Raw genomic sequence first — 144,179 nt, forward strand, 5'->3', positions numbered from 1 at the left:
ATAATGATACATGAAATCAAGGATAAGATTATATTTGGTTTTACTTAAATATTGATTTACTTATTCATTTTATTCATGGTTTATTTGATAGGGACAGGTGCAGTGTATATAGACAAACTGAAAACATCTGTCATTTAAGTGTTGGAGTTGAAGTGTCTTTTTATTGGAATGATGGAGGGAACGTATGCAAAAATGCTGCCTTCGAGTCAAAAGCCCTATAGACCTCAAAATGATTAATGATTTTCAGAACATTCAGAGGTTTAGTGACTTTTTACAGTGCCAACAATCTCCACAAATAAAAAGGTTAGGGTCTCTATGTGTCCTGCCAGGCAAAACCCAGAACAAAAAAAAGAAGCTTAATATTGGCAGTACACAGAGGTAATAACACAAGTAGACTTTTTAAGGGGTCACAAGCCAAACTGTTGGAAACCACTGTGTGTTTGTTTGCTCAGACACACATGGAGTTGCCAGATGGTCAATGAGGAGTTTTACCAGGAGGCTAAAATACATACTGAGTTTCTAAACCAACCCAGGTGACCCGATGTGCAAAAATGTGTCACTAGTATCAGAGGCTAGAATTTTCATGGGTGCAACATTGTTCACATCTGTTTCTATCATTTCTATTAATGTGTCCAGGCTTCTATATGCTAAAGGAAAAAAAACACAACAGGAAAGTGATATGAAAAGGTCATAAAAGGTCCTTCACAGACATGGCTTAAGGACAAACCAAAAATAAATATTATCTGTATTATCTCCATAGTAACACACATTTGAAATAACATCTGTATATGCTTATACTGTCAGTGCGGATATCACCATTTCCTTCCGACACTGTTAAGGCACATGTCACCTCCCTTAAAGAAAAGACCGCAAGACTCCTTTACCAAGCCAACATCTATTTAAAAGCAGCAGATTGAGAAAGCCAGATGTCAGATGTGTTTTCATATTAGTCACAGCTCACTAGCAAACAGGATAAAGTTGGCTACATCAACAGGACATGCTGGCAAATAGCCAGGGTTGTCCAGGCATACACCGGCGACAGCCCTATCAACTGAATGACAAAGCGAGTTGGGTAAGATAATGTGATGTAATTCATTGACATTGCATTTTGCCACTGAGCCATTCAAAATGCTATCTACATAAAATGGAGCTAACAGATGCTGGAAGGGAATATTAAGCAGACCAGGGAAGAAGCTATTTGACAGTGACACAGTCATATTGATGTTCAGCTGCTGGTATCAGCCTCAACTTTGCCTTTTTCCTTCTTTAAACACAAGTCTTTGGTGTATGAAGAATAATGAAAAACAGTATCATACCTGTTTCAAGCAGAAACCTCAAGCGGGTTGCCTTGATTTCTGCCAACACTACATCACATGTATTTTTTGTTCTTGCCTTCTTTGACTTGAAGAGCTTTGAAGAAATCTGACAGAATATGTTGAGGGAATTACCCAATGCAGACCTGAGGGGTTACATGCTAAACTGTCTTCAGCTCTTTCTTCATGTTATTTTTTGACGTGATCGTGTGCCTGGAGCAACTTGGAGGTACGCTGTTGAAAAGAATAAAGCTATAGCACAGACATGTCTGGGATTAGTGGCAAGCTTTTTGTCTGATCGGAGCATTGAAAACTATTTGATAGGTTGATGCTCGCGACTGAGTGGTTCTTTATTGGTTCTGTGTAAAGGTCATTTTGCTGTGAGCCTCCAGACAGGTATAGCTGGTGCAGTGTGTAGAATTTAGTGGTATCTAGCCATGTTTCTACGGTAGCCCTGAACGGACAAGCCAAACACTGACTCTAGAGAGGGCCTTTCATGTTTTTTGTGAGTTTCATGGCCACTGTAGGTTCTCCTACATGCTCGGAAAGATGGGTGGAGGGTATTGGGGGTATTAGTAGATGCCACTAACTCCTAAACACTGGTCCTTTAAGAATATGATCAGTCAAATGTAGTCAAACAGTGAAAAAAGGCCGTCATTCAAGTTTTATTCTTTTTGAGTTTTTTAAAATTTGAATTTGCTATGTCAATACCATGACGAGACCACAAGCTTTTCAATGGAGCAAACCAGATAAACCTGATAAAATGAATAGTATAATAAAATTGTGTGAGGTAGGATAAGCAGTTTTGAAAATGGATGGATGGAGGGATTGTATAAGGTCCTGTCAGTGGTTGTGTGGCGTCGCCCAACCTCCAGGAACAAGGCACATAATGGAGCCACAAACACTCACGCTCTCTGGGCTTGCTCACCCGGCTGGTGTGTGTTGATGCATCTGAACAGGCACTGCACTTTCTATTTCCAGTTTACAAAATAAAGAAAACATAACGTGCTGTTAGATGAAAGTGCAGAAGTGCAGTATGCTGTTATATCCTTGTGTCCTTGATCAGTCTGAGGTACCCTGACGCATCTCTTGAAAACCTTTTGAATACATGTGCTGAAACATTAATATAAATGGACAGAATTTATAAGGCGATGGACCTCCGTGTGAGCCTACAAATGTAAATGATCTGATGAAAAAAAGTGTTGCATAATGTAATTATGGAGGTCTGACTGTATGGACTGTCAAGCACAAAACAAACAGGTAATGCATGTAGGTGGCCAGTAAGGTAGATATAAATTGAAGTGTAAAGTACCTACTGTATTGTGTTAGCTCTGCCTAGGTGATTTTCTTTTTCTTTGTGGGCGTCCAACTCTGACATTGGAAGAAAAAAGCTCTACCTCATGAAAGAAAAACACAGCAGCATAACAGTCTGGCAAAAAAAGAAAAGAAAAGAAACATAAATTACAATAGCGGATGGGGTCAAAGGTCTGTATTTCTGCTAGAGGACAAATTTGGCTTGGAGCTGGAAAAAGAGTGAGGTGAGGACGAAGGTTAGCTCTCTGGTTAACAAGGTCACCGGGAGGCAGACCTGACATTGCAGCCAATCCGCAGCCAGACATGCACTCCACTTTAATAAAAGACACCAATCCAAAAGGTCAAATTGCTGGCTATGAAAATTGTCAAAGTTTCATTTGTAATTTTATTCTTTTTTTTTTTTTTTATGGGAGAAAAAAAATACCCACACAGCAACAGGCACATTTTGTACAGACAGGCGGTTTTTAATCATCTCAGTCCAAAACTGTGGAGGATGAGATGGGTGTTTTTAAACAGACGTTAAGCGGGTCAGACAGGTCAAGCTTGTCTGGACAAAGACACTCGAGGAGATCTCCAACAGAGAACTTTTCATTCCTACAGTGTAAGTGCTCTTTGAAGACAGCAGGCTTTTTTGGGATGGTCGATTAAACTGTTGTCTAGTGGGGCTATGCTTTAAAACCTTCGGAGTACATTTCATAACCCATAGATCAGAGCAAGGCGCTCTTTGCTCCCGGTTTACACTCTCAACCATTCACGCTACAGCATGCTGACGACAGCAGTGTCCTTGAAATGCATCTGTTTCCTATGCTCTAACAAAGGAAAGAGAAACAGAAGTACTTTAGCCCTGATGCAAGCTGTGTACATGTTTACATAAATGTAACAGGAACAGGGTTTTAAAAAGCAAGTATACTATTCATCGCACCTGCCTCCTGTTGACCTCAGCCAACAGATATGTTCAGTTACAGCTCTGAATGGCACTGGAAGTAAGGAAAAAGATGAGTCAAAAGAGCGGAGGAAGAGAGAGAGAGCTTTTAAGTTTTGTTCACAGAAAGGCAAATAAAAATGGGACATCTGATGTAGAGAGGTATGTGTGACTTTGTTTTCTACTAAATACAAGTAAATCATATAGATTGAGCCTTTCTTGTTCTTGCAAAAGAGGTGTGAGAAAAAATGTGACGCTAAAAAGCACACCCATCTGTGATGATTTCAGCGTTTGGACTCTATACACACACACACACCTCCAAACTCACACACGTTCTTAATGATTTATTACCCAGGTATTGCCTTATCTCCATATCCATGACATACCCTGCCGTAAATAACCTTGTGTCCCCTCATTAGTAGGACAGCTATGTCTCCCTTGGCCTCACTGGCACATACCCACACACAAACACACACCATCCCCCCTGAGACCAGGCCAGCCATCACCGTCATAAATCCATGGGGCGCATAGTCTGGCAGCGAGGGCTGGGCAGCTAATTATCCATACAAGCAGTGCTGGGCATGGAGGTGACCCAGACGGACAAGCAGGGAAACCCAGAGATACACAGAGAGATACAGGCTGACCGCAAAGCATTGTGGGTCTTCCACTTGAGGGGTGGTCTCCCTACTCTCACTACATCACAGCAAATTCACTAATTAATAGCCTTTACCCACGTGTTGCTCATTAAAATCAACAAAGGTCAGAATTTAGCTTACACTGGACTGGAAGGCAGGGGAACAGCATGGACAGGTTTTTAAGCCATGATAGGATCTCATTGGAAAAAGAAAGCCACTATAATAAGTCTCCCATTTGCTAACCATTGTATTTTGTTACCTTCCAGTCTCCTGATGCTGCCACTCGTAAAGTCTCTGCAGCAACTACTTGTGTTTAAGCTAAGCTATACAGGCTAATGATGGAGAATACTGACAAAGTGTTGGACCGCTTGGCTTATCTTGTGGACTGACGTTCTCACGTGTGCAGACAAGTTGCGGCAAAATTTGAAACCCTCTAGCACACTCAAAGAATCATACCAGTGTGTTTTCTAGTTTTAGCTCCCTAAAGCTAGCATAATTCATGTTTTTTCATCAACAATGGATCAGATAATTATGTGTAATGTAAAAAGAAGTTGCTTGTAATAAATGAGCCCTATGCAATTATCGCCCAGCTCAGCAATTCCTCTCTGATCTACGTTGTGTTTTAGCATCTCATGATTTTGGTTTTAAGGCCCGCTACTTTGTGTTTTGATTCACTCTCACAGCTCTCACAGACGTTGTTTTTGGATGTAGCAGGCAGTAATTTCACTGTAGCTGCCCCGCAACAAACAGCACACAGTTAAGTTAGCAGCTAGCTGGTGAACATACTGTAGTATAGTGTGTAACAGATACAGAGTCTTGTCAAGCTATAGAGACCAATACAAAACTAAAAGAAAGGTGAATATTGGACTTACATTCATCAGAAAAAGCAACAAAGATTAATGCTAATGTTACTCTGTGTCTACTGGATGTATTAATATGAGGGTTTGCTAACCATGTCGTTTTTTTAGCTTTATAAGGTCAAAAATAATAAGTCAATGTCTTGTCAATATCCAAAGTGGCCAGAAAATCAATTAATAGAGGTTTTTGCGGATGATTTTCAAATACCTGTTATATGTTAAATATAGGGTTTCCTACTGTAACAGGCAGCCATCGCTGTTCATTCATTTTTGTATGGTATGTAAATCAATTAGCTCCTAAAACTTGCTTGAGTTGTGTAATCCATCACAGTGAACATCAAGTCTGCATTAATTTTTTTCCACTTACATGATTAGCGCAAGGTAATGCAAAATGATTTGAAATGCCTGCGCTGCATAATGATACTGTAACTTTGACAGAAATGAATGCAGACTTGGTGGTCATTGTGATGGATTGCACTGCTAGTGTTCTTTTTTTTTTAATCCTGTGCAGAAATGAAAGAAAACCAATAGATGTCTGGAACACAAGAAAAGAAAAGACACATTCAAAACCAGGCAGTAAAAAATACAAAACCATTTGGTATGGTTTTTTTAGTGTTGAGCAGAGAGATCTGCACACCAGTTGCTCCCGTTTTAAGGCCGAAGACTTCTGAGTTGCCATCTTAAATACCCATAGTCCATACTACAAACACACGTGACATAAAACAGCTGTTGTAATCATCAATAAAATTGTACCAAACCTTACATTTCATATTTTACTTATACACAGGTTACATACACCCAGCTGCTCTCAATCATTATTTGGGAGCCAGTCCCCAGACCCCGCTCAACAGGAAGAACCCTCCAATCAACTCACTCGGACGGATTTCGACATTCAGTCCAAAGATTGGGGGACTACGTCACACTAACTTTCAGAGTTGGCACTGTATGTGGCAGTCTCCCACCTGGTGTGGTCACGCCCCAGTGGGTCCACTCATTAGGGGGGTTTGAGAGCAGAGCTCACCAGCCTCAGCCCTGCTGCTGATAGAGTCATACTACTGCTGCTGCGGGTATGTTTTGGGGGAGGAATGACAGACAGACAAAGGAAACCTGCTGTGCTGCAAGGTGCCGTGGAATGGCGAGGTGCATGAATATGTGTGTATGTGTGTTGCTGACTTGATGAGCAGACTGTGAGTGGGCTGTGTGAAGTCCCAGCAAGCCTCAGCACAGAGGGGGCGAGAAAGAGACGGAGGGGAAACAGGGATGACAGCCAAGAAAAGACGGAGGCCAAAATCAGCTGACTGACATGGAAGACATCTAGTGCGACACCAAACTGATACATCTGTCACATGCCATGACGTTATATTTTGGTAATTTAGAGAACGCAAATTTATGTTAACATATTTTGCCCAAGTATATATGACATACAGGCTTTGATTTACCATGAAAGGTGCAAAACATTACCAAGCACGAAGATCATAGCGCAGACAGCTGTCTCCAGATCTGCATCTATTTACCAAAACCTGTCAGATATATCTGCTGTCAGGGCTTAGCTTGATCTTGGCACAAACGAAAGAGAAAAAAGGTGCAAGTACATTATAGGTACTTAGAAATCATTCCAAGTTTTACAGCTATATGAAAGCTAGCCTTTTCTTTACGTGTTATTGAATATTTTGTGTCATTTCCTCCTTGTAATAAGTCAGTTTAAATGGGTGTAACTGTAAAAACAAGCCAGTATACAATTTATATACTAATTATATACTATTTATATGCCTTGGTAACATTTGGTGCTAATGCAGCACGTCCTTGGACACCTTAGAGATACTGGATGGTGGAGGGGCTTGTAACCTGTCTTTGATGTGAGGGACAATGGTTTGTTACCTGTCTCAGATTTGCAATTGTTTCCTTTTAAAACCGTAATCACAATCCTTCCCAAACTTTAACCAAGTGTTTTATTTGCCCATTCTAAATCATAACTTAAAGATCACCTCCAGACATGTTTTAAGACACTCAGAAATACTCTGCTTTGAATAATTATTTGTGTCTAATATGATTTTTCAATTTAAAAGAAGTTCAATTACCTTGTTAAAATCCTTAAAGTGACATATGTTCCTTCTTACACCACATCCCATGAATATGCAAATAGTTTTCATTTTGAAAATTTAACTGCTAGACACGAAATTCTGTAGTCATTGTGCGCTCATGCTTCTAGTTCCACATGTTAAACATTTATGGTGAGCACAGAGAAACTGCACACTAGAAAACGTTCTAGTGTCAAACTGCACATACATTATTCTGCACAGAGAAAAATCAAAAATCCAAATGAAGTAACAATAAGCAAACAGTGTTATTAAACGTAATTACTTCTATTTGTCTAAAAAAAAAAAACTCCAAATCATACAAAATAAAATGAATTGAAATATAATAAATCATTACATTAATGTAAATTGAAGAGAAAAGTAAATAACTTAGATAAATTAAATTAAATAATTGATTGTTTTACAGTTGACTGAAACTAGTTTTCATCATTTCATGAGGTAATGTTAATAGCACCAATTTCAGTACATTAAATATAATTATTTAAAACGGAAGGAAGGAAAGACGGATGGATTTTGCTATCCTTATACAATCTATGTGGCACACATTTTATGACATGAAGCAACGTAAAACATTGACATGTCAATTAGATGATATTTGGCATTAAAAACCTTTTTTTTTATTGATTTTTTTTTTTTACAGTTGACTGAGAGAATCTTCATCCTTTGATGAGTTAATTTCAACATATAGCACCGATGTCACTGAATAATCTAGCACTGGCTAGGAAATCAGGTTCATTTTACATTGTTATAGATTTCCATTGTCCTCAGTCATTCTTCAATACTGTGAGATGATGTCAGAGCCCTGTTTTTTTCTTTCTCGACTTGACTTGATTTTAACGTTCCATATTGTTCTGTCTGATCACCTACTTTAACCTCCCTTAAGCTCATTTGACTCTTTATTTATTGCTTTGTTCCTTCATATATGCCATAACATAGTGTGACAGTTTCAGATCATTGTATCATATCAAAACATGTAAAATGAGTAGTTCTTTGAACTCATGAAGCCCTATAACCTCTATCATGTTCTTTTTTCTCCTTCCCTCCCTTGACTTATATCGGCACTGGTTCTTGGTGCAATCAGGTCTGTGTTCACACAGCAGCTGGCTGCATTCTGACAACCCAATCAAGAACAGGATTACAGCCCTGTAAGCAGTAAACCTACAATCAGGACCTGTGTAACACAAGGCAACTAAAGTACCTCCCCCCTCCCCCTACTAGTACTACAAAAAACATTCTTCAGCAGATTTTTTTTGTGTGTGCAGGATTGGGCATCAGAAAGTTTGATAAATAAGTCTTTCAGCTACAGATGCAGAACAAATAACTACAATTTTTCTAGAAATTACGTCTGAAAATGAACAGGAGGATCAGGTAGGTCAACATAATTCCGAGAGTTTGTATCAAACTGTCTCAACTCCATACAATTTCAAAGACTTAAGGCCTTTAGACATTGGGGACGTAACAAATAAATGGCCCGAAATATTACTCACCTACGAATATTTTGCATCGAAACTATTCATACCAGCAGTGATACTAATTTGCATCAGAAACACAAGTTGGTGAAAGAATTTCCAACAACTCATTCTGCTGTCAGTCAGCCTGGTGAGGGCAGTTTGTCCAGTCCCTGTCCCCCAGACCTCCCTGAGCTGTAGCTGACAGACGACCGGTTCTGTGGACAGAGACACTGGTGCAGATTGAACGGATGTAACACTCTCATCGTCTTTTGTCGAGTGAACAGGAGGAGGACAAGAGGAGGAGGACAAGATCATCATCACTGTATGATCAAAGCGCCTTTACCAGGCTGACTGACAGCAGGAATGTACTGAACCAAAATAGTTTGCATGTCAGCTCCACAGGAAGTAATCGACAGTGTTTGTATTTATAAATAAATGATGATGATGCATATGATGACATGCGATACATGAATCAATATATTGAATCATTGTCTATATTTTCCTGTCTGCCTGCTGTGAAACAGGCGAGCTCACAGACAGACTGGGAGCCGTGATGAATCAATGTAGATGCAGTAAATAAGTTCAAAACACATACAGCGGGATATTTGCATCTTGCGTCAACACCCCACATGGGCATTCGCGATAAACAGCTGTCTGTGCAGATTACACTTGGTGATTGGTTGATGCTTTTATTCACTCTGCAAAAGCTCAAAAAATCGTCCTTACTGAAAAGAATGACATTGCTTTTTCTCCACATAATATTCATGTTCTGTGTGAAAGTACTTGTGACAAAAACAGCAGTTTGAGAAAATATACTGACAGTTGAATTAAGTGTACGGAAAAAAACGTCCCCGCTGTGTAAAGGCCTTTAGAATGTCAGTCCACAGAAGCCAAACCTGAAACAAAAGCTGCCTTTGAGGGATATTTTTGTACTGTAGAGTAGCCAGGCAGTAGACTACAGGGGCTTATTCCTAGCATACAGCGTATGTTGCAGTGGATGGATGGAAAATGGATATTTGAATTCTGCCACCCCAGCAGTCATCTGACAAATCCATCTCAGTGGCTCTGAGCTGTATACTGTGGATGGGTCTTCCAGCCGCCAACCTCCCACCTCTAACACCAATCAGAGAGGAGAACCGGGCTCATTATTCAGGACAATTAGCCAATGGGCTCGGTGTCCCCTGTCGTTACTCATGGCTCATTTGGTCGCAGTCAGATGATGGTGCCATGTCCACTCAGGCTGCGTGTCACTCAGGATGGCTGACACAGAAAGGCGAGACAGAGGCAGCCAGCTCAAGATCAGCTCAGTCAGGAATGTGTTATGTGTTCAAGCATGCATTTATTTATTTAAACTTCTTCATAAAAGACGCGATAACAGATGGTTGCTGTGAATGGGGAAATGAAACAGAGAGGTAGAGACACACTGACCATTCAGGTAGAGATAACAAGGCAAAATAAGATAACAACGAGAATCATCAAGTCTGTGCGGAGGAAATATTTCACAGCTTTTATGAAACATGAAGGTACGTTTCATCAGAAGACTTAACACACACACACACACACACACACACACACACAGAGAGACACGCACAAGCAAGCAGAAAGATGAAATGGTATGCATGACTAATCCAGTCAACACTCTCCCCCACCAGTCTGGCGTGAGGGTATTGTCCAGTAACCCACAAATTTGTGTGTGTGTGAGCGTGTGTAAAAGGCAATAGCCCTCAAGTTTGGTCTCTTTCAGTCCATGGTGGTTTATGTGTACAACTTTGTACATCCATTTTTGAGGGTGTTATGTGGGCAAATAGGAAGTGTGATTATATTCCCATATGAGCTGCTGCTGGCGTCTGCATCTGAAATTAATCATCACCCACAGAAAAAAAGTGACTAAAATTGTTGACTAAAGTTTTGAAACTTTATATTATTATTAGAGATATCTTTGGATGAATTTTGAAAAATGATTACCTCCAATTCAAGGTCCTTTTTCCGATTTCAACACTTGCAATGTCTTAGCTTTAGAAGTCTTAATTGTGTGGAATTTATCATTGAAATAACAACTAAAATGGCGATATCCTGATTTTTTACTGTTATACTGACACATATATCTTGAATTTAAACTAAATTGTACATTATTTGAAGGCTGGAAGCAGAAGTGTTTTAAGAGCGTAATAATATTTTAAATTCATTTTTTGACAACTCATAATCTAAAGATATGTGCAATAGAAATATGGTTAAGCCACTTAATGATAAAATAGCTGGATAATATCTGCACTGTCTTCTAACTTACAAGAAACTGAATTTGTATTTGAAAAATGAATTTGTATTATTCAGGTCAGTCAGGTTTTTTGGATACTAGTGTAATTATGATTCACCAAAATGCATTTGTAGGTATCTAAAATATAATCATGAATAGTCTGGAAAAATGAGTCCGAACTGAGGAAAATGATAGCTTGGGTTAAAAACAATTTTTGTTCCTTTATGGACCACAATCCATTAATTTGGGTTTTCCAATGCTGATTTAGAATCTCCGAAAAATCATGTTCAATAATGCTGACATCTAACATCATATCATCTGCAAATAAATGTTTTACTGTTCGCCAGTACTTAAACCACTTCATCTGTCTGTCCAATCCCATGAGCCAAATAATGATGAGGGGAAACGTCTCTATTCTATCATTTGAAAGTCTAATAACACCTCAAAAATAAGAACAATTAGACATTCAAATTATTTCTCTACAGTCAAGCTCCAGAGTATGTTTTGCTTCTTAGTTTACATGATATCAAGTTCTGTTTACTTGAATAACATCAGCTTGCTTTCACTGAATAATATCTGGAAGAGCCTGGGCTATCAAATTATTTCAGGTATGCGTAATAATTCCATTATCACTGTTAATAGGGCTAAAAGGTTGATGTATAGATACTAAGAGTTGCTTTTGAGCCAACGCTTAATTGTCACATCAGTAGCAGCTTGATGCATTGTTTCTGAGAGAACTTGACTATTCATGGTATCTTTACTACTACTACTACTACTAATAATAATATTAATAATAATGATGTGCATGAAGTGAGTGCTTGGCACAGATTTCCTCAAGTCCTTTGTGTCAGAGAGGTATTGCATAACACCTTTGGTGGGAGGAGAAAGCAGGACCTTCTCTGTAAGATTTATAAGCAGGTGAATATATTAAATGACTCCGGTTTCCATTAGCCATGTTGCACCAAATTGTTTATCGACCCATATCTCAGCACTGACACTCCCTGATTAATGATGTTATTAAGGAGGGAGGAGCAGTGAGGGGGAAAAAGATGACAGCCTGTTCAATGGCTGCCCAAAAAGAGACCATTGACCATTACTGCGTGTGGGTGCGTTTGTTATGTACCATTCTGCCACGTGTGTCATACACAAAATTAACATTTTAATGCGCACCTGATCAAGCATTTGTGCTCAGTGGTGCGTTCATGCACACAGAATGTCTATGGATGTCTGTTAATGCATGAGTTGTGTGTAAGTGGGTATGAGGGAATGGACGTACATGCATGTACACTGTGTATTGATAAACTCCAAACACCAGACTGAAGTAGCTACGGAGTGAAGTGCTTCGGTGGTTTGCCACTGCTGTGAGGTAATTTCTCAGCTAAACACATATTCTAGTCAATTACTGCAGCAAATACTTATTTTGACAAATCATCTCCATTCTGTAGAGCTGCTCTTGCCAAATTGAGATGCTTTAATTCAGGATGACAATGGCCCTTTCAGCCTGGTTAAGTGTTCAGCCGGTGTTTTGAACAGCATGCTAATAATGTTAACCACATGCCAAGGTTTTCAAATGACACAATATGACCCAAATTTCAGCTTTTATGCTCTATTCTACAATGATGCTTGAAGAGGCATCTTCTACTGCTGCCATAATGACAGGGAAGAATAGATGATGTCTTAGAATCATATGTTAGGAGTGATCACTAGACCAAAACCATGGCTGGAAAGCATTCCACTTCTTTGCAGAGCCGCCAGCAACACAGAAGAAAGTTTTATGTTGTTTTCCTCCTAGCGCCCAGTGCAATCCCCATCTGCTCCCTCTGCTCGCTTCTTAAAGCTTTCTGTCAGCCATCAGTCCCGCTGGATGGAGCCCCAACTGCTGGCTGTGAGCCCGGCCAGACAGAGATACTGTAGGTCTAGGTGACCTTTGAGCTGTGGCAGGCTGCACGTCATCTGACACCTGTCTCTTTCACATCTGCTCCAGGATGTACGGGCATGGACCGCTGATTCTTTGCGTGTGCATGCTTCATGGACTCACGTGGAATGTGTGTGTAAGTGAGACAGAGTGAGAAAGAAAGAGAGAGAAGTGGCCGTGCCTCACTACACCTACGACGGATCAGTTGGGGGAAAGAGAAAAATGAACTAATCAGCCTCTCCAGTGGTGGAATCTCACCCAATTTATTTTCAAGCTAACAGGCGTTGGTTAATGAGCTGAAGCAAAGCATCCTCTCTCTTCCTTCTCTCTCCTCTTTCCTCCTGTCCTCCGCTGTTCCACCGGTGATGTGCGGACCAAACCAATTACTTCTGAGCACATCCATTCATGTGCACACATTGATTTGTGTGTCCGATCACACATGTTCACAGTCCAGCTCAAAATGAAAAGAATACACACACACTTGCATAAATAGACATGCTGCGCGCGCACACACACACACACACACACACACACACACACACACACACACACACACACACACACACACACACACACACACACACACACACACACAGGCAATCAGACATAATATCTCTGTGCACGTTCTCTAAGCTGTGTTTGGTCTGACAATTGCTAAAAGTTTGTAGAAGGGTAAAAGGCCTGGTATTAAAGAAAATTGCTCGACCCAGACAGTCATTACCAAAAGATTTCAACAGACATAATATCAATGGAAGCTAAACTGAAATACGCCCTTTTGACTTTTTGTTAAGGCCAGGGATGCAGCAAAGACAGCTCTACGTCTCATAGCCGTGGTGAAAAATACATAATTTCTTACTTTATAAATGCAAACCCACCGTGCAAACTGCAAAAGAAGACTTTTCACCCAGATCTTTTGAATTTTTAAAGCATAGCTGTATGGTTGAAACCTTATTTTCTCTATAGTTCAGGCAAGTTCCCGTGCATAAGCTTGGAGAAATGCCATAAAAAATAATAGTTATCACACTTTCCTCTTGACATTGTCTGCTTGAAAGGTTTCATTGTTGCTTTTGTAAAAAAGTGGAGCAGTTTTCTGAGTAAGAAGACGTGTATTAAAAATGTCTCAATACTAAAATGAAGAAACTGCTGTACATTGTGCTCCAACAATGTATCTGCCTGAGCATCATTGACCCTTTCTTCATATTTTTATGGTCTCATTGGAGAGATGTTTCAACTATTTACCATCACACATGTATTTATATTAAAATAAAAAGCCACCAGACTAAATGTTGCTTCAGTCTCTTCATGTTTCCTGTAATGGACTCAGTGTGAGTGGTTACACCACAATGAACACTTGAAGTGGCTGAGTATAAACTCATATGATGTAAGAAGGTCTTGTAATTTCTTGTCACCAGAAGTTTTAAGCAGTGATCCATCAATCTTGTGACTGTAGCTTTTTTTGATGTCTTCGATTTTAGACAAACATGATTACCTTCTATTAGAGATATTGGTGTGTCTCTCCCTGTCGTAGATCTGGAAGTCTTCTAGTTGATCAGATGACAGCAGACAAACACATCAGCTCCTTGCAGCTCACTTTGAATAAAACACAGAAGAAGCTTTAGTGATCAGTTCACTGAAGCTTTCAGGTGCTAAAAACAAAGAGCTTTAAATTTAAAGTATCCCACCACAGTAGGTATAAAGTGCTGAAAGATTTGTACAGCAGCCTAAAAGGCAAAATTCATACCATCTTCTTCCTAGTGTCATACAGCTGATGTATTCATTGCCTGTAAAGTTATATTGTCACAGCATACAGTCAGTGAGGATTAGTTTATTGCAGGTTACTAAAATATTAAATATGCAGGCTGTGGTTTATCTTGGCATCTCTGTCACTAACATACAGACATGTACAGCCTCTTTATTTCCAGCAGGAATGTTACAGTAACCCACGTACATGTTTGTTTACAGAGTCAGGCTAAATGCTAATGCTAGCTAATTTCAAACAACAACCTGATTATTTCATTTAGGATACCAGTGATTTGCAATAACAATGGTCTCTAATTCCAAGGGCTGAAGAAGACATCACAGGTCAAGACACTTAGCTAACATTAACTATAAGTTAGCGAGCTAACAAGAATTAGCTAATGTCAGTGCTTGTTCCAGCAGATATCTGCCAAACCCCCATACGGTTATTAAGCTGGCTAAAACTCAGCTCAGTTGTATGTGAAAAAATACAGAGAGAAATAGACTTAATTGAGGTGTGGGAGCTCTGGCTGAATTCACTGAAGGTGTAACATTAGGTTAGGCCTGTAAAAGGTAAGGTAAAGTTTGGTTGCAGACTAATTTTCTTTCCTTATGATGATTCAAATAATTTTTACTCAGTGCATCTAGTTTAAGCTCAGCAGCTTTAAAATACCACAACACAGATGTCACCTGAATCTGTTCCTGTGCAATCAATAACTATAATACTTAAGGGCTCAGTCCACCTACAGTATAAGGTGCCAATACTATCGAACATATTGGTGAAAAAGCATGCTCTGAAAATCATATAACTGAACAGTGAATGTCTCAGGTGACCTTTGGAGAAAATGCCAGTGGAGCCTTCCAGCAAAATCCCACATTCCTGAAACAGCAGCCCTGACATTATGAAGGGGATTTGTAAAATCTGCGGCAGTGAATGGTGGCCCAGTCTAGCTTCCAATGAGGGTAGCTGGCTAACCAAAAGCCATGGAGGAGTTAAACCCCTGCTGCCATGCTCCACTCTCCCAAAGAGAGAGGTGACTAACTGGGAGAAGGAGCCAAAGACAGATAAATGGAAGTAGACCTAAGTTAGGGTACTATATTCTCTCACATATGACCATAAAACATTAGGTTTCTCTCAAATGTATGTACTGTACTTCCTACATAACACAATGAATATATAAGAACTTGGTAAAAATGTCCTTCAAAAAAACATTTGTATTAACCTACAGTAGTCATATATATGCCAATCCTCAGTCGTGAATGCTGTCATATAATTAAATTGGAATAATTGCATTAGTGACAGTGTGAACAGTGTAATATCTATTTTAAAAAATGGCTGCTATGAATATTAATGGACAGATGAAAATTATGCAAAATTATGTATAGCACATATAAATATAAAGCTGATAAACTGATAAACGTGCAAGTTTGATTAAATGTGACAGCATTTTACTCTATGAAAAAAAAAGTAAAAATTTACATCCGTCTTCATGAGAAAATAATCTCATGACCAAAAGCATATGAAGCAAACATATGCAGCAGAATTTGTGAGCGCAAAAGAAATTGATGTGTCAACTCTGATAAATCATTTCATGATTTCAAAGCCCCTAGAGGAGTGCTTAAAATGAGGTTACATGGACAGTTTATGCTATTTTTAAACCTGTAGGACGAGTTCCATGTACCCTTGAAATGTGATGTTGACAGGTAAAAATAAGCAGGAAATGGTAGCAATTGTTTTTCTTACATTCCTTTGGTATCCTTTACCTCTGTGGCACCAAAACCCAAACATGTGACTAGGTGCCTTAACGCGCATCTCTCTATTTAATTTCAGCTCATCAGTATTAACCTGAGACTGCTTGTCAGAGCCGATCAACTCTCGTCAGCATGTTTGATGCAGAGTACCAGCAGTAAAGGCCACGAGTTCAACCCCGCAGGCGCCGACACCAATCACTCTTGAGCACTGGGCACCTGCTTGTCATGTTCCCATGATAAGAGGCTCTCCTTCAGTGCTGTGAAAAACCAGGCGCCCCTCTGGGTGCAAAGAAAGAGAAAGTCAGAAGGAGAGCAGTCAGTGCCGGCTCAAGCTGAATAGTTGAATATTGTTCTAAGCTGAGCTTCATGAAGAAATCAATAGAAACACAACATATTTAAGCACGTGATATTTAACATTATATGAAGGAAATTTCAAGTGATGTCTCTCATTCAGAGCACAATCTAGGAAATGATCCCAATTAGTATGTGCCCACAGATCTTAGCCTTGCTGCAGTATTGTTTATTTCTGTCTTTGTCTAAGTTTTTCTACTCTGGCCTTCTCCAAGCCCCTTTCACGCATAGACAAAAGAGAGGCTTCTTTTCTTAGAGGGGAAGAAATGGCAGCAATTAAAAGGCAAGTGGCTTTAACAAATTCCGAGCGCATCTCGGAGCGCTGCTTGGGTAGTAATTAAGTCCTCCAGAGTGTTGCAGCCATTAAAGCTCCAAGCAACCAAATGAGGACACACCCAGCCCAGTGTGACCAGATTAAAAGAGGAGAAATCAGCCCCTTGCTGCTCCCAAATGGCCACCATCGCTTCGGGCACTCCATCAGTCTACAAATGCACAACTTGAATCACCCTCCAATCAGTATGAAAGTGACATAAACTGCCCAGTTGGCTCATTAACAACAGCCATATAACTGTATTTACACACAAAAAATATTGTCTTATGGCTTCTCAGGAAATGTGTTTCTTTTGGGTATATTTTGTGGGATGATCAGTTTCTTGTAAAATATGACATCAGTAAATTAATTTATGTGGCAGCATGTAGCCAAAGTAAAAAGAAAACATTAGAGCTTAGAGTTCAGATGATGTTCCCTGTAATGACTCAAATTGAAGACAAAAAAAAGAAGTTTTAATTCTCTACTTGTCTATTGTTGTTTACAGTACAAGCCACACACCTTATACTGATTACAGTGAACATATCAGACAAGCGTATACTACCACATCAGTGGTTTAGAGTCCAGTTCTTTCAATTTGTCTTCCACTTCCAGGCCTCCTGAAGAAATATGACGCAAGGCTACTTGGGGGGAAGCAAGGAAAACCCTTTCATTATCCCCGGTGTCTGCGGTGTGGGAGAAATCAATAGAAGTGTCCATGCTGGATTCATCTATATTCTACTGTGTGAACCTAATACCCTCAGATGGGGAAAGGAAGATGAGTGGGTGGTTTGAGGGGAAGAGGTGAGGTAGTTTGGGAGGCAGGGAGGTGCACTGGAGGGGAAAAGGAAGTTAGAGATAGAGAGGTCAGAGTTATTTATACACTAAGTTTTTTGGTGCAGTCACACAGGTTGGAATAAATTAGTCAGATTAGAGCAGCTTTGGGGAAGTTGAGAGAGAAATTTAGATGCAAGTGGGACATGGCTGCGCAAATGTGCACACCTGTGAACTGTGCTGAACTGCAGAGGAAAACAAACCCCTAGTTATCTCCCAAGTCTAAGAGTTATAAATGGAGACAAACGCATCTGTGATTTTCTTGAGAAACAGATCAAAAGAGGAACACCAGTCTGTCAGAGACGGCGCTAGCTAGAAGAACACACATTTTAACTGTGGAAGTCACACACACACATGATCTAACAACCACATCACCTGTCACTGGGAGCCTCATTAAGTTGACAGGCGTTGGCCTCTCAGGGCAGGCCAAGACATCAGAGCCCTCTCCTTCCTGTCATGGCATGATGGATCTCTCCACCACTGGATGCCAAGCTGCCACTCAAGTCCACCTTCCTGCGGGCGTTCATCAGGAAACACTCGCTAAGCATCCTGTTGATTGGCTTATTTGTATATATCCACCATCACAATTCATATCCAAACCTGATGGCATTTGGAAGGGACAATCAGGATTGGCTCAATTAGCAAGTTCTTCCCTGTATCTTGCTGTCAACTTGTTAATGGGTGTATATTTAAGTTTTAACAATGGCTAACTTTATAACTACTGTAACCTGGTTCCAGGCATTTCAATCACTGCTCAGAGCTCCAGTTTGTTCAGTGATTCATACAGGTCTGTTGTTATGCTACTTCACAGCTGTTTCTCCCTGTTAGAGTAACAATTAAGAGATTAAGGACAAGGAATAGGTCATTATCTTCCAACCAAATTGTGGATGACATGAATAAAGCTGCACAAGTCAATTTACAGAAATAACAACTCTTAGATTGGCATATGTCTTTCATCTTTGTGTAAATCCACATAACCACTATCATTGACTACCATCATTGACTTCTGTAAACATGAATCTTGGCAGTTGTCAACTTTCAAATTTCATCCAAATGTACCTTGTAATGTTGCTATGGCAAACATTAGCCTGTTTACACATCCAGCAGATACAAAGCAACATTAGCATTCATTTAGGGTCATGTTTCTGGCCACCAGGTGAATGTGAGTCAAATATTCACCCTTTTTTAAAATCTCCGTTTTGGTCTCCACCAACTACTGATGCAAAGATCTATCTCTTCAGCTGATAAATGCTCCAGTGGCTCCACTAGCTAGTTGCTAACTTTTTCTATCTGATGTTTGGTGCTGTGCAGGTAGCAGACAATGGGTTCAAACAAGCATTTAGTTATAGGCCACAAAAACTTCACAACAATCAAAAATGGACAACAATACTAAATAAAACTGAGGGTAACTGTGAAGTGAGTTAGCTACCAGGATTGGTGGTTCTCTGTGAGGTGGTCTCAATTGGCAATTCCTTTCATATTACAAAGTAATTTGCTCAACCATATGTAAAATGTTTTGATATATCCATTTTAACTGTTTTTGTGTTGCATCATACCTCCTTCAAATCTAAAACTGGGATCCAGACAGTTTCAGTCAACCGTATTTTGGAAGAGGTTTTCATTTAGCACCACTAAAATTGATTTAATCTTTGATGTAATACTGCCTGTCAGCAAGTGTTGGAAAAAAATCCAAACTTAAATCCTGTGAAGAGTAAAAGTTTTGGTATAAATGGGAGAAACACTCAACAGCTCATCACTGATGACAGCTATGACTTTGATGAATTCCCATAAGAGGATTGGTATCTTGAGGTCTTTGAATTGAACCAATAAACTGTCAGCAGTCGTGATGATCAAGCCTGATTGGACAGCTGTCAGTAGGTAAGCGTGTGGCAAGGAGACCAGTAGACTGATATTCTGCACTGCTTTTGGGAAGTGTGAGGCTGGTGTGAGAATGGTTCAGCTGTCACAACAATAACAAGGTGAATTCAGATTTAGCAAAAATTCTCATTTAATATTCAAATTACAAAGAGTAAGATTAAATAGAGAGACTGACTTAAATACAAATTTTAAAGCTGTTAGACTTTTTGAGATATGGAATGTCCAACACGCAGTATCAGAGAGAAGGAGGGTATCTAATAATTTGCAGAGGTTTATGACTAACAAGGCGTCATATTAGGTTATGATAACTTCAGTGTGTGCATAATGGCCGGTCCAACAATGTATTTTATCAGGGTAACATTGATTTTAATTAACTGTATTTGGTTAGGATAGATATGTTAAGAAAATGCATGTTTGGATGGATGGCTGGTTCTCAGTGTGAGGATCTCGCTAGTTGTGTGTTTAGAACAGCAAGACCTATCGATGAAAGTCATGCTTCATTACATGTGACTTCATACTCCAGCTTCAATCAATTTCTCTAAATTGAATTGTGATTAATGAAGTCAGTTTGTGAGTTGACATATTCACTCATGTAATTCAAGTGTTGCCTGAGTAGAGAAACATATAATTTAAAAAATACTATAAAATGACCATAGTTCTATGAAGTTCAATCAAGTATATTGACCAAAGGCAATAGAGTTGCTTAACAATGTCGAGGATAGAGCCTGGCAGTCGATTTCCAACTTCATCAGTGTGAAAGTTGAGTTGACAGCACAATCATACTGAAGACAAAAAATCATACACACAACACCAATAAATGAATAGCAAAAAAAGGAAAGGAGCAGGTCCAGATTAAGAAGGAAATATCAAAGTATTGATCAATTTAACATCTTAGCCTAAAATAAAAACAGCTTATTTTACATAATTGCCACTATGTATACACAAATAGTTATTCAGGATCTTTCAGCTCATTGTTTCAGTGTTGCGGTCCAGAACTTTACAATTTTGGTAAACCAAATCAATAATAGTCTTACACTCTCATCAACCTCTGCATCTGCTTACAGTGTAGAAAATGAACTGAATATCTGCTACCTGCCCAGCACCAATTGGCACACAGACAATGTTAGTGACTAACTAGATGAACATGGTAGGGCATTTAGCAGCTTAAGAGATTGATTATTTCCTATTTTGGTGAAGACTATAATCAAGCCATGAGAGGAGAGTCAATATGGGAAATACATTCATTGGTCAGTCAGGAACACAACTCCAGGTGAAGGATAATGTCACTTTTCTGTAGTCTGCTTGATGTTTGCTATCACTCTCATAATATCACTGTGTTCTCGTGTTCTGTTTACAGCTTGTTATGCTGCCCCCAAGTGGCCAAAAACTTAATGCCGGTTTAGCACAATACGTTTTTGATTATTGGCTAATGGCAACTTATATTTTATTTGTGAAATACTGCTCTAGAGTTGTGTGTCTATTAGAGTTTGAAATGTGTGAAACACATTTTTATATTTGTTTTCTGGCAGCCTTACACAGAACCTCTCTTTAATTATGCAAAATTAATTTTAACCCCTCACCTAATTCTAACAAAGACAGGGAGCTGAAGCCCCAGGTCAGATGTCATCATCAAACATCAGAAGACAACCTACATAGACACACATGGGAAATAAAGTTGTATGAATTATTGAGTCTTTTTCTTGAAACAGTTTTCCCAAAGTGCATCCAGGCATCTCGCAAAGTGAAAGTACTGAGGCATTGTCAGCTTTGGTGATATGATAACAGTCTCAGACACCTGACACCTCCATTGCCAGATCTCTCCGTCCAACATTCCTCTGTGTCCCTTTCTCTGTTTGTATCATCAAAGAGCAGCTGGTGGCAGGCGGTGCCCCGTCGAGATGTGTGTCTGTCCGGTGGAGCTCATTTGACAGCAGACAGCCAGTGTAGCACACGGAGCCCTGGCCAGCTTGTACCAATTTAATGCTGGCTGCTCCCATATGCGAGTCCCAGTGGTGACCCAGTGACCCGGGCGCTACAGAGCGGGGGACTGTTAATAGCTTGGTAGACATAGGTAATGAGGTTATCAATTAGAGGGAGACTTGCTCTCATTTGTCCCTGTTATGATGTTGTGTTTTCAGAGAGGACTTCTGGGGAAGGGAAGCTATAGGTGGGAATTTATAATTGTCATTTCATTATCCAGAAGCTGGTGCTCCATTATGGGTTGTTTTGTTGTGAGCAGATGTTTCCAATGCAGAGAAGATTTCCGGATTTGCACAATAAATTACCCGGACAAGACTACAAGTGAAAGACAAGATAAAACTGTATGATAACCCCACAGTGGATCATGAAGTTTTGTTTGTAATTAGGTCTCCCTGTCATGCACACACAGCCTACATAAAGATGTGCATATGTTTTTGTGTATATACTTGGGTGATCTGCCAATAACGGTATGACGGTATGCGTGTTACGAGAGGTTGCTCAGTATTCTTTCTAGCAGCTGGACAGATGCTGCGAGCGTGAGGGTCCCATGAGGTAAGCAGACAGAGAAGCAGCCTAAGCCATAGATCTTATTTTCTCTTCCTATCCGAAGCCTCAAAGGCCATGTATTATTCACATAGGAAGACAAGGGGTACACCTCAGCATGAGGGATGACGAGAGGCCAGAGAAGAGAAGCAGGGGAGGGGAACAGTAGCAGGTGGAGAGATGTGAGGATGACAGCACTTGGGGGACAACAATGTGTGAGAAAGAGATAAACCGATGGAAGGACAGATAGACAATATGTCATGAGATCAAACGTGAGATGAAGATAGGTTGGTAGAACAAACTGTGTGCCATCGAGAGCCATGTGCCTGTAGCAAACACTACACCATTTGATTACACTGATTAGCACACCTTCAGTCAGAGGGGAGGAACTAATCAGTGAAATCACCTGCTGTTGTGTTTGGCTCGAACAAAATCCTGTGCAAACATGATTTCAATGACACCGCTCTTTGATTGTGGTAGATTTCTGGAAACCCTGGAGTATATGAAATAGCACGCACAAATGCAAGAATATGACAGCAAACAGGTGCATGCACACATCTTCCTCAATTTGTATCAACTGATTAAGCCAAAACTTCAATGTTGCAGGATTTGGCTGGCAATTTTCTATGTTTTTTTTCATGTCAACAAATCTCATATGCAGAGTAAAACCAAAAAATTGTTGATTCTACTAATAAGTATTGTGTTTATATAAGTCCGATATATCGTATTCCTCTGTCCTGTAGAGCTCCGTTGTTGTCAGAAAATGATTAAAACTACATCAGTAAGCCACCCAGTTGCACTGGTTGACATGGTCCTTTGCCAAAAAGATTACGGTCACATTAGTTTGTTTAGAAACCGCTGCAAAGACTAACAGTTTTAATAGTTTTTGGACAACAATGCAGATCTATGGCACAGAGGAATAAGATCTTTTATATGTTATATAGCTGATATTTGTAAGTACAATCAGTTCATTGTTGTTTTGGCTCTGCACGAGATTTATTGACGGTAAGAAAAATGTAGAAAATCGCCAGGAATATGCTTTAAGAGGATACCTGTAGTCCTTCTACAACAATAGTTTGATAATAGTACAGAATAATTCCAGATTTCCTCTAACTGGCTTCATGTACATCTTCATCTCTGCATCATGTACAGCTTCATGTCTCTACATATAATTTATTCATATGGCTCTTCTAGACTTTTAAATCATATTCTGATAATACAAAGTTTGTGACACTCCTTCATCTTTAGGGAAATATCACAGTGACTACAAGCCTCAGATTGTTCCAGAAGATTCAACGGAGAGGTTATATCTATACACCTACTTGCTTGATTCCACCACCAGCCTACTAAGATCCTGCATTTTGTCCTGTTGTCATGGCCAACATTTAATGAAGATATATAGATATTGTGAGAGTCTTTCTTTGTTGCAATCTCAATAAATCTCCCAAAGATTTAGGACAATCTACATATATTTTAAACTGATCTTTCCTCTTTCCTTAGTATATGTACAGTAATATATGTTGACAGGGATTTTCCATACTTTTCCATCATCTGCTCTTGCACGAAACTTAAGAAGGTTTAAGTCTGTTTTGCCTTCTTTTTTTTTTGGAGTAACGCAATCTCTGTGTAAAAGGGATTTTCAACAGATTTCCTGTAAATATCAATCCAGTCAGGCATTATATAAAGTGCAGCATAGTAGCTAGATACTCAAACGTCTCAGCTTTCATCATTCACACTATATTAATGTCTCCAAATTATTTTCTAATGTTTTTTTGATGGTAAAAGCTGCACACATTGCATTTAAATTCTGACAGTGTTTCATCTATGTGCCTTCCCTCTTGCACCAGAGACCGCCCACACTAGCTTACCCATTCCCACTGTGTCATCTCTTCATCCTCAGGCTAACCAACAGTGGAGGTCAGGGAGGATTTCTCTCTCTCTCTCTCTCTCTCTCTCTCTCTCTCTCTCTCTCTCTCTCTCTCTCTCTCTCTCTCTCTCTCTCTCTCTCTCTCTCTCTCTCTCTCTCTCTCTCACACACACACACACACACACACACACACACACACACACACACACACACACACACACACACACACACACACACACACACACACACACACACACACACAATCCACTTCTTTTTTCTTACTTAAGTTTCTAACAGCCTCTGCTCTGCTGCACACCCACATCTACGCAACTCCCCTAATTGTATTCACTGCACACCTATCAAATTAAATTTGCACACAAAACCCTCTTGTGCTATCACTTGGCGGACTATTCACCCACTTAATTAATCCAATTAATCAGAAAAGGTATATCCACCTAATCAAAACATGTGTGTCATATCTGGCAGCATCATCAGTATCCTCCCACCACTGCTCGGTAAAGTGTGAAGGGTGAGATGAGGAGATGAGGAGATGATGAAACTTTAATTCTGGTTTTCCTCCTCGTTTCATTATCCCCAATCATCTTGAAACACGTTTCCCGCAGCCAGAAACTACAGTTACACATTCTATAGTTCTTTTTGATCAGACGGTGCTGACAGATGATGTGATAACTGACTTTGAGTCCAGAAACATCATCTTATTTGTTTTTTTTAATGTGCAGCGTAGCTGTGCCTTGATGATAATAATAAAAACCTCATTAGAATAGTGTTTTCAAATTCGCTGCCTGTGTAGAACATAGAGGCAGTGCACATATTTCACAGGACGTTTTTGGGGAATCCGTTAAAGATATGCACTGCAGTTATAATAAAATGAATAATTTCAGCCATAAATTAAGCAAAACTGTGATTTAAAGCCATGCATTTCACACAAAAATTGTTAATTTGCCCATCAATGTGCTGCTTTTGAATAAAGTCAGGCCCACACCTGGCCTGGAAGGGCAGCTTTAATGACTGGTTGGGTGTGAATCGATACTGGTAGCAGTGCAAGCTGATGTTAAATATTTAACATTCACAGCTCATTCCGCTGATGTACTAAGTAAAGGTCTTAGTATATGGAAGCTTTTTGGTCGAGGCTTCCTCCAGGGTGTCAGCATTCATGGTCGCCTCTTTTGTCCTCCTCCACGACGTGACTTTGCTCAAGGACTTATACAACTCCAACTGATCAACTTCTCCCCCATATACACACACCAGACATCCCTCTGTCTCTCTCTGCCCCCTCTGTCTCACTCCTCCTCCCCTTTCTTCAGGCTCCGTTGACCATACAGATGACAGTATAGACTACGGCACCAGTGTATCGGAACCAAGAGCTGAGGAGAGCGATGAGGAAAAGGGGAGAGGAGATATGAGACAAAACGAGATGGATGGAGTGCTGGAGGAGGAGAGAAAGAGAGTCAGTCCTTCCCGGAGCCTGTCAGCCTTTTTATTACCATGATGTCTGTGCTTTTATCACCATGCCCGCCAACAGAAATCTCTTAAAGCCAAGAGGGCGGCAGCTACAGAGACCTTGCTGAATGGCGAGCGGGCCTGAACACTCATTTGATCCGCTAGGACAGCCTTTAGGCCCTTGACAAAGAGACATTATGAGACCTCACAAGAGTTGGAAAGAGCTGAATGGAGGCGGGTTCACCTTGCTGACCCAGTGCGGGGTGGAAGCGAGGGCAATGGACAGCAAGTTGAGGACGGCCAGTGGTGTTGTTCAGTGTCATACACGTGTTCAAGGAGAGATTTGTGGGAAAGCAGAGGATTAGAAGTGTTTGCCTGTGGCTCACCTTCCACTGCGGAATGCTGGGAAGAAGGCGCCGAGGCTAGGGCTGTGATGTAGATGTGTTTAGATGTAAAAATAGAATGACTGCCTCTTCAGACGAGGAAGAATTGCAAGAAAGCAGGGACAGATACACAAAGAAAGATTTTCAAATGAATCTAACCTCTCTAAATTTTGACCTTTATTCTACATGGTTTAACATAATGGATTAAAAGTGTCAGAGAGAACAGTTTAACATAGCGCTATTTGCATACAGATGATCAAAGATATTTGATGTAGAGATTTATGATCGGCAATTGTTTCATCTCTGAGGAGTAGCTACTGTACATCTACGGGAAAGTGTGAAGCCATCACTGATTTTATTATTGATTTAGAGCAGCTGCTGTGACATTACTAAGTGCCTGAGTGCATCAGAAATTGATATTCATGGTTCATTGCAAAATAGATACTTGAAGTTTGGCGACATAGTGACTTCTTCAGCTCTTGGTTGGCAGCTGGACAATACATTAAACCTGTAATAACGTTTTTTCTGGCCTCTTGCAGGCAGCAGAACAAACAATATCCTATTTACACATCCAGCAGACACAGAGCAACAATAAGACTGTAGCCAATGCCAAATCATCTTAAAGGGCATTGCCACCAACTGCCATTAGATGCTTGCTCCAAAAAGTCCCTGGTTCCGAATGACTCCCATTAACAAAGCATCAGCTTCTCTCTAGTCATTATTTTTAAGTGTGCTGGTGGGCGTTTTGGAAATTACTGCTCCGTTAATAAGATTTGAAGACTTATAGTCTGACTTATGACCTCTACTGTGTAGTCATTGAATGACAGCTGTTATTTACAGTTCGCTTACCTGATGTTCTCCCCGTTGTCAGGACTTGCGCTGTCTTGGACTTTTGGAACTTCTGACAAAAGAATAAACAATGATTTTTCTCCAAAGCCTGGCTCCAAATGGAAAAGATGGCGCTGACCTTAAGCTGCAACCATACATCCATGGCTGGAACTCTGGGCTTCAAACCCAAACTGGCTCCAGTGCAAACCAATGGATGACATCACACCATGCTACATCCATTCTTAGAGTCTGTGATTTGGAGTTATGTTTCTGTCCTGGCAAATGTAAGTCAAATATTCTATCTCTACCAATTCCTGACAGAAATATCTGGCTCTTTAGCTGCTAAATGTTCCACTTTGATCAGAAACTAGTTGCCAACTTTGTCTCTCCATTTCACATACAACTAAGCAAGGGATCTATAGTTAATATAAAAAATGTCCTCATGTCGTATGACTGACCGCAGACCACGCCACATCTCTTTTGTGGAGCAATCTATTCTCCGGCAGAGCAATATGTATTTAAAATTACATGGTGCAACACAACTACTGTGATCGCCTCCTCCATTTTGGACTCAAAAGTCAGCAAGATGATTCAGATTCAAAGTTCTCCAAAGACAAACCCTATGTAAAAGCACTGCAAATATTTATTTCGCCTATTTGAGCTTATCCACAGATTTTTATTGAATTTAACTGATTTTGGTCCAACATCTCACAGTTTTACATGTTGGCATGAAGAATCTATAGTGTAAAATTCTTATTCTTAGTCATAATATGTTTAAAAGTATCAAAGCTGGATGATGTGAGATTTTTAATGCTTTCAGTGCACTCTCGCTCTCTTTCCTATGATTACATTAGCAGGGACGCAGCCACCTCAGCTATCATCACATCAGGTCTACAGTAAGTAGGCATTGGTTTTCATAAAAGGTTGACATGACACACCTCCTGTACTGATAGAAACTGGCACTTAGAGTCCGTCTAGGTCGTGTCTCCGCACACACAGACTTCAGCTCCCACAAAAAGCAGCCAGTAGATACTATTACACACCATCCTCACCACTGCCCATCTTGTCATCATCCCCTATGAATATTTAATTCCTCTCCCTCTCTCTGGCCTTCTCATCAAACGTGGTATTAATGTGCCACAGACGGTGTGCTGCGCTCCTCTCCGCCTCCTCCCTCCTTCTGCACTACGATGACTTGTGTTCTGGCCGATGCATTATGACTGGTAGGGGTGACTCAGGCTGGGCAGCAAGCCACTGGAGTGTGGGGTGACATGAATAGAGAGCGGTTATGTTAGGAGACACATTGATGCAAATGTAGCATACGTAGGACCAGTCATGGTGCAGTATGGATCTTAGCTAGGGCTTTCTAAATATTTGCATTTGAGAACCTTTAAATAATTACACTTGAGACATCAAACCATTTGAAGTGATAAAGATTTTTTCATTGTAGGTGTGGAAACCTCTGATGAGGCCACTAATTCTACACATTATCTGTTTTAAAAGCTTCCACTAATCCACAGTTTGCTGGGACTTCTTATAAACCCTCAAGGATCCCTGGGGGCCCCTGGAAGACAATTTGGGAACTACTCAGAGACTGTGTAAGACACACAGGTAGTGCTTCAAAAGCATCAGTAATGATAGAGAGATGGATGTCGTGAAACAGCTTTTTCGCATAAAATCACACTAGAATGTCAGCAAATGGTATGATAATGATCCATGCAGGGGAAAATGGCTGTGACAGATAATACCCAAAGTCTGGGTTGCAAGAAATATAAATAAGGTGAAAAAGATACCCAGCGCAGGCTGCCATGTGTTACGAACTTGAGCCATGAGGTTATCTGATTGTGACCCCACTGTGCTGCAGTTGCTTTCATTTCCCCCGATTGTCTCAGACAGACGCTGGACTGAGCGGCTCACACTAATGGGCTGCATCTCATCAAGACAAAATGCCAGCAGATGAGCCCAGCGCGGTGTCTCAGCTACCGTCAAAAGGCCGTCCATTGAGCGACAAGCTCTCAGAAAACAGCATTCATTGTCAAAATTGTGGATGGACAATGAGGATGTGCTGTAGCCTTTCCGGTGCCAAACCAACATTTACCACATAGGACAGCACTGCACCAAATATGTCTGTGTAGGAAGAAGCAGGGTGCGGGGGGAGTCAATACTAACAATGCTGCGGAGAGATAAGAAATAATGATGGGCCAAAAAGGACTGTCAGTTCACTTTTTTAAAGCTCAAACTGATACTAACAGACAAAACTGAGAATAATGATGGGGAGAGGGGTAGAGTAGATTTATTTCCAGATTAAAAGGCCTAAAAGGCACAGATATCTTGGTGTAATTCCCTCATTATGAGTATAAAGGCACGCCATTTTAACAGGAAGTAATTACTAACTCACCTGTAGCAGCCAAATGAGTAAATTATAATTATTTCAATGTGGATTCCGCGTCAGGTCGTATATTAGGCTCCATTAAGACATATTTTTGAAATCATCCTCTTGCCTTACTCATAATTGTCCCCAATCCTGATTGGCACAGTATTGTACATATGATAAAACACATCTATCTCTCACGTGTGCACATCACACACACACACACACACACACACACACACACACACACACACACACACACACACACACACACACACACACACACACACACACACACACACACACACACACACACACACACACACACACACACACACACAGACAGATGAAGGGATGCAGTATGATCTGTAATACACTACCCATATAGAATATAATGTAGACAAAAGTATATTAAACTTGACATGAATAAATCAGCTTGTTGTGTATATAGTGTATTGTTTATTGATTGAACTTGAAGATTCATTGTCTCTCACAATGTGCATTAGGCATGAGTAGCGTACACTATCTAATCCTTAAGGGATCCATATGTTTGTTGTTGAATACTAAAAAAATAGGTTGAAGTTTTGTAACTTTATTTTTTTGTTAAAATGACTAGTGTTGAAATTGTACCATTCAGAGTATTAATTTGACAGCTTGATGCAGATGTAAGGCATTTTAAAATAATTGTTTTGGTATTTGGCTCTAGCATATAGTCTGGCTCTCATTGCTCTCAAATCCCAACTCCATCCTTATCAAAAAAATAAAAAATCATAGAAGTTCAGACAAGCTGAGTGCAGTGCCAATGTGCTAGCACAAAATGATAGAGAGAGGGAGTAAATGATTGGACGATTAACAAAGTCAAACATTAACTAGATATTTCTATTGAGAGTTCTTGTTCTGAAACACAACTCTAATGGTACACTTGTGTTGCTCTCTGTCTGTCTGGATCACAGACTGTAAAAAAATAATACATGTAGTGACCATAATGTAACCCACTTGTTTGTTCCCTCCCATTTTGAAGCCTCGAGTTTGGATTTTGACTGTTGACATCTTGGACTTTTGGAGCCAGAAGTGACCATATATGAGAGGGTGAATGAGATGGTTGAGTTGACCCTAATGCTAGATGCCAGCTTGGTTAGCATGGTGCATTTAAACTCTATAGCTAACTGTGATAATGGTAATGCTAATTTTCATGAGCGTTTGCTCCCCTCTACTGGACAGTTGTCATGAATGGGACTTGTTTATTTCTGCTGTTAAGTTGGGCATTTTAATCAGAGGTTCTATAGGGATTGGTTTTGTAGTCAGCCTCAAGTGGTCACCCTTTCTACGATACCATATACTTTGTCTCCGTAGGGAAATTTGTCTTGCACTCAAATGCTGCTTTTTGCCTTTCTGTGTGGTTTTCCCCCTAGTGGTCAGAAATAATTCACAGCAGACATTTTGACATAGAATAAGAGCAACACAGTCGCAGATGTGGCTGATAACATATAAGATGTATCCCTTAAATTCAAATGTCCCTGTAAACTTTGCCAATAGGCTAACACAGTAACACATTAATCATGCTGCCAAGTGCCATATTTTTGTAATTAGTTCCATCTGTGCTCTTCCTGCTTTATGTCAAAATGTCTGCTGTGAAAAGGGTCTGTTGTATCTTTAAAAAGCAAAATATAGTGTACCAACATTACTATACCCATGTTGAGAACTATTCAATTGTCAATACCTAGTATTAGCTCTGACCGCCTTATGACACAACCATGCTCTAACATCCTAACATCAAATTTGTGTCAGACTGCAATGTAATTTGCTGTGGTCAAATTGGTAATAGATAGTGTGACTAGTATATTATTATCTGCCAATCAAATCAAATCAGGAGATAAAAACATGTTTTTTTTTTACATAAGCTGTTTTTGTACAAAGGTTCTATTTATCTGATAGTGTCTAGCACTTTTTCTTCCAGCACAGCTGACTTGATTTTTGGAAGGCCTCCTCTGGACAATTTCTATTCTTATTTCATTAAGATCTTAGAAGTCTGTTGTCTGACACTTCCATTATCCAGTGGACAGCAGAGTGAGGCAGTGGGGCAAAGCTCTCAAGACAGAGTGCAGAGGGAATTTTTGTTTCTTATTTACACTTCCTTTCCACACCAGGGAAAGGGATACAGGCTGAAAATGAGCAAAGTGGCCCCTTAAAGACAGCTGTGCTATTAGAGCATTTTAACTTCTCTTATAACATCAGCTTGTCCTGATGTACCCTGAAGCATTTTATACCACGTGCTGCTCAGGAGAAGACAAGGAATAATGAGATGAGTCAGTCTGATACTTATGGATTTTCTGAGAGTGGTCCACATTTTTTATACAAACCTAATATAGCCCAGTATGTAGTTTGGTACTTTAACACCTAAAAGGAGGATATCAACAATTCCTGCCAACCTCATGAAGACATTCATGTCTAACATTGCATTGCCCCCTAGAGGCAAAACCATAAAAGAGTCAAATTAATTTTCTTTCCAGTCCAACTTTATTCATTATCTCAAAAATTAACAAATTCTGACCAAATGACAAATACACCCCACCTCCCTCATCCTGAAACTCCCACCCCAAACAAACTAATCAACTCCCCCTAAATTTGGAATAATTGGAATATCTTTCAACTCAGTAAATAGTCTGTGGCCTTTTCATCTTTCAATGAAAGTCAGCCACAACTGCGAGCAGATGAATTAAATACAGAACAAATAATTGGGGTCCATAGTTTTCACAGTGCATTACGCAGCTCAAAGTTAAGACACTGAGCTCATGAAATTACAATTCTGCCTTATCTTTCCAAGTTAAACTCAAGGTCGTGATAGATCCTCTGTAGATATTTTTCATTGATTTTCTTCTTAACTTTAATGTTGCTCATTAAAAATAGCTTGTCACACACATATACTGACAGAATATCATTCAGAAAAACAACCACACTTCTGAAAGACATTTCCCAGCATACTCACTGGGTTATCATTCACATCTGATTAGACATATGTTAATAAATTAATCAACTATCGTTTTAGCTCCCTACTTCCTACCCCTGTCCACCCCCCCCACCCCAAAAAAGAAAAAACAAAACAAAAAAAATCTCCACACAGTATTCAAACCGAAATTTCCAGCACCCTATCTGCCATCACTTTCCTGAGCTAATGGAGAAACTGTCATAAAGTCGATTTTGTATCTCGCTTATAAAATACCATCAGAAGTGGAGTGCATTACGGTAACTCTTGGGTGTTTTACATTGAATTGATATGACATGACTGACAATGGTATTAAGCTGTTATTAATCTTTCAACCTCGTTCAGTCATAGTTAGAATTTACAATATCTCCAGTTTGTGATGGAATTATCGGGGTCAGTTCAGTTTGGAGTTAATTTAATATCAAATCAGTTTCATCTATAAATTTAAAAGATCAAAAGATCCAATTAGATCAAATTCCAGCCTTATTCTGAAGATACTTCCCTTTGCATATTGTTTGAAGTGACTGAGCTGACCCCAATGCTGGTAGGCAAGACACATGGTTATCTACAGTCCTTAAAACTCGGGACAGATATCCAAAGCATTCAAGTGCTTTCACAACATAAGGTTTAAGTTGACCTAGATAAATTACAAAGGTATAAAAATGGCTCATTCTATCACAAATATTTTCTTTTGACATTGAGTGCTCTGGAAAATAAAGTTTTAAACAAAAAAAAAAAAGAAACAGAAGAAAAACTTGTAAAATGTCAGCTATCAGTCCAGTGAAATCTGAATGGCTGATGAGGTGGTGGTAATGCGTGCTGAGTGGTATGACTTGGGCTTCACTTTTGGGGCGCTTTTTCAAATCGCACCTTGGCAAGCTAAATGGTTCACTAGCACCCATCGTTAGCTAAAGACACTGACGGTTAATCTAGTGAACCAGCATCTACAGCATGAGCTAACACACAGTCTCTCTGAGGCTGAGATCACGGGTGCTAGTGTGATATTTAGTGTACAAAGGCGTGGTCTGAGGTGCACCATGTGATCCGTGGGGTTTTGTCCTCAAGTACGTCTTGACTTCTGTCTCTTGGCCTGGCGTTTGGCTTCATCCAGGCTAGCGCTGTCCCCGCTGGCTTGGGCCATGCTCCTCACACCCTGGATACGATTCACGATCTGTAACAGCAGAGGGATGACCTGGAAAAAACATTTGAAAAAAGGCATTAAATAAATGCTTCTTGGATTAACAGTTTCTTAATTGAGATACTGAAACCATCCACCCAGAAAAAATTTGAATAGGAATGAATGGAATGAATAAGCACTTATTTAGAAGATTTAGAAATTCAGCAGCTGAACAAGGAAAGCTCTTTGAACATATTGTCCAGAGCAGGTGGAGCTGCTTATGTACCTTTTCATGGTTGTATGCTGCTAACAGGAGCAGCAGAGTGAGGGGCAGAGCTATGTATGAGCCCTGGGCAATGTCCTGGTCAGGCACTTTACGCTGTGGGGAAGCACACAAATACACACAAACACTTAGTTTAGACAATTTAAACAGAAACAGCTTATTTAAAACTATTTTGATTTAAAAAATAGTCACATTTCCTATTTTTCTTTGTAATTTGTAATCTTGGTTTTAAAAAGAGCATAAGTATCTTACGGAGGGGTTGAAGGTAAGTGTGATGTGCTTGTGGTAACCGGTGGAGGTGAAGGAGACCTGAGGCAGAGTGAAATCATACTGCGAACGGGACAGCGTGGAGTAAAGCATCAGCACGTAGCCCTGGAAAAAGAAATAGAGAAAAGAGAGATAACTGCACATGGAACAACTGGACATCCTGGGCCATGGTTAGGTCACAAAGGTTCAATACATTTAGAACACAGGCTAACTGGAAAAGGACTACGTCAAAAGGGTTTTAAAATAGTTTAAACTTCCTAACATCCATTAAGACTTAAAGGCAGAATTTCAAGCTGATACCTCTCCATCTTTTTCCAGAGGAGGGAAGTGGAAGAAGAGGGACTGTCCAAGAGAAGCACTGTTGATTGGGTTGTCCAGATTGTCACTCTTATACAGCTTCACCTAGACAGAGAAAAGGAGGAAAAAGTAGTTAAAAGTTTATACAAGTTTTATAGAAGTTCAATAAAAAGGATCCAAAAAGCAGGGATAACATAAGCCGAGCAGTCCTTACCGATAGTGTTGAGAGGTGCTCAGGGGACGTGATGACGTTTCCACTGAGGTCGAACTGATTGATTTGCCTGAAGGCGATGATGTTGACCCCTACAATGTCATTACTGCCGACCTGAATAAGAAGGTAAACACAGAGCTTAATGTACAGATGGAGTGTTGGACCCCTAAAGAAAAATACCAAATGTGAGATGTGGATAAAGCTTTGAACAAGTCACACGGTGAGATAATAACAGAGAATTAAGTGGAATTAAGGCATTTCCAGCCTCGCAAAAGAGATTAGGGGGCCTGCACTTTTCAGACGTGGCAAAATTATGAACCAAGAGGTTTTAAACCCGCAATGGGATTATCGGTGCTTTTGTTCTGTGTATAGTGAGGCCCCCATTTGATAAGGCTGCAGATAAGTCATAATCACAGGGTTCCCACAGTTATTTGAACAATTCAATTACAAAGTTTTCCATACCCTGCTATCTAATTTTCATGGCGATGCCGCTGCAATGCAGAGCATAAAGGAAACTTTACAGATACTGTGACATTGAAAGTTTGTTAAATGTTGAACTGGAATGACTTTTTAATGTGTTTAAAATTAATTCCTGATCTTCCTGAACTCATCGCAACTGCTGCTCACAACAAGATTCATTTAGTACATTTTGCACATCTGGAAATTTGGTGTAGATCATGAGAAATATGTGAGTATGTAATAAATTTGCTGCTTACCTCTATAGCTCTGTGCTGTGGTAGGGCTCTCTCTATGTGGTCGTTGCCTTCAGCTCGGAGCTGAATCAGGTACTTGCAACCCGGCTGCAAGGAAACATAATGACACAGTGAAAATGCTAAGAAGATACAAGTGTAGCTCTGATTAGACTCAGAGCTGTAATACTGCCAGTCAGTTGATTTTTAAGTTTGAAACCCTCCAGTTTGATTTTAACATGTCATTCCGTCCTCACCAGCAGACCCCTGAGTCTGAAGCGGCCCTCCTCATCAGTGATAGTGTCCTCGCTGTAGAGGCTACACTCTCCCTGACCCACCGCTTCCACCGCCGTGTCCCTCTCTGCATCCCCACTCAGAGACAGTACGGCTCCGTAGCAGCTAAAGGAAAAAGCACAAAAAACAGTGAAACTGATTAGACGTGTGTACAATGGATGTTTCTGGATCCAACGAACATGATCAACAAGCAGGTAAATATACAATCAAGTGTAGAGGTACCTGTATGCAGTCTTAATGCCAGTTATATCGATACTGAGGTTTTGACCCTCGTCCACTGTGATCATTTGAGATGCCGGCTCAAAGCGGAACTCCTTCATCATGGGCTTGAAGTAGTACTGACCGGGACTCTGAGAAGAAGAACAGCAATAGTAGAAAAAATATATACATTAAAAACAGAGCATTTCTACTATTAGCTCTTTTTTCAACTACTTGTTTGTATACTTGGAGGACTGATTTTACAAGGATTCCTACCAGGTTATTGAAGGTGAGCAGGCCAGTGTCCTGAGTCAACAGGTTGGAGCGGAACTGTCCTCCACTCAGAGACAGAAGGACTCCTGAGAGCGGGTTACCATCCTCTGATTTGATCTACAGTACAGATGGAAAGAGAGAAAGAGCACAGGTTATCAATATGATCATATAAAATGACAAAATTGATGAATACTGCACTACATATGGGTTCACTCACAATGTGCATCTAAAAGTGGGAGTATCTGTTGTGTTCTTTTATCTATTTCACTTAATTTGAACCGCACTGCTTTCTCTGTTAAGTATTTCATCTTTTGTATCTCAGTTTGAATTGCCCCAGTGTATTAAATGTGATATACAAATAAAGCTGCCTTGCCTACAAGAGGAGACATTTTAGTGACTAAAATTGAACATATCTGAAAAGACTGTAGTTGGACTGGGGTGTGAGATATTTAACTTCAATATTTTCACTGTGAAAGGTCATGTGGACTAAATGATCATTGTAATGCAGCCAAACTGGTGCGAAGAACTGTTGAAAATCATGAAATTGCCAAATCATGGTTTAAACCTGCGAGAGCCGAATTGTAAAATTGAAGGTTTAAATCGGGCTGACAGGTGAGCTGTGTGTCTGCGATGGTCTGTTTCAGAGAGGATTTACAAAAGAAGGATAAAACAAGGGCAGCGTACATTGTATAAACCCTGTACGGGACATTTCAAAGCAATTTATCACACAGTCTGAAAGGGAAATGAACACTGATCGTTTGTGCCAGGATCTCATGGAAGCTGCAGATAATTGCAGACCTTTTTAACAAAGCCAGTACAAAGGCAACTCGCTGACAGCACGGCAAAGCAGAAAACGGATTCAACTATCATCAGTTATCTTTACTTTTAATTATATTTTGTGAAAACATGCAGCGAGAACTAACAAGGGCTTTTCATCATGTCATTTCATATTCACATTAAACCACATAATTAGTGAGAGGAGTAAATGTGAACAAAGAACTGGAATTGTAAGGTGTGCTGGATGAAAGCATCGGCTAAATGGTGCAAATAGGGATGTAAAAGCTGGCGATTAGTGGCATGGTATGATATGTAAGCCAGTGAGGATGGTCACATGTACCTTGAAGGTGACACCAGCCAGAGCGAACGCCTTGAAATCTCCCTGGGATCCTTCCACAGGACTCAGAACAAAACCTTCTTTGCTGGCACTGATGTCGTACTGCCGGTCGCTGTGGAGTGGACCCACGCTGGATGAACGAAAGGAGAAATAAGGTGGTTAGTGCTGCGTGTCTTCATGATGCACCATTACATTACAAATCCATTTACAATACAAAAAGACATTTATGATATTGACAGATGATTTCATCCAACTGAAATTACAAATCATTTTCAAATTGAAGAATATAATCTGCGAAACCCAGAAAACATCAGGAAAATACATCATAAAAAGGGAATTACTGCACTTTTTATGAGCTTGTTTTTAGTCAGGGCTGAAGGCAGCAGTTGACAACCAAAAGCTACTTTGGAGTATCTTCTACACAAAGTGCAGTGAAGGAAAACTAACCCGCTGATTCATTTTGACATCTAAACACTGTGCCTGTATTAACAGTATTAGAGCTGTCAGGTTTGTTAAACTGACTTAAAACAATTAAGACATGTATTCTCAAACACAGCAGCAACATCGAGATGTATTTGTTTTTGTCATGTTATTTAGAGATGATAAATGGAGTGCATTTATATACAGCCTAGTCGTCTGAGCACTCAAAGCACTTTACACTACATGGTTACATTCACACTTTAGCACACTCACATTCATAGACTGATGGCAGAGGTGGCAGAGGCTGCCATCGCTGTATGAATGTATCATTATCTGGAGCGATACAGCCCTTCTTATCCAAAACACTTTTTACAATGTTTCTAACAGGGAGCTGGAGATCTAACCACAGACCTTCTGATTAGTAGAACTGCTCCAACTTCTGAGCTACAGCTGCCCAATTCTTTCTTTTTTTAGTACGTTTTAAAATGTCGCTCAACACTAGCACCTCTATGAGGCTGCACTTAGACACAGCCGAGTTTTGAGTTTAATGCTAATGTTTAACAGGTTATGTTTACCATGTTACATCTTACGAACACGTATTAGCAGCATGCAAACATTTTCTAATTAGCACTAAACAGGTGAGACTCATAGGAAAGTCATTAGTTTTGCAGGTATTTAGTCATAAACCAGTTAAATTAAACATTTGACTTGGTGATGGTGCTGAATGTCAAAGTCATTACAATTTATCTTGAACGTGTGTACCAAATTCCATGACAATCCATCCCATTTTTGTTGAGTGGCTTCACTTAAAAAAGAAATGTCAACCTCACAAAAAGATTAGGTTTCATTTTTCGAGGACCATAAATGTCTGTGTAGGGTTTTTTGCCAATCTATCAATTAGATGCAGAGATATATCTTTACAATTCTTTCTTTATAATGGACAATTTTGACCTGCTGGTGGCACTTGGAAAAGTCAGGGGATCGCAGAAGTCATTAGCAGTTATCCTCTGGGAACTATGAATGTCTGTGCCAACTTTCATGGCAATCCATCTGATGGCTAGGGATCAGCAACCTTAAAGACACACTGCTAGCATGGCTAAAAACTCCTCTCGACTAGCCGCTCATCTGCATCTAAAACCATATGTGTAGCAGAGCAAGTGAGGCAGATTTAACAATCAGTACAAGTCATGTTTCAATTTGGTTTGAAGCTGATGAAGTTTTACATGTAAGCTCTCAGCCCTGGAGCATGCATGTGTGGCCTTTACATGTGTTTACATGAGTCATTTTAAACAGACTGTATACACACTCTGCTGCAGAGAATCTATTAGTGGACAAGCTCCTAATTACATTGATGAACTGCTAAGTAGATACATTTTTAGCAAAATCTTACTCTTGTTTTCTTTTAACATAACCCAAACCTATGACAAATACACAGAGAAAAACTGTGCCTGGAATATACTTTTTGGGTTCTCATACCTGTATGCCCCCATCTCATTAGTGGCCACAGTGATGAGTGGTGCAGCAGCTCCTTTCTCAGTGATGGAAATCTCCACTCCCTGTAGCTCTGGTGACACCTTGCCCTCCAGGAAGAGACCTGCACGCCCTGAGATGTCCACCAGACGACCTGGACAGGACTCTGTTGAGAGGGAGAGTTTAATTACAAGCTTTTAAATAACCTGCTGCTACTGCATGCTACAAAGCTCAGGTGATTTTATTATTTCACTTGATCCTTTTTTCATTAGTTGGGGGGTCAAATTTTAATCACACTTTTAAAGCTCTGTGTGTGTGTGTGTGTGTGTGTGTGTGTGTGTGTGTGTGTGTGTGTGTGTGTGTGTGTGTGTGTGTGTGTGTGTGTGTGTGTGTGTGTGTGTGTGTGAAGAAACTTACCTCCAGTGATGGTGGCCTCTACTTCAGGTGGATAGAACAGCAGCTCCTTGGAGGACGGAGTCACAGTGATCTTCTCTCCAGCCCTGTTCAGTCATACGGTAAATATTAACTCTCTGCATTATTACATGTGGTCAAGGCTCAACGATGACTTTGCGGTTATAATTATGGATGTCAATCAGCCACTAATAAAAGACTTGCAAAGTGGGAGAAGTTAGTTCGAGCATCCAGTCTTCCAAGAAGTAAAAGTCCTGCTCATTTCCTCCATAGATAATGTTACGTGACTCACAGATGGAGCTCTTTTAAAGCTTGGATGGGCTTGAAACTCTCGCATTTGATTCATCAATATAAAAAAAGGATGTTCAGTTCATTTCTTTTTTCTTTTTATGGAGAAAAACTAAAAAGATAAAAACATGAATAGAGAAGTTTAGGCTTAAAATTCTGTAATGTGTGTGGCTAAGACGTGCAGAAGCTTAAGTCTAAATGAACACCTGCAGCTTAAATGAATTGACCTCCAGTCTGAGACAATTACGGATGTATATGCGACCAAGATGTCGAAACTCTGGATTTACTACTTCTCTTATTTGTGCCTTTCGCTGACTTCTCCATAGCAACCGCTGCCAAGGCTCATGGGCGTTATGGTATTTAGAGCCATCCTCAATGCTAAATGGATGAAAGGACAAGACTTCCCCTGAAGATTAAATGATTAAACTGATGACGAACAGAACACTATGGAATTATTACATCTGGGAGACTGTTTTGTAGAGCATTGTGTGTGTCATTTAAAAAAGACAGAACCTTGAAATAGGAACTCAAATACTTAGGGAACCAACAGCTCTTCCCACTTTGCAATGTTATAAGTTGAACCAATATTTATATACATTATTATAAACAAGAGGCACATTCCAGAGTGAACTGACGTTTATAGAAGATTGCGATGGTGATTTGTTACATCCTGTGCCAACTAACCTGGCCCAGTAGGAGAACTCATAATGGAAGGGTCCTGTCAGTTCGTCAGCCTTCTCTTGGATAGGAGGGCTATCGTCTCTGGCACCACCCTCCTCTTCAGCGGCACGGCGCTCCCGTTCTTGACGGCGCAGTTGAATCTCTTGCAGCTGCTGCTCTAGTCTCTGCTCCTCCTGGCTCCGAAGAGGGCCCAGCACCAGCGCCGGCTCGCTCTCGATGGACGATCTGATTAAAAAAGGGGAGAGTGGAGAGGAGGGGGAAGAGAAAGCGGGACATTCACAGTCTGACGCACAGCAGCTTATATTAAATCAGTCTGAAGAGGGTTTCTGAAAGTGACGCTTGGCCCAGCCGTAATGAGTCTTACTTGATGGTGACTGTGACGTCTAGGATCTTGTCGGTGGTGATGAGGCCGGTCATGTGATGCCGCACTGCAGTGAGAGTCAGGATACTGGGGGCTGAGCTGTCGGACACAGAGTAACAACCATCACTTGGCTTAATCATCTAGCTGGAACCAATGAACTGTTTAAAGCGGGAGTGCGGGACTTTTCTCTCCTCTCTTCTCGTTGGGCAGGAGCTCGAATGCAACGGAGGTTCATTTATGTAAAAAATTCATTATGTGAAAAATCCGCACTGCAGGTTTAAACGGGAGAACACTCTTTAATCCCAGAGATAAATGGACACAGAGACTGATTAGTTCATACTTACGTATCGTAGGTGTAGAAGTCCTGCTCGAACTGGTGGCAGGAGCGAGGGGTGACTTTGTAAACACCTGGACAAGCCATTTTTAGTTGATTAATTACTTTGCTCCAGTTTTATATTAGGTAAGTTTGACACAGACCTCTTTGCTCAAAAACACTACTCAAACTATGCTCCAGGGAGCAGCTGGTACACTGATATTTCTTGTCTTCTGGTTATGTTAATTCACACTATGTTTAGCTAATGAGAGGTCAGGAGAATGAACCTCACCGGGTTTGGAGAGGCAGAAGCGGTTGACTCCCTTAGAGAGGTTGTACACGCCGACGTTCTCAGGTTTGCTGCCGTTTTGGAAGAACTCCTGCGCAGAAACACACGTTCAGTGATCTTTAACTGCTACAACACACGGCAGGTAAAGCTACCAGAGTGAGTTACTGGTTACTGACCAGAGTGATGGCATGGGAGAGGGAGCAGCGCAGGATGTAGCCGATCTGTCTGAACTCCACACCCAAGACGTCAGAATCCAGAACCTCCACTTCCACGGACTTGTGTTTCCAGCACCACTCCTCATGAGACATGCTCACTGAGGGATGTTAAAAATGGGAGAAAATGATGCATAATTAACAGATTTCAACGTAAAGAGTCACAGAAAAACAGAAAAAAGCGACAGATGGATGCCAGTGTCACGGACGCCTAGAATTGAAAATGATCAGATGCTACGATCAGTTAGGATCGGGCCTTTTCTTTTCTCCAAAGGATCTTTTAATGATCTGATCTTTCAACAAAAGCTTAAGAAAGTAAACTTCTCGCATTACTCTGGCCTGGCAAATATTCAAAGCTGTGTAAACATCCCTTAAAAGATGCTGTGTGCGCAGTTATCTCGCAGGCAAGCTAACAGATTGTGTGTATTCAACAGTGAGCGAGATAGATGCGGCGCCAGAAGGTACAGAAACAGCGGCTGAATGATGTGCGCTTCCTACAGCCACTAATTACTAATTGATTCCCCCACAATCATTAGCGAATAATTACTTTGATTTCGGAACAGATTTAGAAAAGCGCGCGGGATGAAGGAATCCGTTTATATTACTGTGCTCGCCTTGACGACTTCTTGGCAAAACATACACGCTTTAGGCTCCGAGAAACGAATGAGACAATTCCGCAGCTGGCAAAAAACTCACGTTCACTTTGGAATTGCTCTAAAAATCGACCCGAAACATTACTAGTGCAATAAAGAATGCTTTAGTTGAAGGCGGTGATTCCTGACCTTTGTATTTTCCTGGGAGAACGTTGTCAAAAGAGAAGCTGAGGATGTCGCCGCTGCCAGAAAGAGCCACCGCTCTTCTCTCTCCTTGCCGACTCACAGGTTGAAGCGTTACTGACAGGTCGTCACAGGATGCTAAGAGGTCGAACATAGGCCATGAGGTCAATTTATGTCAAAATAAAACAATAATCCACACAAACATGTCATATGTTTACAAGCTGAAGCTGATTTAGCCTTCTAGCCTAACCTAAAATCCTTGTTTCTGTGTAATTTCAGAAAAATACAATCTGTATTATAGAGCCATATATGAGTTTAAATTATAAAGCCTTTACCCACCTAAACAGTAGACTTTCCCAGAGACAGAGGCCATGAACTGTGTGAAAAGTAGGTCTGTGAGGGGCCGGTCCACAAGGGAGACCTCCAGGGCTTGAGGCTGCAGAGCCAGACCTGCTTTCACCTCCACATCAGGGAGAGACACCTGAGCACAAATAAATACATCCAAACTTATCTTAAGAACTTGTGGAAAGAATGATTCTGGACTGTCTCTTAATTAATAACATGCAGTATATGACTTCTATTTCAGGGTGGATTGTCCCTTAAATGCAATAAGAGCCTGATTCAGACAAAACTATAAAATACTTAAATCACAGTTAGAAAATGTTAGATGCTGCTGCAGTCTTACTTGGACGCTGTAGTCTCCAGGTTTGGCCTGAAAGCAGAAAGCTCCCTGGAGGTCGGAGTCGACGGTCCGGCCGGAGGTCTTATCCTGGCCCTGGTGTGTCAGAGTAACCTTGTAGCGACCTTGCTGCTTCATGCCTTCGGGCAGGTGGCTGATGGAGATCTGACCACAAACACTGAACCTGTATGGGAGCAAAATAAGAACTTCATAAAACCAGAGATCAATGTAGAAAAAAGCAAAAATTCCCTTACAATTTGAATTTATATTATGTAAAATATGCGTCTCCAGAGCAACAAGAGAAAGATGCATCTCAGTATGTTAAAAACAAACCAGAAAAACTAAATAAGGCAAAATAGATGCAGCTAAAGCAGGAAGTGAGCAGGCCAGACGTACCCTGCTGTGATGATGTCAGGAAGCTGGGGTGTGTTGGGGGCGATCTTTACTGTGATCGGCTCAAAGAACATGAGCTCCTTATTGACGCGGATGGTGTAGGTGCCAGCTGTCATATTCTCCAGCCGGAAGGAACCATCCTCCTTGCTGATGACTGTGAGTATAGAATGGGAACACAATGAGAACCACAAGAGTCTGGTTGTTATTGAAGACACTTGACAGAAAGCTACAATGGCTACCTTTCATCTGGTTGTTGAGGGACACCGTGGCGTCGGGTACACCCTCGCCGTCGACACTGTTGAGAACTCGGCCCGTCACGGAGAAGCCCATGACGCGAAAGATGGGCTGAACGAGGAGCAACAGAAACAGCATTACATGTCAAAATGTGGGTGCTGTGTTATGTTTTCATATTTGAAACATAATGACAAATGTTCAAACAAATATTGAAAAAAACAGATGCAATTTGAATCTTTACCTCTAGCTTCAAACTGTTGTGCTCCACCTTGAAATTCATTCTAGAGGGAGCGACGTCGAAAGTGATCCTTTCTCCCCTGTAGAACGGCACCTGATACAGGAGTTCAACAAAAGCAGAATTAAAGAAAATCATTCTACTGATGTACATGAGAAGGTTTTTTGGGTTTGAACTTACCACAGTGTACTCGCCACTGGCCAGTGAGGAGAAGAGGAAGGTTCCGTCTTCCCTGGACAGAGCACTGCACAGGTAGACCAATGAGCTGTCCCCAGAATCTGCTCCCTCCACTGGGGATGTGTTGCAGCCGCTGACGTCCTGGAAATCACGATAAACGCATACATAAATGGAGCAGAAAGTAGCCATGTGATCATGATCTGGTTTAGGTCTCCTGTTTATGAAACTGTTAAATAATGTTGGTTTACCTCTTTCTTGACTGAGGCGGAGTACAGTAGGAAGGTGACCTCTTTCATGGGCTCTCCATCGCTGCGGACCTCCCCCGAGACGTCGTAGCCTCCGACCACCAGATGGTCGGCAGCCGGGGCATTGGCGTTGGACACGTGCACCGATGTGGTGCTCTGTGGGAAGACGGCAAAGGATGCCACATAAAGAGAGACATTAGTTAGAAACCTGCTAACCTGACAGGAGCCTTATCAGCTGAGCAACTCAGTGAATATTGAAGTTTTTAGGACAGTTGAGTAATACAGAATTAAAAAAGACCTCAGCAACCCCCAGGGTCATGCACTCTCCACTGTTTTAATGACATTGCTAAGATGGGAAACGGCAATAATTTGGTATGTCAAACTCAGATTTTGACTGCTGCTTTAAGTTATAAATCTGCTGATCTGAAGGAACATGACACTGTTTTTGTCAGCGTGGACTAAGTTAAATCAATCTTTTTTCATCATATTAGCTTTCTCTGTTTATAATTTGAGCTAAATGAGTGTCTACTACTACTACTATCTACTATATATTAGGCTTCCACCATAACAGCAAAGTGACAAGAGCATTGGTGTCTTATAAATTATCTTCTCATTACCACAAGATGCTGGATCAAGAAAATCTCTGACTATACTACCAATAAGTAAAACTTAAATTTTCTCTTAAAATACAGAGGTAATAAATATTCTCCTTAAATGTCACCTGGTGGAACTTTTTTTAAATACATAATTGTCCATTAAGAAGACACCAAAGCTTCAAATTCCAAAAATCCAGTCCTTTAAAGTTTCACAGAAAATGCATGGCTGATGTCTGTGCCAATCAGCACTTGTGGTAAATATCTATATTACTGGTTGGAGCTATCGTTGCCACCTGCTGTGTTGATGTGCATGTGACAATAACAGCTCTTGAATATGAAACCTGAAGTTACCAACCTGCTCCAGACTCCAAGAGGGATGGGAAGCTGTGATGTCATAATTTCCGGGGAGCACTTTGAAGAAGGTGTACCTGTGTTATGAACACCACACAAAAGGAAAAGGCTTTGAAATTTGAAATTTGAAACAATTAAAGACAGATGTTTACATCAGGGAAAACTTTTAAAAAACCTTTTTATTCAGCTGACATGCTGAAGCTACTTACTTTCCTCCAGGCTGTGTGACGACACTCTGGAGTTTCTCTTCCGTTCCCGCCCGGCTGAGTTTGACTTCCACTCCTGCCGGGCCCAGGAGGTGGCCTTTACTCAGAACCTGAACAACAAACATCAGGAAATTAAATCATTACATTAGGCTGAGGGATATTTTCTTCAGTTTTTAACCTTTTTGGTTGTACACTTGACCACTTCTTCACCAGGCAGTTTTTGCCATCAAAAATCTGTTCATCTCCTTTTTGTTCGGATGAGCTTTTCAAGTCCACAAGAGCAATGTTGTGATTAACGGAGGAGGGAATTCTGAACAAATCTCACCGTTCCTGAGACAGAAAAGCCAGTAAAAACAAAGTTGATGTCTTCTTCTTTTGTACAGATGTCACTGACTCCATCTACATGGAGGTCAACACTGGTAGGCTCTGGTGAAAATATAAAGATCGAGAAAGAAAGACAAATCAGAAACATACGATAAAGTATGTAGACATGGCAGACTTTCATTCACATTTCTAGATAACAACTATTGAAATTTTTCGTTTGTTGACTGTGAGGATACAGCTCTGACATTCTTACCAAAGCTCCACCCGAGGGGAGGCTCAATCTTCAAAACAAAGTCTCCCTGTGTAGAAGACACAAATGTATATATTAACATTTCAATTGTGAATAAAGTGTTAAAAGTACTACTAAATCAATGCTTTAAATACCTTGTCGTATAGAGGGATCATGAAGTAGCCATTGATTGGAGCACAGTCAGTTTGATATTTCAAGGAGCCTTGTTTGGTGTACAGTTTGATCTGTGCATGAAAGAGGAGACAAACTGATAATTAGGTATATTTATAATCACCAGCACTGAAGTGTTAATGCTGCAGTCCTTGTGGATATTAAGTTTAACGGCCAATTGTCTGAGTTAATTGCATCACCAAACAGACAAGTCTATCTGGGATTTACTTAATTTCACTAACTGACCAAATGGCTAATCCCATGGAGGCTGTGAATGAGCAGGGATTAAGACTGGGGGCTTGCACCTAACCTCTTCCTAAACAACGCTGACAGGGTTTAGGTTTAGGAAAGAGCAGTCCTGTTTAATATAAATTACAAATATACTGATATAATATAGCAAATATACGCCTTTTAGTCAAATGTTACTGTGTACAGAAATCCTCCCTAGTTAAATTACCAACTAGCATGTAGCTTGAGTCAACACCGAACTCCTGCTACATTACTTTAATAACGATTGAATTATTTTCTAGCAACAGAAAGCCAACGGGGAGTTAAAAACAACCTGTTGCGGTTATTTTTTCATTCAAACTGTCATCACCAATCTCCTTTTAACCTTTAGCGCACTGCAATAAACTGGCTAACCGCTAGCTAGCTACTAGCAGGCTAGTCGGGATATTTGCACTCTCACCTCGATCAGCGAGTAATTGATTTCAACGTCGGATTTGACAAATCCTCCGCATGCCACCACTATGTCATCCGAGGATACGGCCAGGAACTGAGAATACATAATGCAGAATAAAACCCAAAGGGCTCCCATGTCTGCCCGGATCGTAATTCTCAACATTTTGGCCGACTGTCTGATCTGTCGTTGAGCCGAGCGACAGCACGCTGCCTCCGGTTCCGTACCAGCTGAGCTGCTGTCAACGGCCGGGAGGAGACAGCCAGGAGCAGCGACCTCTACTGGCCTGGAGGGGGTACACATTTAACGTGCATGACATGAAAGAAAGGACACATTTTACAATGTGTGTAATGTATTTTATTTTCCATGTAAATTCAGCCACCACAGTCATATGTAAAGAGAACTATTATTTTAAAAAAGCATCTTCCTAAAATCTAACATTATTAATAGTACTAACAACCGTGAAGGAGTTACAAATGAGTCCCAATAAATGGCCTCTCTTTAGTGTTGTAAAATGTATTAGTTTGTACCTTGCATAATCTGGCAAATTCAGAGCAATTCATGATATAAATGTTAGGATTTATACAATGGATGTGCAGTACTGTGAACACAAACAGTAGAAAATTAGGACAAGTCTAGTGTTAATACATTTAAAGTGCATAAAACTCTAGAGGTTATAGTAATGCAAGTCCTTCTCAGAAGGAAAAGATGATAGCACATACAGTGAGGAAAACACCACAAAAACATCTGACCAGCAAGGGTTATTTTGGTCTAAAAAATATATAGACAATGCGGCATAATATTTTTTACAATATTCAGATTGTCACTAAAAGAACACTGAAAGGGCAACACAATAGTCAGCAGGTCCATAGAGTATATAGACTTTTCACAATACAAAAAAGAACATTATGGTATTAATGGAAAGAGTTTTGTTCCATTTAAATCCAGTCCATTCGTCCAGTGTAACATCTGTTTATTTGTCCATGATATTCGGCCCATGCTTCACACATGTGTGGAAGAGTCTGGAGGAGAGTGTGCCAGGAACACAGCTTCATCGAAGTTGTTGGAGAAGCTGGTGTGGTAGCTGGGGCTGCTTCTGCTGGTGCGGGGCTGAGACTTGGACACAGGTGATCTGATAGCTGAGATCTTCTGGGCCTGGCACAGCTTCTGGATCAGGAAACGCTTGTCTCGGCCCTCCTGAACAACAACACACAGATAAGAGATTCTGGTTCAAACTGTCTTTGCAATAGATATACTGAAGTCTGACATGTATTCTTGAGTAAACCCACCATGACAAGTTGCTCCCTTAGTTGGTTAATAACTCTCTTGTGAGCTCCAGCTAGAGCAATCACATAAAACATGGCCAAACTGCAGGGGAAAAATAGAAATAATGTTACGTTACAACTACAGACAGAAAAGATCAGCTGCCACCAACAGTTAAATCATCAGTTATGCAATAATCATACATGTCAATATACCTAACTGGAACACATACCATGTAATGACAAAGAAAGAGACAGCAAAAGCCTCTGATGCGAGAGCAAAGAGGAGGCCTTTTATTCCTTGGGGCAGCTTGGACACCGTACTTGGCAGCACCTCCCAGGAGGTGGTGTAATTAACAAATGGTCCACATGCCCGAGAAGAGTTTATTCTGTAAAAAAGGAATGGGAGGATGAATGAATATGCCAAAAGTCTCCATGTATATTTACCTAACATTTAAATTCATGAGATAATATTCACCTCTGATGTTCATGCTTTTATTCAATAAAGCTAATAAAGCTGCAGAGAAGCAGGCATGAAATTACCTAATAGACTTAAGTTAAAACATAATGTGGTCATGAGCAGCACATTACTCACTGTGCTACACTAACTGTGACAGGCACACAGGCCAGAAGCAAGCCTATCAGCAGCACGCCCAGGAAGAAGAAGTTGGAGCTGGAAGCTCTGAATGGACGTGTGGATGGACGGCAGTTCTTTATCAATGACACCTGGAAACCAAGGAGAGGAAAGGTAACAAAAATATCAACGCAGCAATAAGTTCTACAAAAATTACTCAAACTGCGCATCATACCAGAAGGAAAGTTGTCATTTCAGTATCTAAACAGACACAAACACCCTCAATTTTAAACACTGGCATCTCATCCCCAAACATACAGTCCAACTTTGTGTTTTCTTTTTTTCCAAGCCACGCAAAAGAACAGTCCACTTCTGAAAATGTATGTAGGACAAAAATCACCTTTTTGACGTAGAAGATGAAGAAGTATTTGATGGTGCAGATGGCAGGCAGCACTGGACAGTAGAACGTGCCGATCCAGCAGATCGTCTGACCGTAGACAATCTCAAGCACATTTTGAGGAATAGAAAACTCCTGCTGGCCCCACCACTTAGCCAGGCCACAGTCACAGTAATTCACTATTAGCCTGAGTAGAAAAAAGCAGCAATGCAAGAAAAGAAAATAATGAATCATACAATACACTTGAAAGTATGAGATGTAATAAAAAAGGCATTACACTCAAGGAAGACTGACAAAACCCAGCAAAATAAGTTATGTGTATGTTATGACTTACTTTCGGGGAAACTCAACAAAGATGGTGACTGCGATAATGATGATGAAATCAAAGATGGTGAGTTTGTACATTTCCTGGCCAACACGGGTCTCCCAACACTGTGGAGAACAGCTGTTAGATGTGAAGCCTTTACAAGAGACAAACTTAAACAGCAGGCAACTATGTGTCCTTCACTACTGTCACTACTTGAATACAGAAAAAAATGACTTACAGAGTAAAGCTTATCGTTATAGCCACAGACACAAGACCCTTTCTCACAGTTAGTGATCTGAGACCAGAGAGAGAACAGCAAAACCCCAATACTGGTCAACCGCATGAAGACACACCTGAAAGGTAGAACCAAAGAACAAAATGAACAGAGGACATGTGTTAAAGACTCAATTCAATTTAGCCATTTAGAGCGTTTTCACACCTGCTGTCTTTAGTTTGACTGAATCGAAGTGTAGTGCATTTTAACCCCTTGGTGCTGTTTGTTTAGCCAGGTGTGAAAGCAGCAATCTCAATCTCTGGAATAACCAACATATGTATACTGTTCAGATACCTCCTTTTTCTATCATTTTGCACATCACTCACCTCTGTTTGGAAACGTTTTTTCCCCAGATGTTTGTCTCCTGATGTGAATTACTTCAAATTTAACATGATTCTGAAATTGTGCATACCTCATGAGGGTGAAGCGGATCTCGAAGGCAGGCGAGTAGTCCTCGAAGTTGATGATAAAGGAGAAGAGGAGGGGTGTGATGAAGTTGGCCATGGTGATAACAATTGAGGGCAGATACTCAAAGATGAGATCCACAATGAAATTCACCTGAGAACCAGCAAAAGCGATATTGAGAGCAATAACTTTACCATTTAGAAAAAAAAAATCTCCTTTGACACTTACTGATGTTTGTCAAAATAAACTTTTACCCCAAACTATAAATATTTTAGGATGTGAACAAATTAGCCAAACTTAATTTTAATTAAATACTTTATAAACTTCAGTAACAAAAGAACAGCAGCAGGTTTTAAAGAGCTCACGTCTGTTTGGTGTCTGTGTTTTAATTAATAGGGTCAGAAGTTACTTAAGTGTATGAAGGGTACTGTAAACAACGACAATGACAGACAGACAGACAGAAAGCTCATTACCTTTACTGTGCTCATCTGTGCTTCCTGGGAGAAGATTGTGGCTATATAGATGCTGTAGAAGCAAGCAGCCAAAACACCAATGACAAAAAGGTTGAGGATGAAGCGGATGAGATAAATCCGACACTTCTGTTTGCGGGTGCGATCTGCAATTTTCTGTTTGATCCTCTCCTCCTCCAAATCAGTCTGGGGGATATAAGAATAAGCACGTTTTAAAACGAGGAAGGTATATGTTCAATAGGAGTGTAGTATTACACATTCATGATAATACATAATACACATAGAAGATGCATAAAATATCTATAGATACATGCAAACCCTTTAAAAAGAGGATTAAAACTGGACTTCTCTCAGCATGTAAAAATGGCCACTATTGCCTTATAACTCTTGGCCAATCCTGCTATATAAAAACATCCTGTTTAAAAGACAGATCAACTGACCTTTAGCTCATAGAGCAGACTGCTTCTCTTTAACCTTGCAGCATTCTCATTGGTGATGCAGAAATCCCAGCCAGCAAATATCTTGTTGCAAAAACTCTGGAAGCGGTCTTCATCCTGAATTAGGTTGCGTTTGAATCCTGTTGCAGACCTTGGAAGAAAGAAAAAAAAAAGTTATCCTCACAGATCCTACAAAAAAATGTGAATTCCTCATGATTTTGCCTTTGCAGTACCTTTTGACAATCCAGACGAGACTGAGGAAGAGGTAGGCTACAGTTGCCAGCAAGTAGGCCAGTGGTAAATTATAGGTGGTCCATGGAAAGTGGATTTTGTCCGCTTTATAGTAGCCATAGAAAAGATAGGTCTGTTCTAGGAAGCCCTGAGGATTAAGCACAAGAAGTGAGTGAGGAAAACCACTGTGGTAGTTTCTGTAGAGACCATTTTAAGATAAAATGCGAGGACTTACTCCACCCGAGAGCAGATCAGTGATGTGCTCATGGAAGTTGACGAGACCTCGGCGAGCGCTGCTTGGATACACACTACAGTTACTGCCTGTGGTCAAACACAGTAAGATATAAGCTTGATTTTGGATGTTAGCATATTTTGTCTTCTGACTGAATGCTGGATGAGCTCTACCACTGACCATCATTCTGGTTGTACGTAATGTTCCCTCCAGCATGGGGGGCAATGATGATGGGCAACATGACAAAGCTGAACACGAGCACAAAGATGATCAAGTTGAGCATGACCAGGAAGCGCAGGAACGAAAAGTAAGACAGGATCCCTGTGCCGAACATCCCTGTTACATGCAATAGAGAGACAACAAAATCAGAAGTGGTGTATTTTCTGTTAGAGCAAAAGTACATTTACTCATTTTGGCCATCCTGAATAGAAATCAATAAATGTCTCTGAGGCTAGGGATACACTTTTCTAATGGTCAGACTACCTCATTATCAGGCTCTCACCCTCTATCAGGTGGATGTCTCCCCTCCAGAGCTGCAGGTAACTCAGCCATTCTTGGGCGTCATCTCTCAGCCTCCTCAGATGCCTGCCGGTGTTTTGCTTCCACTGTCTCCAGCTGCTGAGCCCTTGATCATTTTCAAGGCACTGCGTTCTAGCCAAATAAATAGCTAATTGTGAACCAAGTTTGCTGTTTGCACCTTTTAAAAATAGCCTTAGGGAATATGTAATAACTGTGTATGCTTTAACACCTCATTAAAAGATGATGCTGAGGAGACTATAATGGTGTAATTCCTACTTGTTTCTGCGTTTCTCAGCCATGGACTTGGCTAGTTCTCTGATGGGTCTCTGCAGTGTCAGGGTCTTCTGTTTCTCCTCATTTCTGTTGACTGTGTTCACTGCCCATTTCCCACTTCCAGAGGAGCTGCGCCGCGCTTTGGAGCTGCCCTTTCGTTTGGGGCCAGCAGTCGACGACTTCCTGCGGTACAGCAGGGACTGGTAGCTGGGAAGCTGGTCCAGCAGTGGGTTGCTGTTGACTCTTCCACTATGGTCAGTGAAGAACACTTGAAAAAGATGGAAAGATTAGGTCAAGCTACACAGAGACAATGATAGGGTTACCATTCATATGATATAGTAACGTCAACATCCCGACTTTCAACTGCCAACGTTTACAGTAAGGTTAAAACCAGTGGTGGAAAATAACTGAGCACTAACATAGGGGCATTTACTCAAGAACTGTACTGAAGTACAATTTTAAAGGTTCTTGTATTTTAGGTTCAGGGTTAGTTCGAGTATTTCCATTAGATGCTACTTTTTACTTCAACTACCTTTCAGAAGGAAATATTGTACTTTCTACTGCACAATTTTATTTGACAGCTTTAGTTACTTTTCAGATGAAGATTTGACACAATGGATAATATAACAAGCTTTTAAAATACAACACATTGTTAAAAATGAAACCAGTGGTTTGCAACCTTTTTGTCTTTTGACATCTTACAAAAAAGCAGTGTGTAGTCAGGCTCACATTTCAGATGTCTATGAGTTGTTAACAGCTCCACCAAATAGTGATTTTTCCCACTAAACATCTCACATGGTTTCAATTCAATAAATGTTAAAATGATTCAATATTTCACCAAAAATCAAAGATGAGAGAAAAAGTCCAAAAACTGAACAGCTATAGCTACAGCTACAACAGTAACATGCTACTTATACACTGCTGCTTCAGTATGAATGATGTCATATATAATAATATATCAGTCAGAGGGACCAAACCACTACTTTTACTGTAATACTTGAATACTTATATACTTTTACTTAAGTGGGATTTATCATACAGGACTTACTTGAAATGGAGAGTTTTTACATTGCTGCATTGGTACTTTTGCTGAAGTAAAGTATCTGAATACCTTTTCCACCCCTGGTTAAAGCTGAAGGTAAAATGTATCAATCTTCCACTACCAAACTGCATGAATACATGTTAGAGTTATTGAGCTTTTCTGTAGGAGTTGCTGATACAGTTATGAAAGACTGTTTTTATGTGTTATGTGTTTTTTATGTGTTTCTTCTTTTTTATTATTTATTAGCTCTTTTGCACTGCCAAGGACTGCACTTAATTTCGTTGTACCTGTTACAATGACAATGAAGATATTATGATTCTTCTGATTATGATTCTGAGACTTAAGAAACAACTGCAAAACTAATTCTGTGGTATAACAATTGTGCTGAAGGCTATATCATTGTATATAATTGTTATACAGTGTTTAATACACTGACCTGCCAGTCAATGGAGTTTTACTCATTTGTAGGTATCATGTTAAGTATTCCATATCTTTTACAAGGACACCTAATGACTTTCCCAATAATAAACACTTATTACTACAGACCAACATAAGAAAGAGGAGTTGTTAAAGAGGCATTTTGTTGCCTTGCACTCTATATGTTATTCTATAATAACTGGAGAATTCACCTACTTCTTAGAAGATATTAATGTTATTCAGTGTAATGCATGCCGCACAATATGACAAAAAATGTGAGTCTACAATTACTCACAGCATGCAGCCACAATCATTTAACACTGTTCATTTCACATCATTTTTCTGGTTTTCCAGTATTCCTGATATGTTTTAGATGATTTACTGGAACTGTCCAGTGTTATATTTAAAAAAAAATGAAAACATATAGTAAGACATGGTGTGTCTTCTAGCAGGTAGGTTACATGTTGGTTTCTAATGTGAGCAACAGGTTGGTTAATGTCCTCCTAGTTGTAGCCTACCAGACAATGACTAAAGATGCAGACTCAGCAAACAAAAATGCCAACAGCGGAGTTTCGACTCGGTGAAAAAAAAAAGAAGGGTCAAATAAAGCCAGACAAAGCCTATATTTCCTGTTACTTGTGCCACTCACACCATTTACATTTACATTAACTAGAAGGACAACGTTGTTAGCCTGTTGTCAGCAACTATAGAGTAAAGTTCCAGGCTAGCGTTACTAGCTGCTGGTTAGCTGGTGTTGAAGGAAGGTTTTGTTAACTACGTTAACTTAGAGACAGCTAAATACACACGCGTTAACTTCAGCTTTACCTGTGTCGACCTCCATCGTTTCCTTTTCCTGATAAGAGTAAATATGTTGGACTAGGTTATGTTAGCTAACTTAACTGGCAGTTTTCCTCGTCAGCTGGGAGTTGACGCTCCAATTGTCAGGAAGACAACAGCTTTTCCTAGACCGCACTTCCTGAATCAAGGAGCGGCTTCACTGCGGTTTCTGATCCACTCATATCCTGTGTGTTTTATCTCCTCACTGCTTTTAAATGTCAATTCATGTTTCACTTACTCACCTTTGAAGTTGTGAAAACAATTAAATAGTGCAGTGGTGAAATGTAACTATGTACATACTCAAGTACTCTACTTCATTACAATTTTGACGTACAGTATTTGTACTTGACTATTGCCATTTGATGCTCCCTATATATCACTCCACTACATTTCATATTGTACTTTCTCCTCCACTACACCACATTTATTTAACAGCTTTAGTTAACTCTTCAGATTGAATGTTAGCTATCGACAGGAAATAATAAGTGTATAAATTACACTGCATTGCTAAACATTAAACCAGTATCTCCTGACGTTTTTTTAATCTTGTTACTCAAAAATCAGTTGTGTCTCTTGTATAAAATCAGAAAACTTCACACTGATTTTTTCAAAGGAGGGGCCCAACCCCCAGGTTGAATACCACTGGATTATAGCTAAAATAACTTTTATAAAGTAGTTCAAACTAGCTCCACCTCCAGCAGTTACAACAGTATTTATTATAGGCGGAGGACAGTTTTTTAAAAGACAAGTACTTTTACTTTTAATATAGAACATTTAGCTCATAATACTTCTGTACTTTTACTTTAGTAGAATTCTTCATGCAGAACTTTTTACTCATGGAGTAGAGGTTTTGCCTCTTTTATTTAAGTAAAGGATCTTCCACCACTGAGAGATTGTCAGGGGCAGATAATTAATTAAAGTACTTCAGTGATGTGGTATTTCTCTTCCACAAAGTAAGTGCACTTGTGAGAGACATGTAAAAAAAAAAAAAAAAAAAGAACTGCCAAACAAAATACAGCAGAATTTGAGATATCCCAATTTATGGTCCAGTGTGAGTCAACCCTTACACACAAAAACACTGCTTGCTGCATTTCCCAAATGTCTCTGAATCTCAAACTCCTAGTTTTCTAGGCTTTCTATTATAAATATGAAATCTTAAGCAGACTTTAGAAAGCTGCCTCCATGGCCACAAAGGATATTATACAGGCAGAGCGCCACGATGAGTAAACTGAATGTGTGAGTGTACCTGTGAGGCAAAAAAGAGGAAGAAAAGAAATGAGAAGAAGGAGCATAACAACTCAAGACAGTGAGTAGCAATGCATTATATATCCAATAAAATGCAATTGTTTAAAAACAGTATTCATAATGAAGGGTTAGGGTTGAATTTAATCTATAAAGTTGACCAGTTTCTGGTTTACAGACCATAAGAAACACACAGCAAAATAATGTAATTCCTGATTGGAGTGTGTAATATGTAGTGCTGTATACACACTTATCCTGTGTTACACTTTGACCAAGGGATTTTCCCTTTAGTTTGTGAGTTGTGTGCAATAATACTGAACTTGTGAGTGCACTTCCTTCAAGCACTCCATTCCTGTTGTGGAAAATTATTTATTTATTCATTATTGATCTGTCTATCTATCTGTAGACAAGTTCAGGCAGTAAGCAGCACCACAAGTCAGCCTAGGTACAGCACAGACACCCACCTGAAATCCTAATAAGGATGCCAATTACATTTTTAGCCTTTGGGATTCATTATCCTTGTCATAACAGTGTCCTCATGAGATTTGCATGACCTATTCAGCTGCAGTGGACTTTTACCTTTATGGGTTTCACACACTTCCTGGTAGCCCTTGTCTTTTATCTCACAAACAGTGCGTCTAAAGCTGACTCACAGATTAGTCCTCAGGCTCGCATGGACTACTGGAAAGACTCATTCTTCATTCATTCTTCAAAGTTTCATCAGGACGTACATATTCTCTTACCATCACAACACAATTACCAGGTAAGAAGGGCTTGTTATTAGAGCAGAATGTACTGGAGCAACATTTTTCATTACTACCACATCTTGGCATTTCTATCACAGTCTATGAGGTTTATCCTTTCTACCTTTCATGGCTAATTTTCTCTGTTAACTGTTGGTCAGATTTTCCTATCCTGCTATCCTTTAGTAGCTCTACATGGGAAACAAGGAGTTGTGTTATTATATGTGGTAGAAACCAAACCTGCTGTATGAATTAATGATGAATGCATGAGGATGGGACCAACGGATTCAATTACAAATGCTTTACCCTGACAATGTAGCTGTCACTCTGAGCATGCTACTTGGCATCAACATGCAATGCTTCTCATTTAAGTTATAGTAAAGTTGACTGAGCTGGCAATTGAAGCCAATATGTAATGAAGGCAAACACTCTTATCTTTCTCATTGTAAGTTTAGACCCATTACTACAGTCATCTGTGTTTTTTTGTTTATCCAGTGGAGCAAGATTTTTTTAAAGTGTGTTACTGGAACTGGACTTAAACACACATCAGTAGATTTAAGAGGGGCTGTGACGGAGTGAGCTGAAGGAGAAGAAGAGCAAAAGGATCAATTTGAGCAAAAGGATCAATTTGAAGGATCTCATGTCAAGTTACAGCAACGGAGGATTTTTCAACGCCGCCTACCATGACAGCGAGACTCTGGAAATTGATAGAAGGTTTGTGGTAATATCATAACAAAAAATACAGTTTTGTCTTAAAATGTGCATCACTAGATAATTTATCCGGTAAAAAAGGGAGCTATTTTGCCATTTATCAAAGAACGTGCTTGAGGGATTGCTGTGGGTAAGAACAAACAGTTTGTACTTTTAATCAGAGGGCATATAGAAGAGCAAACAGGATGTGCTCAAGGATTAGACAGCTACACAGGGGTAAAAACTTGGAAACAGGTCAAACTGGAACTTTCTAAAGAAATGTGTCTGGGGAAAAAACATACTTATGCAATTTGACTCTGAAGTGTACTCACAAACTTAATCATTGATTCTTTGTAGAGAATTACATATCCACATGAGAAAAAAAACATCACCCCGATTGCAGTCATATCTATTGCAGTGGTTTTTAATCACAGATGATAATTGCATCGTAATCATGACTTGAAATTCCAGTTCTTGTTTTAGACTGATAACCACAGTCCTCAAATGACCACCAAGATAAGCAGTTCATTTTTCACGTATTAATTGATTTATTTAATGCGGTCTCTAGGTCTTCCAGTAAAACCCATCACACTAACCCCTATGCCAGGGAAGACCCAGCCTGGCGGGGTGAGAGAGCAGAGACACATCACTCATCAACAGGTTGGAGCAGCAGTGATGATGTAGGGAGAGCACCTTGGGGGAGCAGGCAAGACGAGAGCTGGAGGGGGAGAGAAAGCATCCCCATGGGCGTCCTGTCAACGCACCAGGGGAGCCCTTCATGGCAACATGACCACAGTAAGTGGACCATCTCTGTGTGATAAGACTAGATTTAATGAGTAAACCAGAACTGTGAAACTTGAGTCTCTGTATACATTTTGAACCGCTGGCCCCAGCTTTTTGTGCCTCTCTGTGCTGCTAAGTGACACATAGTGACATAGTGACACATGATACCTAGCCTGTTAATGTCTACACAATCTCCTTCTTCAAACATTTAGATCACAGTACATTCCAGATCGCCCCTGACTCTCAGTATGATCGAACAATGTCTATTCGACTTCCTTCTTCAGGTAATGGTTGAACCATTTTTTCTCCATTAGTAATACTTGCTTTTCACAATCACTGTGTATCCTCATGCTGTTGCCATGGTCTCACTAAACACAGAATAATGGGAAATGAATGTGACGTTGATGTTGACTTGTTGACTTTGCCTATCAATCAACTTAGAAAACTAGGTGAACATTAATGGAAGCTGTGCACAATAACAAATGGTCGGGAAGACAAGGAAGTTGGCAAACAAAATTAAACAGAGGGAATTGGGTTGCTTGGAAAACATTATCTTAATCCGTAGGTCATAATAAAGGCTTGCGTACATGCAGGACGGCTAAGTTAGTGCATTATTGTTGTCAGGCATTGTTTCCTTTGTGCTGTAAATGTAAATTACTGACCCTATCTTGAGCTTTCAGCTTAAGTTTTCAACAAAAAGAGAACTTTCTAATATTTTTATCTACCAGTCAATCTGTCATTTGGTCCACTGTTTTGTCCCAGCTGAAATATCATAAAAACTAGTCAATGAATAGCCAATGAAATTCGGCACAGATATTCATTGCCACATAAGGTCTTTCCTAGTGTCATTAGCAGGTCAAAGTTTCCACTTGTCATGTAAAATAACTTACTAGACTAATTGGCATAAACAGTGCCCAGTGGAGGAGTCCTTGTGACTTTGGTGATCCCCTGGATTTTCCTCTAGCACTGTAATGAGGTTGACATTTGTGCTTTTGAGTAAAATGTCTCAACAATTATTGGGTGGATTGTGATGAAATTCAGTTCAGGGATTCACATGTCCTTCAGAATGAACTGAAAAAACTTGAATGAACCTGGCAACCCCATCACTTTCCATATAGCAGCATAATCAGAGCAACCTTTTAATTTGTCAAAGTTTAATTATAACCAAATACCTGCTGTAAAACCAATGACATGCTCATCACCCACAGTTTTACATTGTTTTTAATGTTAATTATCAAATAGTAGCATGCCAACATGCAAAACTAAGATGGTGAACATGGTGAATATGTTGGCATTGTCATTGTCTGATGTTTAGCCCAAAACATTGCTGTACCTACCACAGTGACTGTTATAATACAGCTTAATTATACTGTAATTTGCTTACCATATTATTAAGCATACTATCTGTGAATAATAGCAGCCATAGTAATATTGCAGTTGGCACAGTAGTTCCTGGTAATCTGATAAAGTGCAGCACGAACAGCTATAGTATGATAGTATTTATCTGAAGTAAAGATAGTGTTAAAGGTATAGTAGCATTCACATTAGCTCATACCGTGCATTGCACTGCTTTCAGCTCCACTTTCAATCATTGTGTATCTACTGTAAATAATACAAAGATCTCAAAGTAAGATGCAGTTTTTGAACAGGAAAATCAAAAAAAATACCATCTCTTTTAAGTTCAAGTGTTACATTTAAAAATTGTTTTTTTGATAACTGTCACTTTTTAACATCAAACTCAGGAACATCTCTGATGATCATTTCCAAACACCATAATACTTCCTTCTCCTCTTGTGTTTTCACCCAGGAAACATGACAATGAGGTGGAGGGGACTTGCAATGAGAAGGATGAGCATGTTTCCAACGGCTGGTCCTGACCAGCTAGCTTTTGCAGAGGATGCCATCAGGGACGAGATGGAAAATGGTAAGAACCTGTGACAGGTGTCGGATTATTCCTGTGGATGTGTGCAATGTGAAGTGTGACATCTGATCTGCATGCTGGATGGTCGCCCATGTAAAGATAACAGACAACGACTGTCTTGTCTTGTCTTGTCATCTCCTGTGTGACAGAGGAACAGAAACTGGTCGAAGAACTTGTTGCCTTGTCGACACGAGATCGAATCCGGGCCATTCAGGACCTTCCGATGAGCTTTGAAGAGAAGAAACATATCAGGTGGGTTCGACTGACAAGAAGTTAAAGGTTTCCTTGTCAGTGTCCCTGTAAACACTTAGTTAACCATTACACCCTGACAAGAACCATAAATTTAAGATCCTGTTTGCAAGACTTGGAGGTATTTAGAGTGTGGCTCAGTAGTGTTGCAATATAGAGGAGTTACGTATATCTGAGCAAATAGACATATATACAAACTGCTGTGCTCTTGTTTCAAGGTACATTACACAAGAAACTATTAAACTGAAAGCCAGTCCAAAGGTTTTTCTGCAGACTGCAGTGATCAATCATTGTGGCATATCTTGTAATTTATCAGGAGATTACTGTATGCGCTTTTAGGGCAAATGTCATTATCACACCAAATTATGTTGTAAATTATCTTCACAGGAACCAAGTGCTGGCATTTAAGTCTTCCAAGCAGTCTCATCAGTTCACATGTTTTGCTGATTGCTCTGAGAATGTGTCGCTGGTGAGTCTCTCAGCAGTTACAAAACAACTCATTTTGATTCATAACATGTGGTTGTGTAGTATTGACAGTATACGTCACAAGCTGTACTTTCAGTCTCTCCGCAGGTGCGGTTACAACATAAATTCAGCTAGACAGACCTTGGAGCTGTGGCAAGGCATCATGAAAGAGATTGGTGGCAAGTTTGGCACCAGCGTCCTCTCCTATTTTCTGTTCCTCAAGTGGTTGCTCATGTTCAACATTTTCTCCTTCCTGGTCAATTTTGGCTTAATCACCATCCCAGTCCTTGTTTATGACCACTCACCCAACAAACCACCAAATGTGAACTTCAGAGGACTGGAGATACTAACTGGAGCTGTAAGTGGAAGTTCAAATCAAACCACAAACCTTTCTTGACCTGAAAGAGTCACATAATTATCACTCGACTCTGCAGTGCCTCTCAGCTCTACAAAACATTTTAGCATCTTTCAGCTCATTGTTTTGGTTTAATGGCCTGTAACTTCACTGTTTTGGCCCTCAATGTTACGGTTTCTCCAGGGTTACTTCAACTACACCGTCATGTACTACGGTGGCTACAGCAATGAAACCCTTGAGGGCCTGGTCGACTATAACATGCAGCTGTCCTATTTCTTCACCATTGCAGTCTACATGGTGCTGTGTGGAATTGCACTTATCTTCAGGTCAGTCCTCTTTATAACTTGTGGAACAGCTCTGATTACAGATTGATTTAGATTGATATTTATTCTACATGAATACATCCTGCATTTATTGTACTTCCCTCTGAATTCATCCAACTGTTTTTTGTGTTATGTATTTTTCCTGCTCCATCTCTTTCCTCATGCAGCATGGCAAGCTCATTCAGGAAAAACTATGTGCTTGCGGATTCATCGTCAAACAGTGCATGGCAGCTTTTGTGCAGCTGGAATTTCAGTATTACCAATGAGAAAGCAGTGACACAGCGCATGAACAACCTCTGTGTACAGCTTAAGGTAAACACTCACACAACACACTATTACAAACCCACTCAATCAAGAAAGGAAGTCAGGAAAGAGAAGTTTGTTTTTGCCACCATAAAAAGAGGAAGAGCTCTTATCACACCTTCAACACTATAATCACAACATCTCTGACAGATGGGGTTTATAGTTACATTTAAGAAATCATCTGTAGCTTGAGAGGATTTCATTACAATGCTTTCATTGGTTAATTCCTTTTTTAGGACACATCACACGGCTCATTATTTTTCATCACCGGGTTTGTCCTCTTTCCGTCTTTCCAGGAGTCTTTGTCAGAGAAGGCCCAGGGGGAGTTGCTAACCCGCACTGAAAAACTGAAGCACTTTGGGATTTATCTGGGCTCGTGGCTTCTCTCCACCAGTCTGGCTGTTGGCTGTGGAGCCAGCGTCTACTACCTCTGCCAATTTGAACAGCAGGTACATAAATTCAAATCAAGATGGAATAATTAGACTCATGGCAAAAATAATTGTTGGAATAATTGTTTTTATTGACGGAAACTACAGAGAGCAGGAAAAGTGGGTACCTCTCAATAAAACTTTCTTCTCTGTCCAGACAGTTCCCTTGAGAACTAAAGGTTGCATATCATTTTAAGGAATTTAGTTAGGCTACTACATGCAGTGTGATAACACTTTATGGCATGTAATGTTGCCTGTTGGATCTTTAAAGTCCATATCAGCATGCGTCATAAGCTTATACCCTACTGACAGTAATATGTCAAGTCATTTACTGACAGAGCAGAGCTTAGCTTGAATCATTTCATTGGATGTATTGTTAGTTGTCCAGCGCTTTCTTGTTGTGACCTCCATCTGTTATCTTTACAGGAGGTAACGGATGCCGACCACTGGTCTCTGACTCAGGAGGCAGAGACTCTCTTGGTTCCCTTTATGGTGTCTCTGATTAACCTGGTCGTCCCACTCTTCTACTCCCTCTTCAACAAGTTTGAGCATTACTCCAGCCAGCGCAGACAGATCTACGCTTTGGTACTCAGGTTAGATAGCAGGGATCATACAGTTCATGAATTAAAGGGCATAAGATTGAGGAATATGTTTTATTTTAAAAGAAATAGTTTGGCATTTTAGAAAACAAATGCTTATTCGCTTTCTTGCAGAGAGTAAGACGAGAAAATTACTGTCTTATCTGTCTGTTCAGTGGAGCCAGCAGCCAATTAGCTTAGCTTAGCAAAAACACTGAAAACAGAAGGAAATAGCTAGCTTGGCTCTGTCTAAAGGTAACCACTTCCATCTATGAGCAACTCGAAATTGGAACGTTATATGTTGTTTGTTTAATACATACACACACAAAAGCATGAAACACCAATTTGTGTTTCTTTTACATAGGGTTAGGTTAGGCTTTTTCTTGGATGAGTGCAGTGGTTTTCTTGAGTCTTGCTGTCTCTATTACTGAGTCTCCAGGAAGTCACTGCACCTGGTTTGGGGTTTATTTTACCTTTTGGCAAAGCTAGGCTAGCTGTTTCAACCGTTTCAAGTCTTCATGCTAAGCTAGGCTAACTGTACCCAGCCTCCAGCTTCATGGAGTGGATATATGACAGTGGTATTAATCTTCTCATTTAACTAGATAAAGCACATTTCCCCTAAATCTCAAACGAATCGTATCAACGCTTGAAATGTGTCTTTCTCTTTTCTCGCTTACAGAAATGTGTTACTCAAGGTGTCCATTCTGGGTGTCTTATGTTATTACTGGATGAATGTGGTGGCTGAGAAGTTTTCGGTATGTTTGACAGAAATTAACCTTTCATTGCCTTTTGCAAGTACACTATCAAGTTCACCATATAAGCCTTCATTCACCCATTTAATGTGTTTCCTGCAGTGTTGGGAATCCATGGTAGGCCAGGCTTTGTACCGCTTGGTCATTGTTGACTTCTTCTTTCTGATGTTGGGATCCTTCTTTGGAGAGTTTCTCAGCAAGTAAGTTTAAGTATTAAGTGTAAGTAAGTAGTAAGTAAGTTTAATACATTATTTTCTTCTTTTAAACTACAAAAATGTCAAAAAGTAGCTTCAAATGTGAATCACATTCATGATTTATCTTTTACAGTGTGATTGGGACCAGATTTCTACCACGTCTGGGGGTTCCAGAATTTGACGTTGCCAGAAATGTACTGGAACTCATCTATGCACAGACTCTAGCCTGGTAAGAACAGTAGTTTGGCACATTAATTACTCTGTTGTATTGTGATCAGGACTCATATTTTCTACCCTGATGCCAGTTCCAATTTTCTTTTAAAGGTTCTTGTGTCTTCTATTTTCTCTCCATAGGATTGGAATCTACTTTTCTCCTCTTCTACCTACTATCCAGATTCTCAAATTTTTCATTATGTTTTACTTGAAGAAGGTAACTATATGTTCACAAGGTTTAGAGGTCTTGGTAACGGTAAACTGACCTGCCACGGTGATACACTGCCATAGGCAGATACAATGCCATCAATGCCTGAGCAGCTTTATATTCTCTTTAGGCTCATATTACTGTATTTGTGCACCTGGGTCAATAATTAATTAAAATCCTTTCATCACATTGACTGTTTGCTTTATTTTGAGTAATGGAAAAGACAGGCATGGTTTGGGATTTACAGAGTAAACTATTGGTTGCATTGTACCAGGCAAGGTCAATCAATCCCAGAAAAGTAAATGACTTAAGTATGATTGGTAATTTGACCTGGGCTGGATCTGGTGCTGCTGAATGTTTCATGAACATGCTGAATGACCTTTGAAGCAGTGCTATTCAAAGTTCTGATGAGATCGTCATGTTTTCTATTATGAAATGAAATGGATATGATGTTTAAGTTGTGGTTTTGAAAATGTAAATAGCGTTATCTGAGATTATTAATGAAAATGGTGTTTGTGTGATATGTGTTTGTGGACCACCCCAGGTCAGCCTGACACAGAATTGCCAGCCTCCGCGGCGGTCAGGCAGGGCAGCTCAGATGCAAACCATCTTCATCGGCCTCCTCTTCTTCCCTTTCTTTGTGGGAGCCCTTTCCATGGTTGCATACACTGCCTGGAGGTATGCAGTCATGGCCTATTTTGACCATTATAAAAACCTTTATCTCACAAAAAACAAAATTTTATAAGATCATTAATTTTTTCACAAAATTCTCACAAAAACCCAACAATCCCACATCGTAATACATTCTAGATTCTCGGCCAGTGAATAAATTCACCCTTATGCTTCATGCTGTTATTCTTGTTGACAAATCAAACTTAAATCTTGTTTTCTCCACCCTGTCCTGTTCTGTAGACTGACTCCCTCTGAGCGGTGTGGTCCATTTCGTGGACTCAACAGTACCTTCAGTGTGGTTGGAGTCTGGATAGATGATCTGGAGGAGATCCCTGGTTCCGACTGGGTGGTCTGGATCTACCAAAATGTCATCAGAAGTGAAATCTTCTATTTCCTTATCACTCTCATCATACTGTAAGTCCATATGTGTGTTTAAATCCACAAGAGAAAAATCAGTCACAATTCATAATCTTATCACTATTTGTGCTGTTCAGAAATTATTCTTAATTTAGACAACAATCTTACCTCAATCTGCATTTACTAGTTGTTGTGGTTTTTGCTCAGTTTTCATAAAATTGTAGATGTCAACTTCTCTGACGACTTCTTGAGACTGACAGTTCATTCTCAACTGCTAAAACAGCAGCTGACAAAACATTCTTACCTCAAAGTTCATTTAGTAGCTGTCTGGTAGCTTTCAATCATAACACATGATTTTTATAAGCAGGAGAGCTTAATGTGTTTTGCAGGGCAACAGTCCAATTCTAATTTAAATATATAATTGTAAAAATATGAATGTCATAATTGAGAGTGTTCATATGTGTGGTGGAAACTCTCAATTTTAATCTTTAATCATTGTATATTGTAATCTTAGGACATTTTCAACTAAATGGACAGTCATGTGTATGTAACATTGTGATAACCTCATGTTATGTCCGGAGCAGTAAACCTTACAGTTAATTAATAAAAAAGAAAAAAAAAGAAAAAAGAAAAGGTTTGTTAGGACATGAAACAGTCTGTGAAATGTATCAGCGGATGAGTCAAGCAGAGTAACCATGGAGCTTAATGCAGCAGCATAAAAGCAGCATAATACCAAGCAGTCACAGTGTTGCAGGGATTTTATTGACGTTGATTTGATTATTAAAACATAGAGGTAATGGAAACTGGAACTCTGCCTCCATGCATGTCTGTCTTTCTGCCATTATGCAAATTGTTTTTTTAGTAGCAATATGAAAGTCTGCTTTCCTTTTACCTGCTCTTCTGTTGACTGTCATGTTTTTTCTCTCAGAGTTTTCATATATATCTTCTGGCAAGTCACTAAGGGCCGCAAAGAACTTATTGTTCTTCTGAGACAACAAATTGTTAACGTGAGTGTGGTTGAAAAAACTCTCCTTGCCTTTATTTTGTTTTCCTTTTGGAGCTGGTATGCCTGTTTAACCTTGGTTGCATTTTAAATGAATGTTTTTTAGTAATATCAGTTTTATTTCCTTCTCTGACTGCTTGTTTTTCTCACCAGGAGGGGAAAGACAAATCCTTCTTGTTAGAAAAGCTGCAAAACCTCCAGAAAGCTAACCCTAATAAAAAACCCAAACCAAAGAATCATAAAAAGGTTTGTCTTTAAAATTATTTTTATGCTAACCATTCCTCCTGAGATTTGTTTTCAACCCTTAAGCCTTTTTTTTTGTTTTTCAGCACACGAAACGGCGTTCCGATGACCAATCTTCAGGCGGTCAGTCCACCTCAAACGCCATGGTTCAGGCTTTACTTGCTCGCCAGCGGCTTGAAGATGATGAGGAGAGGCACAGCGCTGGCGGATTGCCCGTTCCCTCAGACATCTCCACCTCCAGTGTTCTGATGCAGGCCATGTTGGCACGTCAGAGAGCTGATAAACAGGATGAAGATTTGTGCCAGATGCCCAATAAACACCAGACATCCTCCAGCGCCCTCGCGATGGCCATGCAAGCGAGAGGGAGGGCTGAGGATCATGGGAGGGATGAGTACTACGGCGCAGAAGATTTTTCTGAAAACTCTTTCAACAGATCCAGCACTTTAATGCAGTCTATGCAAGCCAGGCAAAGAGCGGAAGAGAATGCAGCCTATGATGTAGATGATCCCTCATCTTCAGTGTCAAGCGTTATGATGCAAGTCATGCAAGCCAGGCAGAGAGCGGAGGAACAGGACAGGATTCAGGTTCCTGCTGCCCCACAAAATCCAGCTCCCTCAGGCTCCAGCTCTCTCATACAGGCCATGTTGGCCCGGCAGCAGGCCCAGAATGAATATGATGATGGGTACTGAACAAACCAGTCTGACTTTACCATAACTAAATAGAGCTGAAAAGAACAAGTAAATTGTTTTTTAGTCAGCTGACCTAAATTAGCCTTATCAGGATGTGATTTCATGGTTTTGTGCACAATTAAAAGGATTCCTGCAAAAGAACAAAAAACTCATATACATACAGACATATATATACACAAATACACACATATATATATATATATAGCAGGCCTACTGTATGTGAGGTCTACCTCTTTATGCACTTTTTTAAATATTTAATTATATATTTATATTACAATTAAATAACAGATAATCACTTTAACAAATACATACAAGGCCTGTTCATGTGCCATTACATGTCATTTTAATTTAAACATTTGTTCATATTGTATATATTCTCTTTGAAATGTAGATGAACACAAATAAAAGAAAGGCAAAAATAAATAAATGACTGTCCTCTGCATATACCACTGTCAAATATGGCTTTTGAAAATAAAATATGAATGCCAAAATAAGCCGGTGACAACCAAGAAAATGCTAAAATGCAGCCACCAGCGTGGACGGAGTGAGACATCGGTTTTTCAAAGGTGGTGTGACAATTGACACAACACTGCCCTCTTTTGGTAATACATGGACAATACCTCGGCAGGCGCTGACCTTTCCGGGAGTATTTATTGTCTTCCAATCAAAGCAGAAAAACATCAAATGAAAATTACAAACTATTTTGAATTATTCACATTTTGTCAGGATATGATACTAAACTGATTATTCTTTCTATGAACCTTCATGGGAGAAAAAGCTGCCTCATAACTTTGAGCTCAGTTTATTTCAATGCTGGTTCACAATGGTCAAACAAAGTGTAGTCCCCATTTAGGGTTTGTGAGACAATACAACAGTCATTGTGAACATCCAGAAGAAAATGTATACATTTATAATTCCCCACAACCATTCTGTGTGCAAAAGTACTGCACACTTACACTCCATAACATATTTACATTACTTTTTATATGTGTAGGCACATGATTCGCAGTATATGTGGCTTTATTTCAAAATGAATGAAAACCAGTTAAACTGTCTTTGTGATTTAACAATCATTTGCATTGATTTATTGATTGACTGAGACATGTTAAATAAGGCTATTAGCATCTGAGAGACCCTTCTTCTATTTATAATGCTTTACCTGACAACATCTACATTGTGGTAAGTTACACAAACAAAGAGAACCCACTTTCGTCCACTTTTTCTTGTTTGTTGTTTGGTTCAATTGCCCAACTATAACCCTGTGTGACTTGACTAACAACAGCAACAACACACCCACAGGGAGTGAATTCAATTAAGGCAGTGCAGAAATGTATCAAGCGGAGCTAATGATGTGGTGTGAAATCCTGTTAGGTGTTCGATCCTATAGCGAACCAGCGATGGACGACAAAGCCTCCATCCATCAAGCTGCCACACTGAGAGAAATGTCACCACTTACTGTCCTGTCCCGCTCAGCACTGTTCTTCCCCTAAAGACGCATGAATATCACTCAGGTCCAGGGAGTCGGCAGGTATGGGAGTTTTCCTGCCGCTGTTCAGGGTCTGGCTGGAATAAACTTCCACAGATTTGGAGATGGAGTGCAAAGAGCGTTCCCGGAAATATCCAAAAGCCTCCTGCGCGTGCTCTTCCCGGATGCTTTGCTCGAAGGTCTTGCGCTTGTGCCTGAACTCGATGACGGTCTTTGTGTAGGAGTTTAAAGTGGTGACTGATGCACCCATACAGAAGGTGAATGACGCCCAGGCCATGCTGATAAGAAACACAGACAAAAAAAATGCAATTCTGGACATGACTTTATATATCTTGAGCTGCTTCTTTGAGGAAAAAATGGTGAGCACTCATGTAAAGGCAATCCTATTGCGGTACTGCTTGCTTTATATTTTTCCCTCAATATTTTGACTGTGTTTGCTGAAATTATCACCACTCCCCTGAAATACACCACGTCACATGTGAGGTCAGATAGTCAAATCATCGCTTCGTTTACTTTTCACTCAGGTGGGTCAATGCTCCCTAAAGGTCAAAAATTGTTTAGCCTCTGAAATGAATTTCCAGCATACTGTACATATTGTAAAGGAGTGAAATATTATCCCCTTATGCAATTCCAATCGTGCCTGTATTGGGGGTTTGGACACCAAAGCCTAATCCTCCCATAACATGAGAGCTTTGGGCTTTTTCATTACATACAGTGATGCTGGGAAGAGGTGAGAGCAGGGCTACAACTGACTATTCGGGGCGGCTACATGAAAAAACCCACATTCCAATAGGTGTCAACTCCACTTTATTTGGATGCAACTTTAAATAACGTGGCTGATATTGATGGAAAAATATGGCTATGAATTTGTGTGTGTGTGTGTGTGTGTGTGTGAGTGTGTGTGTGTGCGTGTGTGTGTGGAGTCCTACCAGAAGGACCAGCCATAGTCCCAGTTGTAAGGTCTCCAGTCAGGTGGGCCGAGACTGACGGTGACCTGGAAGACCTGTGTGTACATCACATGAGCCACCATGCCGAGAAGACCTGAAATCAAATTGACAGTGCGCGGTTAGTTAGCACGCTGCGTGATGTATGGTTAAAAGACCAAATTCAATTCAAATGTGGCTGCATGTAGCTGCAGGAAGGATCACTTGTTTCCACAAATACAGAATCAAAGCCTTTTCATACACACACGTCCACACACTGAAATGATGCAGTCTTAAAGCTTTAAATCCTCATTCTCATAGTACACAAATTTATTTTGAAGTGAAAAACAAATATCCTCTTTGATTTTTTTTTAATCAATTTTGTAACTTTTTGAAACTTTTCTTAACCTTATGACTTGTCAACAAGATTCGTTCTATTATAAATATTACACTCGTACGTCATAGATTTTAAATTAAGTTAAGTTTAGATTTATTGCAAAAGATTGGCTGTTTGGATTTTGAGCCTCTTCATCTTCACTTCATCTTTTACATTAATCTTAAAAGCAAAGGGCTATGTCTTTTCTTTTTTTGCCCTGCACACTACAAAATGAGATCTAATATGTTGTTGTGCCATATTCAGGAGAGCCTGCTATCAAGAAACATAACCAATCGGGGAAAATGGAATCACAAATTCTTGAGCATAGTGCAGGAAATGATAGGCAGCATAAACAAACAATCAAAGTCTTAATAGCAAATAAATTCAGTTGACCTGAGAGCACAGTGAAGACAGCAGCGAAGGCATTGAGCTTGAGTCCATCAATGACGTTGCTGGAGTGGACGAGCTCTAAACACATGAGGCTGAAGCCCACCAGCAGCAGAACAATGTACAACAGCTCAGAGATCAGTGACAGCCACAGCATCCCTGCAAAGAGAGGTTATGAAATTGGATTGAGCCAAGTGGAGACACAGTCAAAATTTTACCTCATAATGTGATGTTATATGACAACAATTCCACAGTCTGATGTTAGTATTTAGCTCAAGCATTGCTGTGCATGATTTTCAGTCTTGTTTATACAGAGTTGCTGATGATTCATCTGACTTTAATTGAATTAGGCTGTGAATTTTTTTATTGATATTTCAACTGAACCCTCAAGGCAAAATTATATTTAGAAAGTTCTTTGCAATAACAGCATCAGTGTTTGGAGGTTTTATTTCCTTTGAAGATTTCACTTTAAATTCCCTTATTGGATGAAAGAAAAGAAAACAATGCAACCTTTAAAAGTTGACTACACAGGTTTATGTTTGTGGTTTGACTTCCTGATAGACACTCACCTTTCTCTGATGGAGGAGCCAAATCAATGAAGCTTCGGCACATCTCACCTAACAGCACAGCAGAAACAAAATATTGTTATGATGAGGACGGAGAGGGGATGGATTATCAAAGAAGACAGACAGCAAATTTACAGGATTGCAGACACATAAATAATCTCTGAACTGATGCAGGTTTTTAATCCAAGTCCCAATCTGTGTTTAATGCCCCATTTCTGTCCAGGTGTGTTTCACTAGATCGGCTCAGACACATTATGACCTCCCGCCGTGTGAATCCTCACAGCAACACCAAATTCAAAGGTCATAAGATTTATTAACAGAACATTAAGTTTGAGGCATGCGGTGTGTCAGAGGTGCAGCTTTTTGGGGCCTTTCATTCAGTGCCTACAGGTGGTCAGTTGGCAAGACTGCTCAGCATCTGCTTCTTGTCCTATTGAATTACAATCATTGTGATACAGATGTATAACTCTGAAAACAACAACACTGTAATAACTGCTTTGCCTGCCAAACTGTAAAAACACACTGCACTACATGATGAGAGCCTCTGTCAATTGAAGGAACAGGAAATAAAAAGTGACCCTCGACACATCACAACACATTCCTGCAGATATGGTGTTTTCCTTCTGTCATCTGTCGAGCCCAGCGTGTTGCTGGATTTGTTGTAAGTGGAACACTTTAATCAGGTAGAACGAGGGTGGCAACAGCTGTTTTGAAGAAAAACTCATCAAGGCCCCTGTTACATAATCCTTATTAACTCAAGCTGTCTCTGCCCCCCCACCATCGCACAGCCACTTGATGAGATAGACATGTGAAAGCAATTCCTTGTAGAATAATCTCAATGTGGGGGGCATTTCTGTTCTTGAGCATCATAAAATATACAGAAGAGTGACAAATTAAAGGAAAAACCAACTTAAAGTGTTTACTAAGGTGCTGGGCCACCAGAACACCTTCAGTGCACCTTGGCATTGATTCTACAGTATATTCCCTCATTTGGTGTTTTGATGATGGTGGTGCAGAGCGCTGTCTAACACGTCGCTCCAAAATCTCCCATATGTGTTCGATTGGGTTGAGATGTGATAACTGTGAAGGCCATAGCATATGATTCACATAATTTTCATACTCATCAAACCATTCAGTGACCCCTCGTACCCTATGGATGGGGGCATTGTCCTAGAAGAGACCACTCCCATCAGGATAGAAATGCTTCATCAGAGGATAACGATGACCACTCAGAACTACTTTGTATTGATTTGCAGTGAGCCTTCCCTCAACGGGGATAAATGGACCCAAATCATACCAGTAAAATGTTCCCCACAGCATAACAGAGGCAAGAGATCCCAACATTTTAGGGGTCAAACATTCAGACCTGTACCACTTTTTCTTTTAATATGTCACTCGTCTGTAAATTAGTTAGCATGCTTAGCACAGTTATAGTCTGATGTCAGAGTGGTGTTAGGGACAACTGTGACATCAGGGAATTTGGGAGATTGATGTCGTAGTAATTCCAGATCCAGTTGCAGTGAGCCAAACACAGAGGAATAATCTGGCCTGACCTTTGACCTCAATTTTTCATGACCGTAAACACCCTCCCTCTTCCCTCTGATGCACACATTACCTTCACAACTCATCTTCCCCTACTAGAGAACTTCCCTTGTCAATTAATTACTGATCCGGTATGGATACAATATTTTTCCATTTGTTTCTGAGTGACTGAATCTCATGCACACAGCATTCGCAGTTTTCATTCCACTTAAGCTGTGAAGCAATCACATTCTGACTCTAGCCAGTGTTGTACAGCCACCCACTCAAAGCCCTGAGTCTGGAGTGTAAGAGCCACCCTCTTTCCTTTTTAAAAATATTCATACTGAAGATACTAACAAGTGCTGTTGTTTGTTTGTTGTTTTTTCATATTAAAAAGCAAACTGATGTTAAAGGCAGGCAATTTACCAGAAACTGTCAAGAAATGGAACAACCCAAAAAGGGCAACCACTGTCCATGCAGACAAATGAGGGATTCAGGTTTTTCGGGTATGGTTTGTAGAGGTCAACATTAATTTATTTGGGTTTGTGTCTCATGTTGTGAAGTGTGACTCACTATTTATACTGTGTCAGACAATAGTCTGCTGATGTCTTACATTCAAAACTAAAGATTTTAGAGACAGAAGGAGTGAAATATGACAAAAACAAAAAATTAAGCAAATAAAATTTTAGATACTAAATAAATAGCCCCTTTATACATTTATAAGTAAAAGAAAAACGGCTATTGAAAATGTATAGAGAAAAAAAGGAAATAATGTAATAAAATTAATAAACAACAACATAACATAACATAACATAACATAACATAACATAACATAACATAACTGTACCTAATGGTGAGTTCAACCAGTTTCAACCAGTTTCAGAGTTTTTTCACACCCTAAAACCCCTACACTGACACTAATTAGACCACAGACCCCCATTTGGTAAGATGTTTTGCTTTTAGATGTTTTATTACATTATTACATTATATCATTGTGTTACTTATAGAATTAAAGTGAAAATAAATAATTCTCCTTTTTGCTCGGGGCCCCTGGGGGCCAATGAAACATCATATTGACAACCACTGAGCTTAGACAAACATGCACTTACAAACACAACACACACACACACCTTCTCATCTTACTTTCATCGTCGATGTTCTCCTCACATGAGTACCAGATGCCGGTGTGGAACTGGCGGAAAAGGAACCGGTCGTCCCCGGTCTCCCAGCTGTACACCACTTTGTTCGGGTCTGTCTCATTCACTCCGTAGTCTATACACTGGTGCGTCCGCAGCTTGCTGCACTTCGGCTTGGGCACCCTCTGGGTCCCCACGCACCAGTAGTTCGTCAGGAACGCGGTGATGGAAAAAAACAGGGCGAAGAAGTTCAAGGTAACCGACAGAAGGGTCCTGCATTTACGAGACGTCTTCATTGTCCGAGAGAAGGATGGAGGACCGGAAAGTTCATGGGTTGCAAAGTGGAATAGGTGCTAATTACCAAACACGCCAGGTGGTACTCCAGTGTTCCCAAAAATATCCATTGGCGCGCAGAGTACAGGCAACATCCTCACACTGAGCTCAGCTGTGTGCCAAAGTGTCACAATCCCATCATTTGACCTTTTCTCAAACACACTGCTCCATGAGTGTCCAGTCTATAAGAGGTCACGTTGTCAAAGGATTTGACGCTCAAGTGTCGGATTTTGTCATGATGCTCTCTCTCTCTCTCTCTCTCTCTCTCTCTCTCTCTCTCTCTCTCTCTCTCTCTCTCTCTCTCTCTCTCTCTCCCCCCTTTTGTATCATTAGGATGCCCCTCCTCCCCCCACTGCTCACAAACAATTTACAACAGGCCGATTACTATAGGCTGACATATAGGCTGGGCAGTATTTAAAGCTGGATTTCAGAATAAAAAAAAATGCTCAATATAATAAACGAATTAAAGGGCTACTCCGGCAATTTAGTAGCATATTTTCATAAAGTTGGGTGAGTCACAAGAGACAGATTTAAACAAGAATGGTGAAAATTGAAGCAGCAGAGACCAAGATAGCCTGACTTTTAGTCTATCTAGCTCCCAACTAGATCCTACATTTCCCATAGTACACCTTGCTCATTTCGGGTTGGTGAAGTGCTTCTTTAAGAGCAACACCTCAAGTAATATCAGTTTCTAAAATAAATCTGAGGCCATTGTTTAGACTGTGCATAGTCCAATTTTTAGATTGCATTAATCAACAGTGGGTCACTCTGTTTCTGCTGATGTTGCAGTGAAAAAGTGGTTTTAAATACTTGAATTCCAGTTGATATGGTTTACTTTAATATAGAACTAAAGTCTATTTTGTGAGTTGGGTGTGTGAATTTGTGAATTCCTGTTTGCCTTGTATTTGCTCTCTATATATTTGTATTCTTATACATCTCGTTCTTGAAAAGATCTCGATGAGACATCCTGTTTTAATAATGGATTAACTAGCTAGAATAATGCAAAGGCTAACTAGTTTAACTTCAGGGACTAAATTCATGGCCGCTTTAAAGAATCTCTTTAATGTCTTGATCAATTTTCAGGGACTATACTATATATTTGTGAATATGTGAAGCTTTTCTCAAATTCTGACTTTGATTTTGAGTTCAGTCTGAGCGCTGTCAAAAATATGATCAGCAAAGTAAAATCAATGAAATTCCCATCAGAAGTTGTAGTTTTTGTAATCCTCGCCTTCCTTGCTAAGAGCTGCTTCTCTTTTTCAGAGAAGTGGAGGTCATGGAGAGGATGATGAGTGTGCCTGATTGCCTCTGCTCACTGTGAGAAGTACAGATCCACTCCACAACACTTGAGCATCTGCAGTAAATGTGTTCTAATCTGAACTGCGCTGGATCACAGAGACGACACGAACGTTGGCATTTCAAAGACAGTTCCCATGAGCGCTGTGGTTCTTCGTGTAAGAATGTGCTAAAAATACAAAGCGTTTGAGCCTCTCCACAGTGTTTACAACCCCGCAGTAAATGAGGGCAGATAGGCCTGACATCTCTGTTACCTCAGCTGTGTGCCTTCATCTTCAGTGCCTAAGGCTAAGCTGCACTCCAACATGAAAAACTGACAAATCAGGCCAAGACTCTCCACCACAGTGCCCAAAGTGCATTTAATTAGCACCTTTGCCTGGCCTTGCACAAAAAAGGTCATGAAAGGGTAAAAAGGCACACATGCTCTTGCATTCACATAGACTTAAATACCCCAATTCTCCAACTTCAAGTGCCACATGCTCTACATTATACTGGTTTATAGGCACAAAATAACAAAAAATGGAACATGAAGCACTGCTGTGATATTGTTGGACATATTGGAATACTGTGAGCCAAATCATAACTTGCCGCTGTGTGAATCAAAGCTTCAAAAAGTGCTCTGTGTCCTTAAATCACCAAGTGGCTTTTGTCAACAGCTGACAATAGTCTTATTGAATATCAGCAGCATATTGTGAGTCAGAATAGTTGGCCACTGTCTGGTAAACACCGCTTATGACATCTGTGCGGAAGGAAATTGGCTGTCTCCTGAGTTGGTGGAAATGACAAGAAGTTAATCCTTGCTCTCAAATTAACACATTCTGAGTCCTTTGGCTGTAGTGTGCGGATATGGATGTACAGCCATACACACATCCATCAAAGCCTACATTAGGGGAATAACTCAGTTTGCTGCATTTCAGATAAGGAGGTTCAGCTATGGACCCAGCGATGCCGAGGAGGATACTTATGGATGAATTACAACTGGCTGTTTGTGTGAATCTGGAGAGGTTAAATTGTCACATATGACTGCGGTTGCTCACCAACAAAACCTTGAAATGATGCCAGAGAAAAAGATTTAAATTATATCAAAATTATAGATTTATACTAGATTTATTGAGGGTTCACAATCTCACCTACCTATTTGTTTGAGTTGTGTTAACTTTTTTTTGGGAGGGGGTTTGGGTGTTGTGTTGATGTTATGTTTTTTTTTAGAAATGTTGTGGTATGTGTGATGTACTCAGGGTGTATGCTTCATGCTTATATACAGTATGTTCTCATGTTTATGCCTAGATTTCTATACTTTGTTCTCCAGTGTAAACTGTATTCACTGTATTAAAAAAAAAAGACATCTCCGTTACCAATAGGCCATGGCTGAAGGATGTTCTCTCAACGACACCACATCTAAGAATTGGGGGGTAATTTTTCATAGTGACTTATATGACATAAGGAATGCCACTAAAATACATTTCCACCACTAAAAGAACATTGCCAAGGTCAGGCCATTTCTCTCACATGGGACAACTGTGCCCTCATTTCATTTACCTTCACTGTGAACATGCCAAGATTTTGACCTAATGACTTCAGTTGACATCGAAATCTGCAGCCCTAAAATCTCCCCATTGTTGTCTGTAAGTTAAAGTTAGTATAAAATCAACATTTTAATAATGACAATGGATCAAATGATGATGTTTGATGTGAAAGGGGTCGCTGGTACAGGACTAGGACCAGAGAGAGCTATTACTTGACTGCAGGTTTTTTCAACTGTGCAACTGAGCTTTAAGCCTGTTTATTTATTTATTTAGCTTTTTTGCCTTTAATTGACAGTCAGTAGAGAGAGACTGGGAGCACAGGAAGATAGAGAAAGGGGTATGGCATGCACCAGCCAGGGGTCAACCTGTGGAGGTTGCAGTTATGTGGTATGCACCTAAACCATTAAGTCACCAGGGTACCCACTTCTACAGAATTAAAGCTGTTTTGGTATGACCATTAGCTTATGGTGGATAATGTTAGCTAGTGTTTGCTATCTTTACATACTGTAGATACTGCTGTGTAAGTGGCTGTTACTGAGTCTGTTTATTGACTTCATGATCTTCTCTACTTGTGCTACTATTAATTAGGTTAGCATTTACTATCAACCTGTATGTTTACTTGGTAAACTGAATTTAATCATTGATTACCATTGCTATGGTGTTCAACAGCTCAGCATTATTGCTTCTTCTTTTACATCTCATATTCCCACCATCCACTTGCAACATCATTAGTACATGACACCAAAGTTGCCACATTGTGCTCACAGCAGCAAATGTCTTACTTTAAATAATTAGCTTAAGTGCAAAGCTTTTCTCACAGTTTGGGTCCCAAACACATCACTGTGTTCTCCTGACTGTCTGTCAAAGACCAGATTTTAGAGTGATGCTGCATTTAGTTCCTCTCCAAGGATTTGAGGGCTTTCTTCTCTTTTCAAATTAAAACATGGGATTTCTAACCTGCTTTCACTTGTTGCTCACTACATACACTGGATATAGTTTACTGCATTCAATTCTGTGAAATGCAAAATGAAGTGTATTATTTTTAATCGGGAAGGCCATTGGGAACTTAATTTCCTATTGAGGTAACAAGTCACCCATACTTCTGTGGCTGTGAACATTTTCACACATTTTTAATATACTGTCATACTGACTTTGGTTGTATCCCCTATTATCTAAATCCCTGAGAGGAACAAAATTATACTATTTATGGAATGCATCATCTGATGGCAGTATTGTGTCCATCATAGTTATATAAACATGCTATGGCATATTCTATATAGAATACTTACATAAGTTAACTGGGACAGAAGCCAGAATGGATTTTTCTGGCTGATGGGTTAGAACTGATCCGTTAGGATTTGATAGGAGATAATAAGACGACACATTTCCTTACAGCTTTGCCTAAGCCAGGAAATCACATGGACATGAGCATCCTGTATGAAGAAAAACAAGTGGGATGAGAGAAATTTTAATGTTCTTTTGTTCCTCTTAAGGTCAGCAGAGCTGCAGGATTTGCATGCATCGAGGTGGGGAAGCATATAGAAATAGATTAAAATGAAGACAACAACATGATTGTTTTCCCTTTATGAGATAATATAGTATGGCCTCAAATCACATGGCACTGTGCCACTCTAAACTGAAACATGGACGGAGCTAAAAGAAGCTTTTGATATCCATGTCAGAAGAGATTAACAGTCATGGCATTTTTTGATGTGGCCTTGAATACCTTAGGAGCATATGTGACTTCAGAGAGCAACATTGTCCGGCCTAAGCTCTTGATAGACACAGACTTCATTTGTTTTTCAGTAGCAACTTCCGCTTAAAGCTGCTAAGAGTAGAATTTGCCTCTTAACAGATAGCCCCTAAGGATTAGTCTTCATAATCTGCAGTTCACTGATCCTCGAAATCATACTGTCTGGGTGCTCTGAAATCAGCTTACAGTGACAGTAGATGGTGTGCGAGTGGTTTTATGATTGAATTGCATGTTATGTGGGTTTTATGTACAGTAGTGACGAATAAGAAAAAGACAGTTGTTTAGGGAGTGCCATTTTCAATCTGAACAGAGGACAACTAGTGTTGTAGCAACAGGCTGTGTGTCAGTCTTTCTCATGCAATCTTTCAGGTCTGTTCTGATCTGCTGTGATGAGGGCAAAAGTTTTGACTGTGTTGTCAGTATGCACACGTCTAACCCATGAATCAATCTGCTGAAAGGACTTATGTTTATGTATGAATCACAATCTGATTGTCATCACTCAAATGTACGGTGGCCTAAATGTGCCTTGTTCAAAAAGGATGCAAATGCTTATATGACAGACAATACAGACAGAATCCGGGTTCGTGCCGACAGGCCTTTATGTGGATAGCATTAAGAATCCAGACAGGATCTAAATCAAACAACTGTCCCATTTATACAGCCGCACAGTATATTAAAGTTAGATTACAAAGACACTTGGGCAGTCATTGGGTGCAAAATACCAGATGGTGAATGAGACTGGATGAGTGGACTAAACTATGGAGCGCCTATGAAGTTAAAACAAATCTAAATGTTCGTCATTGAAAACGGTCATCGAGTGCCTCACTTGAGTTGACTTCAATTCCTCAGAACATTAATCCTCATTATTCACACGGAATTTTCTTGGAAAACACTTGAGGTAATCCATGTTGGATTGGATTTTTGTTCCCTTTTCACTTTCAAATATACTGTGATTAACAACCAGTGTGAAGAATCACCCTGTCAACATTCCTCGACAAGCATTAGAGCTACCGTTATAATTTATTAATGAAATATTCTAGACATGTGATCTTTAGCTATAGACAAAGCAAACATATATATGTGTCCTATTAAACAGCACTTTCAACCAAATGTGTTGCAGTGGGTACACATTTCAGGACAAAGAGAGAACAAACAAATGAATTAGTACTCAGATTATTCTGCGCGTCAAGAAGTCATACAATCGAAAATAGAGAATTCATATTGCTTAGTTGAGGACAGTCTGGCCCTGGAGTACTGGAGACATTCCTTATAAATAACGAGTTAATGAAAATGAGAGAAATGTCACTTGTTTTCTTTAATTAATACAGGAATGTGCAGTTTTTCCCCCTTGTTCTGTTCCTTTTGTATCATGGAAGTATCACATATGATTCAAGACAGAGCACAGTAAAAATAAAGCAAGCACATACAGTAGACTCTGTGGGTTTTGGCTCCTTCACAAGAACAGGGGAAATGTTAATGGATCCCTATAGCTGAACAGGAATTTCGTATCACTCATTCTTGTTTGCGTTTTCCTCATTCCGTGGACGTCTACGCAGAGCTCGACACGGCCAGTTTCTTCAAGTGGTCCATGAAGACCTGCAGGCTGACATCATCTGTAAGGATCGGGGCTCCTGTCTCCTACAGGCGCACAGGAAGGAAGAAAGAGAAGAAAAAAAATAGTGGTTGAGTGTTTTACTCATCCTAATGGTCAGATCCAATGATCCAATTAGTTCATGCAAAAACTCTTGATAATCTCATGCTCAGACAGCTGTAGATGTATTCACAGTGTTTGTATACAGTAGGTGATGATGCTGCTTGTTCTTGATTGGGGATTACTATTTTCAGTTTTAAATTTCCCCCAATTAGAATCAATTAGCTAACTCAAGACCAGTGTTTTCTGACATTTTAACTTTAAATCTTTTGAGTTGTCACTGCAGATTGTTTTTCACCCAGGATGCACACCTCCAGATGTTTTTAAGTCTTGACACATCTTAGAAACTTATGGGAAATTGTTTCATTTTGTTACGTTTTGTTATGAATGCAGAATGAAATGTCAGTGGCTGCGCATGACCATCACATTTTATTTAAAAATGCTTAAGAAGCACATAAAATACATAATAATCTGATAGAATTGATAGTGATGCCATTTTTAAAACCAAATTCTGTTTCCATTTTGCTTTTCGAAGACTAATTCTTCACTCAGTCCATTTTAAAACATAGTAAATATAAGACAGTAGGTTGTTGCTTATAATAACGTACCTGTCCCCAGGCGTAAAGGTTGTTGTGGGTCTGTGAGGGGTTGACTTTTGAGAGAAGGAAGCGAGCCTGTGAGCCTCCGTGCTCTGTGTCGATGTAGCGTGGCATGGGGAAGCGCGTCTGTAGGATCTCCTGAGCGTCGTCCAGAGGAGCCAGAAGCAGCTGCTTGAAGTTCTCATACTCTGCCATTTCCTGGTAGCCTGCCTTTCGCCACTGAGCTATGGTCTGTGGAGAAAAAAAAGGGGGAAATTAAGCATTAAGTAATATCTGTTGTTTAGCCTCAAAAAAGAAATCATGGAAATGACAGATATAAAGATTTTTGGATGCTTTGCTGGTCAGTTTGCTGCTGTGGTTTACTGTCTCACCTCTCCATGGTAGATAACGAGCTGGAAGAAAGTGTCCATCAGCAGGATCCTATCTGGCAGGATGCTGCTACTGTCCAGGAGCACAGGCTGTGAAGAAAAGACAGCACACACACAGTTTAGAAAACAAGCACTGACCGACATCTATATATGCTGCCATTGGGATACACAGAACACTGTAAATTGTGTTCAGAGTGTAAGGCTGACCTCTGGTGGTCCGTGGAAGGAGTATGAGTAGAGGATGGGCTGGACCATGATCAGGGACTGGGTCAGGTCCTGCCTGACAAAGTGGTGCCTGTAATAGGATGACTCATCTGGGCTGTTGTTAAACACCTGGAGGAAGGGCGATCGCCGCAGGTGGAACATAAACTGCAGGTGGAGGAGAGAGGAATTAGGTACCAGGAACGTCAAATTAATAGTCTGTGGATATTCAATTATCAATTTCTTTATAGATTCACATTCATAAAAAAAGTAGGGAAGTTTACCTGTGGGTAAAGTGACAGAGACTCCGACAGTTTGAAGGATGTAGGATCGTCTTTATTGAACTGTCCGAACTTCTGACACTGAAACCAAGGGAGACAAAACATTCTTTAAATTCTGAACATGCCAGAGAATAATCTTTTAATCACATAATCTAACACATCACACAGAATAACCACAATATGCACAATTGCAGCCCCAAGTGACGTTTTAACTATTTATAGTCCACATTCCAAACAATGCATTCTTCTTTGCATCACAAAGAACAAGTGGCGCAACTACTTTTGGGTGTGCCACTCACCAGGCGGATGAGCTGCCTGTCGAGCCAACGCAGAACATCTGGCCCCTCCTCCGACTCCGCTCTGAAGACTCCCAGGCGAGCCATGATCACGGCGGCTGCCTCCTGGTCGAATGACGACTCGATGTGCTGAATTTGGGATTGAGCATCTGCCCAGCTTGGGTTAGAGAAGAAAGCAGGGAGGTGGCAGGTAAGCATGGGTGTGGATTGAATGACGCACATGTACGTAGCTCCATGACGACTTGGTCTCAAATAGCAGGAATGTAAACATCCCGCTTGAGTCCAGCTGTCACTTTCTTGGCAAAATGCCAAGTTCATTATCACAGTAATCTACACTAGAATTGAGGGAGTATTCACTGCTGATTATCTTTTCAGCAAAAGCTTGTGACTAATAATACACAAGGTGGACCTAAAATAAAGTGATATTTTAAGAACAGTCTTGTCTATCATGAATCACTTTAAACTTTAATTTGTGCAGCAGTAAAACCAGTCTTACTTCCTGGCGACAGTGGTGACGCGTATCCTCCTCTGCGTGTTCGAGTGCTGGTACTGGGTCACGAACTGGATTGCCCCTCGGCCGCCCTGTGGGACTGGTGCATTGTGCTGCACACACAAAACAAAGGAGACAGTGAGATGTTCATCGCCTTCATATTCCCTCCATTTGCTCTAACAAAAAGGCCTTCTGCTACAAGCAAGAAACCACATACTACGTCATTGTTTGAAGAGTTTTTAGCTAAACACACCCTCCATCACAACTGGTCACTTTGTTCGATGTGATTAACGACATGCTAACGTTCAAATGAGTGCTTTTTTCCCCCCTTTTCTTTTACCTGATTCACCACTTCAAAAAAAACTCCCAAAGTGGTTGAGGGGTTGAGACTGCACACTTTCCACTGGCTTGTGCCACCGCTGCCCATCTCCTACACACACACACAAAAACAGAGAATACATTATGATGAATGCAAGCGAAGAACAGCTCTCAGATGCCCTATTGTGAGAAAGAAGGAATCTGAGTGTCCCAGTTCAGTTTCAAAGGACAATGACTCACATTCTCTGAAACACAGGGACCCTTAGAGTTGAGTGAAACACAAGGTCCGATGGTTCCGCACACCTTCAGCTCCCTTGATGTCTAAATGGAAAGAGAGAGAGACATTAATTCCAATTTTCACGAGGTAGGTATTAATCTAAATAATTCGGTCATGGAATATGATTCAGATGATAGTTGTGTTTTTTTTTTCTTTGTTGTTTGTTTGTTCGTATGATTTGAAAATTGCCATGATCGGAACAAATAAATAAATAACTTCTAATTAATGTTTACATGACACAAGCACAAACGCACAAAAAATAAAACAATTAGTTCTAAATGTGTAGGTAATTGAGTTGAAAGACTACAATCTTACCTTGACCTCCAGGACGCCTCCGAAGGCCATGCGGAAGTCTCCGTTGTAGTCTTTGCTGAAGACCCTCTGGAAGGTTTGCTTGAACAGGGAGGTGTTGAAGGAGTCTCCCATCACTATGTGGCCCCTGAAAAAACACAGCATAACATATCATTAGGATGCTGAATTATCCTTTAAGAAATCGCATATGACAAATACGATGCTCACACCCTCAGCTGTTTCAACAGTGAGCGCTGACGTACCCGGTGAGATTAGATAAGCACTTCATTTCCAGCAGTCCGGACTGGTCGAGTGCGCAGGCGTAGATGTCAATGCAGTGTCCGTTTACTGCTGAACGGTTGGCCATGGCTTCGTAGTACTGTGTCATGCAAAGATGTAAAACAACAGCTTTATCCCACTGAAAATATACTCAGTACAACAGTAAAAATGTATTTGAATTTAATAGATTTTCAGTAAAAAGTCCTTAAATCAAGGAAACATTTTGATTTGTATTAGAGGATTAATGCAGTTATTCACCTTGGTGGCTTTCTTCAGGTGGCGAGCATTGTCCTTCTGGATGTCATGCCATGAGCGGATGGGAGTTTTCAACTCGTCGCCCACAACCATTCCTGGGCCCTGAGTAGGGGGCCCTCCGATGAACAGCATCACACGAGCACCTGTGTTGGGGAATGTGCCCTGAGGATAGGAGGAGAGTAGGATTTGGTTTTTAGTTGCTGCAAGTTCTGTTATATTTCTGCTCAGGCTACACATTTTCTTTCTACTATTCTATTCAATTCAATCCAGACTTTATAAAAACGGATACAGCTCATGTGAAAGAAAACAATCTAAAAAATAAAAGATATTCCACAATGATCAGACATTTGCATTCAATTGTTCAGCAGTCTACACTAGAACCTGACAGATCTCAGTTCAGGGTTTACTGTTTGCAGAATCCGACAACCTACAGATACAAGGTTTTATATTAGAGCAGGTGGGTACACGGACATTAAACATTTGGCTTTTGCTGCAGCTTCTTGGAGCTTTAAGCAGCAGCCTCATACGGTCATTATAAGCCACTGTGAATCTCTGAGTCTCTGCATGCTGCCTTTTCTGTAGCAACACCACAGGTGGGCAGTATATACACATATATAGTGGGGCACAAAAAGCTTTGAAAAGAGGTCTTCACAGTCACCGAACACACACTCAGTTTACAAGCCATCATGTTTGCTTGTGTGTACAACTTAAAGCACTATCTGAAATGTCCTTATCATTAGCTCATTGGTTGTGTAATGGCTTGAATATTCAGCCTCATTACACACTTTAAGGGCAATGCCAGATGGGAAGAAATCAGGAAATACTAATTGTCCAATATCCCTCCTTCTGACAATCATAATAATCTTGTTTGCATTATAAGATGTTGAAATTTACACCATATTGTGAACATACCCTCAATAACTGTTGAAGATCAGCAATAGATGGACAGAAAATCACCCACGTACATAGGTCGTTAGTGAGAGAATTACCATCAATGGACTCTGTTCCTTCATACAGATGTTAAAAATAGGAGACAAAACTCCACAGTTTGACAGGATAGATACACAATTTCCTTATTCAACTCGCAATATCAACCAGGATTCTCACTAGAAATTCATGAACCCTATTCAACGTAATTTGTTAAATATTTTTTCACAATTTATACTATAAAAATATTTAGAGGCATCAATAAAACACATGAAATTGAAGAATTTTGCCTTTTGTATTATCTAAAAAACTCCTTTAAAGGAAAAATACACATATCAGTGCTATTAGTGTAAAATATGAACTTATTTAGATCCATATTAATTTTCTGTTGCACATCTGTACAAGGTATAATTGGCGCCATTGTGGGTAAAAGTGATCAGCTTTTGTGATGCAGTACTTGTGCTGAATCCCTGTTTCTGGCTATGGATGTGAATAATGAGCACTAATGAACTAGTGACCTTGTTGCCATTTAAAGAAGCATGTTAGTGGGGGAAAAAATTAAGAATGAGGATCACCTGTGCAAATAATGCACCAGTTTTCTATAATGGGACCTTTTTTTAAAGACAAGTAAAACCATTTTAAACAAACAGTCAATAAAGATAATGATACAAAAAAATCATTTTATCCAGGATTAAATTATGTTCCACTTTCCCCTCCTCTAAAAACCAATCTGCCTTAAGTGAATGAATGTACAGGGTGTAACAAATCTGAGTGAGAGCTTTCAAGGAATCAGTTTCAGCAAAGGGCAAATCTCACAGCCAACACTACAACAAAGTCCATAGTCCAGGCTTCTGGGAAAGTCTGAGACACACTGAGACTTTTGGAAATGGGCCACGTAATCACAAAGCAAAGAGCTTTCAACGTAATGTGAACATTCAATAGAAGGTAAACACTGATCCATTGGAGAAAAAAAAATGCAGTAAGAAAGTTTAGTCATTCATTGAGAACAATTAAACCAGCTGATACAGGATGCTGACTACTTTTCTGCAGCTCTGCCATATACTTAAAAAGACCAATTCATCACGTCAAATGCTTCCTGACAAATCACGAGCCAAATACATTCTAATCAGACCTCATCTTCTCTCTGCTAGAAGAGAATAAAACTGGAATGATATGTTGTACTGTGAGTTACATAACCACACAGATTAGCCGTAGGAGAAGAGAGGATAATGATGGTACAGGGAAAAGACAGAAGGCAAACAGCAACCCGGCCTTTGAACTAACAAAGCACAAGTACTCTTTCTGCTGGAGATAATTATCAGGGAGCGTGTGAGTCTCTGAACACTTACATGTGGCACTGTCATCTTGACGAGGCTAAAGTTCAGGTTAGTTCCTCAATAAATTACTGCGAATTCATTTGCTGAATTTTTAACTGATGTACATTCCTATCTGTGTGTTTGTGTGTGTATTTTACCTCCAGCAGTCCGACAGCAACAGACAGTGCAACACCGGTGGAGCGGAGGGGCCGTTTACCCTGAGGAACGGGCCAGGGGTCTCTCTGAAGCTCACCGAGCAAGTCAGTCAGATTCATATCCACTCTGTGCACAGGCTGAAGGAACCTAGAGACACACACACACACACACACACACACACACACACACACACACACACACACACACACACACACACACACACACACACACACACACACACACACACACACACACACACACACACACACACACACACACACACACACACACACACACACACACACACACACACGAGAAGAAAAGCATCCTTTAACTTGGAGACATGGCTACAGTTAACTGGCAAAGACTGGCTACAGTTAACTGGCAAAGACACATGGGATGTGTTACTGCTATTCTGTACCTGCAAGAAGCTGCAGCATCTTGAGGTGCTGCTGGGCGTCCCTGCTGTCCTGATGCTGCTGGTTTTGTTAAACCAAGCATCTCCTGAAACACACAGAAACACACACATTGAGTTCGACAGCAATCTCAGCTGCTTTGATACACAGATTTTAAAACCACAAATTCCCAGAGAGAAAACAGTATAAGGAGGCTGTTATTCAGATTCAACTATGTCCATATTTCAATAGTCCGCCCAGTTTGGCATCTGACTTGACTTCAAAAATCATATATGTGAAAACTAACTTTATTCTACCAAAACCTTCCGTTTAATCTGAAAAGCTATTTATTAACATTGAAGCCTGAGGAGCTTCATAATTGCTTTTCCCCAGAGTTCTCATATTAATCTCTTTAATGTATCTGTTTAGTTCCACACACCTGGATCTGTTTCGAGGAGAGGTCCTTGGTGCCTCTGAACACGTAGCTCTTGGCAATTCCTTCACAGCTGAGCTCATGAACCTGGACCATGCGTCCGAATGTGATGAGGCCCACCAGGGCGTTGGGTGGCAGGAGGCTGAGTGACATCTGAAGGGACTCCTTGAGGGCCTGGAGGTCCTCTTCTTCCAAACACGTGTCCACCACATAGAGGAAGATCAGAGGAGTCGGAGGTCCACGCTGTAAAGAAATAAGAATCGGGCTGAATTAATACTTTACTTTTGGTTTGCTGTTTGTGAATGTAGGTTTTTAAAAAGGCAAGCACTAGCAGAGTCAATGTGATCTCATCAGTGGCTCATATTACTTTAAAACCATATGTATTATTTATGAAGTAAAACACTTGTTAGCCCACAATAAGAGTTCAGTCCTCAGCAGTTGCTAAACCAATGATGTTTCTGTATTATTTCGTTTGCCAATGTGTCTTGGAGCCTATTGTATGAAGTTTTCATTACTTGTACTTACAACCGTTATATTTTCCCTGAACCTTTAACAAATAGTGCTACAGTATTTAAATATGCACCAGGCTGAAAAATAAATAAGAACTATTCACCTGTGGAGGTCATTACCCAAAATCATTAATATTCACCTTTGCACAGTACATTTTCACAATGTACAATCAGTATGCACATGGCTGTGGTCAGAGTGCAGACATGTGTGGTATTTACCTGAACTATGTACTCAATAGTAGAAAACTGTGGCATGAGTTCAGCTGGCTGGTTTACTTCAGATATGCCTGCATAGGAGGGAGGGAACTGTAGAAACACAGAAAGAGTTAACCAACCTAATAAAGGAATGTGGCTGTTCCACATGTAGTTATGCGAGTTATGACAACAATTAACATAAACTACAAGTCTAAAATTGTCCTGTTAGCATCAGCACTTACTGGGTTTCTCTGGAAGCAGAAGTTGCACGCCCATATTTTTGCTCTGTAGTCAACTTGACTGTAAAAAAGGAATAAAAACAATTCAGAGTTTGCTTCCAGTTGGTAGGAGCATGACTGTGACTGATAGTGGGCAGTACAAGGTGTATTTAGAGCTCTGGTGTACCGAATCTTGTTCTTAAAAGCAAAAAAACAAACAAAGTGGAAATGCTGATGCGTCAAAATATAATCACACACCACCTTACTTCATCGTCAATTACATTTACTCAAAAAGTACTAAAATTAGGAAATGTCAGGAACACACTTAGCAAATATATGTTTTTAAATGATTCCTAAATAAAAAAGACGGCAAAATTACACCACCAGTCAAAATAAAAGCTAACTACCCACATTTTTGCTTTCTAATGTTATGTAACTTAAAAAACATTCACTAGTACATGTCACTTAGAATAAATATTGATTTTCAGACTTACCACAGCGGGTTGAGCACTGCCTTGCAGTTGGCCCGGCTGCACATGACTGGTTCATATTGAACCGGGGGCAGGTCAGGCCTCTCCTTTAGGGGTGTGAATAGGCAGGAGACTGGGACCACAAGCCTGGTGGCTTCCAGTCGGCTGGAGGGCCAGAGGTTCCAGCTGAATCTCACCCCGTCCCTGTCCTCATTCTGTTGGATGAACTCCTGGTAGGTCGCCATCACTGAGCTTCAGCAGAAAAAGAGCCCAGTAGACCACAGTGAGATTGTAAGTCTGATAAACGAACAGGATACAGTAAATGTGACTCTCTAAACTTGCCCCTGTTTTTCCCTGTCTCTCTAAAACTACCTGCTTTTTCTTACTGGCGACTGTCAGTGAACACCTGCTCTTTATACAGGTGTACTTTTCTTACATGCTAAAATAAGATGATGCGTCACCAGGAAACCTGACTAGCGTGTTTTGATGACCAAGAATACAGAGGAATCCAAGGTTATATTAATCTCCACCTTTATTGGATTGTGTCAATGAACCATCAATGACGCCTTAAGCAAAGGAAAGCATCACCAGGACTCCTGTTATAGCAACTATGTACTCTACCTCTTTCTCACTGCTATTACACAACACAATACAATGAATAAACTGGATTACGAGACGAATTTGAAAATAAAAGTTGCAATGTTTTGTTGTCAGCATGGCAGATGAAAAGATAAAAATAAAAGATAAAATATGCTCTAAAGTACTATATAATGTCAGAAAATGATGACCTCTTCGAATGATTTGTTTTGTCTAATCAACAGGTCAAAACCCAAACATATTCACTTTACTATCATATAAGACAATGAAATCCAGCAAATCATCACAATAGACACAGCAAGTAAGGACATGTTCTGCACTTTTCCTTAAACATGCAGTTGATAATTCATTTTCTGTTGATATACAGTAACTGTATAATCTCCTACTTTAACTAATCAATTAATTGACTGCTCTAGTACTACAGATTATTGATATTCTTTAAGTAAACAAACAGACAATCCACACTGTAACTTTATTTGGGTGATTCCAGTACCCAATTAGAGCTGGATCAATTAACAGATAGCAAAAATTAACAGAATAGTCAGGTGACAAAAAAACCCCCAACAATTATTTTAATAATTATTTTAGTTATTTTTCAAGCATGAATGCAAAACACTCTGTAGTCCCAGGTTCTCCAATGCATGGATGTTTCTGCTAATCTCTGTGATTAAGTTATAGTACGTTTGAGTTTTAAACTATACAAAAAACAACTTTGAAGACATTACCCTGAAGAGATTAATCAACAATGGGTAAAGAATGGTCAGCTACCCTATATCTAATGTTTGACTAACCGTTGACTAGCCATACCTTAACCCCCCCTTAAAAAAACCAAAACAAATAAAAAAGGGGGTGTTGGAGTGACACTGTTATGTGGGGTGTGTGTGTGGGGGGGGGGGGGGGGGGGGGGGGGACTACAGTACTGCTTAATAAGCATAGCAATTTTGAGTGATTCATACAGTATATTGAATCTGATTACCTAATAGTGTATAACACAGGCTATAACGCCTCCTATCAACCCTACTTAACACAAAAAGTGAAGGTTTGTAGGTTAACGTTAGCTGTGTGTCTTGAACTGTTCCTACTCAGGAATCATTCAAGTAAGACCGTTTTCTTGGTGTGTGCTCGCACGAGGAGACAGGCGAATAAGAACGACGGTGGTTGTAAACACCCAATGTAATTAACACCAAACGTTATTTTGTTATTTTTTCACCATTGTTGCCAAATAACTCACCGCTGCTCTCTGTAAAAGCTACGCTACGTTGAAAAACCGGCTAACGGAATGTAGCATTAACCCACTTCCTGTCCCCTTCATACATGGAAGCGGACCACAGGCGGCCTACTTTCGAGGAAAATAAAAGCGAGAGCTTACCTTTTCTATCAGGTTGGCCTCGGGTCTATTCAGAAAACTTAACGGTCTGTTCTGCTGACAACAAATTACAGCATTTGGAGGGATAAGTCGACAGATGCACAGGAGGACAGAGAGACCGTGGAGAGGTGGCAACGACTCCTCGTCAGCCGGCTGTTGCACTTTACTAGAATGACGTGTTACTCCAAGTTCAGACGTCTCCTATTGGTGCTTCTTGCCGTGACGTCACAGGGCGTACTCTGCGTACGCACTGCAAGCCGGTGTTCACGGGAAATGGAGTCTGGGACATGCCACGTTACACAGTGCACAATCAGATGTTGATTTCTTCAGTCGTCATTGTAAAATGTGATAACGTGTCTACTTTCTTTCACCACTCGCCGGTCCTATAACGTAGAGAGCTAAACTGATCACATTAAGGAACTGAACAGAACAAAGGCTGTCACCAGTTGTGGAAAGTTTTGTTCAAGTGGCTTTCTATTAGATATTAGGTAGACTACAATATTTACTTTGCACTTCACTCAAGCTGTCCATATGCTGCTTTATACTTCAATTCCAGTACATTTCAGGGCGGTGTTGTACTTTCTACTATGTTATATTTAGGCAAGTAGAAGCTACGTCCACTTTTTTTGTGACCACACAGTTTTTTTGTGTCTGTGTATTTTTTTAGTTGGTTGAAATTTACAGAGGTATTTGCAATAGAATATGAGGCTATATGTCTGTAGTGATGAGGCCTTGCCTTTATTCAGTTGTTCTGTTCTGCTTCAATTTAAGTCGGCAATGTGGCACATGTGTAATTTTGAGTTGTAGTTTAACACCACATGCAATAGTTAATTTGACCTGTTCACCCTCAACCCTCAACGAAGGGTGCACTCGATTGTAAATTGATAACTGAGAAGTTCTTCTTTCATAAGAAATATTCCTCTTGAAGTTGCGACTGCGAACTAGCCTTCCACGATGCTGTAGCCTACAGTTTTGTATACTATTCTGTCACTCACCTATTTGTCAATCAGGCCCCCCAGTTGCAGCTGTCCATGGTGCTGGAACTGACCAACGTGGACACGCTGCGTCCAAAGATGAGTTTACTTACGGAAGACATAATCATTTATCTGCATCAAAACGGATTACGTAATATAGTTTGTAATATTTCATTGAATGATATCTGATGAACTCAATCAGTTCCGGCATAACTACTGCAATGCATTCGAGTTGTATCACTGCACATCTCTTTGAAATTACCTATCCCATAATAGCTCGTTGTCAGAACCTACTTAAGTTGAGACAAGCAGAATGAAAACGACCTGCACAGAGCACTGTTAGTACTTCAAGTTTAAATGAAAACAAACAAACAAACAAACAAACAAACAAACAAACAAACAAACAAACAAACAAACAAACAAACAAACAAACAAACGAACAAAAACGAACAGCACTGAATTTATAGTAGACTATTGCCTCCAATGATATAACCTATTAGTACTGCTAAACAGTGGGGCATATCTATGCAAACACATCTACACAATGTGTCGTCAGCAGGAGACACCTGGGAAAAACTAGTATTTCCTTATAGTGATAGTAGTCAAGGGAATTGAACTCATCATTTAATCTTCTCAGCAGTAGGTGGCGCCGCATCCACGCTATTTTTGATGATGCACAAGCCCCGGGAGGGAGAGAGCTGGAGAAACATGGTGAGGGAGAAAGCTCTCTCTCTCTCTCTCTCTCTCTCTCTCTCTCTCTCTCTCTCTCTCTCTCTCTCTCTCTCTCTCTCTCTCTGTTTGTATGTGTGTGTGTGTGTGTGTGTGTGTGTGTGTGTGTGTGTGTGTGTGTGTGTGTGTGTGTGTGTGTGTGTTTCTGCACAGTGGACTCTCTCTTCTCTCTCGCAGTGTGCTGAACCATCAGGCGGCAGGTGTGAGCACCGGCTGCCCGCCGAAGCTTCTATCAAGACTGAATTTGGATATTTAACCGATACGAAAACTCACAGTGTCAGTCGGCTGCTGCACACAGTCCATCTCTGCTGTGAGGATGTTGCAGTGATAGACAGCACAACATCCTCTCCACTGTATCGCACTCCGCCGGCATCGTCAGCTGTTGCTCTAGTAGAGAGTGGAAGTGTCGGGAGCAACAGAAAAGGCCAAACTATGCGACTGATTTCCAAACGGTAATCGTTTACCACAAGTCAACCGGGAGCGGATGCGAGCAGAGGTTGTCAACGAGCCTCTGAGTATTTTCTGCCCTTTGTCGGTGCCGGAGGAGCTGTGCCAATGGAGAAAGCTACTCCACCGCCCCAGCCCCAGCTCCAGCTGTCGATAGCGAAGACTGAAAGTCCGGCGGAGGACATCTCTGGTCTGACGGACGAGGAACTGCTCAAGTGGACCAAGGATGATCTGGTGCGCCGGCTGAGGCGGTCTGAGGCCGACAAGATGAGCGTGATTCTGGACCACGGGAATCTTATCCGAGAGGTCAATCGAAGCCTCCAATTGCACTTGAACGAGATCAGGGGGCTGAAGGTGAGGGGGCGCGCATTGGTGAAGGATGAGATCATAGGTTTGGAGCGCACCTGAGAACGCGCATAGGAGTAAGGATGCTCTGCTGTTTAGAGACATGGAGTGAGAATGGATGTTATCACTGAAGTTCAGTGTGACACTGTGTAGGCCTGTATGTGGACCTGATATGAATATATAATGCAGTATGTAAATATATGCTGAGTGTGCATGCACAGGCATAGGTTTTATTGAAACTTTGGCTGGGGAGGTGGTGATTTTTAAAAATAAAGAAGAGTTTATTAACTAAGGAAGGGATGTTTATGCTTGTGCGCGAAACTTAAGACAAAATTTGTCTTTAAAACTTGGCTTATAAAACAAAGTAAGTAGAAGTTCATTACAAGTCAACGAGATAGAAAGTAATTCTCCACCCAAAACAGCTGTGTCTATATCCCAGATCTCAAATCTCGCATCCAGATCACTCTCTGACAGTCCAGCTATACACACCTTACATTCCGAGAAATTCCTGCTCATAAATCTACAGCATGTGCATCGCACTTTGCCTTTAGAACAATAAGGGATTTGTTTTGAAAGCATTCTCCTCTTCAGTAACCTTCACCCACTGCCTTCATTTTCTGCACTACTAATGAGAGAAATATGCCACAATGTCCACAACGTTTAGAGTTAAAGCTGAGACCAGCCTGAGGTATAGCTTCAGATGAAGCACATGGGGATCACTTGCCTTTCTTGGAGAACTCGTCACCTCTCCACCCATCCAAGCTGCCTAATTACAGAGGAAAGAGCTGGAGGGTAAGAGAGGGAGAGAACAGGAGAGGGAAGATGCATGGGGGAGAGTTAAATTGTTACACAATGATAGAGGAGCAAAGAGGGGGCTCTTTTGGAGGCGAAGAGGGTATGTTTAAGGAAATTCTGCTTGGATTGAAAGGTTTGGGTCATGTGATTTACCGACCCCAACCATATCTTATTTCTGTGTGTGGCCTCTCTATTTCCTACAGAGCATTCTAATCTACATTATGTACTTCACAATGGATGGTACACAGTGAGTCAGTGCTTTCATGGGAAAGAGAGAGAGGATTAGAATTTCATTTCATTATGATTGCATACAGTGTTTGTCTGATATCAACTGTTAAAGAGCAGTGAAATTATTTGAAATTGGACAATGGGTGCAGCAGTATAGTTTGGGGTGCAATTAATAGAAGAAAAACTGTTCTGTTTTAAACTCAAAAGCACATTTGTCTTTTTCTGGCTCTGACCAGCATTGTCTTGATTTACAATGTTCACAGTGCCTGGTTCTAATGCTCAATCTTACTAATGTCTCCCCCCTTCTTGTTTTCTCCTCTTTCTTCCCTCTCAGGACATCAACCAGAAGCTGCAGGAGGACAACCGTGAGCTGCGGGACTTGTGCTGCTTCCTGGATGACGACCGGCAGAAAGGCAAGCGTGTATCCAGGGAGTGGCAGCGTCTGGGCCGTTACAGTGCCAGCATCATGCGCAAAGAGGTGACCCTCTATCTCCAGAAACTCAAGGAGCTGGAGCTTCGACAGGAGGAGGTAATACGCGAGAACCTGGAGCTGAAGGAGCTCTGCCTCCTCCTGGATGAGGAGAAAGGGGTGGTAGTTGGAGGGGGGGGAGGAGGTGGAGGCGGAGGGAGTGTGGGAATGGGGGGGTGCCGCAACTCCATAGACAGCCAAAATAGTTTGCTGCTGGTTCCTGGGCAGGGGCTCCTGATGCGAGACGTGGGGGACGGGAGCAGCACCTCCAGTGCTGGGAGCGCTGACAGCTCTGATCACCTTCACCATAAGCAGCCTCATCTGGCTGCAGGACTGGGTGGAATTGGAAGTGCTGGGGAAAAAAGGAGCCCTGAGCTGGTGCATAAACCCAGATGTAGCAGCATCAGTGGAATAGGAGGAGGAGACAGGGAGGTGTCCAGCCCTGAGCACCCAGCTGGGCGCCACAGGAGTACAAGTCTGGAGTACCCATACACCTTGCCCCAGCTCTGCCGACCCCGCTGCGGCTCCATATCCGTGCCTGACCACAGTCGAGTCATGCGTGGTCTAAGCCCGGAAAAATATGGGAGGAATGTGGGCCGACGCAGTCCGGAGCAGCATCCCAAGCACCACAGCTCTGATCTCCTCTTGGGACAGAGGCAGCACTTCCTGGGTCAGGGAGGCAGTGGGGAGCTCTATCAGAGGCACCACAGGAGCAGCATTAGCAGTACTGGGAGCCCCGAGCCCCGACAGGCACATTTAGGGACCAGTGAGCATCATGAAAAGGGCTGTGTGGTCCAGGGGGGCAGTCCTGAAATTCATAGGCACCAGTACAGTATGAGCCCTGACAATGTGAAGTTCGGCAGCCCTGTGAGAGACGGCCAGAGGAGGCCGGCCGGAGACGAGCTGTCACCACATCATCGGAGCATCTACAATGGCATGAATGGTATGTGCATGTGCATATTAATGTCTGTGCCTGTGGATGGGATGTGACTTCTCATGCACACAATCTTCCTCTTTAACGAAGTGGAAGATGCTGCAAAACACTTTTTATACACAAAGACACAAATATAGATTCATATAGACAGAAGTCTTACAAACGTGAACACTTGAACACTAAAATTTAATACTATACTGTATCAATGTTATGCCAAATCATTGTTTTCTTATTGTATAAGACAGATGAAATAGGATAGGACATGGGAGTTCTTGGAAAAACTCAGACATTTTAAAAAGGTGAATTGCTGTTTGATGCACAGTTGGAAAGCATTTATTTGAATGAGAAAACAGATGTACTCGCTCTCATTCGGACTGATGCAAAATATACAGCATTATTGATTCTTTTGGTGTCTTTAGAGGAATGTGGGTTGGCTCTGTGGATGAGACGAAAAATAAGGAGTTCAGAAATATTTATATTACATGTTCTGCATCTAAGTCGAACAGATTCAGCTCTAGTGAGGCATGCTCAGATGACAGCCTCTGGTGTAATGTTGCATCTGCCTGCACACAAACACACAAACAGACGTCAAATGACCCTTGAATATTTGCTGCAGTCATGCCCTTTTCTGTTAGATCAGTGGGAGTTAAGGGTGTCAGAGAGAAGGAGGAATATCAAAGTACCATCTTGGCTTCTGTTTAAATACCCCACAGTGGCTGATAATGATTTCTAGAGGTCCGGGGGAAAAAAAGTGCTGAGTGGCACGGAGTTGGCATAAGCTAAAGGACAAATTGCTCAAGGTGAAATATCTGCCTGACTTTGCAATATGAGGCTGAAATTACAAGAGAAACAATCTACACAGACTGGAGTAAACCAACACTTACAGGAAGGATTTCAATTACCTCTCATGACGTGAAGTCCATGGTTATGTGAGAATATGTGCTTTTGTTATTGATTTTTTGAATTGATACATGCACTTTATATTAAGCTGTAAATATACAATCATAAAATCAGCATGCACCTGTTGCTTTTACCTCATTCAGTGCCTCACGTGGGCCTCACAGTTTGAAAATCTCTGATCTAATGAAGAGAAAATACTGAGTTACATGATGGGAAATGACGTGTATTTGGGGCTTGGCCTATACTGCAGATTTTTAAAATCAGGATATTCAGCCTCTGCTGTTTCGATTATGACCATTCCTTTTGTAATCTGTCTCTTGTGACTCCCCTGATGTTATGACATTAGAATACTAAATTGTTGGAGCAACCCTTTAGGAACTATGCCATAGCGTGAGAAATTACAATCTAGTAGTAAACATGGCCTCTCTAGCCATTTTTCAATCTCTATGGATTGCACCGGATTATTATAAAGACACACACAACTTTGATTTGGATCATCACTCTGTTTCTATTTTAGCTCACGGCAGTCGTGCACTCTGTAGCTTTGCAAGAGATTTAAATCTTGATGTAACCTGAAACCCATATGATGTCTGCAAAAGGCCATGGCACATTAATGCCTCACAAAATCCTTAATTGGAAAATGTTGTGAGTGCACAGGGGCACTCACTTGCCGTGGAGTCTGGTGGTTTGCCAACTGTGGCATAACTGTTTTGAACTTAGCTCGGAGAGAAACATGTGCATCAAATAGCCTTTAACCAGGTCCATAAAAACTTCATTAAGCCTGTGTGCAAGAGCAAATTTAAGTGTGTGTGTGTGAGTTGGGATGGAGTTACATCCGTATCTTATGGCTAGTTGTCTGTCAGAAGGGCTGTTTATCTCTATCAAGAGCATGTCCCCATAGGGCCACCATGCCTCCACTGACCTGACAAGGACACTAACTTCAAGTGTCACAACACACTATTTACAGTTATGTCAAGACATGCAATCAACATTTTGCATGGAAATTGGAGATTTTGCCTTTGTGGTGCAGATACAGAGCAAACTTTTTCATAATTTCACATAAAATACTTCCTGTCTGTTGCTGATATACTATACAAAAAACTAAAAAACTTTAACTCAATGTAGAAAAGAAAGGGTAACGAAGAAGAATAGACATGGAGAAAGCCTTCTGCGTAATAGGAGTAGTAAAGAGAGCAGCTTTGTGGCCGTGGCCGTGTGTTTCATCCACTGACCCATCCATACTGTCATGTCCTTTTTTGGACGGAGAGGGAATTTAATTCCTGTGACGATGTAGTACACTCCACTTGCTTGGATTATCCTCTAAGCCCTTTGCACAGTATTATTTCATTTTTTATGTACTATGCGTGTGTTTGTGAGTGTGTGATTTAGGTGGATGTGCTACAGTGTCCACTGTGTAGCTGTGTAGGTTTTTATTCAGACAAATGAAAGTCTCATGTGTCACTCAATAGTACAGAAGCTCAGGCCTTTTAAATTCCTGACAAAATCCAAAATGAAAGCAAAACAGCACTCTGACCTCTGTAGCCTCTTAATACAATGCACCGTTGCATCTTTTGGGTGGCTTATCACACATATTCAGTTGTTGTTGTTTTTTTTTTTTACAGCTGTGAGAATCACAGCAAAATGACTGAAAGTACTGTTTAAACTATTCATGATCAAGAAAATCACTATGTGGTTTAACTAAAAAGGCATTTAGATAATTTAGGAATTCTCAGTACTAAGTGCATAAATTAGAGATACAAGTTTCTGGTGGCAATAAGTATTACATTGCACATATAAAATGATGAGTGTAAAGCATTTTGAGATTATGTGATACTGAGCTGTTCAAGTAATTAGTGGCACCTTTCAGTTCAGTGGTAATTTCCATGTGATAGATTCCCTCTTTGTGACAGATAATCATCCATGAACACTGTAGTCTCCTGACCCAGACTGGAAGGGTGACTATTTGTTAAGCCTGTAGGATCGCTGCACTGCAGTGGGTCTTTTTCAAAAAAGAGGAGAGACTTAATCATGTTTTCTGCTTTAGCAATCACAAGTTCTGCATATTAGCTTAAGCTGCTCAGATGATCAGAAGGAGAAAAAAAGGCTGCTTGGGGAAAAAAAGACACTGTAAGTGTTTGGGTGAACCTCCGCCCTTGTGATGCCAATGAATGCCACTCACGCACACAGTATAAGACAGCCATTCTGCAATGAAACAAATATATTTTTAGCCAATTTTGTAAAGACATAATGGTCCTCAAAGGATGTATCCTACTGACTTTGGTTATCCTTTATGTGTAGCGCCACTAGCTAGTTGACACACATGGTTGTTAGCTAAATGTCTTGACAACGACTGGAGCGATTGCCATGAAATTTGGCACATACATTTATGTCATACTCAGAATTAAATGTAATTACTTTGGTCATCCCCTGACTCTTCACCATTTGCCCTATACTTTGATTTATGATTTAAAAGATCAGTGTTTAAGATTTAGTGACATCTACTGGTGAAGTTGCAGATTGCAGCCAAATGAATACCCCTCCTCATCGCCCCCTTTCAAGCATGTAGTAGAAGGTATGGCGGCCACGAAACTTGAGAAAAATACAAACACCCTCTCTAGAGCCAGTGTTCGGTTTATCCATTCTTTACTACTGTAGAAACATGGCAGTGCAACATGGTGGGCTCTGTGGAAGAGGACCTGTGCTCTTTGTAGAAATAAAGTGCTCATTCTTAGGTAATGAAAATTCAACAATTCTTAGATTCAGGTGACTATACTCTAATCAACACATACTTGTGAATATCATATCCACCAAGCCCAAGTTCCATTAAATGCCACTAACTTATCCACACTGGACCTTTAGTACATTCTAAATGACATTCCCATCAGTCTCCAACTTTGTGTTTGGTGCTAAATAGCAGAATTCTTGCTTCTTAACTCACTAAACTAAGATAGTGACCATGGTAAACATTGTACAAGCATCAGTATGTTAATGTTGTCATTGTGAGCATGTTAGCATACTGACGTTTGCTTCAAAGTACCACTTTACTTAAAGGTGCACTGTGTAGAATATATTGGCCTCTAGTAGAAAGGACAAACCAAACACTGGTTCCAGAGAGGGCCTTTTGCGTTTTTGCCAGTTTCGCGGCCATTGTAGATTCTCCTAAACACTTGGAAGGGAGGTTGAAAATTGAGGTATATAGTTGTTTGCAATCTGCAACCTCACTGCCACTAAATCTTACACATTACCGGTTTAGTACAGCTTCACAGACCCGCTAGCATTGCTGTGTACTGAATGATTAAGAAATGTCTGCCAAACTTTTTCATAATGACATCGAACTCCATTTGTTGTATTTTGATTGGATTTCATACACTTAATGAGATTTGACAAACACTGGCAGCATGGTTCAACAGTTTATTTCTCCATTCGTGTACATACAATCTGATTGAATTAGCAAGAATCTTCCCGCTGTTGCATTGATTCTATTAATCTTTATAATTAGAGCATCAGTTCAGACTATCCAGCTCCTCTGGCTGTTGTTTAGAAGTGCTGCTTCCTGTCAGTGCAACAGGAAATCATCACTGAAGCTTTGGCCGCGGATAATGTTCTCCCCTTCCACTGTCACTGAGATTACCAGGCTATCTCTCTCTCTCTCTCTCTCTCTCTCTCTCTCTCTCTCTCTCTCTCTCTCTCTCTCTCTCTCTCTCTCTCTCTCTCTCTCTCTCTTCGTCTTTCTGTCTCCTTCCATCCTAATTGTGGCTGCCAGTATGAACAACCAGCTGTCGGACAGAGAGAAAACTCTGATTACAAAGCTTTCTTTCTGGAGGAGGCTGGAGGGTGTACTGTTTGCCAGGCAGAGCTGAGGGAAGATGAGGGTTGAGGAAGTATTTGAGTGGATTACTGGCTGTATTCTCCCCCCCTCCTTCCCTCCCTTTCTCTCTGTCTTCCTCACTCATTCTTCTCTTCCTCTGACTCCACTCAGTCCTCACTTGTCTGCCAAGGCAATGGATGGAAAGCTTCCCCTTGACAAATTGTGAAGTCCCACAAGCGTCATGAAGAAACTCAAATGTTTGTCACAGCTGCTTGGCGTGAAAGGATTTGGGGGAGTATTAGGCTGCTGTAACTCAAATGGATTAGTATTATTACCAGACAGCCTCATCTGCATCGCTACTATTGCAGCTTTAGCTTTCATTACTCTCTGAACTTCCAAAAGTGGCATGATGTTGTGTAGACTGACTTGTAAAGGCACATAATCCTGTGTTATTATCACCTAAGCCTCTATTTAAAACCCATGTTAATACAGTTTCCTGCAAATGATTCAGTATTACATGTTCAATGTGTCATCATCTAAACAGTAGAGTAATCAGAGCAGTTTAAAAACTCCAGAGTTAGTTACAGTTAAGGGCATCAGAGACGTGCGATACTCAAGGTGGAAGTCTTTATCGGAGCTCCGCAAAGGGAAAATCTTACTTTTTAAATGCTATCATGGCATTTGAATTTGTAATCACACCTGAGACCAATTATCCCAAACACCCTTGCCTATAGGCCATCAGAACAGCTATTAACTAAGGAGTGCATGATTAGGCATTTTGTTTATCTACCTCTGGTACCTATCATTGTCAATTTTAATCAAGCCGCCGTCAGCTTCATCATTTCTAAGCTCGCTCCTCCTGGGTGGAGCACACAGACATACAGTATAGTGCCTACTTGCTGTGTAGTATGCAAACAATGCTCTTATTCCGGCAATTTAAGCCAAATATAAGCTCCTGGCAACAGTAATGTCAACAGGAAATGAAGTGTAAAATGTCTCCAACAAGAGAACAAAGACTTCTTTTTGATAAGCTAAATTATAAATCAATGAGAGGCAAGGAGAATGGTTATGTACTGCAGATATAGCTAAGAACATTTCCAATATTATGAGGATGCTGGGCTGAAGAAGTTATAACAGATCATTCATTCAGAATCGATGAACACGATTAGCAGTTAACCGTTGTCGGGCGCACCCAAACATTTTCTCCCTGCCAGCTCCTAAGTAGCTGTGTGAGTTATGAAGGTGGATGCTTGGCGTGTACTAGCGTCACTCCAGCCCAAACCCCAGAGGTATGCGACAAATGTTCCACAGTAGCCCCAGTCATCCGGCAGACACGCAAACCCAGTGGAATGGAGAACAGTCTCTGTCGTGCCAATGGGGAACAGCCCAGTGAGCTGAGAGGAAATTAGCTTGCTAGGCCAGGTAATTAACTGGAAGTTGAGTGGCTGCCATGTACGAGGGCAAGTAACCACTTTTAGCTATGTTACATTTACTTCAGGCTGTGTGTCATAGTGAGAGCTGGTGGCATGAGGGTATCAGATGAGCAGGTGGGAGTGCAGGAGGAGAGTGCAGCTGGACAGATGTAGCTGAGTGCATCATGTAAAGTATGCAGGTGCTGTCATGTCTTACCAAAGGCATAACAAACATAATGTAACAGACACCTATCTTGGCAAAAGCTGTTACTATAACAGATGGAGACAGCAATGTTATGTATTCATATGTGGAATGGCTTGAAGTTTACTAAGATCAGTCACTAAAAGCTACTGATCATACCCCACCAAGTGAGGTGCAACTTGCAAAACCCTTGGCTCTGTTGAACTGAGCAATGGTGCATTTTATACTTATGAATTTAACTTTTAAATTTTAAGATGAAGAATGTGTTATTTCTTCTTTCAAATAGAATATAGTCTTGTTTTATTGGTCAGCTATCTTGTCTTCAGTGCGTGTTTGCTGTTCAGTTGTATCACTGGTTGAGTAGTAATAATGAGCTGCTTTGCTGCTGCTGCCATCAGTGTGATGGCTTTTACATTCCCACCATCAATTAAAATGATAAGAAAGTAAGATAGCATATCATATCATAACATGTCAAAACCGCTGCAGCTGACAACATTAGTATCCCTCCCTCTCACAACACACAGGATGTAGTTATCCACTTCCTGGAGCATAAATGTATCTCCTGCCCATATTGTGCATTATGTGCATTTGATGTAATGTTTTTCCTGTTGAGAATGACAACACAGAATGTGTGCAGCTCCTATTACAGCAGATGGACTGATCTTACCAACGTGAAATGATTGGCACCGCTATCATTATATTTATCTCATTATCTCTTACTAGTTTTCTTTCAACAATGTCTTTTGGTCTGTGAGATTTCCTCTTGGAGATATTGAAATCAATTTCATTACCCCCGCTGCTCCAGACTGACTGGCTCATTTCCTTTACTTTTACAGCAAAAGGTTAATTTAATTACCTCTTTATTCTGGCATTGTGAGAGCTTCAGCTGCAGGTAGAACTTGTAATTGTGGGAATTTTGCAGTCAGTTTCTTTACTCTATCTTATTCAAGAATATGAATTCAAGGTAAATCGTGATATATCTCAGACTTCTAGTTGTATTCAAGTGTTTCCATCATTCAACCCTGTATAATAGAATGCTAAAATCTTATTTTCACTGTGAGGAGAGCTGTGAGACGTGTGAAATAGACGGTAAATTCCTGTCCACACCTAGATATAACCATCAAGGTGTACTTCTGCATTAATGTTAGCTCATCCTTCGGACTTTACAGAACCAAATTCAATACATCATTGCATTATTCTGAAGCAAATTGCCTCAGTAGTGTTTTTGTATATCTGATGTGATCCCTTGCCTCATTTCTGTATAAATACAAAATACTTTTTAACACAACACTAGTACTGTTGTTTTCATTAGGGAGAGGAGAGACAAAGTAGTCTGAGGAAGTGCACACAAGTTTCAGTCTTAGCACGTGGGTCAGCAATGCTTCTGGGTGTTGAGAAGGCAGAAGTCATTAAAAGCGTACCCTTGGTGCTAGATGAAGTAGCAAAGAATTATGGGATGCCTTAAATCTAACATCATTCTCAGCTGGTAAAACTGCCAACACTGTATGTCATCCCCTCCCCATGTGAGTCACACACACACACACACACACACACACACACACACACACACACACACACACACACACACACACACACACACACACACACACACACACACACATACACACACTATCTTCTACACACTGCGTCCGGCCTGTTTTATTATTCATTAGCACTGGGGAGTGATGGGTGGTGACATGTTAAAATAGGACAACAGCAGTTTATCTTGCAAATGTCTGCTTGAATATTTTATTTACCGTTGAGAGTCAAAGCAGAATGCATACCAGACCAATACAACTTGACAGCAGATGTGGAGCTTGAAAACGGAGGACGAAAGCAACAGAAGAAGTCAAGGGCTGGTGATGTGACAGCTCTTACATCTGTAAATCTTTCTGACAGTAATCAGTTTTTTTCCTGCTCTCTTGATCCCCCTTTTTCAAATATGAATCTCACAGAGGTGCTTAATTTTTGAGACACACAATACAAAACAAATATTTTACAGTAACATAAGAATTTGTTTGAATATTTAAAATGTGACATATATCTGCACGTGACTGCATGCACTCTACTAGTTGTAGATGTGTATAAGTCTGTCTTTGTCCCAGAGATCACAAAAGCAAAAGGACAGCAGGCACACACCCAGACACACACACACACTTGCAGTGCTTGTAGGCTCGATCAGCCTACAGGGCTCCAATTATCCAGCTCTACTCCAGTGAGTTTCATGCTCTCATCTCTCCACAGTCTATTTCAGCCTCACAGTGAGACGCGCTGCAGACATCAGAGCTTGAAGTTATTTGCTGTTCGTACCTGCTGCCATCACACATCTCATTACAATGCATACACAGTAGTCAGAAGACACTTAGCATTAATTACAGCAGCATGACATTTTTTGCTCTCATCGCTATGTTTTTAAACTCTGTATAATGTGACGATGGGGAGATTAACCATAGATGCATAAAGAGAACTGGATACAACGTTGGAGGCGGGGCCCCGGTCATTCCTATGAAAGTTGCTCAATGGAGCATGAAGCCAAAAAAGCCACTTCCCGCTGTTAAGAAATTACCTGGATGAAAACATACTGTGCACACTCTATGAGCTGCATTTGAAGTCTGTATACAACAATGTAATGACTGTGTGCATGGTATATATTTAGTGTACAATCGACATAAGTAAAATGCTCAATTTGAAAGGATGAAATGCGTTATGTTATGTAACTTTAAACGGTAAAAAAATAAAAAACGTACTTATTAGAAAATAAGAATTTAATAGCAAGACCTTCTAAAACCCTGAGGCAGCCATTTCGTTAATGAGCCTGTGGAAAATACTTTGGTACAAACATGTTTCTAGTGATTGTGATTTTATTGGTGTGAAGACAGATCACAGCAATTTCTCCATCACTGACAGACAGCTTGTGCATATGGCCACTCAGCTTGTTGGTGCCACAGTCTAGTTCAGCAGAAATGACAAAAGATGGAGATGAAACTCTCCAGACCTCAAGAGGAATCAACTTGGAAGTCTGGCCTCACAAGAGAGGCTCTTTGTGTGCAAGCCACAGACCAAACTCGGACTTCATAAATATCCTGCATATTGTTTCCACATGGTATATGTGTTACAGACACAAATAACCTTGGCATTATGCATTCAGAACTTAACCTCCTGCTCTAGAGTTGCACATACAGTAACAGCACTGACTGCAGCTGCCTACCTGAGGGACATTAAGCCAAGTAGCTCTGCTGTCAGACAACTTCGCTAACTGACTGACTGACTGACTGACTGTCTGTGTTTCTGATTGTGTGACTGACAGCCAGCTAAACGGAAGGTCACTGATCTACCATGCACTCCTCCACAGGCATTCCTGCCCAGCCAGCCTGAATAATTTATGTGGCAGATTTCAGGAGATCTGAGGGAATAGCCATGTGAAATTACCTCGCATTGATCCCGTAAATTGAGAGAAGGACAGTGAGAGAGAGAGAGAGAAGGAGAGATAGAGAGAGAGAAAAGGGGGCAGACAGAACAAAGAGGATTGAGAGATGAACAGCCCTGAGGAGAACAGGTTTATGTGTTTACTGAGTTGATTCAGACATCAATAACAACTTGATTACCCATAATACTCATACACTGCAGTCATTCATAAGAATTTTCAAACATGAATTATTTTTATTACCCGGATCCCAGCCCCTTGAGTCATTTTTTCTAACTTATTTCAGCTTCTTTCATTTTCATCAAACAAAACAGTTCTAATTTTGTTAAAACTTAAGAAACCTTTTTATTTTTTTAAACTGTCTTAAGTTTCTTATATAGTATCTAAGTTTATGAGCTATATAGTGTTAATAAATGGTGTCTTGCTGCAGAGGGAAAAGGGTTCCCCCATACGGAGCAGTGATTTATTCAATGTGGGAGCAGCATCTCCCAAGCCAATCTCACAGATCTATTTGTGGGGAAATTTGGAGGCTTTCTCTTGAGCTCAGCTGTACAGAGGTGGAATTTAAGGGAGCTTAATCCCCACATTATTCTGCAGTAATCACATTATCTATATACTCTTGCTCTGACCCACACCAAAGCCCCTTCCCTCTACACAACTCTCACATCCCGTTAAATCCAATTTTGGTTTTGACGCCCTGCCCATAACTACATCAACACCGTCCAAGTGTGCTGTATGTTTTTCTCACTTTATAACTGCCCTTGAAGAGGTCACCAACGCTGGATGGAATTCAGAAAGTGCAAGTCTCATTAGACATTGCTCAAGTTCACTTTAAATGTATTCTCTGGGTTTTTGGCACACGGTTGGTGTGTGTTAATCGGACTGCTCCATCACAAGACAGGAGTTTGTGATCTTGTGACCTGTGTGTGTGTGTGTGACTGCCGACCTTGGGACAGCAAATCCATTTAAGCTAATTGCTCTTGTTCTTGAGCAGTTGAGGTTTGAGTCCCTAGACCCAGAACCAAGAGAACCAATAGAACAAGAAGCTGTAATGTTTGCAGAGTCTTTCTTTTTCTGTCATATTTTCTTACTGTGCACTTTGAGTTGTCTTTATGTGATTCTTGTTTAAGCGTAAGTGCCACAGTTGTACATACCAAGATGTAAAGAGCAGCCATACTGTTAGCCAGACTGACACAAACAAAAATGCAATGAGACAAAAATATCAAGCATGTTTGAAACTGATCTGGACGTCCCAGACAAGGTAATGAGCTCAGGAACAGAGGGGCGCCAACCTTCATACAGCAGGGTGATGACAAGGCCTCATAGACATGTGTTTTTTATGAAAATTCATCTGGAATACATCTGGAACTAATCGTATTATGTAGGCGGACCTAATGTTAATTTTGGACGTTATATAACCTACAATAAATTCATGTTTTAAACCTCTGGCATCAATCCAAAACTACATTCAAAAACTAATGCACAAATACAATGTAAAACATTTTAAATGTAAATTCAGTGTAAATCAATGAAAGATTATTCATGCAACATAATTTTGGATTATGAAAAACAAATTCATTTACCTCTTTAATATACTTCCCAATTTCTGTATTACAGTTTTAAATTTAAAGAATTTTTAAAATATAGCCTATGGGTCTATCGCCCAGCAGAACACTTCCAGCAGTTCAGACTGTTTGTCTGGAGAAATATAAGACAGTGAAGAGGATACAGATCAACAGTAAAATGAGTAAAAAGTATCAGTTCTTGCTGTAATGTGTCCATTGTAACATTTTAAAAATGAAAACTCAGAAAACCACATTTTCAAACGTACACAGTCAGTTTTGCCTGTTAGATAACATTGTAGGATAATAATTTGTCGACAACATGCTTGCAGATTTTCAGTCACGTTGCTCAAATATTCCTGTTGGTCACATGACCTTGGCCTTGCACATTGTAGCAGCCCAATGTGATAGGCTAAATGTATGGTCGTGTGTTAACTAAGGAGCTAGTGTGCAGTGCACCGCCTCAAAAATGTAACTACACATCAGATTTTTGGTACTAAGACATGAAGACAGCAATAATTGTGTTCCCACTACAAGAAGCTGCAGACATGGTTTAAAGACAGTTGGGTCAGTAGTGTTCTCCTTTGAAGTGACACACAAATTTCCCCTAACCCTCCACTCACCTTGAATGTTACACTTTATCTCAACGAATATAAGTATCAAATATGTTTGGAAATTATTCAAATATTTTTTGAGCTTAGGAACAGAGGGGCGACCTGTGTTTGTTATGAAAATTCATCTGGAACACATCTGGAACGAATCACATTGTATTATGGATACTTGACCTAATTTTTGTGTTAATATAATATACATGTTTTTTTTATATATATATATAAGGATAATCCCATTCTCAAATGCCAGAATTGATAAACACTTTCGGGCATCATTCAAAAACTGCAGGGATATCATTGCTACTCCACTCTGTTTGTATCGATCCATCAGAGCATGTTCAGGCAAAGTTATGCTTTCAAATGTACCATCTAAATAGCTATCAGCTACACTTCCTGCAGACCCTCTTTGTGTTTGTTTGTGCTCATGTGTTAGGAGGAAGTGAGATGCATATGATCATGTATTTACTCTCTAACTACTCTATGAGCTTTGCTTTAGCCGTGAAATCAATCCCATTCCCCACACCCTGACCTCCAAATGAAAATACCCTCCAGTCCATCGCTGCATCTCTCCCGACTCTTTAAAGGAGTTTTCATACCTCTATGTGCAGCCTTGCCTCACCCAGCCCCCCTCTCCCCCGTGAAGATAAACAGAGTGAGGGGAGGGGCAGGGAACGTAGTGGCTACTGGAATCTTTAGCAGAACTCTGCGGTCACAAGAGCACTATGAATCTTTAATGTGAGATGTTAGCGTGCCAAGGAGAGGAAATGTGCTGAAAACATGATTATGGGGAAGACTCATGGGGAGAAACCATTGGAGGAAGGAGAAAGAAAGAAAGAGAGAGAGAGAGAGAGAGAGAGAGAGAGAGAGAGAGAGAGAGAGAGAGAGAGAGAGAGAGAAAAAAGAGAGAGATCAAGCAGGGGAGCAAGGATAAAATAATTGTTTTGAAGGGCAAAGGAGGTAAAGAGGGATAGCATTTTATTAAAAGCTTGGACTGCTTAAGCATTTGGTAACACTTTCTATAAAACCTATGCCTATAATGTATTATAAACTTACTTATAGTGTGTTATAATCTGCTTATACCATATAATTATACTTATAAGCACTATACATATTCATAATTCAATAATCATAACACAGTATAAAGCATTTTATAATTACTTACAAGTATCATCATATTTCATAATTACTGGTCACTAACTGACATTTTTTGCAAGGATCTTAGTGTATTATAATTGTCATAGTTGTAATACTTTATAATAATTTATAATTAATTATAATCACTCTTATAATGAATTATAATGTGATTATAAGTTATTCAAAGTGGTCATTGGGTACGTTAAGTGAAATAATGAAATTCCTGAGGTAGGTAAGGGATAATGCTTGACGAGGTTTCCATTATCAGGAATTAATAGACAGTGGGGAGTCCAGAACCGAAACTCAGTGGGAGATGGTTGCCTCCATGGAGGTCCTCCGTCCTCTGTATTTTATAAGTCATCATAAAATGCTTCATAATGTGTTATGATTGCTGTTATAAAGCATTATGAATATTTCTGAATGCGTATAACTATAATTATACAGTGCTATAAGCAGATTGTTCACATTATAAGTATGTTGTAATGTATTATATACATGGGCTTCATAGCAAGTGTTACCAGGCCTTTTTCCACTTCTTCCTCAAACCCAAAAGTTGTAACCGAAACTGGACACAGAGTAAAGTACGAGGGCAGATATTTTTTCTGTACTTCAAATCAGTTAGATTAAAACCATTTTATTTGACAGCAACTTTCCTCCTGAGAAGCAGAAATAAAGCATTGAAGGATTCTTTAGTCAAGGATGTCAGGAGCTTGCCTTGTGTTTCCAGAGCAGTAGAGTTGAGTTGAATAGTGTGATGTCTGACATTTGTCAGGCTGGGTGTAAGAGTGCATGACTGAACTTTTACAGTGAACTACACTGACCACAAAAAATCCCTAATTTCTTCATTTCACTGGCTGCCTTTGTCTGCTGACATTGTTTCACTTGATTTGTTCAGCCCTAGATTTGATGTACTCCTTACAGGGTAAAGGTCTCCATAAATCAGTCTACCTGTGCGTGCGTGTGTTTGCGCCTCAGCAGATTCACATTTAGCTACCCTGTGACGGTTGCTGCCTTTCTGCTCGCTGTCACTTGCACCATTACGGCCGAGATTGAAACAGACAATGGGGGAATGTGGAAAAGTTGTAAATGCCGTTCCATACAACGCAGCACAAAGTGGTGGCCGTGGACCCGAGGCGCCTTTTGTATGCGTCTTTCAATGAAGTCTGAAAACTCATCCAATCTATGAAGTTATTTTTTATCACACAGTGTTTGGAGTTCATAGAAGCAGAAAAAGATTAAAGATACATTAAAAGGAATAATTTGACATTTTGGGAACTTGAGTTAGTTAGAGAGATAGAGAATGTTGATACCACCGAGTATGGAGCTGGAGGCAAGAGGTGGTTAGGTTAGCTTAGCATTAACTGGAAGCATATCCTAGCTTCATTCAAGCACTTACAACTCATTCACATACAGTACATGTTGTATCTCTTTTGTTACAAAGAAATGTAAAAAAAAAAAAAAAAAAAAAAGTAAAGAAAAAAAAAGAGATAATTGTGCCGTAACTGCAGGGAGCAATGACTTTCTGAAACTGGAAGGTTGTCAGGCAATCATTGGACAGTATAACTGTTGTTTGTCAAGAAAAATGTTGCACATAATTCCCTCATCATTTTAACAATTCAGAATAAAGAAATTAGTTATGATGTGTTAATTAGTGAGCTTTAGAGGTGTTGGTAGGCAGATTTTTGAATGTTGGACAGAGCCAAGCTGCTTCCAGTCTGTATGCTAACGTTAAAAAACGCATTAAGCGAATCCCCTCACAGCTCTAGCTCCTTAACGTACACACATGAAAGTAGTATTGATCTTCACATCTAACTCTCGGCGTATATCCCAAAATGTCAAACCAGTCCTTTGAATATGGTTCAGTCAGTTTTTCCAGGCACAGTAACAAACATATTCCAAGTTCTTCCCTTACATATATTTCTCTGATAAAAAACTGGTAGTACTCCATCACCATGTTTTATTTATGAGCCACTTTTACTTGTTTTGGCACTCTAAACAGACAGACGTCAGCTCTAAATCATTAGATTAATGAGGCGATGTACTCAAGTCAAAACAACACATTTTAAACCCTCTCTGCCTCTCTCCCCCTCATGCTTCCTCCCTCCTCTTCTTTCTCCCTTTCTCTTTGTCACAGCTTTGATATCAGCCGGCTGCTGCACCAACAACTGTAGAAATGTCAAGATATGGGACAGGTAAGAACCTTGCTCTACCTTGTTTCTTTTTTATGAACTTCTTTTGTGTTAATTAGAGTCTTTGAAAGAAGAAGAAGAACAGCCACTGAAGGTCATTGTCTGTTCTTTCCACAAGGGCTCATAATCCTGTAATTAGCTCCAATTATTCTATTTTACTATACAGTGTACTTCCTTCAGCTGGACTCTCCATGTGCATTTAGTCGTTAGGTTGGAGGGTATTTACAGTGAATAATGATATTTAGGAATTCATGAATGTGGGAAGTATGTTCACTCTGTTCTCTAGTTCATCATTACATAATCAACAAAATATCTCTGACTTGTTTTGTGTATTGTGATCCTGTGTCATTGCAGGGTCGTTCTCTGAGTTAGTCCAGTGCTCCAGATGAGTAATGTGTTTGCATGCTTGGTCTGGCCCAGGTGTAATCACAGTGGCTTTACAGAGGGACTACAGTGTTAGAGGTGACCCTATCCTGTCCCTGTGTACTATATCCTAGATCTTCAATCAGGCCCCAGCGGGAGGGCGAGATTGCTGAGTTAATATTTAATGATGGCAAGAGAAGATGTACCTTCCCCTAGAGGATACTCAGCCCCTCCAGTCGCAGAAAGCACCCACGCAACATATACTCACGGGCGTGATTCACACACATTCTCATTGACGTTCTCCTATATGTTGTGACGTTTTCCTCCTCCTTTTCCATCAATCCTTCGATGCCTTTGCATTTTCGGCCCACTTACTTCATACACAAATATCAATGACTCAGGTGAGGAGGAGAAGAAAGTGCACTTCATGTCAGCAGATGATTTGTGAGCTCAGAGAGAAGCAACAGCGATGTACTTACAATGCAGACTGAAGTCAGGTCCCACGGCTCTCTGCTGTAGTGGAGACAGACGCAGGTGGGAACAAAAGGATCTGTCACTGATAAGCAACACAAGAGCCTGCGGTGATGAACATCTTACTCCCTCAAACTCTATTTGTCTATCTATGAGATGACATGGCAAGTTGTAACTAGTAGATTTATTAATGATGGATAAATCTAGCAAGAGAACAAAGATACATATGTCTTTTTCACAGTAGAAAAGCAGGTGAAAAAAATAAAGTTGATGATGGCTGAATTCCATTTAGCTGCTTGAGATTTGGGTTCCTGGTATTGTGCATGCTGACTCACTGTCACACCATCTCACTGCCATGGCTTACTGGGACCTCTATAGAGCAGAACCACCCTTAACTTAATTAGTAACACCTGTGCTTTTCAAGTCAGACTGTGTGTGGTGAAATAGTAGAATTAGGGTGGATTCATATCTCTTTGTATTGCTAATATTTATCATCATGAAGTTGATTAATGTTTGCCAGGTAATGTATCACAATGCAGTGTGGATTGTGTGTGTATTGTCAGTGTAGCCCTGTTAGTTTGCAAGCAATTATTCAGCAAAAGTACATACAGAAAGGGTCAAAATGACTGCCTGATTTCATCCCATGGAAGCTATTAAATGAAATCCCAACTTAATTTTGCCTGAACAAGTAAACCTGAGACTTACAGGTTAATTCAATACAACTATCACATGACATTCCTCTTGAAATTCTCGTTTTAATCATGAATTTGCTGATTTGCTGTAAATGAAAAAACAGTGACAAAGTTTGTTCATACAGTAGATCAAAACAAGGAGCACCTTGGGAAATGGGGTTTGTAATAACCGAGTAACTTGCCTTCTGACGAATTGCAAAGTAATACAAAAATTCCTCCCTTGATTAATAACCTTAGTGTCTCTGAATTGCAAGATTCTTTCCTGTTTATAAATTCAGTCAAGGATAAAGAATACCCCCACCTCCCATGTAATACAACATTTCTTCTTATTGTTTTTTCCTTTCCTGTACAGTTTTGATGCCTCCTCTTGACCCTAACTTGGCCAGCCAGGCTCCTCAAAGGGAGGAGGAGGGGGGGTCGCAGCGGTACAGCCCTCCTGCGTCTCTGGCGTCAATAGACACGAGGGCCCCTGGGCGCCACCCTTCACGGCTCCAGATGGTCTGTCCATGGCCTCATCCATGTCCACAGCCCTGAAACAGTCTGCCTCCATGTTTTTATTTCTACATATCGAGAGTTTTGAGGGGAGGGGAGTTTTGGGGATGCTTTTAGTACAGTTGGTAAAACTCATGAAGACTGCCGCAGCTAAGTGGATTAGAGTGGAAATCTCTCCCTGCCAACTGTGACACGGCTACCTCCCGGAGAGCACCCAGAGAAAGGGAGAGAGGATTGGAGGAGATTGAGAGGACTTTGCACTGTTTGTGTCGCTACCCTCTGTTTACAAAAGTAAATCATTGGTGGAGAAGCACATAAATGAAACTTTCTAAACCTTAATTATTTCTCCCACATTCTTCCCTTTTCCTCTCTCATTTCCCTCATCTTGCCTCTCTGTTTTTGATGGTCCCCATTTTTCCTGTCTCCCCCTCCTCTCCTTCATCTTCTGATATCCATCATCTTCAAAGTGTGTAATGAGACTGGTGTAATCTAATGTTCTGTCTCTCAGTCTCCAGACTCCAATCCAGCTGATCACATTACTTGCCGTCCTCTTCTAGCCATTTCAACTAAAGTTAAAAAGAAAACAAAAAACATACTTGTCAAAGATGTTCTAGCAGAGAAAAAAACTCTTCCTGTGTCTTAAACCAAGATGGTCAACATTACTAGCTACTGACAGATGTTCTAGTTCTATAAGATGCAATGTTCAGGTGTAATTTTCTTTTTTGTATTATCTTCTTTACTCCCTCAAAGCGCCTATATTGAAGCTGGGGGGAAGATTATACGTTTCTCCATGTTGTTTTTTACAAGGAAGTAAAGTCCAAGTAAAAAGTAGATTATTGGATTAGTTTTCTATATATCAATCTATATAAATATAATATGATTATTATTTTTGACTTACTGGTATTAGAACTATTATATGAAGATGCATATGATATATATATAAATATATATATATATCAAATAATAAACAGATTTCTTTATGTAAAAGTGAACCATTTGTTCTTTTTTTTTTTCAATGTGTTGAAATGAAATGAGGTGAATGTATAGTCGAAGGTCACATTGGACATGTTGGGAAGCAGATTATGTTGTTTGGAAAAACCTACACCAATCAGCCATTACATTAGAACCACCTGCCCTAATATTGTGTAGGTCTCCCTTATGCCACCAAAACAGCTCTGATCCGTCGATGCATGGTCTCCAAAAGACCAAAAGACATTAGCAGCCGATCATCATCACCAAGTACTGTAAATTGTGAGGTGGGGCCTTCATAAATTGGACTTGTTTTTCCAGCCTTTTCCGATCCAATTGAGAACTTGGGAATTTTGAGACCAAGGCAACACCTCAAACTCTTTTTCATGTTCCTCAAACCATTCCTGAACCACTTCTGTTGTGTGGCAGGGTGTATTATCCTGCTGAAAGAGGCCACTGCCATCAGAGAATAATGTTGCTATGAAAGGGTGTACTAAGTTCGGTAGGTGGTACATGTCAAAGTAACATCCACATGAATGCCAGGACCCAACATTACCCAGCAGAACATCACTCAGAGCATCACACTGCCTCCAGTCCAGTCCATCCTAGTGCTGTCTCTTCTCCAGATAAACGATACACACACTCCCAGTGGATGTAAAAGAAAATGGGATTCCTCAGGCCAGGCCAGCTTTGTGCATTGGTCCATAGTTCAGTTTTGACGTTCACATGTCCATTGTAGATGATTTCATCAGTGGCAGTGATCAGCATGGGCACTGTGACCAGTCTGTGACTATACAGCCCATACACAGCCAGCTGCAATGTACTGTGTATTCTGACACCTGTTTACCATAGTCAGTGTTAACTTCTTCAGCAATTTGTGCTACAGTAGCTCTTCTGAGGGATTGGCCAGCCTTGCTTCCCTCGTGCATCAATGATCCTTGGGAACCCATTATCCTTGGGCACCAATGACCCTGTCACCGGTTCATCAGTTGTCCTTCCTTGGGCCACTGTTGGTGGGTACAGACTACTGCATACAGGGAAGTTCCCACAAGACCTGCAGTTTTCGAGATGCTCTGACCCAGTCATCTAGCCATCACAGTTTGGCCTTTATCAAAGTTGCTCTATCAACTTTAAGAGCTGACTGTTCACTTGCTGTGGTATTTATCCCACCCGCTTTGACAGGTGCCATTTTAACGAGATAATCAATGTGATTCACTTTGCCTGTCAGTGGTTCTAACGTTTGGCTGACAGATGTATAAATCACATATAGCAGCAGTGTGTCTTGAGGAGCGTCTATTATCACATTTATCATAGAGATAAAAAAAACATCCGAGTTTTTCAGCTGTTTCAATACTTGTGGTAAAAACATAAGAGAATTTTGATAAGTGTATGATGAAAATATAAAATTCTGTTGAGCTAAATGTATCAAGCACCTGCAAAAACACATGCTGACTACCACATGTTATATGTGATACGTCACGTTGCCCCATCTCATCCTGTCAGATGGGAGACAACGAGGTCAAACTGGGGAGAATTTCCTGTTAAATCACTGGAACAGTTATCTTTGCACCCACCACCTTCCTTCATATCCTGACCAACAGGCTCAGTCTTATTGTGTTGTAACATCTGCTTCTTGCGTGCAAATGTGTGTGTTTATGATAACGTCATGGGATAAGGCTCATGATATTCAATATTCTATGAAAAAACTAAATCAACAAAGCATTAGTTCATCTCTCTTTACATATTACAACCTACTGTGTCTTTAGACCTAAGCCCTAGCAAGGACGTAAATCTTAAAAAATCTGTAACATATATTTAGTTTAATTTTTACAAAAGGGTAAACAATTCCCCAAGGCAGCTGGGCACTGTAGTTTTTAGCAAACATGGCTCAAACAAGAGTAAATAGTGCATGTGATGGGGACTACTTTCAGCTACGCAATAATACACATTTGATAAACTAGTGAGAACTTGTAGCAGCAGGTCTAATCAAGCTCGACTCAAACTAAACTGAAGGAACATGTCACCCAATGCAAATATGTGGGTACTGGTGTGTTTTTAATAGTTTTTGAACACAGGCTATACCTGTTAATAGGATCAGTTCATTGTTAGTTTTGGTCTTTTCAAGGCTTTTGTTGACAATAAGAAAAATGTTAAATAACAAGACCCTCCCTTTACAATGGGACAAGGCATCTGGTTGCCATGGTTAAGGTACATCACTAGGAAATGAATGAATGTCAGCACAAGGACATCACAAATACCAATGTGTCCTTGTGTGTGTGTGTGTGTGTGTGTGTGTGTGTGCGTGCGTGCGTGCGTGCGTGCGTGTGCATTACTGTGTATCAAGTCATCCACTGGGTCGAAGTATTACCAGTACACTAAGGGAAAGTGAATCTGGTTTGATCTGATTGCTCAGAGTGATTAAGTTTACTTATTTGTCCCAGAAAATCCCTTTAATGAGGGTCTGTGCTCTGCTGGTATTTAAATCAGATGTCTTGGCATTGCTGTTACATATTATATCCTATGGGATGTCCTGTCTACTTGGACATTTGGAGATCTTCTGACTGATGAAAATGAGTGATCACCTTATTAGTAGAGCATTACGTGTTAGTGCAGTGAAGGAAATTAAACACAGAAGACTGCCTATAAATGTATGTGTGCGTGTGTCTGTGTGTGTGTCTGTGTGTGTGTGTAGAGTCATGTGGGCAGTGTGTGCATTTTAGCTAGGCAGACAGTGCTTTGATTAAGACACACCCCTGCATGGTTATCACACAAAGAGAGCATGTGTGTGTACGTATGTATATTGTGTGCATATGACATTTACATATGTGTTTGTGTTTGAAATCTGTAGTGAGCTGTGTGTGTGTGTGTGGTGTGTGTGTGCGTGTGTGTGAAAGCATGCAGTGCCACTGATCTGCTCTGCTGCATTGCAGCACGCCCTGCCCATCCCGAGGTCGCCGTCGTCCTCCAACAGGGCACTCTTCCAAGGTCGCAGCAGGTCAATCCTCCCCATCTGCATACCCAGCCGCTGCGAGGTTAAATCTATAAACACCACACCAAATCTGTTGTCTGTTAGAGCAACGAGACACCAGTAAGAACCACAGCCGGAGATCACTGTACTCAGCCTGGTCACAATAATCTATCAACGCAGAAATCAGACATGTAATCTACCCAGATGACCAGTCGATAAACCGGAAAAACCTATCAACAGAAGATGAACTGCAGCAGCACACATATTCTACATGCAAATGCATGCAGCTGAAGTCATATATAGTGACACTTTGACTTGGGAGCTGATGGTCTGGGGGAATTTACTATCCATCTGTGGAAGATGAGGACTTTTATGCTTGCAGTCAACGGGCATGTGAAGCAAAGGCTTTACAACCAAATATGTGATGTACTTTGTTCATAATAAAACATCATTGCATCAATGCAAATATCATTGCTACATCACTGTTGAGACAAATAAGTAATTACTATTTAGTGCATGAAAAAAAACCCTAAAAGACACATATACATTTGTAAATGAATGTGCAAGGAGTATGTTAAACAAGGACAGAATGAAACAAATATACCCATCTGCTACCATGAGCACAATAAACTGTACAGTATAAGCACAGAGACCCTGAAAGCACCTGATTGTGTATTGCTTCAAGAGTGATGGACTGCCACAAGGAATTTCCTCTGACCTTTCAAAAACACATTCAGCAAATATATATGATTGAGGTAGATATGAATGCAAATTTTCATCTCATGAAAATGTACATCCAATTAAAGGATAATTCTGGTTTAGTCCAACTTTTATCAGTAGGTTTGTCCATCACTTACCAAAGTATTTGGGAGCATGGTGACATAGAAAAGAAGAGTTTCCCAGAGGCAAGACATAAATTGACACAAATGAAGTGTTGGTGATTTCCCTTATTACACATATGAAACAAGAGTGAGTAATCATTTTACTCTTCCTCTTCTCTTCTTCCTAAATCGGGCTAACCAGAGTGTTTGTCTAAAACTTCCAACAGCTTGTTCTTCTTGCCCTGACCTTTTTAGCAATTGCACTGTGTTATGATCTTGGGAATTAACTTGGCAAGTGCAAGTTATTATGACTGAATGATGGCCAAAGTTACAAGTATAAGACCCAAGTTGTAATGACCTGGAATTATCTTTTAAATCCTGATTTCATCCACCTAAAACAAATCAACGTGAGACTAGATTTACTCCATATGAATAAATCCATGTAATAGCTCCACCTCGCACTAGCTTATCCAAGCACAGACAACAAAAGATCCCTCAAAGATCTTCCCCTTTCTATGAAACTGTTGCAACCAGAAAAACACATGAAATGACCATTTCTTTATTGTTTTTTTTCGCCATCACTGGCAGAGTTAGAGAATTTGGACATAAATCTACCTCAGAGCGCCTTGACTGACTTGCCTTCTAACCATGTGTCTTGCCTGATGTGGCTTCAGGGAGTTGTCTGACAAGGAGTGGCTTGTTGTACAAATACTCAGCCTCAGCTCACTTGCCAGGATGTTTGGGGTTTTATTACATTCTCACAGCAGGATTATTTCAATGGGGCCATCAATGATTTATCATTAGGATACGACAGAAACCAACAAATACATCCCCTGTATGATTTACTGTAATGCAGCAAGGTCTCAAATTTCCCCCATATGAATGAATCTTGTTGTAGTTACTGTATGTAAACTGAGGTGGCATCCCAGTGGGCTCCCCTGTGTAAAATGTAAACCACGTCAGACAGACTGGGTTTATGAGGGAAGATAAAAACAACAAACAAAAAGAAAACACCTATCAATTTTGATATAGTCTCTGCACTCTGACTGTATGTGCTCTGGAGGCAGAAGGAATATTCTTGAGCTACACTAAGTTAAATAAATGCAGCCATGTGTAAGATTTGGACAGACATTTTTATTATTATCTATATTATATATCTGTGACTCACTAAAGGATTACTCTTTCACCATACTATCACCCCTGTATAGTGATAAATGTCTTTGCAGTGCTGCGTCTGCATATAAAGTGAGGAAACAATGTGCTTCATCTGCATTCTGTTCATAAAAAACATAACTCCTTTGTGATCACAGCCAAACATTTTTCTGTAAACACAGCATCAACGCAGTCCCACAACAAAGAAACGTTAAACTTCTCACCCCATGTAGGTCACCATCATAAGCGGAGAAATCACAGTGATGCTACATGCTTCTTAGACTCGTTTGCTAACGACCCATCTCTACTACAATAGGAGTTAATTACACCCTCTAATGACTTCACACACTAAGGCTAATGGCCAACAGAGATAAGAGATCTCTCATTACCACTCTTCTCATATCTCAGTTTGAATGGAGGACTTATTAAACAAGCTGCTCCCCACTTCATTGTGGGGACACTTGCCACATTAATATGGGTCCTGTTAGAGAGGGGAAATATGTCATGTGGTGCCGGTGCCATTACATAAAACACATTTTACAATGGTGAGGTGGTTGCACTTTTTGATGATGTTACCGGCACTGCAATGCGGTTGTATGCTTAGACAGCCAAGCTCATGGAAAGGGAGGAAAATATTTTAATCCTCGTTCATACACACAGATGAAACACAACTATTTATCAAACTAGAAATACCACATACATGCAAATCCCCCAAAACTGCACTATTCTTTGACATTATTTTCCTAATAGAAAAAAAAGTTAAATATGAATTTGAATCCATAACTGTGACAAAATAAATCTAGTGATAGACAATCATGCTGTAGTAACTAATGGGGGCAATGTGTTATGGAGAATGCCTATATCTACGGTTATTTTTACTTGACATGTCACTGTAGCAACATTTGCAGTGTAATGCAAACAGATTTAGCAGAGTTGCTGGGAGTAGATGTCATCTAAATTTGGTAATGTCAGTTTGATTTGGTTATGTAATTAACTGTCATAAGTTATGACAGTTCATGAAGTATGATGTGCACCAAATTTGTTGTCAAACTGTTGCTTCCAGGGCTGTAGCCACCAGAGGGGATAATGAGGTCATAATGTCTGTACAATTAAATAAACTTAACACAGGGAGTTTGGCTGATTCCAGCATTTCTAAATTGAAAACATTAAATTGGATAGAGATTAATGTAACTGACTAAACAGTTTTGAAAAATTAACATTTAGGGATTTTATTTTTTGGTATCGTCTCTACTGGTTGGGTGTGCACAGAGAGGGATTTGGATGTAAGCAATTCTAAAATATTGGCAACAGGATAAAATAGAAAATAAAAGGCAGATAAATAAATAAATAAATAAATGTCAATCTATGACAGAGTTTTTGGACGACAATAAAATGGCCAAAGTACTATCTTGTATGCGCATACTTTTTAGTAGCAGGGGTATGACACCATTGACAGGTGACCAAATGGACCGTTTCTTAATTAAAATAACTGATTTCTCTGGGTTTGAAAATTGTTAAAAACATTTGGGAAAATGTTAGTACCAACTTACATTTTCATAAAGCTAATCATATAACATAGGTCTAGTCATTTTAATACAGAGTAGTTATATTATAGGTGTATTTAAAGGTGTACTATGCAGGATTTTCATAAAAACAATGTATAGACTCCTACAAAAATGATCTCTCAATTATCCTGTATGACCCACTAGAAGTATGTATCTACATATCCTCTGCCTGTATTTTATTCTTATTTTGCTGTGTTCAGGGCGTTTTTGGGCGTCACCTTTTGGGCAGGAGCTATGTAACCGCCAGCCTATAAGAGCATGCAGGGTGTGTGGTCCAGACTCATAGTGTAGCAACCAGGTTACAGCTCTGTCTCCATTGTTTTCCTCCGCTCTCTATCTCTGTGTCATGGTTGTATAAAGAGCTGCAGGTCTGTGTGTCTGCTTGACCGAGGGCAGGGCTGAGCTACACACACATACACACGCACACACACACAGAAGAAAGGCCACAGTGGACAGGAGGAAGCTCTGCATCCATACCAAATCCAGCAATGCAGCACCTTCCCACAGGGTTGTACGGAGGTGTTGGCATGTTTCAAATCCAGCATGGTACATCTTTAAGGAAGAAGAACTATTAGGACTATTGTGTGTGTCGTTCAATAATGCTAACAAGCCAATAAAGCCAAATGAGGCATTGAGGCAGAACACTAACTCATGTTATGGGCTTTGGTGACTGAAGCATACTGACTGATGGACTAGTGCGGAGGACTCAGCGCCAGAAAAGCCTTCATTCTATTTGCAGTTACAATTTGTGTGTAATTAGCATCTGATTTACTAAGGCAGCAGCTAATTATGCAATCAGACAGCGACTGGTGCTGCTTTCTATGTGCATTTTGTAAGCTAAAGAGGCCTTAAAATGTTCAGTTCAGTGGTGAGATTTATGTGAAAATGTGGTTTTCTAAACACTTTTTTATGGTCTGTCGTCAGTCAGATTTTGGTGTATAATACAAGTTAATTAAATTGACCAATATACCAACATAGCTGAAAAAGCTAGAAAATGTTTCTCTGTAACATGTTTATGTTGTACAAGATAAATTGGACAAAAAATATTTTTCAATACATACTTTTATTAATAGTGTGTTCCATTTGTGCAATTTTACTTCCTTCTTTTTTCTAGTTGATATTCTATCATTTTATCAGTGCTTTTCTGTCCACTGCTGGCATTTTTTTGCATTGTTTATGAATTCTAGCTGCCTTTCCTCCTTGTTTCTTGGCTACTTTCTATCTTTTTCTTTATTGTTATTTTTTGTGCCCCATGAGTGGGCGAACAGAGTCAGGAATGTTGAATTGAGATGTTAACACAAAGCTGATATGCAGTGACAGCAGTAGAGGCGAGCAGAGGTGCGGTAGGAGATGAACTCAGGCATAGACACACGACTGACTCATGGAGACAGGGTTGAAGATGAGACCGGAACCTTTATGCCAAGCTCCCACGTGAAACCGCCACGACTTCTCTGACCTCTTGTTTGCATAATTTCTACTGTTGTTTGTCTTTGTTTTCTTTGTTTTTGAGATAGACTCGCAGCCAACTGTTTACCCTCTCAATCCTATAAGCTGTGTCAAGTGGTTTGTCTGTGTGTCTACTGTCTTTAACAGATTGACTGGTTTACACACTCAATTCTGATTTGTGTGACTGTTAGAATGCAGCTGTGGCCACGCTGTTTCAGGTGGCTCTGTAGGTGTGACAGCCCCCTTTGCATTTCCCTCCAACCATTTTTGGCACTAGTAGTGTTAGTTGATAATGAAGACAACATGAACAGGTGGAATTAGATGTTATTTTAGTCATATTAACATTCATAAAATGTCTTATCTACACAGAGAGTATGTGAATTCAGTGGCTGAAAATTTAGTTAATGAAAAGTATACACATGCATGAAAATTATGATCCTTAAAAAATGATGATTCTTTCTGCCTTGTCGTACAAGTAGGTCATTGTGTGAATAATATGAAGGACGACATTGGGAGAAGTCACAGGCTGCATCAGCATATTCCAATTCCATCTACGTGTCCTAGAAATGATGTTTATATACTAGTCTGCAATAGTGATCTAAAAGAAAATTGCCACCCAGAAACTTGCCATCCAAATATGCTAAAGGAATGATCCTGTGGAAAAAGTCAACATTGGCTTGAGGCTTGAGACAGGCTGTGTTTACTTGTTAAATGCTTAACTGAGATCACAATCTTCTCTTATCCTGAACCAAAGTGTTTTTGTTGCCTAAACCTAACAACATGTGGGACTCATGCGCTCTGGACGCCTATAATCCACACTCCTGTGACTTGGGTAAAATAAAATTGCAATTCCTTACACTACAAAAAATGTCACTCACCATAATGCTTGAGGCAGCAGCTACATTTGATATAAACGCAATCTGTAGGAGTCAGGGTTGAAGTTTGACAATTTCATGATAAAATATGTTAGAGTTAAAGAGAAAACCAACAACAAAAAAACATCTACATCCGCTATCACACAGGGAAATGAGATTGCCGAGACCAGTATAGCAGCATTTAATAAAACCATTATATAAAATGCCCGACAACTCAGAATATACACATAATTGTTTCAGGTATGCACAGCACTGCCAAACTAACAGTTATCTCATGTTGCAGGAAAGCTCAATTGCCTTTTTAAATCAACTCCTGCATTATAGGCATCTATGGAGTAACCACCATAACACCTTGACAGAGATTTGGTCCTTACTCACATTATAGTGGCTTGAACCTGTTTTGGTTGCCAAGGCCAACACACAGACTGACAACCTCATATAGTGTGCGGTGTACATTCTTCCACAGCTCACCTTGATGGTCCTGTCTGTAGGATGTGAGAGGTAGCTGAGGTGTCGACACCCAGAATATGCAAAATATTTTGCTCACGAGGATGGAGCAGGCAGATCGAGCCTCAGCTGGATGTGAACTGAAGGAAGAAGATTTAAATTCACTGCACTGCTGGAAGGCATACCTTATATTAGATGCACAATAGCACCTGGTCCAACGACAAAGGAGTATTCTCTGGCGAAGGATGAAAGTCTTTTGTTGATGATTTGCTGCCTAATCGCCTGCTGATATTTCAGATGTTGTAGCAGAAAACACATGAGTTTAGCAAATGTGAGTTTCTATTGTAATATCCAACATTATGACTTTCAATCTATCTCTGTCAAAGATTAAATTAATACAAGATGGCCTCAACCAGAGCAATGACGCCAGCAATAAGCCATCCAGTCATTCCCCGACATGCATACACACACACACACACACACACACACACACACACACACACACACACACACACACACACACACACACACACACACACACACACTTATTATACTATACAATTATACTATACATGATCCAATATAAGAACATGACTAGTCAAGCTACAGATGGATGCATCCATCTTTTTATGCACTTCAAAGAGATGACAGATGCCTAGCTTAGCTTCTGATAATCGTCTCTCTCACTCTCTTTTAAGTCTTTTTCTCCATATTTCTTGTTACAGTGGAGTGCAGGCAGGTGGACCCAAGTGCAAGGGGCAGCAGCAGACAGGATCTAAATCACAGCTATTTATGGTAACTAACAAATGTTGTAACTCGTGAACAGGAAAAATGAACAGATTTATCAACAAAGACTGCACTGAAAACTGGATTTCAATACAGACAGAACTAATTTGGGAATAGGTGACTAGGCAGGAGAACAGACAGTAAGCTGATTGGCTGGTAGAACAAATGGAAAAGGGCAGAGCCCAGAAAAAATATTAAGACAAAACAGGACTGTGACAGGCCCATGACAATTTTCCTCAAATCTAACTTGGCTTAAACTGGTTTAAATGATATCTGATGATTCGGATAGCAGGACATTATGAGTAAATAATACAATTACATGTCAGCAATAACTTGCCATGATAATGTTTCCATGGTTTGCCATTGTGTGAGGTTAGTAAAGTTTAATCTCCTGCAGGGAATTAATTTTTTGGACAAAAGGCTGAAACCAATAGAGAGCCATTTTCACCTCTTCCTCTCACAATGATCAGGCACAAGGGTACACTCATGTGCCTGCACGTACACACAGACACACAAAGGCATACACCCAGAAGATGAGCTTGAGAAATAAAGGGCCATCTTAGATGGTTTCACTATATTAGTTTAGCTACGGGGCTTGAAATAAAGGATGAGATGACTCCTTGGGGATATTTTTGATGACTTTGTCCCCTCCTGCTTCTTTACCACTCTGACATTCCAAGTCTCCCTTTTTCTGTGGGTTTATTGTCACTTTAAAAATAGCCGAGACCCAACAACCATCTGCAAAAGCAGTCTGCTGCCATGCTGTCAGACAAATGAGAGTGAGAAAGGATTAGACAGTCACACATTTGACAAATATGAAATTGTTAAATGACAATGACAATATATATGAAATATTGCCTAATTTAAAGACAGTTCGTAATAAATCAAAAGGTCTTTACAGTGTTTATGAATCCCCTCGTCATGCTGGTGCTAATAGGTAGAAGGGTAAAAGCATATGCTGAGTTTCCTTCTGAATGACCTGAAATGATAAAGGCTGTTCAGAAGTTGGATTAAAATACACACACACACACACACACACACACACACACACACGCACGCACACACGCACACAAATACATAATCTGTTAATCTGCATGCATGTCAATATGCCATTAGTGTCGTTTGAAATGAGAGGGAATAGGTATCATTCCTGTGAGACCATCAGCCCGGCAAAGGCTTTAGGCAGATTTGTTTGGGCTTATCCCTCCTGTTGATGGAGAGACCCCGAGACGGAGCAGCAAAGAGAGTTGGAGTGAATGAATACTGAGTGACAAAGAAGACTCAAAGAGACAGATTGAGCAGGAGTTTACGAAGGATAAAAGGACGGGCCCAAGCGATGCAAACATCACAACAAAAACACGGGGCTGCAAATGCAATACTCTGCTGAAGGAGTGCTGATAACTGAGAAAGAAAAATCAATTCATTTCTTTAAATATTTTTTTCTGTGCTGCAAACCAAAGAAAGCTGCCAGCATCATACAAAGAAATCTGATAGGCAACATTTCTTGAAACTAGCATAGAAGTCTGACCACTACAAAACTGACCTTACAACTAGTAAAACAACAACAACAACAACAAAAACACCCAACTTAATAGAAACAATTCACCTGATAATGAAGATCGTGTGATATGATTTTTATGCTGTTTGTTTTTTTATTTACTGTTAAGCTGACCAGCAGGTGAAAATGATCAGAGCTGATCACCAACCTCTGTTAGAAAAGACTCATTCTCTCTTTTCATTTGTTTGTTGAGGATTTTATAGATCATAATGTTGCCTTATTCATAAGACAATAAAGTCAATTTATTTGGTAGCTCAACCGTGTGCTGACTTACTCCTCTTTTTTATATGATCGAATGTCCCAGAACAACTACTAATATTTAGCTTTTATTCCAGCTCACTTTAAGGGTTCATACCTTCAAATATAGCATTACATCTTCTGCTTCTTTCCACCTGATGGTGAGCAGCTTAACAAGTAAGTTATAACAGAGGCTCACAAGACTCCCCACTGCACTGTCACACGCTCCTCCAGAGCTGGGTGCAGTCTTACATCCAACTAGATTTGAAATTTGAATATAGGAATTTCTCCCTTATTTGATGCAGCTTTACAGCTGTGTTTCTGTATGTATAAATAATTCATTTGTATATACAGACCAGGAAATAAATTCTAAATTTAAAATTATTAAAAAGATTAAAAAGCATATTTTGTCTTTATGTGATGTTTGGGATATTATTATGCAATCCACTTTACAGACAGGTTTAATATCCTAGAGAGATTATTTATCTATAGGATAAGGAAAACATTTAATCAGGCTGTTCAGCCTTTATTGAGACAGACAGAGGCCAACAGGAAACAGGGAGAGAGATAGGGGAATGACCTGCAGAATAGGTCCCTGGTTGGATTCAAACCAGGGACGCTGCGATTATGTGGAATGCGCTCTAACCACTCGATCACCAGGGAGCTCCAATTTGAAAATGTGATCTTAAATAGTGCTTTTTTTCCATTTTGGGGAGGAAGCTAAGTGTCATATGTTCTCTCTGGAATACTTATTCTCAATGGCCAGCAATAAAACTGCACCAGGAGGACAGAACGTGCAATATTTCCCTGACCTACAGATGGATTTTCCAGTGCAATGACGCAGACAGTGTCCCTGTTTGGCTACAAATTATTTCAATCAATTGGTTTATAGGTGTATCAGACATGTATACAATATATGTCTAATACATATTCACTTCATGAGTCATAGCATTTATGTTTCCTTTGATAAATGGTTATGATATGAGTGCAATATTGAACTTTTTCCAAATTGTCCTGAGTAGAACATCAATATGTGAAGTGTGGATTGAAGTGAATGTGTTTTTATATTCTAGTCCAGCCCTGTCTGTTGTATTAATGTGAAGACGTAGAGCTAACGCTGGGAAGAAAACTGTTGAATGTAAAACAGTGCGGATGGTGTGAAACAGTGGATGACGTGTGAGGAGCTTTGGGACAAGAATCAGAGAGCCAGAGACAGGCTGGAACAGCCATACTGATGCCCAGCAGGCTTTGGCCTCATTAGAATCAGCAGCAGTTTGGTTTCTGAGCATGTGTGTGCATATGTGTGTATGCGTGTATGTGTGAGAGTGTGAGTGTTTGCTTGCACTAACTGGGAGGCCCAGTGGGCAGGAGCAGATGCTCCATCCTCACACTCAAACTACCCCAACAGAGTGTGTTCTCTGTCTGTGTGAGGCTTTTTTGCTTACCTTGTCTCCTTTTCTTTCTCACACTCACTTGCCCTTTCAACCTTTCATACTGTGATATACACACAGTGGATCCCATCATACCTGTAATACAGCCTCCTTTTTACTGTAAGCCCAATAAAGATCTATGCTTTATGAGTCTGTCCAAGCACTGTTCTTATCCAAATCAGATCTTACTAAATCAGCTCCTGATATAGTCTCTCATTCTTTGTTTAATACTGCAATGAGATCATACTTTCCTTTCTGCTTGAGCATTTTCTTGCACTTTAAAAATACATATTCCATAGCATGCTATGCTATGCTGTGTTCATGTGTATTTCCCTTGCATCCTCACAGCAGAGGGTAATGCATTGGCCCATGATAATAGCTTTGATGACCCCTGCCCTTATACGAGCAGCACCGACATCACAGTGACTAGAATGGCTTAACATGTGTGGACATGTGAGTGACGAGGCAAGAGAGAAGGTGCTATTTTTAAATGTAAAGCCTTTAGTCACTGTTTATCTTTCGCATTGTTTGGACAATTTACTTATATTGTCTTGTAATTTTCTTCAGATAGGGGCCTCACCATTTCCTAGGATGTTTAGTCCAAAAAAGACAACTGATTCTAGTTTAATAAAAATCAGTCTATATCACATTAAAAATGATCCTACTGCTTTTATGACAGAATAATTTAAATATGCCAAAGCTGGAAAGGAAGAACATGAAATGGAGCCAACAGGGGAGGTGTTGCAGTAGCACATTATGGACAAACCTCCAACCTCGAGCTGATCAAGTAGAAGAACACTATTCCCCATGCCATCCCCGTCACATGAAACCATGACTGGTGCTGTGCCTGCGTCGTGGTCTCAGATCACAGCTGCTCACGTGGCACCTTGCTGGTAGGCAGCTGTCTTGACAACAACAATGTCTCAAATGAGATGTGTGCTTGAAAATAAAGTTTGTTGGGTCACATGGTTATAAGAGGGGTTTTTTTCCCTGGCAGATGTATATTTATTCCTGTGGGGTTCAGTTGATTGACAGTCAGCAGGGAGTGACATGATGTTGACACTAATAACACTCAACTATGCACTATGAAATAATAATAACACAGACGAGCTCTGACAAAGCTGAATTGAGGCAAAATTACCCAGCTGCTTCAAGTTTGTTATCACACAATTCTGTATGTACTGCTGTTGAGACTGCTGTTTGCTTCCTGTTTCCTACCAACAGTTTAAAATATGACAAACCTTATCATTTAAAAGACAACATATTCTGCAAAGAGGAAAAATGAGACTCTGATCACATATTTATATTGGTCTTTGAAATTTGCATTAATGGAACACAGCTGGCACAAACATACAGACATGTACTACACTTAATACATATAGTATATACTGCAGTTCCTGCCTCACATCCTCCATTATGTCTGCTGTTTCATCCTTGTCTCTGCCAGCCTCCCTGCCTCCTCTTATCTCCAACAAGAAGCTTTATCATTTTGTCTGAGCAGCAGTGTCAACAACACAGGCTAAATGGCCTTTTCCAGAACCCATTTGGCCCCACATCGATTAAAGATCCTGCCACCCTGATGTGCGATAGTAGCAGGAGGAGATAGGGGTATATGTCAGCGTGGAGGCCTGGTGATGGAGTGACTCGGCTGGGCAGAAATCTAAACTCAGGTGGGGTAAATGGAGACAGTAGGGTCGCTGGACCTTGACACCAGTAAATATCGGATGCAGAATGTTTACTGACCTGTCAGAGGGCGGTATTGATTTCCCCTTGTGTCCAGTGTAAAGAGGTAAACAAGACAATGGTACTAACATACGCTGCCATGCCAACGAGCCCTTGTGAATCAATGCCACATGAGAAAAATACATTGTTCCTACACCTGGAAAGCTGTTGTGGATGACACTGTTATTCTCAATGACAGCTATTTTATTGGGACATCTGTGCCACCATCCTTGGCAGGTTGAACATATCTAATGAAGATGTAATCAAATTTTATAAGAAATGGCGAGGGAGCAGTTTTAATAAACAGCATGATGTGACCTTCAACTCAGAGGTCAAAAGGTCATTATGTCATTGTGACAGCACACTGACAAAGCAGAGCATTATGGGCTTTAAATATAGACATATATCCAGCATACATCAGTCCTGAAAGGTGAAAACAAGCATTTGTTAAAGTAATATTGTTTTCTGTATTCGTTAAAATAACGGTCTGTATTAAATCCTGTGGCCTCTCTGCCTACAATTTATTCAATAGGGGATATAATATGCTTTTTGTGTTTTTTGTGGTCAAAGTTCCAAAATGTATAGATTAAAGTATGTCGAAATGTTCACTGCAAGTCAGGGCTTCATCCTGCTATAACTGCTTCATTTGCAATGTTTCTTTGTTGTTGCTAAGGTTCCATATGTTTGCATTGTTCACACTCATGCACAAAGAGCCAGAATAACACAAATAGGGAGTTTTTCTAACTGAAATCATGTAAAGATATTCCAGTAGAGCCCTAGAATAAAATATAGACCTGTAAATGTGATTATGTCCCCAAATATAGTTCTCAGAACAAATGCTATGCCTGCTATTGTTTGTAACAGCAACAGTCCCATGTTCTGGCCTTAGAAAGTACCAGACTGTAAAGCAAGTTTGGTATTTTTACGTAAAATAAATATGCTGCTCTTTTTGCTTGCTAAAGGGATCACTAACAAATCCTCGAACCCCATATGCATGTAATGTTTGAATATATAGTCTAAGTCTAAGAATATACAGAGTGCATCTCCTACAGGATGGTGCCTGCCTGTCTCTCAATAGAGAGCCAAGTCTGGAGGGGCTGCAAAAACAGGCCAAGCTGCTCTTAAAATGGCCACCAGGGTGGAAGATTTATCACACCACCTGCACGCTAGTAAAAAGAGATAATTTCCTCCCCTTCCTCCAAACATAAACCACTGTCTAATTCTTTGGGGCATAACATTTATCATGGCACACTTTCTGCAACTTCATCCTGCCCCCTATACCTAGACATGGTGTTGTGTGAAGGGAAATTCATTGCTCAGTTTTATGCATCAGTACAGATGTCATGTCAGACAGGAATCACAGTGAAGGCTAATCGTGTGATGTCAGTTACTAGTTATTGTCAGATTTGCATAAACGCACCCAGGTGAGGTATGCACTGACTTGGGGGCAAAACTATAGAGAGGTCAAAAAAACAAAACAAACACACACACACACACACACACACACACACACACACACACACACACACACACACACACACACACACACACACACACAAACACACACACACACACACACACACACACACACACACACACACACACACACACACAAACTGGCTTTAGTTCGAAGGCTCTAAAACAACAAATGGATCAAGCAACTTATGACTCATTACCAAACAGTAGCAGGCAGGCTGTCCTAAAAGAACACATAGGATATCATAACACCAGTCCCGCAGGTTCAGAAAACCAGCTGTCTGTTCACATTTGTCCATATGTCCCCCTCAGTGTCTGTGACACGAGGGCAGACTTTTGTAAATGAAGCCCTCGCCTAGATGTTTTGCAGTAATGCTAATATTCCAGCAAAGCTTGGGCTGAAGCACGTCAGCCTCAGTTTAACTCACACAGGATCCTGGAGGACTTTGCTCAAGGATGTAACAATCGCTGTGCGGCTGCAGTGCAGAAGACAAGAGAGCTCTCCAGCTGCAGCCGCGCTAGCTGCTGATAGTCCTTTAAATAGAAGTACTTGTGGGGTTGCTTTAGACAAGAAGTGGGCCTTGACATGGTGTTGAGTGTGAGGATACACACATGCGCACATACAGACCCAAACACACCCTCAAATCAATAGCTTGATTGAATTTAGTTCTCCCGTCCTCGCTCCCCTGGGGGCCTGTTGATTGGGCTTGGCAAACGCAGTGTGTGTGTGTGTGTGTGTGTGTGTGTATGTGTGTGCACCAGAGAGAGCATTTAATGTGTGTGTGTGTGTATGTGTGCGTGCACCAGAGAGAGCATTTAATGTGTGTGTGTGTGTGTTGGATCTGCATTCTGAGAAGCTCTCCAGTCCCTGGAGTAAAATCAAGGCTAACATTCTCTAGCCATCCTGATGAATCGCTTCCCGTCATTTCCAAAACCCACCGCTCGTTCCCCAGTCCGGAAGTTGGTGACTGTCAGTTGCGGAAATTGCCCACAGCTGATGTATCCAATTAATCTGGTAACTCAATGCGATTCAGAATGACTGTGAGTCAATGGATCATCATTTGGCTGCCTCTCCAAAACTCTTGTGCTGCGTAATGAAATATTCTGTCACAGTATTAGGAAATGAAGCAAGTGTTGTGAATCCAACAATGTCCGCCAAATTTAAATGACCAAATATGTTACTCGACCACACACTCCAGAATAACACATAGGAACATTTTCTAATCTGGTATCACGAGTAATTAGCAGGACCACATCATGTCAGTCTGTCCCAAACCATTACAAACCACTGTTGAAGAATAATAATGATTTATGATGTAGCAAAGCTGTGTCTGCTTAGGTTTAGGCACATAAACCACTTGGTTAGATTTAGGCAAAGAGGAGAACGTGGTGTGGGTTAAAAAGTACTGAGAGAGAGATAAAAAATGAGCAAATGACAGAAAAAGAGGAATTATCTGCGCCCCTCCCACCCACCCCCCTTCTCTATATGACTTTGCACTTTCTCCTTATTAGTGGAAGCGGACCAGCCAGCGTCTTGTCGGTGACAGCAGCAGCAGCAGCGGCAGCCCAAAACTGTGTCAAGAATGTCTAATGAGAGGTCTAGAGAGATAATTGATGGCGATTTTAAATTTGCTAGCCATTATACGGGCCTTGAACACTTTGGATTAATGAGAATTAAAGATTCAAAAGCAATGCATTTTATATCAATGAGGCAAACAACCCATGGGAGAGGAGGACGGGAGGGGAGAGGGGAGTAGAGAAAAGAAAAGGAGAAACAGCAGAGAGGGGGCAGTTACGTGTCTGAAATCAGCAGGCAGGAAGAAAAAACAAGATCAGTCACAACTGATGTTTATGGATATACTCTTCTTTTTTTTTCTTTTTAATTTGTTCTTAAAAGTATAATGTGTAATCTGTTTAGTGGTCAAATCTACAGGCAAATCATATGTTTTGAAGCCAATACTCTATTTGTCTGTATACTGGGCAATATTAGCTGATATGTATTTTTAGGTTTGTGTATGATTATGATAAATGACTTTGTTTTCACTTTCCAATATCCACATTTGGCAATCTGATGGCCTTATACATTTCACTAACAGTATGCTTATACTTTAAACATACTGTCACAGCAAAATTCCACTTATTTCACTTTCATCTGATTATATGTTTATTATTGCAAGACTGCCTGAAATCTATCACTTATTTCTCCTCCTAAACTGATGTTCTATTTGATGACTGAACTGCACTGTAGCTTCACAAGTAGGTGGTCTCCCTTCTCATCAGCCACCTCGTATGAAAAAGGAACACAATGTCCTGCTGACAGCCTTCAGGCAGATTGGGACTGTCAAGTCATACTGTCACTATGGGGAGTCAAAGATGGAGGAGGGATGGTGTTTGGGAAGACGAGGGTGGAGGAGGAAGACGAGAAAGGGAGGATGCCACAACAATCAGCGCCCTGCTGATGGCAGGCATGCAGCCCCGCTCTGTGGGGGAGTGGTGATGACATCAGAGGAGCAGCAGGAAGAGCTCGCCGACTCTCACCATGCAGGGACAGGGTGGCTGTTAAATATGGTTTAAACTGAAGTGATTTGATTGGCTGTATGGAAACAAGTTCTCTATCAATGTAATGTTATTAAATAGATAATTACAAAAAATTTAAATGTCCTTTTGGTTTCTGAAGTTATTCGAACAGTGTTTGTACTTGAAAGCTATTGGGAGCAGCAGAACAGCTTGAAAACATAACATTGATAAATGTTGCAGTGAAAGTGTGAGCACTACACATCCAACAGGCACGGAGCAGCATTACTATTCATTTGGATTGGATTTGTGTCCATCTGGAAAATGTCCAATCATGACCCTCCATTTTGGTCTCCAACCACTTCTGAAGAAAGTATTTGCCCCTTTTGTAGACATTGCTCCATTTTTTTCCGTTGCTAACTTTGTTTTGTCTGTTGTTTCATAGTGTAGTAGCGTACATTGGGTTTGCTGGAAATAAGAGCAATGACAATAAGCCAAAACAGTAGAACTGTGGATGGTAAGCCCTAAAAAGGGAAACTGTATACAGTTGGGTGATAATCATTGTCATTAGGAGCGATTCTGTTCAACATGTCATTTCATTAAAAATTGTACCATTATTATTATTAATAAAAACATTGATTTATCTGGAAAGTACTTAGTAGACCTAACTAGTTGCAGGGCCAGCCCTAGGATTTTGGTGGCCCTAAACAAGATTTTATATGTTGCCCCAAAACACTTCCAGCACAAGCACCAAATCACACTCTGCTCATAACTGGATGAAGATGGACACATTACTTTATTTTAAAACCTCTATTAACATTAAAATATGAGCAGTTAAGATATATATATATAAAAATACGTCACACACAATGCGTCTACGTAACCATGGCAACACGCTGCACCCACAGCCCTATAGACCTCTGGTTGCAACTTTTGTGGCTATAAAACAGTGGATACATTGATTTGAGAATCATGTAACCCCGCGAAACAACTCGTTTCACTGCCAGGGCTTCATTCATCTGTCATATCATGATATTTGGACAGTCTAGAAGAGCCACACAATTACATTACTTTATCCCAGTTTAAGTTAGCAGATGGCTAACCGGACGTTAGCTTCCCAACCCGCAGACGTACTGGACAGTCGGCAGATTCTCAAGATTTAAAATCTCCTTATGTGAATTACAAATAGATTTATCTGCTGGTGATAGGCTTAATCAACGTTGCGTGAACTCATTTGACAAGGGCTTAAATGTAACGGACGTTCATTTATATGTAAAAGTCCAACACTGCAGTTTGTGGAGCAGGCAATACAGAAAGTTATGTGGCCCCCCTAGCGGTTGTGGCCCTAAACAACCACATAGACCGTTTATGCCATGGGCCGGCCCTGTTTAGTTGATTTAGTTGGATGTTTCACCTTTGAATATTTGGTTTCTGCAACAGTCTTTGCAGCCTTTGTTTGGATAGATAAGCTTGGCTCTGCTGTACCCATGAAAAGCATTTACAACCAAGTTCCTGTGCTAAAAGAAGCCTAAATTACTCTTGTGACCTGCCTGAGCCCACTTTGATAGATAATTCCCTTTACGTAATCATCTTAACATGATTAATAGACTGTGAGAGCCGTCTAAGAGGTGACTTTTGTTAACCTTTCGTGGGTATTTCCCTCTAGAGGGGTATAAGAGGCTTGGCTAAATTGTCTGTTTCACCATCAGGGCCAACACAGTCTGCCAATGTTGATATACTTCTCTGATGTATTGCCTCTTTCAGAGAGAGGGTAAAATGAAGTCCATAAACTCAAACATATTTCCCAGTAAGCACATGAAAACAGCATAGTTTATTGTCCTCAAGAGGAAGTTTTCTCTCCACAAGCAGGTTCAAGCAATACATGTTCACATGGAGTCAAAGTGCATTCCAAAGACATATAACACATAGAGTACCTGCTGAAAGGGTATATCACAATATATTAGCTTAGCTAAAGCAGACACAAACGCAGCAGCTCCATTATGGGGTTTTTCTCCTATCTTTATTCAAGAGTGTAGTCTTTCAATATGAGAGCATGATTTATTGATTTCATGTTAAGATTTTGTTTCTTTCCCTTAAAAAACTTTCTTTACACTTAAATAGCCCCTGCTCGCTGTAGAAATAAATAACCTTTGCTCCTGGTCAGACTGTATGCTTGCAGAAAGCAAAGGAAGTACATTTAATAAAGCCCTGGAGGGTGGGAGTGGATGAACCCGGTTAAAGAGTAACCATCCGTACGGGACGCTTTAATAGAGCGAAAGCGCCTGGAAGGAGGTGGAGGAGGATCATTTCATTGGTCAATACTACACCTGGTATTCTATTGGTTGGGGGATTTTGACTGGGTTGTTATACAAAAAACCAAGAGCAGAGCAGAAATCTGAGAGCAGACATTTCAAGAGTGCGCAGATGCAGGCTGAATGTGAGGCGAAGGGCTGAAGCTGGAGCAGGAAGTCTATACGAGCAACAATGAGTGCTGACCAGAAGCAGAGCAGTTCTAAACACAGGCAGGGGCTATTTAAGTGTGAGGGTGGGATTTTGTAGGAGAGTATTACAAAATCTGAACGTGAAATCAATAAATCATGCTCTTAAATTGAAAGACCACGCTCTTGTACATTATATAGGAAAAAAGCCCCATACTCCATCAGGGTGGAGCGTTGTTGTGTGCACATGCATACACACTCAGAGAGAGTGGGCTGTCACAGCAGCAGGTATCTAGTAACAGTGCAGGGCTGGATTGTAACTACTGCAGAGGCCATTTGACACCTCCTCTATGGAGAGTCAGACGCAGTGCTCGGGCAGCATACTGAAACACTAACTCAGGCTGCCTGGACTATATGCTTTATGACCCTGTGCCATTTGTTCTGAATGCTTGGATTTAAAGTTATGCTGATGTCTCTCTCTCTGTCTTTCATCAATATTCACCCGTACTATTTTTTCTCTCTCATTGTAAACACTGATACAAACATGTACATTATTTAGAATAAGCAGACCTGGACAACGTTTTGTCATTCCGCCAGCTGCTGTCTGACAAGACATAAGCTCTACTATCAGACAAGCTTATGGTATTATCGAGCTTGGCATTATGGAGTCTATAATGCCATTCGGCATCAGGCATTCATTTCACATTATGAGGCATCTCGTGCAAATCTTCACTCTGACGTTCCTCCTTTCCAAGAGATTCAGACATTTATGAAACCTCAGGTAGTCCAGTTTGCCAGAAAGAGTAGTGGTTCAAAGTAGAACCTTTGTTCTGTTGCATAAAATTTTCTTCTGTTGGGTAACACTGGACCTAATTTACTGGAGTTTATACTACACAGTAAGGATTGTGTCCATGGAATCAAATATAACACTTCCTTTATTAAAAATATGTTTATAATACATTTAATTATATATCATCAATTTTTTATGATGTAATTCGATCTCATGGCGAGAATATGTAAGTCACCATTCCACCATTAGTACATTAGAAAGCATGTGAGCAAGTCATCTGTTCATCAGAGACAAACTTTATTTACTTCATATTACATTATTACTTTGGAGCTTTAGAACTACCAGCTAGAGAAAATTGACCAGTTGAAGAACACACTGTTCCAAGAACTGCAGAAAATCTTTGATATGGCTGGTTCCTTTGGATGACAGCCAAAGGTCTGAATGTGACCTGCATCTGGAGGAGAGGAGCACACCACTAAATAAAGAACTGTGAAATAGCTTATTCCATTTCTGGAGCCTCATACCATGCAGCCATCGAGTGGTGTGAAAGTAACATGGCTCTGAAGAATGAGAGAAACACATTCCTCCTTCAAGAACTGATGAATATCAATGAAATGGCTGGTGACATTGTTCAAGTCTCACACCTTGTGGACAGCCAAAGTTGTGAAAAAGAACTAGAGAAGATAAATACCATTGTCTGTTCCATTTTACACACCTCACACCAACTGATGCAGAAATTGAAGGTGGCTGTTCACCAGGAAGACGTCTCTGTCAAAGAGGAACATCAGAGAGAGGTGGAAGACCTGAACTCAGAGTCCCCGGTTGAGAATGATAGCAACACACTACTCCATCATGAACTCCAGAAAATCTTTGATATGGCTGGATCCATTTGGGTGGCCTCATACCACACAGACAGCCAAAGGTCTGAATGTGACCTTCATCTGGAGGATAGGAGCACACCACTCAATGAAGAACTGCAGTTAATCAGTGACATGGCTAGGTCAATTTTTAGAGCCTCACACCATACAGCCAGCCAATGATGTGAAATTGACCTGTAATTAGAGAATGAGAGTCAAACACTACTCCATGTAGGACTGAAGATCCATGATATGGCTGGTGACATTTGGCTGGCCTCATATCATGTGATCAGCCAAGAATGTGAAACTGAACAATTGGAGAAGATAAATGATACGGCTCGTTCCATGCTGAAGACTTTACACCATCTCATGCAGAAATTGAGGGTTGAGAAGCAAAAACTTTCCCTAAAAATATGCCAGGAGAGACAGCAGTCCCACAGCAAGACGTCTCTGCGAAGGATCTTTGGTGAGAAACTGAGGAGCTGAAATCTTAGCTCAACGAAAAGCGTTCACTGAACCTTAAGCTCAAGACTGTGAGAGAGGACCGTGAGCTTGTGCAGGGGGCTGCAGAGTCTCTGACACCTCCTCAGACACTGAACCTAGAAGTCAAGATTTCAGCCTGGAAACAAGTCTGCCACTTTCTGGGTTTGAGAAAGCCTAAAAGCTGGGAAAAAAAGAAGCCACAGAAGCAGTCCAACTATGTGATGGAGGAGGCTCTTCAGAATTAGCTGGAGGAGCATAAACACAAACAGCTCTCACTGCTCAAGACTGAAAGTAAGGGCTCCTGAAAGTGGCTGAAGTGTCTAAAGAAAAGATCCCAGAACTCAGAATTTCAGCCTGTAGATGAGCTTGCCATTTTCCGGGGTTTCAGAAACCAAAAAGTTGTAAGAAGAAACCAAAGGAGGACTCCAACTGATACAGCTCGCTAATAACAGCAAAATATGTTTTAAAGATGCAAATATGTAACTAAACATATATGTAAATATTTAAATAAATAGATATGTAAATGTTTATATACGTAAACAAATAGATATCTAAATAAACATACATGCAAATGAATAAATAAGCACTTGAACACATACCACATGCATGACTTGTTTCAAAATGGCCAAGTAGGAGTTGTCCACCTGGAGAGTCAAACCCTGGAACTTTGCGTTAGCGGCCTAACACCTGGACGAGCAGCCCAGCTGGTGAACATGCTGTCTTTTATTTTCGTGACCTCAAAGTTGAATACAAACGATATGTATGGGACTTAATGCAGCTTAAGTTCAAATATTCACCAAAACTGCACATTGAATAGAAATAGAAATATTGTATCTTTTCTTGATTAATCGATTTGTTGTTCGGTCCATAAAATGTCAAAAAAGATGTGAAAACAATATAATAGAGGACTAAGAAATGTTTTGTTTTTATATTTGTGCCTATATTTATGGCCTGTTTTACAATCAGTGGTAGCAAACCTTTGAAACAGGTTGTTAGGAGTTAAATAAATGTTCTAATCTTAAATCTGTCTTCACACTGTGTTCTACTCAATTTGAAATAGTTATTTTTATTGACAGAAATCTACTGCTTATCAAAACATAGTGCTTGGGATACAGAAATTATATTAAAACTTTTAGAGAAATGAACGCAGCATAATTTATTTACCAGACGTTGTAGCCCAGACTCAATTTAATTGAGCTCATTCATTTTATGAAGTTCATCAAACAAAAGCGGGTCATCTCCTAACCAGAAGATTTAAGTGTCCCCGAGCAAGATACTGAACCCGAAAATGCAGTAGCAGCCCCTGACATCAATGTATGAATGTGTGTGTGAATGGGTGAATGTGATTTGTAGTGTAAAAGCGCTTTGAGTGGTTGGAAGACTAGAAAGGTGCTATGTAAGTGCAGTTCATTTATCATAACTTAGTATATAACACCTTCTGAATTAAATAACTGTTAAAATTGGTAAACATATAGATATAATTTTGAAAAGTATGTCACAGTTATTCCAAATGAGATATTTATGTAGAGAGAGCCTATACTTGTAAGTAAGAGACCAAGCTAAAAGCATTTGTTTTCGGAAGTTAGCTAATCTATTTTTTAAGTACTGTACTTCGACCTAAGCAAAAAAGAAAGACTACCTAATTTAGAAAATATTTAATTTGGAATAATCTCCAAATGGATTCTGGGTTATAGAGAATGTACTTCAGAGAAGTGAAATCTAAAAAGTTAAGTCCACCTGAGTCAATATTCATCATCATCAAGTTTTGATATAGATAACAATGGCTTCTAGATATGTAAATGACATATTGACATCATATATCTTCTTCACAGATACAGGATAACGTCAATAACAAGAAGAGTTTAATGCCTGTTGCTTCACAGCAGCAGGAAGGTCACAGACAAGGTTAAACATTTTGTTCACAAAGTGTCCTGAACAGCGGAGATGACTGATGCACTGACAGCAAGTATCAATATAACAGAAAAGTGGAGAATATGGACGAAACCAAACTGCCTATTGGACACAAATGTGATCATCAATGCCCTCAAAGATAATTTTGAACCGAGCTTTCATGCTGTCAGTATGAGGATATGTTGATAATCATGTCCCCTCCACTGCACACACACACACACACACACACACACACACACACACACACACACACACACACACACACACACACACACACACACACACACACACACACACACACACACACACACACACACACACACACACACACACACACAAAGACTACTGATACTGAAACACTGCTGCCATCCACATATCCACACCCACACACACCAACATGATGCAGCCCTGCTAATCTGACTGGTCATCCTCTGGGGTCAGGGCTGACACACATCTCCAGCATTCTGACAGTGATTTCCCTTGTGTGCTGTTATGCAGCTGCCACCTCAGAATGCCCCTACCTCTCTTGCACAACACACAACTGCCACAGACAGCCTGACAGGTCACCAGACAGACAGACAGACAGACAGACAGACAGACAGACAGACAGACAGACAGACAGACAGACAGACAGACAGACAGTCTAACATTACCCAGCCTACTTCTTCACCTGTGTCTACAGTTTTTATATCCCTGTCTGTCTGCTCTGCTTCCTCAGCTGTTTGGGTCACTGCCATGCACACCATTCAACTCGTAATTGTCTGCATGGCTGGCCTACCTCTCTGGTTTATAAAGAGAAGTTACACAAGCAATCTTTTGACTAAACTTTGCTGTAGCTGGCTTAACAATCATTCGCTTGCCGATTGTCTAATTCCCATACCTGACTAATAAACTCCCTACCGAGCTCAAAGGATAAGGGAACCCCTCTGCACCTGCTAAGCCTTCCCCCTGCACAGGGACCTGGGGAATGCGCAAACACTGAGCCCTTTAATAAGAATATTCAGACAGGCACCTGCAGGGGCGGCTACTGAGAGTCACCGCCAGGCCTTTGGGACTGGGGGATTACTGATGGTGATGGGAGACATAAAGCCACTGACACAGGGATTCTCTCTCTATACCTATATATAAGCAAAGCCATTATTATAGCATCTGACACGCACCTGGCTTTCAACTTACTACAATGTAAACCCCTCCATGTCATTATTACAGTAGATGCATTTTCCCAATGTGCAGTATCTCGGCAGTTGGTGAAATTTCTTTTGGAAGTATCTTTCAATGTAACAGAAATCACAGCTTAAAATAATTATGTTTTATGATGTGACAAGATCACAGTTTGGGTTAAAATGATCACTTGTAGGGAGTCCAGCTTTTTGCCATCACCTCATACAGATATCATTGGTCTCATGGCGTCTCTCTCAGATGTTGAGGGAGTTCCATAGGATTCTATCAGACATATTGAAAAAAGACACTAAGGGTAAGCCAACTGGTGTGACAAAGCTGTGGTATTTGACAGTTGAGAGTGAGAACAGGCTGGACTAATATGTATTTTGTGTGACACTTACGTTCCCAAGACGATGGATCCACCTGACCTAGGTGGTTGAAGCTGACATTTTTTAAAGATTTCTATTTGATAAATTATATTTGGAGCCCACAGGATGAATTCTAATGACATTGGTGAACTCCTGACCTTTCATCTTGCACATTTCAGCTTGTTCAACACATTTATCAGTCCACAATTTGGCTTCTTTTACAATGTGAATTACAGCCTCAGAGAACTGCTAGCCTGGCTGTGGAAATCATTTATGCATGAATAATTCCAGTGTGTAACAAAACCTAATTCATTGCAGATGAATGAACAAAGAACCATTCGCTAACTTCTTATTAATGGCTGATTAATATATAGCTAGCCCAGCTACAAGAAAGGCTTTATTACTTCATTTATGACAACGTTCTTTTTACCTACAATTTTTATCCAAGTGATATGAAGCTACTGAGATTTTACCAGGAATTCAAAGCACATTTGTTAGACACATCATTAACACAATTTAAATATATCTTGTCACATCATTAAAATATGGTAGTATCTCACAGTTTATTCTTAAGAATAACATATAACACACATCATAATCCATAATTCACAAGACTTACACTTTAGTTTACCTTATTGTTTAGTGTGACCACATGTTCATCTCCAACCTTTATAAAGAACCTTCTCTCCATCTCCCCAGAGGAAGGAAGGGAGGGAAATATATTCTGGTTAGTATTTACTGAACTCAAGTAACAAACACCCTGCCAAGAACTGTAAACTGTAAGCTGCTCAATTCAAACAGCAACGGTTTATTGCAAACTTTACATCCTCGCTCAGCAATAACATCAGCCCTCAGGTAGTTAGTCACTATCCAGGATGAAAAATCAATGGCAGACTGTAGTCTGGTTTCACCTGGCTGAGTGGAGAACATTTAGGTCCGCTTCGATACTGACACAGCTCACAGCTTGTTAACGTGCTTGTACTTAAAGTAGGATGTTAGGAGTCTTACGTTTTTCTCTTATTTTACACTTTTCCAATATTTTTTTTTTTTAAAGTATTGATAACCATAAGATATATTTTGCTTTTTTAAGTACCAAAAACCATCTCAATATAGTTTTACATCTCCTCTCTTAAGCAGGGTGTCTTATGCCTGCTCATGCCCCTCTCTTTTGATTGGCTGACTGTTTTCTGAGTGATGTACACCTAGGCAAACCGCAGGTAATGGATTGTGGCTGCTATGACAAATATGCTTCCTGACATCCAACACGATGCAGCATTTCCTACACTGTCTCGCCTCTGCTCTGCTCCGTGTGTGTGTGTGAAACACAAAGAGCAGAGGAGAGAAACTAGCATGAACACAAATGACAGTAAAATGCAGTAAAAGCTCTCACACTGAGCTGAAATGGAAACAAGTGCACATAAATTGGGTAAATAGCATATACATATTCTGTTTCTTTCATGAGGGGTGGGCTGCCCCTCCATGGCAATAGTTTAGCATATAGTTGTGACATCACAACCATACGGAAATTTGAATGGCTCGTTTAAAGGCACAGTTTCTAAAAACAGGCTGGGCACATTTCTCTGTGGACTGAGCATTTTGATATTTTCACAGTTTTTTAGTATCTAGACCTCCTTTATAGTAAAAATAAAAATGGAAATCTCTCTTTCTACAATATGGGACCTTTAAAACCTAACTTGATAGAAGAAGAAGCTTGGCATCGACAACATAATAAACAGATTGTGGAGTTTTTGTTATTTAGCAGAATGTAATTTTTGTGCTTGACTTTGCTGTGATGTCTCCATCTGACCTGAGATACCGTTACTTTGTTTTTCTCTTCCACTCTTTATTGACACCCACGCACAGTATGGAAGGCTAGCGGGTAATGGCACTAAACACACACACACACACACACACACACACACACACACACACACACACACACACACACACACACACACACACAAATGCACACGCACAAACCTTCTAACACACAAAGGATGAACAAATATTGTCCTCACACCACAGGGAATTCTATTTAGTTTTATGAAAGTGAAATGAAACCACATACAAACACACACACACACACACACACACACACACACACACACACACACACACACACACACACACACACACACACAGAGGTGATGAGCCAATATTGTCATGACTGGGGGGAGTTGTGTTTAATAACTTACAGAGGGAAACTGTTTCCATAGGTGGGCGGGAGAAACTTTCTCAGAGCAAACCGTGGGTGCAGAGGTCCTGAAGCTTTCACACAGATGGAGGGAGTAGGGAGGCAGAGAGAGCGGGTTAGCTAAGGCCATAGATCTAAAGGACTATAATCATGAATTTGCTGATAAAACACCATTCGTAACTGCAGGAGCATTGTCATCAACATATATTTCTCTAAACAAGCCGAATAGAAAGTAAACCTGTGTAAATCACACATTCCTACTTTCCCTGCTCACACTGGTCATCAAACGCTTTGCAGTAAATACCCATTGCAGTAACTAAGTGTGTGAATCTACTAATCTTGTGGATCATTTCGACAGTGTCACGACATGTGACCCACAGTGTCCCACCGGATCAAAGCGAGAAGGCAGAATATGACAAGTGACACAGAGGATGCTTCAAAAGCCCCACTCACCATGACTCGTTGCTAACTCCCCCTGAGGTTAGCATTGCTGTCACTCAAACTGTTTTCCAATCAATGCAACTTCAGCAGACATACTTGATTATCGCTTTAATGAGAGAGCCCCAATTGATTTCCATTAGTTTATCACAGGCTTGGGTGCCCCAGAGACTTGGGTTTAATTTTCTTGGTTTCCATTTACCCCTAAAGCTGAGCCATAACATGCCACTTATTGGTGAGTCATTGTTAGAGTCAATGAATTGGACTGACATGATTACCTCTGGTGATATTTGCGTTTCTAGGCAATAGGGTATAGAATATCAAATTATTATACACTTGAAAAGCAAATGCAAAAGGAAGACTTCTCAACTTTCCTTAGTGTTTTCATCACAGTCTCCATCTATATGCAACACGTCAATCTGTACTCAGCATGTACACTCATATACATACACATGCTACTCTTTGCAATAACATCCAATAATCCTCTGAGTATCACTGCAACATTGAGCATTCAGTAAAAGGATTCTATGTGTTATGTGTAACTACATAATAGCAGTGGATGAAGCCAAATTATACTACAATCCCAGACACTGTTGGGCAGTAACGCATTACTTGGTAACATGTTTGTGAACCTTTTTTAGTAGCAAGTAGTGTAAGGGATTACAATCTATATCACAGTTACTAATCACAGTAATATATTGCATAGCTGGATTAACCATGGGGTACCATAACCCATTTTCATTCAAGGTAATCAAATGCTTATTGTTGGGTCCCTATTGACCCCCACTATACATCATACTGTTGCACTTTAGGATCGATTAGTCAACTGACAGAAAATTCATTGGCAACAATTTTGAAAATGGATTATTGATTTAATTAATTTTTACAGCAAAAATGCTGAAATGTCTCTGGTGCCAACTATATAAATGTGAAACTAAAAGTGTTAGTTTAGCACAGGGGCTGAAGGTCTTGGATGGTGGCTAACCTTTAATAAAATAAGATGAAATGTGTGTCCGGGTAGCCCAAAAGTTGTATAATTTTCTGCACATGTTGTGTGTGTGCTTAGCTCTCTTGCTAACGTTAGCCAGTTGACATTTTGTTCTGAGTTGAAGGGTACATCAACCTCTTCTTCACTTTGTAGACTGGACTTCTGAAGTGCTAGTGCATGCAGTCACCTGTGCTAATGCTAATCTTACTGGTGATTGTCAGAAAATACTCCCTAAAGTGTAGGCTGGCTACATGTTAAACACCAGTGCCTCATTTTCTATTTGACACATTGAACGCAGAAGATGTGACCTGTTTTTTGAAGTTGGTTAAATGCGCCTTTGACGGACGTTCTGAGTGACTAATGTAAAATAATGTAATGAGCAATTTGACAAATTATCTTTAGTGTTGTAATTACTTTTTAATAAGTGAATGGAATGTATATTTTATTACATTTTTCATGTAACTTGCTCCACCATACTCCTTGATAATATAATATTTGCTACCAGCTCTCCACCCTCACCCTGATGTCCTGAGCTGATGACAGCATGAGTAATTGCCTACAGTTCATCTCATCTTGTCATTCCTTTAAACGAGCCCCTGCCTCTTAGCTG

General features: G+C 40.3%; 6 protein-coding genes across 6 annotated transcripts; 2 read left to right on the forward strand and 4 right to left on the reverse strand.

Moving 5' to 3' along the window:
• Positions 1 to 31,553: 31,553 nt before the first annotated feature.
• nomo (nodal modulator) lies at positions 31,554 to 46,719 on the reverse strand. Its single transcript, XM_062441403.1, has 31 exons — positions 46,525 to 46,719; positions 45,821 to 45,910; positions 45,690 to 45,735; positions 45,438 to 45,538; positions 45,116 to 45,222; positions 44,911 to 44,983; positions 43,963 to 44,115; positions 43,718 to 43,855; positions 43,544 to 43,633; positions 43,308 to 43,413; positions 43,072 to 43,222; positions 42,682 to 42,859; positions 42,336 to 42,477; positions 42,003 to 42,134; positions 41,185 to 41,321; positions 41,012 to 41,099; positions 40,751 to 40,814; positions 40,410 to 40,505; positions 40,049 to 40,270; positions 39,083 to 39,165; positions 38,672 to 38,831; positions 36,779 to 36,905; positions 35,665 to 35,778; positions 35,413 to 35,540; positions 35,154 to 35,295; positions 34,924 to 35,007; positions 34,211 to 34,321; positions 34,000 to 34,101; positions 33,685 to 33,804; positions 33,436 to 33,528; positions 31,554 to 33,224 (listed from the first exon to the last, which is right to left on the reverse strand). The coding sequence occupies exons 1-31, from the start codon at positions 46,678 to 46,680 to the stop codon at positions 33,093 to 33,095; spliced, it is 3,666 nt and encodes a 1,221-aa protein (XP_062297387.1). The 5' UTR covers positions 46,681 to 46,719; the 3' UTR covers positions 31,554 to 33,092.
• Positions 46,720 to 46,892: 173 nt separating this feature from the next.
• Positions 46,893 to 54,311, reverse strand: LOC134002181 (transmembrane channel-like protein 7). Its single transcript, XM_062441471.1, has 16 exons — positions 54,181 to 54,311; positions 51,900 to 52,164; positions 51,607 to 51,755; positions 51,285 to 51,440; positions 51,108 to 51,193; positions 50,875 to 51,020; positions 50,645 to 50,792; positions 50,208 to 50,390; positions 49,742 to 49,887; positions 49,294 to 49,408; positions 49,083 to 49,180; positions 48,752 to 48,935; positions 48,373 to 48,503; positions 48,011 to 48,166; positions 47,805 to 47,883; positions 46,893 to 47,712 (listed from the first exon to the last, which is right to left on the reverse strand). Exons 1-16 carry the CDS (start codon positions 54,194 to 54,196, stop codon positions 47,518 to 47,520), a joined length of 2,253 nt encoding a protein of 750 aa, XP_062297455.1. The 5' UTR covers positions 54,197 to 54,311; the 3' UTR covers positions 46,893 to 47,517.
• A 2,463-nt stretch (positions 54,312 to 56,774) lies between these two features.
• tmc5 (transmembrane channel like 5) lies at positions 56,775 to 66,978 on the forward strand. Its single transcript, XM_062433772.1, has 21 exons — positions 56,775 to 56,891; positions 57,436 to 57,662; positions 57,863 to 57,940; positions 59,458 to 59,574; positions 59,721 to 59,823; positions 60,208 to 60,289; positions 60,383 to 60,643; positions 60,824 to 60,966; positions 61,131 to 61,275; positions 61,563 to 61,715; positions 61,803 to 61,814; positions 62,124 to 62,287; positions 62,952 to 63,027; positions 63,127 to 63,224; positions 63,352 to 63,447; positions 63,573 to 63,648; positions 64,184 to 64,317; positions 64,552 to 64,725; positions 65,597 to 65,675; positions 65,825 to 65,917; positions 66,001 to 66,978. The coding sequence occupies exons 1-21, from the start codon at positions 56,818 to 56,820 to the stop codon at positions 66,601 to 66,603; spliced, it is 2,988 nt and encodes a 995-aa protein (XP_062289756.1). The 5' UTR covers positions 56,775 to 56,817; the 3' UTR covers positions 66,604 to 66,978.
• Positions 66,979 to 68,072: 1,094 nt separating this feature from the next.
• LOC133995778 (germ cell-specific gene 1-like protein) lies at positions 68,073 to 73,294 on the reverse strand. The gene is made up of 5 exons (XM_062435267.1): positions 73,006 to 73,294; positions 70,345 to 70,392; positions 69,782 to 69,934; positions 69,019 to 69,130; positions 68,073 to 68,367 (listed from the first exon to the last, which is right to left on the reverse strand). Exons 1-5 carry the CDS (start codon positions 73,292 to 73,294, stop codon positions 68,073 to 68,075), a joined length of 897 nt encoding a protein of 298 aa, XP_062291251.1.
• A 5,187-nt stretch (positions 73,295 to 78,481) lies between these two features.
• On the reverse strand, positions 78,482 to 89,955 carry sec23b (SEC23 homolog B, coat complex II component). Its single transcript, XM_062441461.1, has 19 exons — positions 89,798 to 89,955; positions 87,856 to 88,083; positions 87,386 to 87,443; positions 87,168 to 87,254; positions 86,446 to 86,682; positions 86,033 to 86,115; positions 85,614 to 85,758; positions 83,216 to 83,374; positions 82,942 to 83,057; positions 82,703 to 82,826; positions 82,351 to 82,431; positions 82,133 to 82,222; positions 81,799 to 81,905; positions 81,306 to 81,459; positions 81,010 to 81,087; positions 80,732 to 80,893; positions 80,528 to 80,614; positions 80,166 to 80,387; positions 78,482 to 79,544 (listed from the first exon to the last, which is right to left on the reverse strand). The coding sequence occupies exons 2-19, from the start codon at positions 88,074 to 88,076 to the stop codon at positions 79,455 to 79,457; spliced, it is 2,301 nt and encodes a 766-aa protein (XP_062297445.1). The 5' UTR covers positions 88,077 to 88,083; positions 89,798 to 89,955; the 3' UTR covers positions 78,482 to 79,454.
• A 1,674-nt stretch (positions 89,956 to 91,629) lies between these two features.
• On the forward strand, positions 91,630 to 112,719 carry ccdc85al (coiled-coil domain containing 85A, like). The gene is made up of 4 exons (XM_062435241.1): positions 91,630 to 92,298; positions 93,647 to 94,724; positions 109,903 to 109,960; positions 111,836 to 112,719. Exons 1-4 carry the CDS (start codon positions 92,053 to 92,055, stop codon positions 111,852 to 111,854), a joined length of 1,401 nt encoding a protein of 466 aa, XP_062291225.1. The 5' UTR covers positions 91,630 to 92,052; the 3' UTR covers positions 111,855 to 112,719.
• The last annotated feature ends 31,460 nt before the right edge of the window (positions 112,720 to 144,179 follow it).

Source organism: Scomber scombrus, chromosome 2 (assembly GCF_963691925.1).
Source record: "Scomber scombrus chromosome 2, fScoSco1.1, whole genome shotgun sequence".
Classification (NCBI taxonomy): Eukaryota; Metazoa; Chordata; class Actinopteri; order Scombriformes; family Scombridae; genus Scomber; species Scomber scombrus.

Excerpts from the sequence above, each read along its gene's own strand:
- LOC134002181 (XM_062441471.1), bottom strand. Across the intron at positions 48,504-48,751 it reads TCATCTTCTACGTCAAAAAG|GTGTCATTGATAAAGAACTG; the intron begins GTGATTTTTGTC and ends CTTGGTTTCCAG. Across the intron at positions 47,884-48,010 it reads TCTTTCTTTGTCATTACATG|TTTGGCCATGTTTTATGTGA; the intron begins GTATGTGTTCCA and ends TTTCCCCTGCAG.
- nomo (XM_062441403.1), bottom strand. The coding sequence starts at position 46,680 with ATGTTGAGAATTACGATCCGGGCAGACATGGGAGCCCTTTGGGTTTTA. Across the intron at positions 44,116-44,910 it reads CCTCTTGGAGTCTGGAGCAG|AGCACCACATCGGTGCACGT; the intron begins GTTGGTAACTTC and ends GTCTTCCCACAG. Across the intron at positions 33,529-33,684 it reads CACTTACCTTCAACCCCTCC|CGTAAAGTGCCTGACCAGGA; the intron begins GTAAGATACTTA and ends GCTTCCCCACAG.
- LOC133995778 (XM_062435267.1), bottom strand. The coding sequence starts at position 73,294 with ATGAAGACGTCTCGTAAATGCAGGACCCTTCTGTCGGTTACCTTGAAC. Across the intron at positions 69,131-69,781 it reads TGTCTTCACTGTGCTCTCAG|GTCTTCTCGGCATGGTGGCT; the intron begins GTCAACTGAATT and ends ATTTGATTTCAG. Across the intron at positions 68,368-69,018 it reads GACTATGGCTGGTCCTTCTG|CATGGCCTGGGCGTCATTCA; the intron begins GTAGGACTCCAC and ends GTTTCTTATCAG.
- tmc5 (XM_062433772.1), top strand. The coding sequence starts at position 56,818 with ATGTCAAGTTACAGCAACGGAGGATTTTTCAACGCCGCCTACCATGAC. Across the intron at positions 56,892-57,435 it reads ACTCTGGAAATTGATAGAAG|GTCTTCCAGTAAAACCCATC; the intron begins GTTTGTGGTAAT and ends TGCGGTCTCTAG. Across the intron at positions 60,290-60,382 it reads GCTCTGAGAATGTGTCGCTG|TCTCTCCGCAGGTGCGGTTA; the intron begins GTGAGTCTCTCA and ends CTGTACTTTCAG.
- sec23b (XM_062441461.1), bottom strand. The coding sequence starts at position 88,076 with ATGGCGACCTACCAGGAGTTCATCCAACAGAATGAGGACAGGGACGGG. Across the intron at positions 87,444-87,855 it reads GCAGTGCTCAACCCGCTGTG|TCAAGTTGACTACAGAGCAA; the intron begins GTAAGTCTGAAA and ends CCTTTTTTACAG. Across the intron at positions 86,683-87,167 it reads CTATTGAGTACATAGTTCAG|CGTGGACCTCCGACTCCTCT; the intron begins GTAAATACCACA and ends ATTTCTTTACAG.
- ccdc85al (XM_062435241.1), top strand. The coding sequence starts at position 92,053 with ATGGAGAAAGCTACTCCACCGCCCCAGCCCCAGCTCCAGCTGTCGATA. Across the intron at positions 92,299-93,646 it reads ACGAGATCAGGGGGCTGAAG|GACATCAACCAGAAGCTGCA; the intron begins GTGAGGGGGCGC and ends CTTCCCTCTCAG. Across the intron at positions 94,725-109,902 it reads CATCTACAATGGCATGAATG|CTTTGATATCAGCCGGCTGC; the intron begins GTATGTGCATGT and ends TCTTTGTCACAG.